The sequence below is a fragment of the Erinaceus europaeus genome, chromosome 20, assembly GCF_950295315.1.
Source record: "Erinaceus europaeus chromosome 20, mEriEur2.1, whole genome shotgun sequence".
Taxonomy (NCBI): domain Eukaryota; kingdom Metazoa; phylum Chordata; class Mammalia; order Eulipotyphla; family Erinaceidae; genus Erinaceus; species Erinaceus europaeus.
Genome location: NC_080181.1, coordinates 20,825,235 through 20,952,866, shown reverse-complemented (window position 1 = coordinate 20,952,866; position 127,632 = coordinate 20,825,235). Strand labels below are relative to the sequence as shown.

Sequence of the window (127,632 nt, the reverse complement as noted above, 5' to 3'; positions counted from 1 at the left end):
ATAAAAATGAACACCCATTAAAATTTTTATTCTACTCACTAATCAACATGAGAACCAAGAAGTGGCTACAGCTTGTTCAAAAAACAATTCAAAGAACAGACTATTTATAGATAATAATAATAAAAAAACATTGAAATAATGTGCAAATCGTGGAAAACTGATTTTCCAGAAGAGAAGTGGAGGAAGCCAATGGCTCGTCCACCAGAAAGACTGGACTTGAATGTCTACAGATAAGAATTTTTGGAGGACACTGGGCATCAAGCCCGGGGCTTCATACATTATATGAAAAACCTTTTATTATTGAGCTACATCTCCTAAAACTTACTTTATGTTATCAATTATGTACACCTTACAGAATGTGAAATAACTTTCAATTAGAATAAGGTAACTGGAGGTCTTGTTAAAGACAATGTACTTTTCCTCTAAACAATTTTGTTCTTACTGTAAAAAAAAAAAATGTGATGTCACTTTTGAGAAGTTGGCAGTATGTAGTAATTATTTCCTCTTTTTCTTTACCAAAACAAGTCACTTACCTTAAGTCTGATTAAAAATCACCTATTCTAGGAAGAGTTCATGCCATGATTTTCTTGTTGCTAGCATCATCATTAATAAGCATATGTGTGTTGTCTGATGTGCTCTTGCTGTGCCTGACACCTCTTGTCAGTGTAAGTAGCTACAACTCTGTAAGCCCATGGAAAGCTGCTACACTTATGAGCAGTTGCTTTACTTCAGTGTTATGATGCCCAATAACCCAGATAATCCTAAGTAATTAAAATGAGTAATGAAGCAGGGCTGCAGGTGTCTTTCTCTCCCCCTCTCTGTCTTCCCCTCCTATCTTGATTTCTCTGTGTCCCATCCAACAGCAACAACAACAATAGCTATAATAATAACAACAATGAGGGCAACAACAACAAAAAAAAGGGGGGAGGAAATGGCCTTCAGGAGCAGTGGATTTATAGTGCATACATCAATCCCCAGTAATAACTCTAGAGGCAAAGTGTGTGTGTGTGTGTGTGTGTGTGTGTGTGTATGTTATTTTATTTATTTATTGGACAGAGACAGAAAAACTGAGAGGGAAGGGAGAAATGGAGTGGGGAGAGGCCAGGTAGTGGCACACCTGATTTAGTGCACACATTATAGAGCCCAGGACGCAGGTCCAAGCCCCTGGTCCCCACCTGTGGGGTGCAGATGTCTGTCTCTTTCCTTCTCTACTTTCCCTCCCCTCCCGTCTCAATTTCTCTCTATCTCTATCCTACAATAAGTAAATGAATAAAATGATTTAAGAGAAAGAAGAGAGAGAGAGGGAGTCGGGCGGTGGCACAGCGGGTTAAGCGCACATGAAGTGAAGCGCATGGACCAGCATAAGGATCCCAGTTAGAGCCCTGGCTCCCCACCTTCAGGGGGTTCATTTCACAAGTGGTGAAGCAGGTTCGCAGGTGTTTATCTTTCTCTCCCCCCTCTGCCTTCCCCTCCTCTCTCCATTTCTCTTCTCTTGTCCTATCCAACAATGACAATAGTAACAACGATAAAGAACAAGGGCAACAAAGGGGGAAAAAATTAAAAAATAAAGTTTAAGAGAGAGATACCTACAGCACTGCTTCACCATTCATGACATTTTCCCCATAGGTGGAGACTATGGGTTCCTTGTACTTTGTAACATGCACCCCAGTCCCCCACTCAGATTGTTCTCAAGTGGCTTCCTCTTTCTGTGGGTGAAGCTAGGGTATGAGTATCAGTGATGCAACACATGGCTTCCAGTCTTGATGAGTTGGAAGTTGATGTGTGAGGAGGAAGGTGACCGATTAGATCAAACTCCACGTGGGAGGGAGCAAGGAAGACAGGCAGGCTCTCATCTTATTGGAGCCACAGATGAAACCTGTGCTTTGGCAGACAGCCCCAGCTAAATCTCTGTTTAGAGGATTAGGAGATTCTGTCCTACTCCCAGTACTTTGCGTTGTTACTGCTTCCGTAAGCAATTTGCGAGCACATGCCTTAGACTCCACTAACCTTTGGAGTCTGTGCATAAGGAACACAAGTTACAGATAAGTGTGTGGTTAAATGATACTCCTGTCTGGCACAAACAGGAATGCTATAGGGGCAGTGTCTTTGCTCCTTGCCTGGGTGGGACCATCTCTGTCAGGGAGCCAGGGGGGAAGGGTTGAGCCTTCCCGGAACTGATGGTGTCAAGTGTCAACAAGGTAGGACAGGAATGTTGATGGGCCAGGGCTGTCAACTTGGACTTTGCACACGTCTGCATAGCTCACTGTGGCCCTGAGTTGGGTTGGCTTTCTCTCTCTGCGGTAAGCGTATACACTGAAGATGCTGAGGCTGCCAGCCATGATAAATGACAGGGAAAATCAAGTCACAGATACTGCCCTCTGCTCCTCAGCCCAGAAAGTGGACGTTATTGGCCAGAGTTCTTTATATTTCAGAAAACATGGCCGTTTATGCATTTTATTGATTGACTTGCTCTGTTTGTAACAAAGTGTTCATCCCCAGATTTGTTTCCTTCACTGGAAATCAGTCATTTAAAAATATCTTTATAAAAATATGTATTTTTAGGGACCAGGCAGTGACATAGCTGATTAAGTGCATATGTTACTATGCTCCAGGACCCTGGTTTAAGTCCCTGATCCTTGCCTGCAAGGGGAAAGCTTCACAAGTGGTGAATCAGTGCTGCAGGTGTCTCTCTGTCCTCTTTCTCCTTCATAGTGTTTATATATATATTATTGGATAGAACAGAGAAAAATCAAGAGGGGAGGAGAGTATAGGGAAACAAAACAGCCCTGCTCCACCACTCCTGAAGCTTTCCCCCTGCAGGTGGATACCGGGGCTTGAACCTGGGTCTTTATGCACTGTAATATGTGTGCTTAACAAGGTGCACCACTGCCTGGCCCCTAAAGCTGTTGTTAAGATTTTGTTTTGCTTATTGTCTTTGTTTATTTGATAGAGACAGCCAAAAATTGAGAGGAAGGGGATATATATGAGAGAGAAAGAGAGAAAGAGACATGTGGTCTGGGAGTTAGAGCAGTGGATAAAGCATTAGACTCTTTAGTATGAGGTCCTTAGTTTGATCCCTGGCAGCACATGTACCAGAGTGATGTCTGGTTCTTTCTTTCTCTTCTCCTACCTTTCTGCAGGTCTGCAGGTGTCTACCTTTCTCCTTTCTCCTTTCTCCTTTCTCTTTTCTTTTCTCTTCTCTTCTTTCTTTCTTTCTTTCTTTCTTTCTCTCTTTCTTTCTCGTCTCCAGGGTTATTGCTGGAGCTTGGTGCCTGCACCATGAATCCACAGGTCCTGGAGGCTATTTTTTTTCCCTTTTTGTTGCCTTTATTGTTTTATTGTTGTTGTGTTTGCTATTTTTGTTGTTATTGCTGTTGTTGTTGGATAGGACAGAGAAATGGAGAGAGATGGGGAAGATGAAGAGGGGGAGAGAAAGACAGACACCTGCAGACCTGCTTCACCGCCTGTGAAGTGACCCTCCTGCAGGTGGGGAGCTGGGGGCTCAAACCGGGATCCTTCCGCAGGTTCTTGCACTTTGAGCCATGTGAGCTTAACCTGCTGTGCTACTGCCCGACCCTCTTTCCTACTTTTCTAATAAATGAAATCTGAGAAAGGGAGAGAGGGAGAGGGAGACTGACCTGTCGCCCTGCTTCACCACTCGTGAAGCTTTCCCCCTGCAGGTGGCAACTGGGTCTTGAACCCAGGTCCTTGCGTACTGTAACATGTGCACTTAACCAGGCTTTCCCCCTGCAGGTGGCAACTAGGTCTTGAACCCAGGTCCTTGCGTATTGTAACATGTGCACTTAACCAGGTGTGCCACCACCTGGCCCCTCTATCCTCTTTCTCTACCCATCTTCCCTCATCAATTTCCCTATGTCCTATCAAATTAAATAGTTACAATTTTTTTTTTTTTTTACTATTTTTATTTCATGTGAGGTAGGGAGAATCTCACATGGAAGAGGGGAAGGGCCACGTGGTGGTGCTCCCGGTTAAGTGCACCTGTTACTAGGTTCAGGGACCTGGGTTTGAGCTCCCACTCCCCGCCTGCAGGGGGTCCGCTTCAAGCACAGTTAAGCAGATCTGCAGAGGTCTAGCTTTCTCTCTCCTTCTCTGTCTCCTCCTCTCTCAATTTCTTTCTGTCCTATTCAATGAAATGGAAAAAAAAATAGCTGCCAGAAGCAGTGGATTCATAGTGCTAGCACTGAGCCTCAGCAATGACCCTGGAGGCAAAAAAAAAAAAAAAAAGAGGAAGGGAGTCAGGTGGTAGCACAGCAGGTTAAGTGCACACGGTGTGAAGTGCAAGGACCGGCATAAGGATCCTGGTTGGAGCCCCTGGCTCCCCACCTGCAGAGGGGTCGCTTCACAGGTGGTGAAACAGGTCTGCAGGTGTCTTTCTCTCCCTCTCTCTGTCTTTCCCTCCTTTCTCCATTTCTCTCTGTCCTATCTAACAATGATGGCATCAATAATAACAATAACTACAACAACAAGGGCAACAAAAGAGAAAATAAATAAATATTTTTTAAAAAGAGAAAAAGAGAGTAAGAAGTTAGAGCACCACTCTGGTATATGTGTTGCTAAGGATAAAACCAGGAACCACAGGCAAACAAATTCTGCACTCTGCTAGTTGTTTCTCCAGTTGAGTAGAGATTTTAATTTCTCTTCTTCACTTAGTCATATATAGCCATATGTTGAGGACCTGTTAGGTTCCAGTTTGGCACCAGGAGATTGAGTTACAACAGTGTAGAAAACAGCCAATAGTCTCTGCCTCCCGCATTCTCTTGGGGGAAAACTCACAATACACAGTAGCATAGTCCCTTTCTTACTCCGGTCCTTGTGCTTTGCACCACCCGCGCTTTACTCACTATCACTTTACCCGCTGTGCTACCGCCTGACTCCCAGCATAGTCCCTTCCCTACCTGACAAGCGTAGGCTTTCTCCCAGTTGTTAAAACGTTCAGTGTCATTTGTTGTATCCAAACTGGTGTCAGGTTTATGGGGTCTGGCCTCAAGTTAGAGAGGAAATAAGCCTAGGATTTAAATGGGGCCTAAGCTAACCTTGAGTTTTACTGCCTTTATTTTTTTGGTGGTTCTAATAAAGGTTGACATAGAGACAGTAGTTGTCACTTAGTTTCTTTTTTAATTTTTTATATTTTTATATTACAGAATTACATGTTGATAGGATGAAAGTTTATACTTTGTTTAATTTTTTTGATTCATTGATAGAGAGGCACCTGTACCACTGCTCCACATGTGATGAGCTACCCCCCACCCCCTGCAGGTGGGGACCTGAACATACTTCCATTCCATGGTAATGTGTGCGCTCTACTGGCTAAGCCACCACCTGCCCCTATTATTTACTTCTTGGTTATATCTTTTGAGGTCAGTATTTTATCTCTTTATATAATAAATTCTTTATTCTTTATTTTTATTTATTATTGGATAGAAATTGAGAAGGGTGATCCAGGAGGTGTCTCAGTGTAATCTGGGAGGTGGCACAATGGATAAAGCACTGAACTCTCAAGCATGAGGTCCCAAATTCAACCCCTAGAAGCACATGTACCAGTGTGATGTCTGGTTCTTTCTCTCCTCCTATCATGCTCATAAATAAATAAATAAAATATTTAAAAAAAAGAAATTGAGACAGGACGGGGAGATAGAGAGGGAAAGCTGTAGAGAGACACCTGCAGCCCTATTTCACCACCTGTGAAGCTGCCCCCCCCCTGCAAGTTGGGACCAGCATCTTGAACCTGAGTCCTTGCACACTGCAGTGTGTATGTTTAACCAGGTGTGCCACCACCTGCCCCCTAAATTTGTTTGTATCAAGGGTTAGTGAAATAGCCCTCTCAGGTGTGTTGCTTCGTTATATGTATGACCTAGGTTCAAGGTCTCACTGAAGGAAGCTGCCATGCTGTGGTCTCTTTCAATCTCTCTGCCTTCTCTGTCTCTGTCTAAAAGAAAAAAAACTATACTGAGATCAATTTTGTTTAAAGGCTATGTGTTTTAGGCCTCTTCATGCTGTATGTTACCACAGAATACCCTCCCCAATGTACAATATCCTAAAAACCATTATACAAGACCAAAACTCAGAAATATTCATGCAATTTTAATTCTCATCTTCAAGAATGAACATTACAGAATCAATTGGCAGTTCTTCATTCGGATCTTTCAAGACAAGTTTGAAACGGTCACCCTCTCTTTTGCAAGCTAAAAAGCACCCTTTGTACAATGATGACTCAAATTTCATCTTCTTATTATGTCCTTTAACAAGTTTCTGAAAAAATATGATATCACTTTTGTCTTCATTAATATTATCAGGGGGATTCATTTCCTATAGAGAAAAATTATTTTTAGGATGTGAACAATTTGAACAAATGCAATTTATAAGCACAACTAAAGTTTTGTCAAAAGTAAAGAAAAAAACACCTGGATATAATAATACTGATTTCCCTTCCGTCTTAATTTCTTCTTCTTCTTTTTTTTTTTTTTTTTATTTCTTTTTATTTCTTTTATTTTTTTTTTATTTCTTCTTCTTCTAATATTTACTTATTAGATAGAGACAGCTAGAAATAAAGAGGAATGGGAGGGAGAGAGGGAGAAAGGCAGAGAGACACCTGCAGCCCTGCTTCACTATTTGTGAAGCTTTCCTCCTGCAGGTGGGGATAAGGGGCTTGAACCAGATCCTTGATCATTGTAACATGTGCACTCAACCAGGTGTGCCAGCACCCAGCCCCTACTCCTACCTTAACTCCCCCCCCACATTAACTTCCTAAGCTTCCCCCCTACAGGTAGAATTGGGGGATTGAATCCAGGTCCTTGAACATGGCAACATGTGTGCTCAATTGGGTGTGCCACCACCCAGCCCTTTTATCAAGTTTCTTCCAGAAGCATATTTACTATGACACAATATGTGAGAGACCCTCACTTGCACAGTTATTTTAAATAAATCACCGACCTTTTGCCTTTGATGATTTTACATCTCTCTTTTTAAAGATAATGTTTTATTTATTACATATGAGAGAGTATGTGTGTTTTACTTGTGACAGAGAGAGAGAGAGCGAGAGAGAGAGAGAGGAAACTAGAGCCCCATTCTGGTACATGTGGTGCTGGGGAACCTCAGATATGTAAGTCTGATGCTCTACCAGTTGAACTATTTTCCCAGCTGTATTCTCTTTATTTGACAGGGTTGCCCACATTATATAAGCTGTGGGCTCTCTCACAAGTGGGTTTGCCCCAGTTCCTATCCTACCATGCCAAGAATATTTCCATCTTCTAGCACTTCTTCCAACCTCTAGAAAAGAATTTACTTGTAGGTCAGGCTTATCCCAGGTAGTGAATTCTTCTACAACTGAATTCATTTTCCTTCCCCACACAAGGTTTCAGATTGACCTTCTCTTTAGATCCCTTCCGATTTTGCAGATAAGTAACACATTTAATTATCTCCACCCTGCCTGTCTACCTCCAGGCCACTAAGTCATTAGGTATCCTCTGGTCTGACAGTGAGGACTCAAATTGCCATCTTGAATGGGTGACACTCAGGTTCAAAGGGTGAACCAAGGCAGGTGTCAGGAGGCAGCCACACTGATGTTACTTAGACTAGATTTTAGAGAGACCATTTACCCTTCCACTCCCCTCAACTGCTCTTTGGTATACTAAGGTCACACCCTTACTTTCAGTGGGAACAGCTGACAGTTGATAATTCTTTACAGACAAATCCCCACTCTAAGTCTTCACGACATGGAAGTGGTCTGTATGTGATCTTTGAGCATCTCCTGATTACCCTCACCAGGGGGGAAAGTTTTCTACGTCAATTTGTAGTTACTGTTAATGGTTGTTTACTTTATAGCTGTAACAAAAAATAGAAAAGTGGAGAATAGAGGAGAAAAAACAATAAGAAAATGGAGAATGGGGGGGGAGGTTAAGGGCAAAGATTCATACCTGGATTTGAGATAAAGCATTTCTATTACAACTTTTTTAAAAATATATTTATTTATTTATTTACCCTTTTGTTGCCCTTGTTTCATTGTTGTAGCTATTGTTGTTATTGATGTCGTCCTTCTTGGATAGGACAGAGAGAAATGGAGAGAGGAGGGGAAGACAGAGAGGGGGAGAGAAAGATAGACACCTGCAGACCTGCTTCATCTCCTGTGAAGCGACTCCCCTGCAGGTGCAGAGCCGGGGCTCAAACTGGGATCCTTCAGCGATCCTTGTGCTTTGCGTCATGTGCGCTTAACCTGCTGCGCTACCGCGCGACTCTCTACAGCTGGTTTTTACTCCTTAAAAACTACATGCATCAGCTGAAAACTGGAGATGTCGCCAAGACTTATGCAAAGAAACAGGAACAAATAATGGGGGATTAAAATATTATAGCCCCATGATATCTATGGCAGGCTCAAGAAAACCAAGATATTACCATAATTAACAGAGTCTGCATTTTTTTAAAAGTAAATTTTCATCTTTTGTTTGCCTCCTGCTGTTCTGGTCTAGACAAAAGCTTGGATGGGGGATATTAAGCTTTTTAATTTTGTCCATAGATGTGACAGAAATAAATCAAGGTTCAGTCTTACCTTAAAGGAAATAATTTTGTCCTTACAGGAGAGAGTATACATCTTCTTAGAGTAGACAGAGAAGCTTACTGCCAGACCTCTAACGTTGCTATCCTTATACAGATACATGATAAATCTGATCTGGGGTTTATTTTCTGGAGTAAATATCAAAAGTGAGAACATCAGAAGGATTTTTGTGAATAAATATTTATGGAAATTACCAAAGGACAGTTTTTCATTGACCCATCACCAAACCCACATTTAGATTTACCAGGTCAGTGGGAGGCTATACGCTGCTGGTCACACATTGTTTAAAACACATTCATAAGCATATTACAAGACAAATGCAGCATTCCCCCTCATACCCCCCAGTGTCTTTGAGCTATTCCAAATTCTAAAATATTGCCTTTAATTTTGTGGCTGTGTGTGTTTGTGGAGTTCAGGCTTTGTGCATTCATGATTTCACCACTCTGGACTACATTTTCATTCAGATAGAGACAGAGGGAGTGAGGGAGAGATACCATAGTGCTGGAGCTTCTTAGGGTGCCACAGCATCTCTTATGTGGTGCTGGGGTTTGGATATGGGCTGCACACATGACAAGGCACAGACCCTACCTGGGGAACTAGCTCTCCAATCCTGCCTTTAATTTTTTTCTTTTAAGTTTTTATTTAACATGAGAGAAATTGAGAGGTGAAAATTTGGTGCCAGAAGTTTGGGGACCTCACATATGCAAGTCCTGTGCTATACCCACTGAATGACCTCCATGGCTACTTGCCTTTATTTTATTTTATTATTTCTTTTGTCTCCAGAGTTATCACTGGGGCTTGGTGCGAGCACTATGAATCCCCTGCTCCTGGCAGCCATTTTCCCCATTTTATTGGATAGGACAGAGAGAAATTGAAAGGAAGGGTAGATAGGGAGAGAGACAGACAGACACCTGCAGATCTGCATCACTGCTTGTGAAGCACCCCTGCAGGTGGGGAACCTGGGGCTTGAACCCAGATCCTTGTATGGGTCCTTGTGTTTAGCATTATTTGTGCTTAACTGAGTGTGCTACTGCCCAGCACCCCTTTAACTTTTAAATGTTAAGTAGAATATTTTGTCTTTTGTCTTTAACTTTTAAATGTTAAGTAGAATATTTTTTTTAATGTATCAATTAAGGTAAAAATTCATTTTTTCCCCACTAGTGCACATTCATTGTTTCAACTCTTTCTATACTCCAAATTTTGGGATTCATACCTTGGAAGGCAGAATAAACTTAATCATTAAAAGTATTTACTCATAAGAGAGAGAGAAAGAGAGCGAGAGCAAGAGAGCGAGAGAGAGAGAAGACATGAGGGAGACAGACAGACAGAACCAAAGCATCACTGTGGTATATGTGATGCCAGGGCTTAAACTTGGGACCATAGGCACGCAAGTTCAACATTCCACCCCAGCTACAACTTAATCATTTTAAGGGAACCTAAATTTATGGTAGACCCCACACCTATGGAAATCTAATCTTTGCCAAAGGTGCCCAGATGATTAAATGGGGAAAGGGTTTAACAAATGGTGTTGGAAAAAATGGGTTGAAACATGCAGAAGAATTAAACTGAACCACTAGATTTCACCAAACACAAAAGTAAATTAATTCCAAGTGGGTCAAGGACTTGGATGTTAGACCAGAAACTATCAAATACTTAGAAGAAAATATTGGCAGAACTCTTTTCCATCTAAATTTTAACTTTTTTTTAACTTTTCTTTTTTTAATATTTATTTTATTTACTTATTCCCTTTTGTTGCCCTTGTTGTTTTATTTTGTAATTATTGTTGTTGTTATTGATGTCATCGTTGTTGTATAGGACAGAGAGAAATGGAGAGAGGAGGGAGAGAAAGACACCTACAGACCTGCTTCACCGCCCGTGAAGCAACTCCCCTGCAGGTGGGGAGCCGGGGGCTCAAACAGGGATCCTTATGAGGGTCCATTAACGCTTTGTGCCATGTGCGCTTAACTAGCTGCGCTACCACCCGACTCCCTCCATCTAAATTTTAAAGGTGCGATATGCCAATACCAAAGTAAAAGACTCTGGGGTGGGGGTGGGTGGTTGGGGAGAATACAGGTCCAAGAAGGATGACAGAGAATCTAGTGGGGGTTGTATTGTTATATGGGAAACTGGGGAATATAACGTTATGCATGTACAAACTATTGTATTTACTGTTGAATGTAAAACATTAATTCCCCAATAAAGAAATTAAAAATAAATAAATAAATTTTAAAGGTATCTTCAATGATACGAATCCAATTATGAAAAAGACTAAAACATGTACAAACCATATTGTGTTTTGCTGTCAACTGTAAACCATTAATCCCTCAATAAATAAATTAAAAAGTAAAAATAAAAAAGAAATTCCTTTCTTGTATAATATTTTAACCCATTCAAAATATGAATACCCAGTCTGTAAGACAGCTCATCTGGATATTGCTTGTTTGCTTTTTTAGTTTTTTTCCCCAATTAGTATTTTTTTTTATTGGGGAAGGATTAAAGGTTTACAGTCAACAGTAAAATACAGTAGTTTGCACATGCATAACATTCCTCAGTTTTCCACATAACAATTCAACCCCCTCGTGGTCCGGGAGATGGCTCAGTGGATAAAGCATTGGACTCTCAAACATGAGGTCCCAAGTTCAATACCCAGCAGCACATGTACCAGAGTGATTATCTGGTTCTTTCTCTCTCTCCTCTCACTCTCTCTCTCCTCCTATCTTTCTCATTAATAAATAAATAAATTCTTAAAAAACAACTCAACCCCCTGTAGGTCGTCCTCTTCAATATCATAATCCTGGACCTGATTTAATAATGATTGACAAGATTGTGGGATAAGAGAGGTACAATCAATACAATTCCCATCTCCTCCGTTGGAAGCTTCCTTATTTTTTATCCCTCTGGGATTATGGACCAAAGATCTCTTTTGGGCACAGGTCAGAGGTCTGGCTTCTGTAATTGCTTCCCCAGTGGTTAGTTTGCTTTTTTTTTTTTTTTTTTACTAGAACACTCATCAGCTCTGACATATGCGGGGGCTGGGGATTGAGCCTGGGACCTCGGAATCTCAAGCATGAAAATCTTTTTGCATAAGCATTATTCTATCTCCCCAGCTGTGGGTAGTGCTCTTGCTTTGCCATGTGTATGACCCAGGATCAAACCTGGCTCCTACCCTGCTAGAGGACACTTTGTGGTGCCTTTCTCTTTGTCTCTCTGTCTCAGTCCTTCTACATGAAAACGTTGACCTGGAGTAGGAAAGTAGTTATTTTGTAAGTGGAATTATTACTGCTCCAGTGATTTTCACCTGAGGATTAGTTCTACTATTGAAAAATGTAGCCAGCAAAATAGAACGGAAAGAAATAACTTCTACTCATGTTTGAAAATATAAAGAAAGTGTACCTTGTAATTCGTTGTCAGCCATGTCCTCAAACCGAGGTTGTTTACTCTGGTTAACGATAAGAACTTTGTTGTCCACATTCCGTATTATTGAATATTTAGGATTAAGCTTGCCAAAGTAATCTGATTCCAGGTTTTCTACAATACACATTAAATATAGTTTTTTTAAAGTAGGTTTAGTTTTTAAATTTACACACAGGAAAGGACATACTTTGTTTTTTTTGTTTATTTATTTATTTATTTATTGCCTCCAGGGTTATTGGTGGGGCTTAGTGCCTGCACCATGAAGCCACTGCTCCTGGAGGTCATTTTTTTCCCCTTTTGTTGCTCTTGTTGTGGTTATTATTGTTGTTGTTGATGTCGTTTGTTGTTGGATAGGACAGAGAGAAATGGAGAGAGGAGGGGAAGATAGAGAAGGGGAGAGAAAGATAGACACCTGCAGATCTGCTTCACTGCCTGTGAAGCGACTCCCCTGTAGGTGGGGAGCGGGGGGCTCGAACCGGGATCCTTCCGAGGTCCTTGTGCTTCACGTCGCGTGCACTTAATCTGCTACACTACCGCCAGACCCCCTCATTTAACTTTTTTACTGAAGCACTGCTCAGCTCAGTATGGTGGTGATTGAACCTGGGACTTTGAAGCCTCAGGTATGAATGTCTCTTTGCATAACCATTATGCTATCTACCCTCACCCCCAAGGACACACTCCGTTTCTTGTTATCACACAGAACTATTCTACCTCTGAATCTTCAATTCAAACACTCTACATTTTTTTTTTTTTAACTCCTCCCTGCCCAGTGTTCAGGCCCTGGGGATCTCCCTCTTTCCTAGCCCCAGGCCTAAACATCCTATTTTCTAACTGCAACTGTCTGTCCTTTTAATTTTCTTATGCTTTCACACTCTTACTGTTCTTCTCCATTTAACTTCTTCCTTTGTTGCCATGACCCTCATTGTATTGGAGAAAACTTTGCTGTGGCGTCTTTCCCTCACCCCACCCCCCTGTTCCTATCTGAAGAAGTCATCCCTGAGTGTCTACCAGAAAAAATTACATTTTTTTCTTTGCCACCAAGGCTATTGCTGGGACTTGTTGTCTATTCGGCTCCACTGTTTTTGGCAGGCATTTACTTTTGTAGGTAGAGACAAAGAGACAGACAGGAGAAAGAGAGGGGAGACACCTGTAACACTGCTCCATGGATCTTCCCCCCCTGCAGATGGGGACTGGAGACTTGAACTCAGACTTCAAGTATGGTAATGTGTGTGCTACTGGGTGAGCCCAGATTCAAAAACTGCTGTTTTCAATTTCTAACCCAGCAAGGATCATCATCAGAATGGGAAATACGCTACTTTAGGAAAAAGTATGAGAAACTAATAGCGTTTCATAATTTGGGGTTCTGTGCGAATCCACTGCCCCGAGGTCATTTTTCCCATTTTGTTGCCCTTATGTTGTTGTTGCCATTGCTGTTGTTGTTGTTGGATAGGACAAAGAGAAACCGAGAGAGCAAGGGAAGACATAGAGGAGAGAAAGATAGACACCTGCAGACCTGCTTCATCGCCCATGAAGTGACGCCCCGTACAGATGGGGAGCCAGAAGCTCTAACCAAGGTTCTTGTGTGGCAGTCTTTGCACTTCACACCATGTGTGCTTAACTCACTGCACTATTGCCCAGCCCCCCCATAACTTCTTTTTTTTTTTTAATTTCTTTATTGGGGAATTAATGTTTAACATTCAACAGTAAATACAATAGTTTGTACATGCATAACATTCCCCAGTTTCCCATATAACAATACAACCCCACTAGGTCCTCTGTCATCCTTCTTGGACCTATATTCTCCCCACCCACCCACCCAAGAGTCTTTTACTTTGGTGCAATCCATAACTTCTTTTTTTAAATAAATATTTTTATTTATTTACTATTGGGTAGAGATGGAAATTGTGAAGGTTGGGGGAGATAGAAAGGGAGAGAGACAGAGAGATACCTGCTGCCCTGCTTCACCAGTAATAAAGCTTTCCCCCTGCAGATGGGGTCCAGGGGCTTGAACCTGGGTCCTTGCACACTGTAGTGTGAGGTCTTAACCAGATGTGTCACTGCCTGGCCTACTTCATAAATTCTTAATGACTTAATGACTTAGTTCTGCTCCCCCACTGCCCATCTGCTCTACTTCAACATTCTGCAAACACTGAGAGACTCTCAGGCTTCTTGGCTTGGAGAAGGAAGATGTTCTTTTTGTTTATTTTTTGCTTTTTATGTACTTATTTCTTGGATGGAGACAGAAAGGGGGAGGTAGAGAGGGAGAGAGAAAGAGACACTTGGGGCTGGGGAGACAGCATAATGGTTATGCAAAAGACTTTCACACCAGAGGCTCTGAAGTTTCAGGTTCGATCCCAAGCACCATCATAAGCTAGAACTGATCAATGTTCTGGTCTGGAGGTTTACACATGGTAACATGTGAGCTCAACCAGCTGCACTAGCTCCAGACTCCCAAAGGAAGATGTTCTTAATTTTGAACAATTCTCCTGCTTCAACTCCCTTTTTCTATGTATGCCAGAGAATGTACAACTTGCTAATTAATGACTGCTATTCCTAGGATCTATGTAAGAAGCAGAGCCTAATTTGTAGATTCTAAGAGGTGGAGATTTTTCTAAGTTTAGAGAAGCATATTTTTTGGGTATTTTATTTTATTTTACTTTATTTTTACCAGAGCACTGCTCAGCTCTGGTTTATGGTGGTGCTAGGGGTTGAAACTGGGACCATGGAGCCTCTAACAACAGTCTCTTTGCATAACCATTATTCTTATCTCCCCCACTCCCTTATGTTCATCTTTATTCCAATGCTGTGCTTTTTTAATCCACACACTTTTGAGGACGATTAGCCTCTCAAATACTAATATGTTAGCATTGGTTTTTCTCAGCTAAGAACACCGCTATTGATGTATCTTAGGATGCTTACTCAATAGTTACTTACTTTGTAGAGAATGAAAAATAAATTCGTACTTACCATCTTTGTCAGCTGAAAGGGGGGAGAAAAGAAAATAGGTTAAATTCTATGCCAAATTCAGAACCTTCTTTCACCACACCCGCTCATTCTTTATTCTACTCTCCCATCTATAGCCTTATTTTGCTAGTGATGGCATTTTATTGGTCTCCATCAGTAATGTTAAGTAGTAATCCAGAAGCTCATTAGGTTTAGTGTCTTCTCAGATATTCATTCATTCACTCGTAGAACTGCTCAGCTGTGCCTTATGGTGGTGCTGGGCAGTGAACATGTAACCTGGGGGCTTTAGGAATAGAAGTCTTGCATAGCCGTTACTCTGTCTCCTCTCTGACAAGTTAGATATAAAACGTAGTTATAGGACTTACACATTTAAATTCATTAATTAAAGCAAAGTTTTATAAAATTATAGATTTTCTTCTTTTTGTTTTTTCTTTGTGTTTTATTAGCTAGGACAGACAGAAATTAAGAGGGGAGGAGGAAATAGAGAGAGAGATAGAGAGACACTTGCAGACTTGCTTCACCACTCATGAAGCGTGCCTTCTGCAAGTGAGGAGCAGAGGCTCAAACCCAGGTCCTTGCTCATGGTGATGTGTGTGCTCAACCAGGTAGGCCATTGCCCAGTCCTCAGTTTTCTTCTTAAATTTACCTTTTTAATGGAAAGCCACGTAAGGACTGAAACTTTCAAATAAAGCCAAACCTCCCACATTATTAACAATATTAATCTATTTTTTATTTGTCAAATACATATGTTTTATATATTTTATTTATTATTGGACAAAGACAGAGAGAAATTGAGAGGGGGAGATAGAGAGGGAAAGAGACAGAGAGAAACCTGCAGCCCTGCTTCACCATTCGTGAAGCTTTCCTCCCACAGGTGGGGACCAGGGGCTGGAGCCTGGGTCCTTGTGCATGGTAGTGTGTGCGCTTAACCATCAGGTGCGCCACCTCCTGGTCCCTCAAATATATTCATATAAAATGGTATAACAGACAGAACACAAGGTGCCTGGACCTTGAACTTGTTGTGATTAATTTCTAGAGGTCTGATAATTTTTTCCAAAGAAGAGTGTGGTTAGTACTAGCATGCAGGTTTGTGACAAAAGGGGTCACTTAATAATTCATCTCACAGCATTCTTTTCTAGTGGAATATATCTGTCTGAACCCTATATTTGATCTATTGCTTTAAACTTACCTATAAAGTAAAGTGTGTCATTAATAAATTCCATATCCACCAAGTCGATGAAGATATCTTCTACTGGTTCAGCAGCCATGTTTATTGCTAATGAAACAACAACAAAAAAGACTGTCTGTTAAAAGGTGATGGGTGTTCCATGGGGGTCAGTGGGTTAAGTGCACGTGATGCAAAGCACAAGAACCTGCGTAAGGATCCCGGTTCGGGCCCCCGGCTCCCCACCTGCAGGGGAGTCGCTTCACAGGCAGTGAAGCAGGTCTGCAGGTTATCTTTCTCTTCTCCCCTGTCTTCCCCTCCTCTCTCCATTTCTCTCTATCCTATCCAGCAACAACGACATCAATAACAACGATAATAATAACCACCACAACAGTAAAACAACCAGGGCAACAAAAGGGAAAAAATGGCCTCCAGGAGCAGTGGATTGGTGGTGCAGGCACCAAGCCCCAGCAATAACCCTGGAGGCAAAAAAAAAAAAAAAGGTAATGGGTGTTCCTTTTACACAAAAGGAATCTTCTGTACTTAGTACCTTGTACCATGACTAAATTCAGAAGTAAGTCACTGTATCACCCAGGGCCAGTGAACACTCTGAAGCTTTAATTAATGCTAGGAATCTATAACTAATCAGTACACATTTGCAAGTATTCTTTTGCAGTTGGAATCTATAAAGCAATTTGCTGTTAAGCAATGTTAAAAGGGTGGATATGAAACCAGTTATTGAACTGGGTTATTGTTCTAGTATTTGAGGGGAACTATAAATATATTTAGCAATATAAATACAGGGTTCCAGAACCACACCTAGTCCAGTCTCCGTTCTTACAACCCTGGGTCCCTGTGTGTGTGAGCGTCAAGGCTTGTGACTTCACTTGCAAAGTGGTAAAGGTGGGGCAATGATAAAAATGGTGTTTATCAAGTAGAACCTGAACTGGAATTGGCATATTGCACCAAAGTAAAAGACTCTGGGGTGTGTGTGTGCGGGGGTAGAATACAGGTCCCAGAAGGATGACAGAGGACCTAGTGGGGATTGTATTGTTATATGGAAAACTGAAAAGTGTTATGCACGTACAAACTATTGTATTTACTGTCAACAAAGAAAAAAATGGTGTTTCTGCCTGAGAGTGAGGGCAGGTGGAGGTGGCTGGAGGGCTCTGGCATCTGATAGTCTTCATTCTTGCTGAGCAGCAGTGCTTGTGATCTGGAGTTTGAACTATACTATGCCTTTTAAACATATATAAAATGTATTTTCTTATATTGGATAGAGACAGAAACTAAGAGGGAATGGGGAAAGAGAGGGGGAGACACCTACAGATCTGCTTCACCACTCATGGACCATCCCCCCCTGCAGGTGGGGACCAAGGGCTTGAACCCAGATCCTTGTGCATAGTCACATGTGCATTCAAGCATGTGTGCTATCCACCCAGTTCTCACACTATGCTTTTTACACAGGTAATACATACAGTCTTTCCTGTCAAAAAAAAAATAATAATAATACAGGATTTTAAAATGTTGAGAATTCATAGCCTGGAATGCGGTGCAGTGACTATAGCAGTGGATTTATAAGCATAAAATCTTGAGTTTGATCCCCAGCATTGTATGTGCCAGAATTATGCTTTCATTTTCTCCCTCTCTGTCTCTCATGAAAGACAGAAAGTCTTTAAAATGAAATGAACAAAAGAAAAGAAAATGTTAAGAATTCTTCCTTTGCTCTTCTACTTTGCCCTACTTTACTCCAATGTGGTGTTACCCTTCTAGACTTTTGTTTATAGAACAGGAATTTGAAGTTGGTGAAGTTGGTGAAGCTGGATGGTAAAAAATTTACATACTAACTTTCACCAACTTCTCACTGAAATATAGCACATAACTGCAAACAAACCACAATATGATTACCAGTGCTTGTGACTAGCAGAAATATTCATTCTCTACGGTGTTATAATCATTGCAGAGATCATGACATATGATTTAAACTCATTACTACTTTGAAATATGTGGAAGTTATTAGTCCTACAAGCAGCTCTCATTATTTAATGTGTTAATAAAGAAGCATATATGTCAAGTTTTTCTTAGAAGATGTTTTTGATTATGCCATTTTTATATTTATATTTCTATATAACTTTATATATTTATAAACAAGAACCCTATATTTATTTTTTTTTAAACTTCTTTATTGGAGGACTGATGTTTTATAGTCAACAATAAAATACAATAGTTTGTGCATATGTATCATTTCTCAATTTGCCACATAACAATTCAACCCCCCACTAGGTCCAGAACCTGAACCCTCTAATTACAGGACTCTAATGGGAGAGACAAATACATAAAAAATTACTAAGTAGTTTAATGATGCTGTAAACTCTCCAATTAAAAGAAATCCTCTGTCAGTCAGTGTTAGGGAGAACTTGTTAGAGAAAGTGGTGATTATGCTGCTTTGATAGAGAGGCAGGCATATGGCCAGGCAGTGGTGCACCTGGTTAAGTATACTAACTGCAAGGACCTGCACAAGCATCCAGGTTCAAGCCCCTGCTCCCTATCAGCTGGGGGTGGGGGGTAGGGGGGTAGGGGGACACTTCACAAGCAGTGAAGCAGGTCTGCAGATGTTTATCTTTTGCTTTCCATCTCTATCCCCCCCCAATTTCTCTCTGTCTTATCCAATAAGATGAAAAAAAATGAAGGCCTCCAGGAGCAGTGAATTCATAGTACTGGCAGCAAGCCCCAGCAATAACCCTGGAGGAGATAGATAGATAGATAGATAGATAGATAGATATCCATTTTCATGGATTGGGGAAGATATTTCATGAAGAGAGAAAAAGTATGAGCCAAAGTTGTACAGGAAACTACCAAAAGGATCTGACTTATTTGGGTTTCTTCTTTTTTTTTTTTTTTAAACTGTAATTAATGCAAATAAAGTTCTATTTAACAGGAAGAAGAATGCATTTCTGAAGATAAACTTTTCTTTGGGGATAAATAGGAAATCCTTGAGTGCATTTTTTTTTCCCTCCAGGGCTATTGCTGGGGCTCAGTGCCTGCACTATGAATTCACCTCCTCCTGGAGGCCATTTTCCCCTATTTTTGTTGCCCTTGTTGTTATTATTACTATTGTTGCCATTGCTGCCATTATTGTTGGATAGGACAGGAGAACTTGAGAGAGGAAAGGAAGACAGAGGGGGGAGAGAAAGATAGACACATGCAGACCTATTTCACGGTTTATGAAGCGACCCCCCTGCAGGTGTGGAGTTGGGGGTTCAAACCGGGATCCTTATGCCCATCCTTGCGCTTTGCACCATGTGCGCTTAATCCACTGTGCTGCTACCTGACCCCCTTGAAGATTCTTTCAAGTGTACTGGTAAAATTCCTCACTCACCCCTAGTCCAGGTCCCTGTCTTTCCTTTAAAGTTTTTTTAAAATCTTTATTTATTAGATAGAAATTGAGAGGGTAGGGGGAGGCAGAGAGAGAGAATGAGAGACACTGGCAGCATTGCTTCACCACTCGAAAAGCTTTCCCCCTGAATGGGGACTGTGCACTCAAATCCAGGTCCTTGAGCACTGTAACCTGTGCTCTCAACCAGGTGCCCCCATCTTTTTTTTTTTAAACTTTCTCATCGTTATTAGTGTTCTGCACAATTCTCTTTCTCTCTCTCTCTCTCTCTCTCTCTCTCTCTCTATATATATATATATATATATATATATATATGTCCTTCATTCTCTCTCTCATTCTCAGTCTCTCTACTCCAGGGTTATAATTGGGGCTCTTGCCAGCACTGCTCCTGGAGGCCATTTATTCCATTTTATTGGATAGGACTGAGAGAAATTGAGAGAGGAGGGAAAGATAGAGAGGGGGAGAGAAAGATAGACACCTGCAGACTTGCTTCACTGCTTGTGAAGTGACCCCCCCCTGCAGGTGGAGAGCCTGGGGCTTGAACTGGGATGCTTACACGGGTCCTTGTGCTTTGCTTTGTATTATGTGCACTTAATCCGTTTTTTAATTAGTGATTTAATATTGATTTACTAGAAGAATGCTTCTCTCTCTTTCTCTTGCTCTGTTTACCAGAGCAGAGTGCTGTTTCTCTGTGGTCTGTCATGGTAATATTTGGCCTTTATGTTATTGTTTTCTTACATTTGGCTGTTTAAGTAAGAACAGATGAGATTTTAAACTAAGGTGATGACTATTTGGATGTCAGAAAATTGATGTAGCAGATGAAAGGAACAGAATATGGATTCAAGGTAAACAGAAAACGTTTTATGCTGATTGGCTGTTGGTCAGGTACATGGAGGAGGAACGGGGGATGACTTCAAAGTTTCTGGCTTGGGCAGTTTGCTGAGTGACTATCTCATTAGCCAGGAATTGTATAATGAGTTCTAAGTTCCATCATCAAGAAAGAAGAAAGAATGAAAGACCTCCATGGAAAACAATTAGTTCAGTTTTGCAAGTCAAAGAGCAGTTTCACTGGTCAGGGGAGAAAGAAGTTTCAAGGTGGGGCTGCTTCAAGTGGAAGTTGCAGAGCTGATGCTTCAGATACAGTGTAGAACTAGTTCACTGAATCTGGCAATTCTGAAGTTTTGGCAGTTCAGTTTGGAGGAATGTGGAGGTAGCAGAAGGTAGGCTGGCAAAGACTGAGTGCCAGTAGTGAATACAAACTATTCTTTCAGGAAGTTTGGCTCTAAAGTAAAAAGAAAGGATGATAGTTCAAACCCAAATTTCTAGATTCAGAGCCACAATTCCAATTTAAGAATAGTAATGAATTACTTTTCAACCAAAACATTTCTAAATAAATAATCAGCCCCAAACTGAAATCTGAGAGTCTTTTTTTTTCTTAAAAAAAAAAACAAAAAAACCTGAGAACTTCTCAGCTCTGGTATATGGTGGTACTAAGGATTGAATTTGAGACCTAGAAGCCTCAAGTATGAAAGTCTTTTGTTGCTATTTCCCAGGCCTGTTGGTAATCTTTCCTTTTTAAAGTTAATTTTTTTGGACCTGGGTTAATTATTCATTTTTACTTTATTTTTTAAATAAAGACAGAGAGACAGCAAGGCAGAGAAAGAGTGGTCGGGGCCCAGCCTGCACTTGGGTCACATGCACAGATGGCAAAGTAGCACACTCTGCAAGTGAGCCATATCATCAACCCATTTTCTTTGCTTATTTATTTATTTATTTACTTACTTATAACCAGAATGCCACTCAGGTCTGGCTTATAGGGACTGAACCTGGGACCTTTGATTCCTCAGTCATGAAGTCTTTTTGCATAACCATTATGATATTTCCCCATAACCATTTGCCTAACCATTATGATATTTCCATGGGAGCTCTTCTTACTCCTTTGTCTAATTTTTCCCTAGTTTTATAAATACTGTAGATTATTGCTCTGAAATATCTATAAAATTTGATATCTCTTTTCATCTCCATGAGCACTGTTACTAATCAAGCTCTCACCACTTAGGACATCTTCTATTTTATTTTAATTTTCCAAATCATTTTATTGGGGGAAATAATGATTTCCAAGACAGTTGTCACATGAGTACAGTTTCTTTTTTTAATATTTATTTATTATTTTTTGTTGCCCTTGTTTTTTTATTGTTGTAGTTATTATTGTGGTTGTTATTGATGTTATTGTTTTTCTATTTTATTGGATAGGACAGAGAGTAATGGAGAGAGGTGGGGAAGACAAAGAGGGGGAGAGAAAGATAGACACCTGCAGACCTGCTTCACCACCTGTGAAGTGACTCCCCTGCAGGTGGGGAGCTGTGGGCTGGAACAGGGCTCCTTGTGCTTTGCACCACGCCACATGCGTTTAACCTGCTGTGCTACCACCCAACTCCCGAGTAGTTTCTTATCTTCCTGTGACAGGTGCCCCTGAGCCACTCCTAGCACCATCAGAAGTCTTCCTCCACCATTGTGCACTAGGAAGCCCACATTCTCACTCCTCTCCCATTCCCCCCACCCCTTAAGAGACGTTGGCTTTACTGCAATAGATCACAGCTAGTCTAAGTTTCTCGTGTTTTCTCTTTCTTTCTTCCTTCCCTGCCTCCATCCCTCCTCTCTTTTCGTGCCCCTCCTTTTTCTTTCTATCTCCAGTGAGTTCACCCAGTATTTGTCTTTCTCCTTCTGACTGATATTACTTAACATGATTCTTTCAAGTTCCATCTAAGATCCAGCAAAACAAGATTTCATCACTTCTTACAGCTTAGTATTCCATTGCGTATATGCAGTACAGCTTTCTTAGCTCATTGATTGTTGTATATGGGTTATTTTCAAGTTTGGGATATTACAAACAATGCTCCTATGAACAGAGATGTGCATAGATCTCTTCTTATAGGTATTTTTGTTATATCGATAAATTCCCTAGGAGAATTCTGGCTTTTTAAAAATTTTAATACTCATCTATGTGGTTTTCTTGCTTCCAGACTCTCCCTGATTGTTGCCAGACTTGTCAGACCTGAAGACTTCCCTGCCTTTTTTTTTTTTTTCCTGAAAAATACTTCATTATTCTTTAAATCCTAAATCAACTATCTCCTCTAGGAACATTTCCCTGATTGCTCCATTACTAGTTAATCATTCTCTCCTCAATGAGAATGATTGTTCATGCTACTGAAATAGCTCACAACTCTGAATTAAGATTATTTTGACTACAAATAGGTGTTTCCAGCTATAATCTAAGATTTTGCAAGACTATTAGTTGTTTCCACCACTCCCCCTGTACCTACCCCAGTCTTCAACACCTGGAAAGAGTTTATCCACAGTAGGAGCTCAGTATATTAAATAAATAATGTTAACCATGATGAACTTTGTTGTCATGATAATAGTGTATAAAAGGACTGGTAGAATTTTTTTTTCTTAAGATTTTCAGTCTACTTGAAAGTGAGGAAGAAGAAGGAATCTGAAAACAAAAATTCAAAGATAGAATAAATTCTCTAATATTAATATATATATATATATATATACATATATATATATATATATATATATATATATATATATATAGCCTCCAGGGTTATTGCTGGGGCTCAGTGCCTGCACCATGAATCCACTGCTCCTAGAGACCATTTTTTCCCCTTTTGTTGCCCTTGTTGTTTTATCATTGTTGTGGTTATTATTACTGTTGTTGTTGTTGCTGTCATTGGATAAAACAGAGAGAAATCGAGAGAGGAGGGGAAGACAGAGTGGGAGAGAAAGTAGACCTGCAGACCTCCTTTACCGCCTGTGAAGTGACTCCCCTGCAAGTGTAGAGCTGGGGGCTCGAACCGGGATCCTTACGCTAGTCCTTGTGCTACCTGACTCCCTATTTTATTTATATTTTTACCAGAGCACTGGTCAGATCTGGCTTATGGTGTTGGAGAGGATTGAATTTGGGACTTCAAAGTCTCAGACATGAAAGTCTTTTTCATAAGACTTATGCTACACCTCCCTCTCACTTCTCTAATATTCTTCTCTCTTTTCACTAGTAATTTCATTATGTGTTTGTTTTGAATCCTTTATTTTATTCTCTTATCTCTCTTTCTATTAGATCTCAGTGCATTTGATTATAAGCATTGTGTCTCTTTTCCCTCTTGTCCCTAATTTTCCACTTTTTTTCTATCATTCATGCTCATTTGCTTTGTTAAAGCTAATCTATGAAAATTACAGGTGATATTGGATAAAATGCTTTGAATTCTTCACCTAAGAATATAAGATTGTGTTCTGAGAGGTAGCACAGTGAACAGAGAATTGGACTTGCATGCATGAGGTACAGAGTGTGATCTCTGGCATTTCATACACCAAAGTGATGCTCTGATTCTTTTTTTTTTTTTTTTAAAGATTTTATTTACTTATTCATGAGAAAGATAGGAGAGAGAGAAAGAACCAGACATCACTCTGGTACATGTGCTGCCGGGGATTGAACTCAGGACCTCATGCTTGAGTATCTGATGCTTTATCCACTGTGCCACCTCCTAGACCACGATGCTCTGATTCTTTTACTCTCATAAGTAAATATACCTTAAGAAGAAAAAAAAAAGAATTTCAGCTTACCTGTACTAATTTTCTTTAAAGAGCTATAAGCCTCCCTCTACCCAGTCCCCTACTAGATATATGCAATGACAACTGGTGTTTTGAGTTTAAAAAAAAATTCTAGTTCTACAAGCCTTGGAAACTAGTCAGAACTACTTAATGATAAACCACATGAATTATTATTTTGTCTGGGGAAAATGACAATTCTGAGGGTCTTAGTTTCCTCACTTGGACAATGAGAAAGTCAAACAGTGACTCCTTGGAGTCTTTGCAGTACCAGAATTTTGCTATTCTAGATTCTGGTTAAAGCTGCAAGGAGAGAATGGACATGTGGTAAATCTGCTAGTGACCACTTCCTCATAATTCTAAGATTACACACATTGATTGAAAATGTATTATATGGCCGACATTGTTAAGACTACAAGGCACTTAAAAACATATAATTAGATTAAAAGTAAACACCCTTTGAATTGGAAAAGCAAGTATAATGATGTTTATCTTTACTGTGGAAGTCTAGTTTTGTGCAACAGGTGTGAGATAAAATGAATAAGCATATGATCTAGCTTCCTAAAATCTGGTAGTCATTTTGAGTGACACAAGACCAAAATCTAACTTTCCACTTCTAGGAATCACTTTGTCCTTGAAAAATTGACCACCTTATGTATATGTATATTGCAGAGGTTAAAAATTTAGATAGCTCATAATAAGAAACATATACACAATCAACTACTAACTATAAACGTAAAAGTAAAAAAGCAAACCAACCCCAGAACTGAAAGAGTTTGAATGTTCTTGTGTGAAAGGGAAATTTGAACTTAATTTTTTCGAACCATTTTCTGTTTGTGATTAATAGCGAATTTAGGGCGCTGCGCGGTAGTGCAGCAGGTGAAGTGCTCATGGTTAGTCTGGTTAGTTAGAAGTCATGTAGAAGAGTGTGAATCTAATTTCACAGGCAAGATAAAAGTACTACAGGTCCCATATCTGGCAACTGCATTATGTATTAGAGAGAAGCTATGAAACAAGAATTCATAGAAGAGGCCATAATATTCACCTAGGGATACTGTGAACAAGTCAGAGCAAAAATAAAAGATATTTTGAAAGAAGATTTACCAAAATGTGAAATAGTTGGATAGAGGCAAAAAAGATAACTTTAAGAGTATCCTAGTTTTGTTATTCATACTTCAAAATAGAGATAATGAAATCAGGGGCTGGGTGGTGGCACACCTGGTTGAGAGCACAGATTACAGTATACAAGGACCGGGGTTCAAGCCCCTGGTCCCCACTTGCTGGGGGAAAGCTTCACAAGTGGTGAAGTAGTGCTGCAGGTGTCTTTCTGTCTCTTTCTCTCTCTATTTCCCCTCCCTTCTCAATTCCTCTGTCTCTATCCAATAATAAATAAATTTTAAAAAATAAACAAAAAGATGATAATAGCATGGCTAAGAGAACAACTGTAGACTCTGTCAACTTTATCAGTTGTTGTCATTTTTGTTTGGTTGCATTTTAAAATAAATGATCCAAATATTACAGCACTGGGGGAAGTTGCACAGTTAGTGAAGCACTGCTATGGTGTTTCCTCCTGCCTTAAAAAAAAAAAAAAAAAGCTTCAAAAGTGGAGTAAAGAGAAGCCTATTTACTTTTATCATTCTAAAGCAGTGTTTTCTTCCTTTTCCTTCTTTTGATAGTCAGAAATTGAGAGGAGAGAGAGACACAGGGAAAGTAAGAAAGACACCAGGCTGGGTAGTAGTGCACCAGGTTAAGAGCACATAGTAGAAAGTGCAAGGATTAGTGCAAATATACTAGTTCAAGCACTGGCTCCCCATTTGCAGGGTTATGGCTTCACAAACGGTGAAGCAGGTCTGCAGGTGTCTTTCTCTTCCCCTCTCTGTCTTTTCCTCCTCTCTCAATTTCTCTCTGTCCTATTCTGAAAAAAAAAAAAATAAATAAATGGAAAAAAATGGTCTCCAGGAGCAATGGATTCTTAGTGCCAGCACCGAGCCCCAGCGATAACCCTGGAGGAACCAAAAAAGAAAGAAAGAAGGACACCTACAGCGCTGCTTCATTGCTCAAGACGCTTCCCTGCTGCAGGTGGGGGTGGGGGGGGGTGCTTCAAACTGAGATCTTTGTGGACGGTAACATGCCTAAAACAATGATTTTCGAAAGTCTCATGAGATGAAAGCTCCTTCCATGATTTTGAGGTATTTCTCTTTTTCACTCTCACTGATGAAGTTTACCACAAAGTCCACTCGGTGTTGATATTGCACAGATTGAATGCAGAAGTAGATGAGAATGCAGCTGTTATTTTTTTTTCAGTCAAACATGAATGAAATTTATAAACATGAACAGCAATGCCACTGTACATTTTTTAGAAACACATAGCTATAATTAGAAACGGTAATGCTAATGGGGGTTGGGAAGTAGCGCAGCGGGTTAAGCGCACGTGGTGCAAAGTGCAAGGACCGGCATAAGGATCCCAGTTTGAGCCCCCAGCTCCCCACCTATGGGGGGGGTCACTTCACAGGCGGTGAAGCAGGTCTGCAGGTGTCTTTCTCTCTCCCTCTCTGTCTACCCCAGTTCTTTCCATTTCTCTCTGTCCTATCCAACAATAACAACATCAACAGCAATAATAATAACCACAACAACGATAAAACAACAAGGGCAACAAAAGGGAAAAAGATGGCCTCCAGGAGCAGTGGATTCATGGTGCAGGCACCAAGCTCCAGCAATAACCCTGGAGGCAAAAAAAAAAAAAGTTAACGCTAACATGTGATGTTTATTATTTAAACTAATTAACATGTAATTATTTTTATAATATGTCACTATTTAAAAATTCTAAATTAAAAAAATTATTATCTTTATCGGATAGAGAAAGCCAGAAACCGGAGACTTCACAAAAAAAGAGAGAGAGAGAGAGAGAAAAGAGAATGCCAGAAATCAAGAGGGAAGAGGGCTATAGAAAGGAAGAGAGACAGACACCTGTAGCCCTGCTTCACCACTCTCAAAGCTTTTCCCCTGCAGGTGGGGGCCGGGGACTTGAACCTGAGTCCTTTTGCACACTGTAATGTGTGCGATTAACCGGGTGTGCCACCACCTGGCCCCCTAAATTTCTAAAATATCAAATAATAGTAACACGGTAAATAATGTAGAGAAATCAAAACTATTTTTGAGATCCCAATAATATTTCAGAGTCCTGGATTAGAAAGATCACAGACTGAAAAGTTTGCGGACATTTGCTATGAAATGATCATATCCAATGATATTTTGCTAGACAAAATAAAGAATTTCTGCTCAGATTTTGCTACAGTCCCAATGATATCACTGGCCACTTATCACAGTGCTGTCAGGGGACTGACATTCCTCTTGGTGCGTCCTCTTAATCACCATGCTTGGCTTTCCAAATATAGAGGAATAATGTTTCTTACCTATGCTCAATAGTTTCTGCCAGAGGAAGCGATCTAGAAAATTCAAAGGTTGCTTTCCTTTTCCTGAGGTTGTGTAGATCTCAGAAGGTGACAACCCCCTTCCGCAGCAGAAGGAGGAAAGCACTGGGAAAAGAGAACTAATTACTCATTTCTTGCTGTGAGGAAGAGAACGAGGGGGCGGAGACTGCTGCTGGCACGCTTTCAGCCCGCCTGCAAACTCCGGACTCCATCTCTGGTTAGGGCACTAGAACTGGAAATAATGAGACCTACAAGCACATCTTTCAGTATATATGTAATCACCATTTTAATGAAACTTTTTTTTTTTTTAAGTTGTAGATCATTGTCTGTACCTCTCTCAGCACATTCAAGCACTTAGAGGAAAACAAAAACAAACAAAAATAACAGCTGGTCAAACAGAAACATCTTTTGTTACATTAATCGCTTTCAGTTTTGAAACTTCCTACTCACATTTTGGCACAAAAAATTTTTCCTAAAAGTGCTGAATAATGAGTCATTCTAGAGTAAATCCTGTAATGTAACCATAGCAACTAAAAAAATGCAGCTTAAAAACAAGTGTAAATACGTCTTGAAAATAACATCCTTTTTTCTTTTTCTTTCTCCCTTCCTTCCTTCCTTTCTTTCTTCTTTTTTTTTTTTTTAAAGATAGAAGCAGAGAGAAAGATCACAACACCAAAGCTTCCTTCAGTGCAGCAGGGTTGCAAACCTGGCCACACACACACACACACACACACACACACACACACACACACACACACACACACACACACACGGCAAAACAGCACATTACCCAACAGAGCTATTTTGCTGGCCTGCTCTTCTCTTTCCCTTCCTCCCTTCCTTTTCGCCTTTCTTTCTTTCTCTCTCTCTTTCTCTCCCTCTTTCCTTTTTCAAATTTCAGTACTACTTTATTGAGATACAGAATTCCTTAGACCAATTTTTCTTGAACATGTACTAAACTTTTATCGTCTTGCTAGCAAGGGGAATAGCACTGTAGCTTTTCTTTTTTCCAGTATAAACTATAAAAACAGAAGGGTCTTAGGGTTAGGAATCAAAAGGCCTATATAAGCAGTGAGGGTTTTGTTTGTTTCTTGAGGAAAATAGGGTTTTCATTTATGAAGCCATAAAAACATCCTGTCGACAGCAGTGACTACAAAGGAAAGGAAGTCTGCGGCAGAATGGTCAGACCTACTATCAGAAGCAAAATAAAAAACAAAACAAACCTAGCATGTTTACATTTAAGAATTATATGATACAGAAAGTTCTGACCCTCCAACTGTAGTGTTGAACTGGACCAATATATTTGAAAATATGCAAGTCCAAGGGTGATCAGAAGCAGAGAAAAAAAAAAGTTAAGTGGCCAACGGTCAATTATTTTTCCCACCTTTGAAGATGTAAAACTGCCAACTGTTTCCCCCATTTTGAAGGTGTAAAATACACATTTTACTCATTACATAGTTTTGGGACTAATTTTATTATTTATTTATTTATTTTTGCTTGATATTGAGCTACTCAAATGTCTCCATGTCCTGCCTACTTCGTGGAGTTGTTTATGAAGATTAAGTTAGATGATGACAACACTTTGATATAAATCTCCTCACTTGATTTATATCTCCTTCCCTGATATAAGTAGCTACTCACTTAATCCTACTAATTCAGTTGACACAATGGAGTTTTTCTCTACCATGCAATCTTGATCAGTATTTCCCAGGCTCTTAGATTTAACACACCATTAAAAATAATAATATGATGTTAATTAAAGAGAGATAAATATTGAGTGAACAGCTTTCTATTTTACCAATCAGGGGAAGCAAATGTGTATAAATCTTTACATTTGTAGTTCAAGAAAGCACACTTTCAACACTAAGAAAATTAGAAGGGATATAACATCAGAAAAAAGGACAGTTCTTTACTGTTAATATGCCAAATTTATGAAAAATGTACTACTTTCCCTCTTGACTTTACCATATTACTCTGTCTCATTTTTGAGATTGCTATCAGTCCTCAGCTATCAGTCCTCTTAAAGAATGCCAATAACTGCCCACTACTAGTTTTGTTTAGTGCTTCACAAAAAAGTTAAAAAACAAAACAAAATAAAAAAAACCTGACTATTTCCTAGGAATCTATTTAAAACAATTGGCTTGTTCTCACAGCATATAAACACACACATATAAACAATACCAGTCTTTGTGTCATTTAAATAAATCGAAGGGAAAAGCATGAATACTATAAATGTGTTAAATAATTTGCCAGGTGTACTGGCACATACACCTGACATAGCTGATAAGAGTACACACTTTATCAGGTTACATCAGAGGGTTTAAGCCCACCACAAGGTAGCATGTTGGGTGGCAGGGGGGTGGAGTGGTATTGAAGTGTCTCTAAAAAATGAATGAATGAATAACTTGCTAAGATGTAAGGTTGTGTACCTGCAATTTATGGAGGGTTGTTACTGACCTTTGTTTTATGAGTTGCTATGCTTTTTTTAATCCACATCAATTTACTGGGCATATTTAGATGATCCGTCTTTGAAATTGGAGGTCAAAGTCACACAAAGCATCCAATGAGACTATGTGACCTATGACTATGTGACCTATGACTATTACAAAATATTTTTTGAGAGTCGACAATTAAGTTGAATAAACTTATGGGCACATCAAGAATGGAATCCTCTAGAAGGCTATTATTCTGTAAATTTTTACTGCACCTAAGAAAATGTGGCAGAGAGGAAGCTGTTCATCCAGAGGTCTAGCCTACAAGCAGGGGGGGAAATAAAGTTCAAATTTTTCCTTCAGGGGCCACGTGGTGGTGCACCTGGTTGAGCGCACATGTTACAATGAGCAAGAACCAGAGTTCGAGTTCCTGATCTCCCCCTGCAGGAAGAAAGCTTTGCAAGTGGTGATGCAGTGCTGCAGATGTCTCTCTCCGTATCACCTTCTTCCTCTTGATTTCTGGCTATAAAACAAATATAAAGTTAAAAAAATTTTCTTCAAACAAATCATCTTGAGTAGGATATAACATGTACTTAAGAAACTGGTCATTGGGGGCCAAGTGGTAGCGCAGTGGGTTAAGGGCACATGGTGCGAAACGTAAGGACTGGTGTAAGGATCTTGGAGCCCCCGGCTCCCCACCTGCAGGGGATGTCGCTTCACAGGTGAAGCAGGTCTGCAGGTATTTATCTTTCTCTCCCCCTTTTTGTCTCCCCATCTCTCTTGATTTCTGTCCTATCCGACAATAGCAGTAACAAGGGCAACAAAAACGGGGGGGTGGGGGGTGGGGGGTGGCTTCCAGCAGTGCCTAGTGCAGGCACTGAGCCCCAGTGACAACCCTGGAGGCAAAAAAAATAAACTGGTCGTGGGTGTTTTAGTCTGTGTTTCTGTACTGAGATCCTAAGGCTAGGGGGACACACCGTGGTCTTGCATCTCTCTTCTTTGAGACCAGTCTTAGATTTTTCCTTTCTTTCTCCCAAACACACCCACTGTGTATATTCAAGGGAATTCCAAAATGAACAGATTATTTAATAAGGTTATTTCATTTCCGGGGCACCACAAAAACGCTTTGGCTTAGGTTTTGAGAGGCTGAGCACTGCCTTCCACGTGACTCATGAAGGTGCGCGCGCATGCCTGTGTACACATGTGTGCGCATGCTCGTGCGCGTGCTGCCTGCTGGGAACGCGGGAACGTGGGAGCGTGCGCCTGCGCAGTGACTCAGAATCTCAGCATCCGGCTTCTTCATCCCGCCCTTTCTCTGAGGAGCCGGGGAGCTGAGTGGTAGCCTGGTACTTGGGGTGCAACTGAAGGGGTGCGCCTGTCAGAGTGTCACTGGGTGTGAAACAAGGTTGCTGGGGACAGGGGGGGGCGACACTTCCTCTCTGTGTCTCTCAGGCAACTGGGACATAAATAGGGAGACTGGCAGGAAGTGAGAGAAAAAAAGGTGGATGAAATGGCCTGAGGGTCCGAGTGCAATTGTGCAAGAGGCGCCTAGGAGAGAAAAGTTGCGTCAGGCTGAGGTTTTGCTTGGTGATGATGACTGAGTCACTAGCACCTGAGGAGCCACTGCCCGCCCTCCCTCCACACTGGGCCTGGGTTCGCCGGGGGCCCCAAGTCTGGGCAGGACACATTCATGTGTTCTCACAGAAACAAGCAAACAAAAAAAAAATTTTTTTTTTCCCCCATTATGAGTTCAGTTTGTCAATTTCCCTTGACCTCACAACACATCTTCTTTTTTTCTTTTTATTTATTCCCTTTTGTTGCCCTTGTTGTTTTATTGTTGTAGTTATTATTGTTGTTGTCATTGTTGGATAGGACAGAGAAATGGAGAGAGGAGGGGAAGACAGAGAGGGGGAGAGAAAGACAGACACCTGCAGACCTGCTTCACCGCCTGTGAAGCGACTCCCCTGCACGTGGGGAGCCAGGAGCTCGAACCCGGATCCTTACTCGGGTCCATTAACGCTTAGCGCCAAGTGCGCTTAACTCCCCCACGTCTTATTATTTTAAGGAAAGGCGAGGTGTGGAAGTTCCTTAAAATGGAAGAGCAAAAAGGGGAAGGGAAAAGAGAACAGCCCCGTATTGGCTTCTCTGAAACATCTCTTGACTTCCCATGGCCAAGTGCACATGCGGCTTTCTTCTTTTTTTTTTCTGTGTGTGTATGTGTGTGTTTTCGTTGCTGGCTGCTGTCGTTCCTGCTTTCTGTGTGGGATGTGTACCATTCATCAAATATGGGATAATTATTAGTGACCCAGATCAGCGTAGTTTCTCAGGATAATAATGTGAAGCCATGTGTGAGTGTGAACAGCACATGTCATCTCTGAGGATGGGCGGGCGGTAGTGCACCGGGTTAAACGCACATAGTACAAAGTGTAAGGATCCCAGTTTGAGCCCCGGCTCCCCACCTGCAGGGGGGTTGCTTCACAAGCAGTGAAGCAGGTCTACAGGTTTCTACCTTTCTCTCCCCCATCTTTATCTTCCCCATCTCTCTTCATTTCTCTCTGCCCTATCCAATAAAATGGGGGAAGGAGGATGCCGCCAGAAGCAGTAGATTCATAGTGCAGGCACCAAGCCCCAGGGATAACCCTGGAGGCAAAGAAATTAAGACAAGATGGCATCACTCTGGCACATGTAACGCGGGAAAGGGGACTGGAGCAATGGAACACAGGACTTGGTGCTATTAGGTCCAAAGAGCTAACCACAGTGACAACGTTCCTGAGCTCCAGGAAATTTTATTTATTTATTTATTATTTAAAATTTTTTTTTGTAATTTTATTTATTTTCCTTTTTTGTTGCATTTGTTGTCTTTTTATTGTCGTTGTAGTTATTGTTGTTGTTACTGATGTCGTTGTTGTTGGATAGGACAGAGAGAAATGGAGAGAGGAGGGGAAGACAGAGAGGGGAGAGAAAGACAGACACCTGCAGACCTGCTTCACCGCCTGTGAAGCGACTCCCCTGCAGGTGGGGAGCCGGAGGCTCGAACCAGGATCCTTACACTGGTCCTTACACTTTGCACCACATGCACTTAACCCACTGCACTACCGCCCGACTCCCAAATTTTATTTATTTAGAGCAAGGAGATGGGAGAGAGAGAGGGAGAGAGTCAGCCACTAGAACATTGCTCTGCTCAACTCTGGCATAAAATGCAGACTGGAGGTTGAACTGGGACTTCTAGGGACTCACATAAAAGTTAGTGTTCAGCAGGGAAGCAATTACAGAAGCCAGACCTTCTACCTTCTGCAACCCACAATGACCCTGGGTCCATGCTCCCAGAGGGATAGAGAATGGGAAAGCTATCGGGGAAGGGGGTGGGATATGGAGATTGGGCGGTGGGAATTGTGTGGCGTTGTACCCCTCCTACCCTATGGTTTTGTTAATTAATCCTTTCTTAAAAAAAAAAAAAAAAGTTAGTGCTCTTACAGGTTAAGCTGCCTCCCTGGCCCTGATCTCAGCATTTTTTTCATTCAAGTTTACAACCTTTTAGAGTCACAAGGAAAATCCCTTCAGAAATTATGAGAAAGTAATTTACAAGAATTTAAATGGGGGTTGTTGAAATAGTTCACTTGGATACTATTTGTCAGGTGTGCAACATAGGTTCAAACCCAGACCTTAACAGAATTCAAGGAAGTGTCCGTCACTGCTGAGGCGTATTTCCCTCTCCTTATCTCTGCCTCTATCTTGGGAAAAAAAGTAAATTTTGATGTGTTTGAGGAAAGAATATGACAATGGAAACAATACTAGAAGTACTAGAGGTCTGGTTTTGGTCTGGCCCAATTTGTAACTACTTCTGTTACTGCTTTGACATTTGTAAAAATTTGAGACAGGATTACATGAACTATAAAACCTATGTCGACATTTAAGATTGTGTGGAGGTTAAAAGAAAAAAACAAACCTCATATGTACTCTGAGATAAGTCTGAAATGTCCTACAGACTAGTTTGATTGTATAAAGAGCAATAATTGAGAGTTATGGAATGGCAATGTGGCCGGAAGTGATATAGGACTTCATCTGCCATACTTCGGGGGTTTGAATTTCTTTTGGAGCAATGAATCAGTCAAGAAAAAAAATTGAATTAAGAGAATGTAGTCATGCCAGTTTTGAAAATTACACAAACAGCACTTGGTTGGATGGATTAGATTAAGGAAGAAATTGAGTGGTTTACTTATGTGACAGATAATGAATGACAGCTTAAATTAACAGTGGCAAGTAGAAGTAGAAAGAAAAGGGTTCAGGAGAGCTATAACATGAAGTTTGTATCTAAATTGAACATTAAATTTTACAGCTCTTGCCTCCAGCATACAATGGCAAGTCACCCTGCAAAACCTGATACTAAAAACTGCAAGAGATCAAGAGACTTGGAGGTAATCTGTATGTTTTAGGAGCCTTAGTCCTTTATTCTATTTTATATTCTTTCCAAACATCTCCTATTTTAGTTAGCTTTATTGTTTAATAGGGTGTTATTATGTCTCCAGGGTTGACATTGTCCCAGCAGAAATCAAGGTTGACTCCAGGTACTTTTCTTGAAGTGAAAGCCCCCGAGAAAAATATTGGGAGGTTTCTCTGTGGTGCTTTGTGATCTAGAGACAAAAGGGGGTTTATGCCTTTGCAAAACAGAGGACTTTATTTTTATTTATTTATTTTTTTACTGGAGCATTGCTCAACTCTGGCCCCTGGTGGTGCTTGATTGAACCTGGGACCTTTGATGCCTCAGGCATAAAAGTCTTTCTACGTAACTATTTGCTATATTCCTAGTTCTTGTGACACCTAGGACTTTAAGAGTTATTTTGTTATAAGTAGGATATTTATGTGGTATAAATATATATTTTAAAATATCTTTAAATTTTTTATTATATATTTATTGAATAGAGACAGCTGAAAATTGAGAGGGAAAGGGGTGATATGGAAAGACAGAAAGACACCTGCAGCCCTACTTCACCACTTGTGAAACTTTCCCTCTGCAGATGGGGAGTGGAGGCTCGAACCTGGGTCCTTGTATACTGTAACATGTATACTTAACCAGGTGCGCCAGCCCTGGTGGTATAAATATTTGCATGTTAAAGAAAAGCACTGTATACTGGGTTAAGTGCACATATTACCATGTGTAAGGACCCAGGTTCAAGCCTCTACTCCCCACCTGCAGGGGGGATACTTCATGAGTGGTGAAAGAGGTCTGCTAGTGTCTTAATTTCTTTTCCTATCTCCCCCCTACTCTCAATTTCTCTCTGTCCTACCCAGTAAAATAGAAGGGGGAAAAAGGGTAAAATGGACACTGGGAGCAGTGGATTCATAGAACTGACACTGACCTCCAGTGGTGACCCTGGTGGTAATAATAAATAATAAAAAAACTATATCCTGACTACCCTCATCAGTAAATCTGTTTATTTTGGGGGCGTTATTTGTTTTGCCATTACTGGATAACAGAAGACTATGTTACAGTGCTATGGGAACTTTTCCATTAGTGGTTTAATACCACATTCAAATTTTTAAACCAAAATTAAATATGTTATCAAGATATTTTCCTTAAATATATTTTTACTTATTTATTATTGGGTAGACAGAAGTAGAGAGGAAAAGATAGGGGTAGATAGCACAATGGTTATGCAAAGAGACTCTCATGCCTGAGGCTCCAGAGTACCAAATTCAGTCGTCTGCATCACCATAAACCAGAGCTGAACTGTACTTTGGCTAAAAAAAAAAAAAAAAAAAGCATAGGGAAAGAGACAGACACTTGTAGCCTTGCTTCACCATTTGTGAAGCTTTCCCACTGCAGCTGGGGACCAGGGGCTTGAACCTGGGTTCTTTCATACTGTAATGTATGTTCTTAACAGGTGTGTCACTGCCTGACCCCTTCAAGGTGTTTTTTGATGGGCATAAACTTTTCTTTGATAATAGACTCTCAAATGACTAGTAACAACATAGAGTACAGAAGGTCCTTGAATAGAACCACTTTACTCAACATTATTTTGTTACAGCATTGATGAGGAAAAAAAAAATTCTGTCGTTAATGAAAAGATGTGATTTGAGGACCTGCTATACTCATACATGGCTTTACTTACAGTTAGAGTTTATAAGAATTTGTTGATGACATTAAATGAGGACATACTATATAATTTCTAGCATATTTCTTTTTTTTTTTTTCTGGAAAGAGAGAGAGAGAACGAACAGGAACTTAAAGATCTTGTTGACTGTTTACCTCTTTACTTTCTCCTATTAGCCTCAGATGCCAGATAATCCACAACAGACTTCTCTTGGAAAGTTAGAGTCTTCTTTGTCTGAAAACTCTGGACTATTTCCTAAAGATGAAGTTCTGGAGAAAGATTTAAGTGGTAATGTATGAAATGTTTAATTTTTTTTCTACACACATATTATTTATTTATTTGTTTGTTGCCTGCAGGGTTATCACTGGGGCTCAGTGCCAGCACTAAGAATCCACTGCTCCTGGCCCCCATTTTTTCCTATTAATTAATTTATTTATTGGATGGGACAGAGAGAAATTGAGAGGGGAGGGAAAGATAGGCAGGGAGAGAGGAAGACATCTTGCATACCTGCTTCACAATTTGTGAAGTGACTGCCCTGTGGATAGGGATCCTTGTGCAGGTCCTTGTGTTTCATACTATGTGTGCTTAACCTGGTGCGCCACTGCACGGCCCCCTACACCTTATATTATAATACAAATTTGTTATAGTTCATAACTTAATGATTTTTAATTTTTTTTAGCAGATATGAGCAAGGAAATAAATGTAATGATGTCTGCATATGCAAAGCTCTTAAGGCAAGTGCTTATAGTGTAATTGCTTGATTCTTGAAAATAAAATTTTTCTCCCTGAAACTTCATAATGGGAAGTTTAGTTCATTACCTGGAAACCTTATGTAGTACTGGTAATTTTGAAATGCTTATTCTTCCATTTTTTTTATTTTAATAGGTCGGGTGATGATGTTCAAATAATAACCCCAACATTTCTTTTTTTTTTCTTTTTATTGATAGAAAAGAGAGAAATTGAGAGGGGAAGGGTAGAGCGAGAGAGAAGGACAGAGAGAGAGAGAAAGAGAGCTGCAGCACTGCTTTACCACTAGTAAAGCTTTCCCTTGCAGGTGGGGACTGGGGGTTTGAATTTGGGTCCTTGCACATGATAACGTGAGCTTAACCATGAGAGCCACATCCAGGAGCCACAACTTTTTAGCTGAACATCCTTTTGTTTTTCTATTACCAGAAATAATGATAGACTGTATGTATTTTGATCTCTAATTTGGATGACATAAACTTTGAAATTTTTGTGCAAGAGACATTGAGAAAATTGTGACTTGGTGAATTACGATAAAAGTGATATTAAAAATAAGTACTCATATTTAGGAAATATGTAAATGCTTCCTGTTTTGCATCATTTTGAAGACTGAATTTAATACTTCATTTACCATGTTTTATAAGGTATTTTGTAAACAACTAGATAGTCATTTGGTAATGGTTTTTGTAGCTATTAAAATAATACGTATGTTTTTATATTAGGACTATAAAGTGTAAGAAACATTTTCTGTTGTGTGAGATTTCACCTAGCTAAATATTTGTGGGACTAATTTAACTTTTACTGAAAAATATAAGTTAGTGTTCCTATGCACAAAGTAATTTAAATGAAATTGTTAACAAATATAGCATAAAAGATAACTCCACTATGTTGGTATGTTTAGAGGTTATGTGACATTAAACTTTTTTTTCCCCATTAGTGAGAGAGCAACTGTAGATGCAGCTTATATTGATGAGATAGAAGGACTCTTCAAAGAAGCCAATATTATTGAAAACTTTCTAATACAAAAAAGAGAGCTCCTGAGACAAAGGTTTACAGTAATTGCAAACTCACTGCACAGGTAAAATTGTGTATTTAAAAGAGCTGAAAAATTAAGCTCATTATCGTTGCAAAGGAAGAATATTGTTTACTCTCTTGAAAGCTCTCTGGTTGTTAAAGAAAATGTGTACTTTAGACATAGAGAAAATTTCTTGAATTGTGTTTTGGATTTAAGTTTTAAAATTAGACATTAATGTGAAGAGTGCAACTTTACTTTAAGGGTCAATCATTTGGCATAATTTATCAAAATGTACAATCAAATTATGTATGTGTTCTTTTCTATTTTTTCTTAATCCTCTTAATCTTTACTAAGCTTATAAATGAAAACCCAGTGAGTTAGTCTGATAATGATGAACAATATTGCTCAAATTTTCTTTTTGACTTTTGCTTGAAATTCAGAAAGCTTTGCAGTCTTTCATGGTTTAATATGATTTAAGAAAATCAGAATATTAATTTGTCCATTTTTTCCATATGTAATAAAATCTAATTGCATTATTGTTATTTCATATTACCATTAGTTACTATTGACATATAATATTATCATATTGTCACTATTTATTATGTGACTAATAAAAATTTGGCATAAAATTGCTGTCTTGTGGTAAAAGTAATATAATAAAAACCAGAAATTACTACTCAGAACCTTGTATTCTTGGTTTTTTATTTTAATTAATGAATTTATTCCCTTTTTGTTGCCCTTGTTTTATTGTTGTAGTTATTATTGTTGTCTGTCTTCGTTGTTGGATAGGACAGAGAGAAAAGGAGAGAGGAGGGGAAGGCAGAGGGGGAGAGAAAGATGGACACCTGCAGACCTGCTTCACCGCTTGTGAAGCAAGTGGGGAGCCTGCATGTGGGGAGCCAGGGGCTGGAACCGCCATCTTTATGCTGGTCCTTGTGCTTTGCGCCACGTGCACTTAACCCACTGTGCTACCACCTGACTCCCCATATTATTGTTTTTAAGGATTTATTTTAATTTGTTTTTATTAGTATATGAGATATGAGAGAGAATTTCCCTCAACAGAGAGAAAGAGAGAAACTAGAGTACCACTTTGGTACATGCCATACTGGGGATTGAACCAGTAGGCATTCAAGTGTACTACTCTATCAGCGGCATCATTTTCCCCAGCCACTCAGGATACTTTATGAGTTAGTTTCTTTTTTACACAGCAGCCATATAAATGATGCTGTTAATGAATTATATTTAGAAGATTTAGCAGCTGTTTGCTATGGTATAGATAAAGATTAGTGGTCCAAAATAAAGAAACCAACTAACAGCAAACAACCTTAATGAATAACTTCAATCATGTTATAATTCAGAAGTTTAATTTTCTTTTTCGTCATTTCCAGGACTTTTAACTGCTCCAGGATGACTTTTTCAGTTTTATTGGATTGTCTGAAAAGTCCTGATGTATTTTTCTGTTTTTCAGTGCAAAAATGCATCATGACTTTTATGACAACAATATATATATATGGAGGGGGGGAGAGGAAGAGAGAGAGATAAAGAGAGAGAGAGGCAGAGTGAGAGGAGAGGAGAGAGAGAAGAGGTTGGGGAGAGGAGAGAAAGAGTCTATAGCACCATAGCTTCCTTCAGTGTGGTAGGGGCCAGGCTCAAACCTGGGTCTCACACCAGAAGTTGAATTTGAACTAGAGAAAATCTAATATTCATCTAGCTAAATAAAAACCCCTTTGATTTCACTGCTATTATGACTTGTATTTACTGCTGCAATTTGTATGAGAAACTTTCAGTATGTTACATAACTGTACTGTTTAGAGTAAAACCACATCACTGGGCCGGCATGACAGTTCACCTGGATAGTGCTCTTGCTTTGCCAAGCACACAACCTAGCCCTATTGCACCAGAGGAAGCTTTGGTGCTGTGCTATCTTTCCCTTTATCCCCCTCTCTCTTATTTTATTTTTGACAGGATTATGGCTGGGGCTCCACACCAGCATGATTCTATTGCTCCCAATAGACTCTCTTTTTCTTCCTAGATAGAAAATGACAAGAGGGGAAGAGATAGGAAAAGAGCTGGGGAGAGACAAAAAGAGAAAAGACACCACAATTTTACTCCATTGCTCCTGAAGATTCCCCCCATGTAGATGCTCCTGTGTCTTGGCAGCAGCTTGAACTCTACTTCTCATGTACGGGAAGGTGTGTGCTCTACTGGGTGAGCCATCTTCCAGTCCCCATCTTCCTTCCTTCCTTCCTTCCTTCCTTCCTTCCTTCCTTCCTCCCTCCCTCCCTCCCTCCCTTTCTTCCTTCCTTCCTTCCTTCCTTCCTCTCTCTTAAACTTTTTAAAAATATGTATTTTTGTTTATTATGGGTAGAGACAGAAAAAAACTGAAAGGGAAGGATAAGATAGAGAGATTAAGAGACAGAAAAACATCTGCAGCACTGTTTCACCACTTGTAAAGCTTTCCCTTGCAGGTGAGGACCATGGACTTGAACCTGGGTCGTTTTGCACTGTGATGTGTGTATTTTACCAGGTGTAGTACTGCCTTCCCCCCGCCCCCCAATTTCTATCTGAAAAAGTTGGCTAGTAGTGGTGAAGCCCAGACAATGACCCCCCAAAAAAAGATAACATCACTTATTTTCCAGTTATAAAGATAATTCACTTATCACGTATATTTTGTTATCTAATAAAAATTTGACATTTGGAAACAGTAGCATAGAGAATTTAGTGTTTCTAGGTGAACAGCATCTTGCCTTTTTAATTTTATTTATATTTATTTATTGGATAGAGCCAGAGACAAATTGAGAAGGGGGAGATAGGGAGAAAGACAGATACCTACAGTACTGCTTCACCACTCATGAAGCTTCTCCCCTGCAGGTGAGGACTGGGGGCTTGAATCTTGGTCTTTGCACATGGTAACTATTCACTTACCCAGGTATGCTACCACCCAGCCCCTGTGTTGCTGCCTTTTACATGCTAGGATAATATCTCATTCCAGGGCTGGCTAGATAGCCGATTTGGATAGTGTGCTTGCTTTGTCATGGACATGACCCAGGTTTGAGACCACCCCTCACCACACTGAAGGAAGCTGTGATGCAGTGGTATCTTGTTCATTGAATCTGTATCTGTCTTTTTTTCTGAAAAAGTTGGTCTGGAGTGGTAAATCCTCAGAGAAGGTAAAAACAAGCAAGCAACAACAACACAAAACAAAAAACTAAAACTAAAATTACTCCATTAAATTATTATTTTAAAGCATATGTAATATATATATATATATATATATAACATAACATATGTACATAACAAATACTCATCTAAGAAGGGGTTGAGGACTGAGGATGTAGTACATGATTTTGGAAAAAGACTTATGCAAGGGGGTCGGGCGGTGGCGCAGTGGGTTAAGCACATGTGGTGCAAAGCGCAGGGACCGGCGTAAAGATCCCGGTTCGAGCCGCCGGCTCCCCACCTGCAGGGAAGTCGCTTCACAGGCGGTGAAGCAGGTCTGCAGGTGTCTATCTTTCTCTCCCCCTCTTTGCCTTCCCCTCCTCTCTCCATTTCTCTCTGTCCTATCCAACAACGAATAGCGTCAACAATGGCAATAATAATAACCACAAGGAGGCTACAACAAGGGTAACAAAAAGGGGGAAAAAAAAAAAAGACGCTTGAGGCTCCGAGGTCTCAGATTCAATAAACCATAAATTCAATAAACCGTAAATTCAGTACAGTAAACCAGAATCAGTAAACCATAAACCAGAGCTGAGCAGTGCTCTGGTTTTAAAAAAATGTTGAGTAAAGTCATTGGTTGTTACGTATAAAAGGTTGTTTATAAAGGGATATACTGATTGTACAAGATATGTCAGAAGTCAGTGAAATACACTACAGTGGTAGCTTGGTACTCATTATTAATTGGTTTTCGAAGGTATGATGAGGGGGCAAAAATTGTACCAAATTAATTTTTCCTACAAGGAGTTTGTATTTTCAGTGCAAATTGAGGTCAAGCTACTGTGAGACTAACACATTGGTCTTTGTTTCATCCGGAGAGATGGGATGTGGGGCAGCATCTAGACTCATAACTAGCTGTAGCAAGAATGACTGAGTGCTGAACAGATGCTGAATGCTGAAGCGTTTTCTTCATTGAAATGTGTCAAATACTGGATTATACAAGTTTTGAAGCTGACAAGTGCTGAGGTATGACTGTATTAGAAATGAAAAGTTAAAATAGTAAATGCCACCAGAGGTCTTTAAGTTGATAAGACATGTCACCTGGGTTTTCAATTATTTTGTTGCATTATAGACTTCTTTAATGTTCTAAATACAATGATGGCTGCTAGACCATCACTATCAAGAAACACTTCTGGATTATTTTGTAATTTTGTTACTAATGTGAAACACAAGGGAAAATTATTTCATAGTATACTTTCTTTATGTGGATGGTGTCACTGTTGTTCAGCATGTAGTTGTTACACATAGTTCATCCGGGCTGATTCAGAGAATTGATTTGCTGCTTACACTGTGGTAATTAAGGCCATTCTCAATGTATTTATTGGTCAGAATAGCTGCCTCCTAGTGTAAATGTTCCTAACATTTTAATTAGGATTAAAAAATACTTCATTTATTATATAGAGACAGAAATTAAGAGGGAAAGGGGAGAGAGGGAGCGAGAAACCTGCAGTACTGCTTCACCTTTGTGAAGCTTCCCCTTTGCAGATCGGAGGCTAAATGCCAGGTCCTTGTGCATTGCAACATGGAGCTCAACAGCCCCATAACTAGGATTTTTTAAAATCAAGTTTTGGTAATGTTATCTATATAAATAATTTCACTACTTGAGATATGCTATTCCAGGAAGACCTTTTAAATATTTTTGTTTATTTTTAATTAATTAATTAATTAATTTTTGTCTCCAGGGTTATTACCTGCACTATGAATCCACTGCTCCTGGAGGCTATTTTTTCCTTTTTGTTGCCCTTGTTTATTGTTGCTGTTGTTGTATTATTATTGTTGTTGTCATTGCTGTCATTGTTGTTGGATAGGACAGAGAGAAATGGAGAGAGGAGGGGAAGACAGAGGGGGAGAGAAAGATAGACACCTGCAGACCTGCTTCACCGTTTGTGAAGTGACCTCCCTGCAGGTGAGGAGCTGGGGGCTCAAACTGGGATCCTTATCGCTGCGCCATGTGTGCTTAACCCATTGCACTCCCGCCAGGCCCCCAATTTACTTATTTTTATAAGACAGATTGAGAAGGGGAGATAGGAAAGGAGAAAAACAAGATACCTACAGTACTGTTTCACCACTTGTGAAGCTGCCCTTCTGCAGGTGGGGATCAGGGGCTTGAACCCAGGTTCTTGAATATGGTAATGGTTATGCTCTGCCAAGTGTGCATCTGTGTTTTTTTTTTTTTTAATAATCTTTACTTATTTTTTTGGGTAGAAACAATAGGGAAATCAAGAAAGAAGGGATTGATAGAGATACAGAGACAGACACCTTCAACACTGCTTTACTACTTGCAAGCTGGGGACTGGGGGCTTGAACCTGGGTCCTTGCACATTATCACATGTGCTTAATCAGGTACACCACCACCTGGCCCTTTGTGCTGCTGTCTGACCCCAATTCTAAGTATATTTTAAGGCTACATTTTTACAGGGCTTCACATTGTGAGAGAAAAAATGCATTGTGGACTAAGTGAATAGAAAATAAAGAAGAATGTAATCCTAGAAATACAGAGAAAGGGTGGAGGTGTGCTGTAACCAGATTGTAGAGTTCCTTTTTATTTTTTTACAGATTAAGTTTTGAATTAACGTATGAAGAAAAAATTTAAAAAGTTTGAGAGGATTGGCATAATAAAGTTTATCCTGTGTATCAATGGACTTAACAATAGTGTAAGTACAGGTTATAGAGAGAAATGTTAAGAAAGGGAGACTGCTATTCTTTGTTCAATTTCTGCATTTCAAATTACTATGTATTATAAATGAGTCCTAAGGTCTAGGTATTTTAAAGCCACACCTTTTACACCACTCTCCTCCAATCATCTGTCACTGAGCTGGAGACAGCCCTGGAAGTTCTGTGTTTTTGTTGCTAAGTGAAGCATTCAGCTGCCGGCTGGTGTGAGCGTTTGGAAATCAGATCTGTTACTGCTGAACTTAATACAAACATGTTTTTTCAAATGTTTCTTTACTTTTTCAGCCATCTTTCTACTGTTGCATTGGGATTCCTTTCTGTGATAGCACACCAGATCCCAGGTAAGGGTTTGCCCCTTTTTCCTCCTCTTCCTACCAGTATAAACTTAAGACCTTTTTTTTTTTTTTGCCTCCAGGCTTATTGCTGGGGCTCGGTGCCTGCACTAGGAATCCACTGCTCCTGGAGGCCATTTTTTCCCCTGCTATGTTGCCCTTGTTGTCATTATTATTGTTGCTGGCATTGCTGTTGTTGTTATTAGATAAGACAGAGAGAAATCGAGAGAGGAGGGCAGACAGAAAGGAGGAGAGATAGACACCTGCAGACCTGCTTCACCGCCTGTGAAGCGACCCCTATGCGGGGGGGGGGGGGGGAGGCGGGGGGGGGGGCGGGGGTTGGCCAGTCTTTATAGCTTTGCGCCATGTGCATTTAACCCGCTGCGCTACCACCCTACCCCCCCCTTTTTTTAATTCTTAGGAATACTGGGGGATTCTGAAGTTTTGCAAAACAGCTGTGATATGAGTTAATACAGTATCTGGGGGGAGAGGGGGGCAGGTGGTGGTACACCCTGTTAAGTGCACATAGTACCAAATAAGCACTGTTTCAAGCCCCCAGCTCCCCACCTGGGGGGGGTGCTTCACCAGCAGTAAATCACATCTGCAGTATCTGTCGTTCTCCCTATTTCCTCCTCCTCTCTCAATTTCTCTGTCCAATCCAATAAAATGAAAAAAAAAAAAAAAGGCCTCCAGGAACTGTGGATTGTAGTGCAAGCACCAAGCCCTCCAATAAAACTGGAGGCAAACAACAGAAAGTAAAGCAAAAACAAACAAACAAAAAACTACCAAGAATTTTGAGCTTGTATATTTTGTATAGTATGTTAGGGCTAGTTTCAGGGCCTTGGGGTTCTCTTGGGTCTGCAATAGGAAGAATATTTACTATTTAGGTCTTTCTAAATTGAAAAACACCATTAAACAATCTAATGTTGTTTAATTCTTCTATTTACATATAGTGGCAGTGCCTTAAAACCTCTATAGTTTTGTATCTTTTTCTTTTTCTCTTTCCTTCTTTCTTTCTTTTTCATTCCCTCCAGAGTTATTGCTGGGGCCTGGTGCTTACACTACGAATCCACTGCTCCTGGAGGATATTTTTTCCCTTTTGTTGCTTTTGTTGCTTATCTTTGTTATTACTACTGTTGTCATTGTTGTTGGATAGGACAGAGAGAAATCGAGAGAGAACGGGAAGATGGGGGGGAAGAAAGATAGACACCTGCAGACCTGCTTCATGGTTTGTGAAGCGACCTCCTCTGTAGGTGGTAGCTGGGGGCTTAAACCTGGATCCTTATCGTATCCTTGTGCTTTGCGCCACATGCATTTAACCCGCTGGGCTACTGCCTGCCCCCCATCTTGTACCTTTCTATTAAAGCTACTATTGTTATATGATTTTACTTTTTGAAATTGGCTGATTAAAGCTATCACAAATCATACTCATATACACACACTATGAACATTAAAACTACTTTTATTAGTGATTTAACATTGTTTTACAAAATTACTAGGTTTCACAAGTATTTTCTATTATTTATTTGTATTTACTTTGGATAGAGACAGAGACATTAGAGTGGGGGGAGATAGAAAGACACCTACAGCACTCTTTCATTGCTCAAGAAGCTTTCCTTTACAGGTGAGGATGGAGGCTTGTACATGGTAATGTGTGTGCTTAACTAGGTGTGCCAGCGCCTACCCCCCAGCATTTTCATATCCACACTCGGTGCATGACAGTCACTAATCCAGCACCAAAGTTCTGTGTCTCCCACTACCTGCCTCTTCCTTGTCATAAGTATCTCGGTTTTCACATTTTACAGGAAGTGGTCTGGCTCTCTCTCTCTCTCTCGGTTTTCACATTTTACAGGAAGCGGTCTGGCTCTCTCTCTCTCTCTTTCTCTTTCTTTTTTAGCCGAGCAGTACTCAACTCTGGCATATGATGGTGCGGGGAATTGAACATGGGACTTTGAAGCCTCACGCATGAGAGTCTCTTTGCATACCCATTATGCCATCTACCCCCAGCCCCTTTCATTTCTTTCCTTCTTCCTCCTCCCCCCTTTTTTCTTTGTAATTCCCCTTGCTATAGTAGTTTTAGTGCTTGTAATATACAAAGCAACACCTTGTAGTCATGGAGCATTGGTAGTAGAGGTTATACAGCATTTAACTTTATCATATAAGACAGAGTAAGAGAAGTACCATAGTGGAAACAAAACAGATACTATGTGAGTTTGAGAATCCAGTATTTGCTGCAGGAAATGGGAACACTGTATGTATGAAACAGATGATATGAACTCTGGGTCCTAAAGGGTGCATAGAATAAGTGAGTTTTATCTGAAAGATATGGAAAATATCCTAGTGGAAGGGAAGAAAACACATTATTTATTCCCTTTTGTTGCTCTTGTTTTATTGTTGTTATTGATGTCGTTATTATATAGGACATAGAGAAATGGAGAGAAGAGGGGAAGACAGGTGGAGAGAAAGATAGACATCTGCAGACCTGCTTCACTACTTGTAAAGTGACTCCCCTGCAGGTGGGGGGCCTGGGGGCTCGAACTGAAATCCTTATGCCGGTCCTTGCGCTTTGTGCCACGTGTGCTTAACCCACTGCACTACCACTCGACTCCCCAGAAAACACATTTTTATGAGAGGAGAATGGGATATGTACTTGACAGAGTGGAAAGCATTAGTGACAGGCCAAACTCGACAGGTAGGTTGGTAGGTTGGTTTGAAACTATAAAGCGGAGCTCCAGTAGCGCAATCGGTTAGTGCGATACTTACATGAAACTATAAAGTGCTTTTCTCAAGCTTGGTCAAGCAGTTTAGATAGTACTTTGTAGATAGTGAGGAGTCATTTGTAGAGGAATATTGATACAGTCAGATCTGTACTTAGATTAATTTAGTGGTGACATCCCAGTCTTCACATCATAAAACATATAAAGAATGATAATATTTTGGGAGAGGGGGAGATAACAGGTATGCAAAGACACTCTCATTCCTGAGGCTCCAAATTCGCAGGTCTAATCCTCCATACCACAATAAACTAGAGCTAAGCAGTGCTTGGTAAAATTATTATTATTTAAAAATAACATTATTATTATTATTATTACATCACACTGGAATATATAAGATAGGAACTGAAGCCCTAATGTGCTGTTCGGAGTCAGAGGTCTTGGGATCTTCACAGTGAGTAAGGGAGTCAACATATCCACCCATTAGGAAGCTCTGCCATAGAAGATCCTCCTCTATCTAATTTCTTCTTTCATCTATGAGTCTGTGATGATATCTTAGAGGTTGTGAGATTTTAAAGCAGGACAGCATAGGACTAGCAGAATAGCTTGGTTGGATATTAATTATGCCGCTTTGCCAGGTGTATGACCCAGGTTCAAGCCTAGCTCCCACTGCACTGAGGGAAGCTTTGGTATTATGATAACTCTCTCTTCTCCCCTTCTCTCTCTGCCTTTCTGTATCTATCTAGAAAGAAATAAAGGGCTGAGTGGCGGCACACCTGGTTGAGCGCACACATTACAATGTGCAGAGACCTGGGTTCAAGACCTTGCTCCCCACTTGCAGGGAGGAAGCTTCAGGTTCAGTGAAGCAGAGCTGTAGGTATCTATCACTCTCTCTATCCCCCCTCCATTCTCATTCTCTCTCTCTCTCTCTCTTTTCAATAATAAATTAAAAAACTAGAAGAAAATCACTCAAATGAATAACAAATAAAACAAAAATAAAGTCAGTATAAAGGAAGTAATTGATAAAAAAGAGAAGTTGAAGCACCAGTGCTGATGAGGAAAGATTTCAGGTCAGAAGGAAAATGTTGAATGCTGCCCAGGAGTATTTGACCCTAGAGGCAAAAAAAAAAAAAATACATGTGTATATGTTCTATATGCCATAGCTCACTGTTTATAGTCTATTGTACACTCTTCAATCCTTCCGTAGTGTTTCCTCCTTGTGATCAGCATCACTTTACACCACTCTGTCCTTGGCTTGTAAGACATCATGTTCTTATAACTTTCCTGCTTTTTCCTTGGTTACAATATGCCAGCTCTACTGCTCATTAGATGACAATCATGGGCACATTGCTTATCAAATGTGAACCTCTCATTTTTCAATGATAAAATGTGACTAAGAGAAGGGTAATAATTCCTGTTCTTGTCTATTATCATAGTTAAATGTAATGGTAGTAAATAATTTCTCAATGTTAATTTCCTTTATGGGATCCTCTTCCCTTTATCAGATTATGAACATAATCCGAAGGTCCAATCCTTGACTTTTACTCTTTTAACTTCAGTACTCTCCCTCAGTAATCTCATCTAGTCCCTTAAATTCACCAATTATTATTTTTTTAAATTTTATTTATTTATAACCTTTTGTTGCCCTTATTGTTTTATTGTTGTTGTTGGATAGGACAGAGAGAAATGGAGAGAGGAGGGGAAGACAGAGGAGGAGAGAAGATAGAAACCTGCAGACCTGCTTCACCGCCTGTGAAGTGACTCCCCTGCAGGTGGGGAACCGGGGTTCGAACCGGGATCCTTATGCCGGTCCTTGTGCTTTGCGCCACCTGCGCTTAACCTGCTGCGCTACAGCCCGACTCCCTCACCAATTTTTTTTTTTTAGCATTTATTTATTCCCATTTGTTGCCCTTGTTGTTTTATTGTTATTATTGTTTTCATCGTTGTTGGATAGGACAGAGAGAAATGGAGAGAGGAGGGGAAAACAGAGAGGAGGAAAGAAAAACACCTGCAAAGCTTTCCCTCTGCAGGTGGAGACCCAAGGCTCAAACCTGGGTCCTTGTACACTTCAACATGTGAGCTCAACCAGGTATGCCAACACCCGGCCCCGCATTCCTTTTCTCCATCTCTCTCTCTCTCTCTTGATTGGATAGGGCAGAGAGAAATTGAGAAAGGGATATATATATTCTTCTGCTTGTGAGGCATCCCTCCTGTAGGTGGGGAGCAGAGGCTCGAACCCAGGTCCTTACCAGGGTAATGTGTGCTCTCAACTGGGTGTGCCACCGCCCAGCCATCTCCCCTCCCTCCCTCCCTCCCTCCCTTCCTTCCTTTCGTCCTAGCTTTTTTTTTTTTTTTAAAGATTTTATTAATGAGAAAGATAGGAGGAGAGACATAAAGAACCAGATATCACTCTGTACATGGGCTGCCAGGGATTGAACTTGGGACTTGATGGTTGAGAATCCAATGCTTTATCCACTGTGTCACCTCCTGGGCCACTCTTTATTTTTTTAATATTGTGATTCTTAAAATTTATCATGTCTAAGAAAACCTGCTCTACCCCAGAATTTTTTGTCTTTCAGCAGTATCTACCACATTATTGAATTAATAAATAATTCAGAGAAAGGAGATACTATAGCATTGGATTTATTGTTAAGCGCTACATAAGTAGATAAGGGATGTAACTGAGTTAGATTTACATGCCTCAAATGTATGAGATGTAGGTTTGATCTCGAGAACACAGAAAATGAGAAGCTATATATACAAAATAATAATATTTTTTTGAGTATTCTAAAAACCTTACAGGACTAAACTCATATTTATTGCCTTATGAGCAATAAGAATTACGATTACTTCCATCTTAGGAGAAAGCAGCTCAGAGAGTTTTATTCCCTTGTTCAAGACTTTTTTATTTAGAAAATGGCAGGCTAAGATTTGAACCCAAGCATTTTGGAGTGAGACATAGTCTTGGTCCACAATTACGAATTTCTTTATGGGTATACTAATGGGTATACTAATGAAAGTCAATTTTATCTGGGAAATTAGGAAATAGTTGGGTTTTATTGATTGTTACATATTAGGAAATAGAAAATCACATGTGTTCTAAACTGAATTACTGGACCATTTGAAAGAATTTGGAGGGGCCAGGTGGTGGCACAGTTGACTGAACGCACATGTTATGATGTGCAAGGGCCCAGCTTCAAGCCCTCAATCTCTATCTGCAGGGGAAAAGCTTTGCAAGCAGTGAAGCAGTGTTGGAGCTGTCTCTCTATCTCCCTTCCTCTCTGTCTACCCCATTCCCTCTAGGTGTCTTTCTGTCTCTAACCATTAAACAAACAAATAAATAAATAAAATATGAAAATATTTTAAAGAGAGATTTATTTTTTAAAAAAGAAAACTTGGAGTGTAGACATAATAGAGCAAACTATTTTGCTGAGAATATACATATCCTTCAGAATAGTTAGCCTGTATTTATTTTATTTTGGATTTATGTGTTACTATTAAAGTTTTATTAAATGCAATAAATGACTGTTATAGAATTTTACCAACCTTCTGTGCTAGGCAAGCCTATCATGTGAATTCCAAATAAACAGGGATAATACGTGTAGTTTTCACCTCTTAAAATGACTCGTACTTTTTTTCAGCTTCAGTAATTTCAGATAAGACATCACTGCATAATTTAATTTATGACACTTTTCTCCTAGGAAATGTCATGCACATCTATGTTATACCATTAAAATAATAAATTAAACTGTAGATCCTACTAAATTATGATTCATCTAAAGTACCAAGGCCAATTATGAATGGTAGTCACTAGCTATCATAACAATGAAGTTGCTATTAGTACATCTAGGGTAAGTAAGTAAATTCAGTCTTGTACAACTGTGAGACTTGTAATCAAACGCGCCAAGTTAATTCCTAGGCAGACTGTACTGCAAAAATAACAGAACTCTTGTGGTTCAAAAAGGGAGAACCAGTGAGCTGATGGTCTGAAAATGAAGAGAGAAAGAAGAATCTGGAGATTATTTGAATGTTAGGTTAACATTTCCCTTAAGTTATCAATAGATAAGATGGTCTCTATGAGGAAGCTGACATATTTAGAGGAGATTGGTGTTGGTATGCATGAGACCCCTTCTGTTTCATTTGGTTTAAATCCCCCCTGCTTAACACTATTCTATTTACATAACCACTGTTAACAAGTACCACCCTCCCTCCAGGGCATTGGTGGTTCAGTGATAGGATTCTCGCCTGCTCCACCCCCTCCTTGTCACACTCTGATTTTCACCAGTCACTTTTCTCTCTACCCTCTCTATGTCACATCCTGTTTCCACCCTACTTGGCAAGTATATATAAAGACAGCATTGTGAGTTTTAGGGTACTTGAGTTTAGCTTAGCTTGTCTTAGATTATGCTGCGTCCTGCATGAATAAAGAGATACTGCCTACAGCTCAACCATGAGTCCCTGGTCGTCTGTTACCCGCCTGTGAAGCCAGCCCGGCGAAAACAACCTAACCCGTCGAAAATAACAGATTGGTAAAATGTTTTTGTGCTTTTGATTTCCTCTTTACAGCTTTGAAGAAGTATGTGGAAAATACTCATCAGAAAAATGTGATCTTTAGTCAACAGAAGAATCTTCCATGTATTGCACCTCTGTTCACCACAGTGGAGGAGACACCACAGATCATTTCTGCTCGTGTACGAGGACATATTCCTAAATGGCTCAATGGTTGCCTACTTCGAACTGGACCTGGAAAATTTGAATTTGGGAAGGATAAGTAAGACTTGATTTTTGGAGAACAATTTGGTGCATGGGCTAGTTCTTTAAAATTATGCATTAATATCTGCTTCTTGAAGGCAAACATTGTCATTCAATCATACAGGTGAGGTAATTGTAGTCTACAGGGGAAAGAATGGAGACTATTTTTTAAAATTATTATCTTTATTTATTTATTGGGTAGAAACAGAAATTGAGAGGAAGGGGGAAGTAGAGAGGGAGAGAGACAGAAAGATACCAGCAGCACCACTTGTGAAGATGCAAGCAGCAGATATTAATATTGACTTTGATTTTCAGAACATTAAGGATTTTAAGTCTTCTGAAGGTTTATAGCAAAAGAGAAGTGTTAAAAACTGTCTGTATGACTACTAAGCTTGGTTTCACCACAGGTTCCTGAAAAAATAGGCAATGTTTTACCCAGTGCTCTCCAGACAAAGTGACTCTTTCAGTTACTCAAACTGGCCACATTTATTTTTGCTTGGGTTCTTAGCATTCGTTTGCTCTTCCATATCCCCAAGTTTGATTCTTATCATTCAGTATCAATTCAAACCTTATTTCCTTTGAACATTCTGTGATATCCCTAGCCCAAAGTGCTATTACCTGTTCTTCACAGCACTATTAACGTATAGTATTTTTTGCTTGTGTGTTTGTTTAGTGGCTGTTTTCCTTCACTAGTATGTACATCCCATGAAGGCAGATTCTTTTTCCAATTCATCTAATACCCCGAATAACCAGGACAATGTCCTATGCATGAATAGCACTCAGTAAATACATTTTAAGTATTAAATAGTTTTTCTTAATTGCCACTAGGGTTATTGTTAGGGCTCAGTGCCTGAACAACAAATCCACAACAGCCATTCCCCCCCCCCCTTTTATTTGATAGAGCAGAGAGAAATTGAGAAGGGGAAGACAGAGACAAAGAGAGAAATAATGACACAGGTAGCACTATTTCACCACTAGTGAAGCTTTGCCCCTGCAGCTAGGGGCTGGGGAGCTTGAACCTGGTTCCTTATACATGGTAGCATTTATGCGGAACCAGTCGGTTGAGCAAACCAGATCCCCTAGTAACGTTTCAGTGTTTCTTCTCTCTGTCTCTGTCTCTCTGTATTGCCACTAGGATTATCACTGGCGCTCGGTACCAGCACTACGAATCCACCCATTACTGGTTACGTAAAAGACCAACCCACTGGGCTCCTAGGTTCAATCCCCAGTGTCACTATAAACTAGAGCTGAGCATAATAAATAAATAAATATAAAATACTGTGGTATATTTTGGGGAGATATGAAATTGTATCCTGAGACAATAGTCTTATTAATAAAACATTGTTTCCTTGAAAAAAAAGAAATAATATGTGGTAAGATACACATAGCATAACATTTATTGTCTTAGTTATTTTACAGTGTACAGTTATATTCCCATTCATATGCTCTCTCACCACTTGTCATCTTGCAATTATGAAACAGTACCAAACAGTAATTTAATTATCCTATTTCTAAGCTCCTGGGAAGTACAGTTTCTTTCTTTCTTTCTTTCTTTCTTTCTTTCTTTCTTTCTTTCTTTCTTTCTTTCCTTTTTTTGCCTCCAGAGTTATTACTGGGGCTTGGTGCCTGCACTACGAATCCACTGCTCCTGGAGACCATGTTTTCCTATTCTGTTGCCCCTTGTTGTTCTATTTTCTTTTAGCTATAGCACTTCCATGGGCCTAGTGGGAATCTAATTATGACCCTACTATACTTAGTTCTAGTTGTTGGAAATAGACTGTATATATACATATATATATAGTAAGAGGAGGTTCTGCTTGCAGAGCATGTCATATCTTGTTTTCACTTCACAAACTTATAAAATGATAATGTTGAAAGAAATGAAGTATAGGGGGTCGGGCAATGGCGCAGTGGGTTAAGCGCATGTGGCGCAGTGGGTTAGGCGCCTGTGGCGCAAAGTGCAAGGACCGGCTTAAGGATCCCGGTTCAAGCCCCCGGCTCCCCACCTGCAGGGGAGTCTCTTCACAGGCGGTGAAGCAGGTCTGCAGGTGTCTATCTTTCTCTCCCCCTCTCTGTCTTCCCCTCCCCTCCTCTCTCCATTTCTCTCTGTCCTATCCAACAACGAACAACATCAACAATGGCAATAATAATGACCACAACGAGGCTACAACAACAAGGGCAACAAAAGGGGGGAAAAATGGCCTCCAGGAGTGGTGGATTCATGGTGCATGCACCGAGCCCAGCAATAACCCTGGAGAAAAAAAAAAGAAAAAAAAGAAATGAAGCATAGTGGTTCTTCAAGAAGCCCTTGAGAAGGTTTTTTATTTATTTTTATTTTTAAAAGATTTAAAAAAATATTTCCTTTCTGTTGCGCTTGTTTTTATTGTTGTAGTTATTATTGTTGATGTTGTCGTTGTTGGATAGGACAGAGAGAAATGGAGAGAGGAGGGGAAGACAGAGAGGGGGAGAGAAAGACAGACACCTGCAGACCTGCTTCACCTCCTATGAAGTGACTCCCCTGCAGGTGGGGAGTGGGGCCTCGAACTGGAATCCTTAAGCCGGTCCTTGCCCTTTGCGCCACGTGCGCTCTTAACCCATTGCACTACCTCCCGGCTCCTAAGAAGGTGTTTTTTTTTTTTTTTTTGCCTGCACCACGAATCCACTGCTCCTGGAGGCCATTTTTACCCTTTTGTTACCCTGGTTGTTTTGCCATGGTCTTGGTTATTATTATTGTTGTTATTGATGTCGTTGTTGTTGGATAGGACAGAGCGAAATGGAGAGAGGAGGGGAAGACAGAGTGGGAGAGAAAGACACCCGCAGACCTGCTTCATGCCTGTGAAGTGACTCCCCAGGTGGGGAGCCCGGGGCTGGAACCGGGATCCTTGAGCAGGTTCTTGCGCTTTGCACCACATGAGCTTACCCTACTGCGCTACCACCCGACCCCCCAAGAAGGTTTTTTAAGTGACCTAAATAGGTACTAGGGGTTAGAAGGGAAGGTTTGAAGGTAGAGGAAAAGAAGATGTGTGAGCTGGCTCATGGGTCCCCATGCTGATGTTGATCAGAAAAACACTGCATTTCCCTGTTTTATATATCTGGCTTTCATACAAGTTCAGATTTTTAGATGTATTATGAGACAAAGAGGAGAAGGAAAAAGAAGAAAATAAAGCCAGTAGTTCAAAACCCAGAGAATAACAGGCTCTTTCAAAAAGCATATATTAGTTCATCTGCTACCTAAGCAGCTTTAGTAAAATTTGAAACCCACTACTGGCTCCTTTCAAGATAAACATCCTTGTGGGGGAAGTGGATGTTGAGACTGGTATTCTAAAGTGACTACTTTGTCTTTCAAGTCATTTTTTTCCTAGTATCTGTTGTACCAGGTGAGCCATCTCCCAGCCACAGACTATTAAATTTAGTAAGAGATGAAAAGCTTACACAAACCAGTTTCTATAGAAGAAATGGGAAGCATTCCATATACTTTTTTAAAAAATTTATTTATTGGGGAATTAATGTTTTACACTCGACAGTAAATACGATAGTTTGTATATACATAACCTTTTCATGTTGCCTTAGGGTAAAGAATTTTCGTAGTTGCTAGCACAGAATAATTCTTTGAAGGGTAAGCTCTGTGGCAGGGAGCAAGGATAAGAAGAATATAAGTTTTGTTGCTGTTGTTCTTTCATACTCCAGAATATACTAAAAAATGATCATCCTTAAATTTCAAGTTCTCAGACTAGCCAGGTTGTGTTGGGAACTCATCCAATTTCCTTATCTCTATATAGACACACCTTGCAGATATTGTGGGTTTGGTTACAGACTTCCATAATAAAGTGACTATTGCAACAAAGGGAGTCACAAAATCTTTTAATTTCCCAGCATATATTTGTTTACATTTTACTGTAGTCTATAAAAACATTATGTCTAAAATGTAATGTGTAGTGGTCCAGGAGGTGGCACAGTGGGTAAAGCACTAGACTCTTGAGCACAAGGTCCCGAGTTCAATCCCTGGCAGCACATGTACTAGAGTGATGTCTGGCTCTTTCTCTCTCCTCCTACCTTTCTCATTAATAAATAAATAAATAAAATCTAAAAAAAAAAGTAATGTGTATACCTTAATTAAAAAACTTTATTGTGGGGGCCAGGCAGTAGTGCAGTGGGGTGAGCACACATGGCAGGAAGTGTAAGGATAGGTGTAAGGATCTGGGTTCAAGCCCCCGGCTCCCCACTTGCAGAGGGGCCACTTCACAGCTCGTGAAGCAAGTCTGCATGTGTCTTTCTCTTCCCCATATCTCTCCATTTCTCTCTGTCCTATCCAACAACAACAGGTTTGGCAACAAGAACAATAACAACAAGGGCAACAAAAAGTGAGAAAAAAGGGCCTTCAGGAGCAGTGGATTTGTAGTGCAGGCACCAAGCCCCAGTGATAACCCTGGAGGAAAGAAAAAACAAACTTTATTGCTAAAACAGTGAAAGGTGAAAGGTCTTGTCTTGATGTTGATGACTTTTGATCAGGGTGGTGATTGATGAAGTTTGGGCTGGCTATGGCAATTTATCAATATAGGAAAATCATGAATTTTGCTACATGGACCAACTCATCCATTTGTGAAAGATTTTGCTATGGTATGTGGTAACTATTTGATGACCTTTTACTCAGAATAAAAATACTATGTCAAATTAATCAATCCCTCTAGAACCTTGCTGCTGCTTTATCAACTGTTTATGTAATGTTCTATTACAAATCCTTTGTTGTTATTTCGGTAATATTCATAGCATTTTCACCAGAAGTTGATTTCGTCTCCACTTCCTTTGCTCACCCATAAGAGGGACATCTCCTTATCCACTAAAGATTTATCATATTAACCTATCTTCATAATCTCCTCTTTCTAGTTCTTTTGCTAGAACCTGCAATTATTTGTTCCACTGAAATCTTGAGCCCATCAGATTCATCCAGGAGGGTTGGAGTCAACTTCTTACAAACTCCTGTTTTGATTTTGACTTTGATATTTTGACTTCCTCCATGAAGTCAAATGGCATCTAGAATGGTGAATTCTTTTCACCATTCAGAAGGTTTTCAGTTTGTTTTTTCCAGACCCATCAAATGAGTTACTGTCTTTAGCAGCTATAGTCTTTGGAAATGTATTTCTTAAGTAGTGGAACTTGAAAGTAAAAATTGATCTTTGATCCATGGACTGAAGAATGAAAGTTGTGTCAGCAGGTATGAAGACAATGTTAATCTCCTGTATATTTCCATGAGAGGCTCTTGGATGACCAGGCCAGTGAGCAGTAATATCTGTTTTTTTAATTGAGGGGATTAATGGTTTACAGTCAACAATAAAATACAGTAACAAAAAAATAAAATACACTACATGTATAACATTTCTCAGTCTTCCACATAACAATTCAACCCCCTCTAGGTCCTCTGACATTATGTTCCAGGATCTGAACCCTCTTCCCCACCCCACAGTCCTTTACTTTGGTGTAATACATCAAACCCAGTCCAAGTTCAAGCAGTAATATTTTGAAAGGATTCTTATATTTTAAAAAGATTTTATTTATTTATTTATTAATGAGAAAGAATAGGAGGGAGAGAGAAAGAACCAGATATCACTCTGGTACATGTGCTGCGGGGGATTGAACTCGGGACCTTATGTTTGAAGTTTCAGTGCTTTTTGTACCACCTTCTAGACCACAAAAAGATTCTTTTTTTTTTTTCTAAGAAAATTTCAGCAATGGCCTTAAAGTATTCAGTAAACCACTTGTAATTATTCAGTTGTAATTCAGTTGTATTATTATTAGTTATTATTATTAGTATTATTCAGTTGTATTATTATTATATATTAAAATGTCAACAATGGCCTTAAAGTATTCAGTAAACCAGTTGTAATTATTCAGTTGTAATTATATATGCTGCCATCTAAGCCTTGTTCCACTTAAAGAGTACAGGCAGAGTGAATGTAGCACCATTCCTGAAGAACCTTAGGACATTTGGAATGGTAAGTGAACTTTGGCTTATGAAAGACATAAACTGTCTTTCTTCGCCTTTATCAAGAGAATCAGACTGTCCTTTGAAAATTTGAAACCAGGTATTTAGTTCTTTTCAGCTTCTTTCTTCCTTTTTTTTTTTTAAAAAAAAGATTTATTCATTTATTTATATATGTATATTTATTTATTTACTTATTTATTAAGTGAGAAAAAGAATGAGAGAGCACAGCTAGAATGTGTGGTCTTAGGCATGCTGTGCTCTTAACAGACAGAGCTACTTCTCTCACCAAGCATCTTCTTTTAATAGAGCAATGTCTTGTCTGCAGTAGAAATCTGTTTTTTAGGGTAGTTAGCCTCATTAATGACTTTAGCTAGGTGTTCTGGATAATTTTCAGTTCTTGCTCCATCCTTTGATGTTATAAAGATGATTCCTTCCTTCCTTTATCATTCTCATGCTCACTAGAGTAACACTTTTCTTCAAGAACTTTTCCTTTGCATTCACAACTGCTTGTTTAGTCCAGGACACTTTGCTTTCAGTATGGCTTTTTTTTTAATTAGTGATTTAACAATGATTGACAAGACTGTGATATAAGAGGGGTAAAATTCCATACAATTGCCCCCATCAGAGTTCCATATCCCCTCCCCTCTGATAGTTTCCCTATTCTTTTGTTGTTGTTGTTTTTATTTTTATTTATAAAATGGAAATACTGACAAGGCCATAGGATAAGAGGAGCACAATTCCACACAGTTCCCACCACCAGAACGTCGTATCTCAGCCCCTTCCCTGATAGCTTTCCTATTCTTTAACCCTCTGGGAGTATGGACCCAGGATTATTATGGGGTGCAGAAGGTGAAAGGTCTTGCTTCTGTAATTGCTTCCCCACTGAACATGGGCATTGACAGGTCAATCCATATTCCCAGTCTGTTTTTCTCTTTCCCTAGTGGGGCAGAGCTCTGGGGAAGCAGGGCTCCAGGACACATTGGTGGGGTTGCCTGTCCAGGGAAGTCTGGCTGGCATCATGGTAGCATCTGGAACCTGGTGGCTGAAAAAAAGTTAGCATATGAAACCATACAAATTGTTGACTAATCATGAACCTAAAGGCTGGAATATTGCAGATGAAGATTTGGGGTCTCCATTTTGGAAAAAGCTAGTAGGTCTATTTTAGGTATATTCCAAAGGGCCCATGACTTTATTAGTTTTTACTCGAGCCTGACATCTGATATGCGGGTGGACCCAAGTTGTTGTCTGGGGAGATGGTGGCATGGCTGGAAAAAGGACTGGAAAAATTGATCAGGGAAGAGAGTAGCTCCCAAATATGGGAAAGGTGTATAAATATTGTTGACTATAAGTCCCATCAATTTGATCTGGGACCCATATTCAGCATAAGAGCCTTTGTAACCTCTGCATCCCTGCATCCCTGATTCTTTATCCCTCTGGGAGTAAGCAATAGATAATACTTGTTAGGTAAATTCACCATCTTACAGGGACATGGTTTGTGGTGTCACTAGACAATTACAATAGTAACATCAAAGATCACTTGTTACAGATCAACATAATAGGTATAATAAGAATGAAAAAATGTAATGAGAATTACCAAAATGTGACCCAGAGACAGAGTGAGCACATGCTATAGAAACAGTGGTACCAGTAATCTTGAAGCAGGGGTGCCATGAATTTTTAGTTTGTGAAACAGGTGTATCTGTGAGGTAAAATAAGGAATGCCTGTATTTAAAAATTTCTTGGTTTTGACTCCATTTTTTTTTCTTTTTTACCTCCAGGGTTATTTCTGGGACTTGGTGCCTTCACTATGAATCCACTGCTCCTGGAGGCTATTTATTTTCCTTTTGTTGCCCTTGTTGTTTATTGTTGTTGTTGTTGGATAGGACAGAGAAGTGGAGAGAGGAGGGGAAGACAGAGAGGGGGAGAGAAAGATAGACACCTGCAGACTTGCTTCACTGCCTGCGAAGTGACCCCCCCTGCAGGTGGAGAGCCGGGGACTCGAACTGGGATCCTTACACTGGTCCTTGCACTTCGTGCCATGTGCACTTACCCCGCTGTGCCACTGCCCAGCCCCCCTACTCCATTTTCTTCTTTCCTTTCTTTCTTTTTTTCTTTTTTTCTTTCTTCCTTCCTTCCTTCCTTCATTCTTTCCTTCCTTCCTTCCTTCCTTCCTTCCTTCCTTCCTTCCTTTCTCTATTCCTTTTAAAAAAATTTATATAATGGAAATATTGACAAGGTCATAGGATAAGAGGGGCACAATTCCACATAGTTCTCAACACCAGAACTCCCTATCCCATCCTTCCCCTCCCTTGAAAGCTTTCCTATTCTGGATCCCTCTGGGAGTATGGACCCAGAGTCATTATGGGATGCAGAAGGTGGAAGGTCTGGATTCTTTAATTGCTTCCTCACTGAACATGGGCATTGGCAGGTCGATCCATACTCCCAGCCTGTCTCTCTTTCCCTAGTGGGACAGGGCTCTGGGGAGACGGGGCTCCAGGGTACATTGGTGGGGTCATCTGCCCAGGGAAGTTCAGTTGGCATCATGGTAGCATCTGGAACCTGGTGGCTGAAAAAAGAGTTAACATATAAAGCAAAATAAATTATTGACTAATAATGAACCTAAAGGCTGGAGTATTTCAGATGAAGATTTGAGGGTCTCCATTTTGGAAAAAGCTAGGAAGTCTATTTTAGGTATATTCCAGTGGGCCATTACTTTACTAAGTTTTGCCTGAGCCTGATAGTTAACATGCATGTGGATCTAGGGTATTGTCTGGGGGAGATGGTGTCATAGTTGGAAAAAGGTCTAGAAAGCTGAATCAGGGAAGAGAGTACTTCCCAAATATGGGAATTACTCCCAAATACTATCTTTTACAAGAGAGTAACTCCCAAATTTTTATATATAAATATTGTTAACTGTAAACTGCATCAATTTGATCTGGTGCCCATACTCAGTAAGGAGCCTGTGCAACCTCTGCATCCCTGTAGTTCTGAGCTCACATTCTGTGGTCATGGCTAGGAACGTTCCAGGCTGCACTAATTTCAGGACCAGTCTTCCTTGAGTGGTAGAGTATGTTGCTCAACCTTTCTTTGGAGAATGGAACATTCCCTACCATTGTTGATCTACATTGAGGGCAAGGTCCTATAGGAGCCCACAAAGGGTTCCATTATGTTGTTCCTGATGGAAATGACCAGTGGCAGTGGAGAGAGGGATCTGTTAGAGGTCTGGGCCCATCATGTCTGTGTGGGTATCTCAGGACTCCTTGAGTAGGAAATTAGAAAGAGGAATAGACAAAGAATCAGAGCATTTCCCTGGCATTTTATATGTCAGGGATAGAACTCAGGACCTCATGCTTGAGAGTCCAGTATTTTATCTGCTATGCCATCTCCCAGCCTCAGGCCCTGTGCTCTTCTGATAAAGCTTTTCTGGTTGTGCTCTTTTTTGAAGGTACAATCACTGGTTTGATGGAATGGCTTTGCTTCACCAGTTCAGGCTAGAGAAGGGCAGAGTGATGTATAGGAGTAAGTTTCTGCAGAGTGATACATACAAGGCCAACAGTGTTAATAATCGAATTGTGATCTCAGAATTTGGCACACTGGCAGTTCCTGATCCATGCAAGAATATTTTTCAACGTTTTATGTCAAAGTTTGAGATGCTTGGTAAGTATTCTTTAATGCATCTCAAATTTGCATGAAATAATGATGATTATTTAAATTACTATGCTATATGACAGTATACTTAAATATAAATATTGAGGGCTGGATGGTGGCACACCCGGCTATATAGACATAATACTAAGTGCAAGGACTCGACCTGGGTTCAAGACCCTGCAGGGGAAATGCTTCATGAATGGTGAAGCAGGTCTTCAGGTGTCTATCTTTGTCTCCATCTCTATCTTCCCTCCTATCTCAATTTGTCCTATCTAATAAAATTATTTTTTAAAAATCTTGAAATTTTTTTTGGTATATTTACATTGTTTTCTCCCTCTGATTATGTGCTTAGAGTCGACTGATTAAGTTGCAGCATTTGAATAATTCTCTGGTTTGGTTTCAGCAATAACTGACAACACAAATGTCAACTATGTGCAGTACAAGGGTGATTACTACATCAGTACTGAGACCAATTTTATAAATAAAGTGGACATTGAAACCCTGGAAAAAACAGAAAAGGTAAAATATAGGTTAAATTGAATCAAATAGAAGCTAAAATTTCTTTAAATAATATTTAGAGTCATAAATTGATGACCTAGCCAAGAAGAAACATTTGTTTAAGGTCATTATGTACTTCTGTTATGATTAGGGGTTCTATGGGGTTGATTTTCCTTAAAGATAATTATAGATTTCTGGTTTTAATCTCTAAATAATAAACTAAAAGAGAATTAGAATAGTACAAATTTATTTTGATCAGTTAATGTTCTTTCTAGCTACAGGTAGAATTAGATTTGATATAGTTTAAGCATATGTAGCTTTTACTTAACTCACTAAAGTAAAATTTCAGACCAGAATTTAAATTATTTTAACTGTTTACTTGTTCTTAGAGTGAGAGAGGAGGAAAGGAGACAGGCAGAGAGAGCAGGAGCAGAGCATTGCTCAGGTATGGGGATATGGTGGCACGGGGGACTGAAACTGCCATCTCTGGCCCTCATGCATGCAAGTTGATACTCTTAGCAGGCTGAATTTTCTCCCCATTCAATTATCATTTTTTTAGATATTTATTTAATTTTTAAAACTTTTTATTATCTTTATTTATTTGATAGGGACAGCTAGAAATCAAGAGGTAAGGGGGAGATACAGAGAGACACCTGCAGCACTGCTTCACCACTCGCAAAGATTTCCCCCTTCAGGTGGGGACCAGGAGCTTGAACCTGGGTCCTTGCACATTGTAAGATGTGTGCTCAACCAGGTGTGCCACCACCTGGCCTCTAGATATTTATTTATTTATTTGATGAGAGATAATAAATCAAAGTACTCCTTGGTTATGTAATGCTGCCATCAGGTCCTGAACCTGGGACCTCAAATTTACAAAGCATGCGTTTATTTGCTGGGCCCCCTCCTCTAACCCCACCCCTCCTTGCAATGGCTAATTTTTATTTCTAATCTTTTGAAATTTTTCAAGATCTTGGATAAATCTAGTCAGGATCTTTTTATTCAGGCAGAGAGAAACCACAAAGTACCAGAGCTTCCCCCAGTGTTACTGTGCTGGGGTTTGAATTGGACCTGAGCACATGACATCGCATGTACCCTACTGGGTGAATTATCCTTTTTGTTGTTATTATTGATTGTTTAGTCGCTTATTTGGCCTCAGTTTCTTTTCCTTTTAGTAGGAAAACTAATTTTGATTTTTCAGAGGTGAGATAGTAGGGCTTAGGCTATAACTTTCTTATCTATTTTAAAATACTTGAAACCTTCTTAGCCTGTATGCGTCAAAATGGAGATCTACTCACATACCATATAACTAAGAAGTCTCTGGTGGTCTTGCATTTATAGGTAGACTGGAGAAAATTTATTGCTGTGAATGGAGCAACTGCACATCCTCATTATGACCCAGATGGAACAGCATACAATATGGGGAACTCCTATGGGCCACATGGTAAGGTTGGGATGGGGAACTTTTAAAAAGTAATTATACCCTCAATTTTCCATTATAGTTGAGAGGTAAGCACATAAAACTTCATCTGAAATAATTCACTCAGAAAGAAATGTCCAAAGTAGCAGTTATTGAACTTAAAATATATAATTTATCATTAGATGTGTTCTGGTGGTCCTTTGTTCATATGTCTATCAATTGATTTTCTTCTTCTTTTTTTAATATTCATTGCTTTGATCACCTGTGAAACTTCCCCCCCTGTAGGTAGGGACCAGAGGATTTAATCCATGTTCTTGTAAATTGTAATGTGCAGTTTGCTGGGTACACCACAGGCTGGCCCCAGCAACTGATTTTCTACTTGACCTTTACAGCATGACTCATATCTTTGTGTTTCACTGTGCCTTTTGACTGGGGTTTCCAGTATGTATTTATCAAACTTAATTATTATTATTTTTCTTGCTTCTAAGATTATTGCTGGGGCTTGGTGCCAGCACTACAAAACCACTGCTCCTGGAGGCCATTTCTACCAATTTTTAAAAAATTGATAAGGATAAGACAAAGAAATTGAGAGAAGATTGGAATACAGAGAGAAATTGAGAGAAGAGGGGAAGACAGATAGGGAAAGAGAAAGACAGACACCTGTAGACCTGTTTCACTGCTTGTGAAGCGATTCCCATGCAGTTGGGGAACTGGGGGCTCGAACTGGGATCCTTACTCCAGTTCTTGCGCTTTGCACCATGTGCGCTTAACCCGCTGAGCTACAATCCAACCCTCTCAATCCTTAAGGAGAATCATATTGTAGTATCAGAAATTTAGAATGCTACAGCAAAGGAATATAGGGAAGATAATTTCCAATTATTTTGGGGTGAAACTTAATTGTTTTAAAGACAGTAATATGCTATAAAATAGGTTTATGATGTCATTTAACTTACAGCTCCTTATATCACATTTCTTTTCTTTTTTTATATTTATTTATTTAATTTCCCTTTTGTTGCCCTTGTTTAACATTGTTGTGGTTATTGATGTCGCTGTTGTTGGATAGGACAGAGAGAAATGGAGAGAGGAGGGGAAGACAGAGAGAGGGAGAGAAAGACAGACACCTGCAGACCTGCTTCACCGCTTGAGAAGCGATTCCTCTGCAGGTAGGGAGCCAGGGGCTCAAACCGGAATCATTACGCTGGTCCTTGCACTTTGCACCATGTGCGCTTAACCTGCTGTGTTACTGCCCGACTCCCCTTATATCACATATCTTTTTGGCCACCCACATTCTTTCCTTTCTGCAACCTGTTCCAGCATTTTCTAATAACAGTAGCTAATAATAATAACTAATATTTCTTGAGTGCCTACTGTTTACTGCTTTTAAATATTTTCCCTTGTATTTTATGATTTAATCCTTAGAATAACTCTGAGAAAGGTACTACTATTAATCCATTTTATAGAAATGGACAGTGTACAACGAGAAGGTTAAAGTTATTTGCTTAGGTAAGTTTCCAAGTATCAGTAAGCCCAGATTGGTCACATTGAATCACATTCAAAACTGGTTATTAGTTGCTTTGTTAGAGTATTTTGATAATTTTTCATTATGGATTACAGAAAACTGCTTTGGGGCATGCACATTCATGTTCCTATACATTTGTCTTTTTGTTTGAAAAGTTATATATATACATATAAATATTAGATATCTCTATCTAGACTAGTGGGCATCCCACCAACCCTTTATAACTTATGAAGAATTTGTATAGTTTTTTTTTTTTTTTTTTTTTTGCCTCCAGGGTTATAGCTGGGTCTCAGTATCTGCACTACAAGTCTACTGCTCCTAGAGGCCATTTTCTCATTTTGTTGCCCTTGTTGTTACTGTTACTGTTGCCATTGCTGTTGTTGTTTGCTGGGGCTCACCGATCCTCCCTCACCAGTTCTAGTGACTGTGTGATAACGAAAGAGGACTCAGGAAGAAATCTGGTACAAACACTCATTTATTGGAAGGTGGGTTTGGGTTAATATAGAAAGTTAAACAACGAACAAAATACGTCAGAATTCACAGGTTTCTTAAAGGTCAGCTTGCCCCCTATGGTAGGGGGTTGGTATGACAAGAGTTGATGCAATACATAAAGGTCAAAACAGTCTCCTGATGCAGGCATTTAATTATCCAAAGGCATTTGAGAGAAGAATAGGGGTTAAACCAGTAAGGTGAGATAGAGAAGGAAGAACAAGGCTTGATGTAAATTAATGACATCAAAAAGGACACCAGGAAATAAGATTTTGGGGGCTTTTCACTGTCCGGTGTTAGGAGTGTGTGATAGAGTGTGTTCTCCCTTGTGATCAAAAGGTGAAGTGGATGTGTGAACTTTGAGTATATGAACCTTAAAGCAGGCAACCATTTGGCTGACAGCAGGGGGAACTAAGTGTGAGAGGCCTGTAGGATTTCTGTGAGCTTGCGAGACTAACAAGGAGAAACTGAGTCTGGGAGACTTTTCCCTCTTGGCTCATCTCTATAAGGAGAGAGGCTAACAAGTGAGGTGTCTTTCCAGACCTCCATCTGAGGATGGGGGGAGCTTCCCTAAGCTCTACCAGGCTTTCACATAGTCCCACAGTTGTTGCTGGATAGGACAGAGAGAAATTGAGAGATAAAGGAAGACAGAGAGGGGAAGAGAAAGATAGACTCCTATAGACCTTGTTTGCCGCCCATGAAGTGACACCCCTGCAAGTTGGGACCAGGATCCTTGAGCCGGTCCTTGCCCTTTGTGCCATGTATGCTTAACCCGTTCTACCTCTTGGTCCCAATTTTGTGTAGTTTTACTTGATAGGTTAATACATGTCTTTGGTGAGTTGTTCTTCTCCATGTTGCCACGTTTATATGTATGAGTGAATATGAAACTAATATGAGTGACTATTTCAGGTTTGTTTTTTTACTGGCTCAAATAGGGCTAGGATGCCTCAGAAACTTCTCCACCCAGCTCTCTTTCTTCTCTGCTATCTGATCTTGGGGAAAGCTGTATACTTCAAAGACAAACATCCTTTATTGTTAAATGTTTCTGCAAGTGGGTAAGCTGACCTGCACTTTTTTTGCCCACCTATCTTTTTTAATGGTTTAAAAAATTACATTTTTAGGACCCTGGAAGACGTGATATCTGAGGCCCCAAAAGTCCTAAGTTCAGTGCTTGGCACAACCATATATGAGAGCTGAGGTGTCTCTGCTCTCTCCCTTTCTGTCTGTCAAATGAAAATAAATCTTTAGGGAGTTGGGCGGTAGCACAGCGGGTTAAGCACACGTGGCACAAAGCACAAAGACCCGCGTAAGGATCCTGGTTTGAGCTCCCAGCTCCCCACCTGCAGGGGAGTCACTTCACAGGCAGTGAAGCAGGTCTACAGTTGTCTATCTTTCTTTCCCTCTCTCTGTCTTCCCCTCCTCTCTCCATTTCTCTCTGTTCTATCCAACAACGATGACAACAATAATAACTACAACAACAATAAAAAACAAGGGCAACAAAAGGGAAAATAAATAATTTATTTTAAAAAAGGGTTTTTTAAAAAAAAAATCTTTGAAAAAAAGTTTAAGACATTTATTTCTTAAATTAACTCTATTTATCAGATACCCTTGTAACCTGTTTATAATATATGGCACATTGTTAAATGATTTTGAATTATATTTCCTAAAATTTACAGTTATTAGATAGGTGTGATTAGATAACTGCCTTTTGGTATACCTGAGAGTCTAGAGTGCTTCCTACTGAGCTTCAACTTCAGAGATTCTAATTTAGTAAACCTTAGAAGGGATCAAATATCTCCAATTTTTTTCTCTTTTACGAGATCACTGCTCAACTCTGGCTTGTGGTTGGTTGTAGGGGACTGAATCTGGGACTTTGGAGTCTGAGGCATGAGAGTCTCTCTGTATAACCATTATGCTATCTACCCCCACCCCCAAATCTGCATTTCTCTTTCTCTCTCTCTCTGCCTCCAGGTTGGTGTATTTTAGCAAGTTCCTGGTGATTTTGGTGCTAGTAACCCTTGGATCTCACACTGAGAAATTCACTCACAAATCTTGAGAACTGTATTTTTTTTCTTTGTCCCAATATGCTATTTCTTTGTAGTCCTAAAGAGTCTCCCAAAAGTTAGATTTACAGTATGGACACACTGCTCTGGTAGCCTTCTTTTCTTTTCTATTCTTTCGTCTCCTCTCCTCTCCTCTCCTCTCCTCTCCTCTCCTCTCCTCTCCTCTCCTCTCCTCTCCTCTCCTCTCCTCTCTTCTCCCCCCTCCCCTCCCCTCCCCTCCCCTCCTCTCTTCTCTTTTTCTCTCCTCTCCTTTTCTCTTCCTTATCTTCTATTTTCATTTGATAGGACAGAGAAATGTTGAGAGGGAGAGAGAAAGACACCTGTATCCCTGCTTCACTGCTCAAGAAGTGTCCCCCCTGCAGGTGGGGGTGGGGCTTGAACCTGGGTCCTTGCATTTGGTAATGTGTTTACTCAATCAGGTGTACCACTACCCAACCTCCTGCACTGGTAATTTAAATATGAGAAATGAGAAAGGTAATTCAATATGATCTCAATATTCGTTTATTCATTAAATTAACTAGCAAATATATGCCGATAATTTATCAATAGCTACTTACAGTGAACCTACTAGATATTACTGAGGATACAATGATGAGTCAGATATAATTCCTGTCCTTGCATATCTCACCAGCCTACTGAGAAATAGATAAGCAATTAGAGGATTAGGGTACAATGGCACTAGTCAGTATATTCAAGGAATAAAGAAGGGGCATGAAATGCCTTTGGATGGGGTTGAGTGGACACTGGAGTTGATTCTTGAGGAATCAACATCAACAATAAAGAATAGTCAGAGAAGGAGAGCTTAAGTGAATGTAGAAGAGACTCAGTGATATGGGACCCAGGTTAAAGGAGTTCAACGTGGGTGTAAGTGGTGGCTCTAGCTGCTGGTAGTAGACTGTGTGGAAAAGAACAAAGAAAATTTGAGGATATTCCTGGCTGGTAATGGATCTTTTCCTTTGAATAGAAATTGAGTTCATTTTCAAGAACCATTTAAGAGCATTAAAATATAACAAACCATTGATTACTTTGTTATTGCAAAACCTTAACTAATGCTGTTCACAAAGTTACTCCATTTTTTTTTTTGTATTCATGTTTTGTTTAAAATGACCCTTAATTAATGGGTATCATGCACATTGCAGAAATCTCTTACCTCCTGCCTTTTTTGTGTGGTTCACAAAAGTATGGATTATCTATTTCTTAGAATGTATGTGAAACAGTTAAGATACCCTTTCCCATTTTCCAGGATCTTACTATAATGTTATTCGGGTTCCGCCAGAGAAGGTAGACCATGGGGAGACAATCCATGGAGCCCAGGTGATTTGTTCTATCACTTCTGCAGAGAGAATGAAGCCTTCGTACTATCATAGTTTTGGTGAGTTCAGTAATAAATCAAATTACAGCGGGACCTGCCTTGTCCATGTAGTAGAGGGACTAGTTTCACAAGTACTATATTATAATAAGATTTTACTAAAATTATATTTTCATGCCATTTAAGTTAATTTTGTTCAATTATACACTTTTAACCTTAATCATATACTTAAAATATTTTATTTACTTATTATTCGACAGAGACAAAAAAATTGACAGGGGGGAGGTAGAAAGGGAGAGAGACAAAGAGACACCGGCAGCACTGCTTCACCACTCCTGAAGCTTTTGCCCTCCAGTCTGTTTCCTTGATCTGTTTGGTTGTCGAAAAAGTCATGATGCATTTTTGCACAGAAAGTGCATCATGAATTTCCTGACAACCCAGTAGTATAAATAGCAGAATAACTAAAGAGTAAAGGTCCAGCCCCACACCTATGGACATCTAATCTTTGACAAAGGGGCCCAGACTATTACATGGGGAAAGCAGAGTCTCTTCAACAAATGGTGTTGGAAACAATGGGTTGAAACATGCAGAAGAATGAAACTGAATCACTGTATTTCACCAAATACAAAAGTAAATTCCAAGTGGATCAAGGACTTGGATGTTAAACCACAAACCATCAAATACTTAGAGGAAAATATTGGCAGAATTCTTTTACTTATAAATTTTAAAGACATTTTCAATGAAACGAATCCAATTACAAAGAAGACTAAGGCAAGTATAAACCTATGGGACTACATCAAATTAAAAAGCTTCTTCACAGCAAAAGAAACCACTACCCAAACCAAGAGACCCCTCACAGAATGGGAGAAGATCTTTACATGCCATACATCAGACAAGAGGTTAATGACCAACATATATAAAGAGCTTGCCAGACTCAACAACAAGACAACAAATAACCCCATCCAAAAATGGGGGGAGGACTTGGACAGAATATTCACCACAGAAGAGATCCAAAAGGCTGAGAAACACATGAAAAAATGCTCCAAGTCTCTGATTGTCAGAGAAATGCAAATCAAGACAACAATGAGATATCACTTCACTCCTGTGAGAATGTCATACATCAGAAAAGGTAACAGCAGCAAATGCTGGAGAGGGTGTGGGGTCAAAGGAACCCTCCTGCACTGCTGGTGGGAATGTCAATTGGTCCAACCTCTGTGGAGAACAGTCTGGAGAACTCTCAGAAGGCTAGAAATGGACCTACCCTATGACCCTGCAATTCCCCTCCTGGGGATATATCCTAAGGAACCCAAGAAACAAGATCAGAAAAGAAAACACAAGTAGAACCTGAAATGGAATTGGAGTATTGCACCAAAGTAAAAGACTCTGGGGTGGGTAGCTGGGTGAGGAGAATACAGGTCCATGAAGGATGATAAATGACATAGTGGGGGTTGTATTGTTAAATGGGAAACTGGGGAATGTTATGCATGTACAAAATATTGTATTTACTGTTGAATGTAAAACATTAATTCCCCAATAAAGAAATAAATTTAAAAAAAAGTGAAGGTCCAGATCATAAATGAGATTTTAACATTATGCTTTATTTTTGTTCCTCATTCAAATTATTGATATTTACTTATTTTTTAAATAATTTAAAAATATTTATTTATTTTTGGGGAGTAAAAGGAGGGGAGAGAGAAGAGGAGAAAAGAGAAGAGAGAGAAGAGGAAGAGAACAGCATTCTGGCAATGTGATGCTGGGGATTATACTCAGGAGCTGGTGCTTGAGAGTCCAGTGGTTTATTTACTGTGCCACCTCCTGGGCCACTCAAACGGTTTTCATTATTAGTGATTTAACATTGGCTTGCAAAATTAAAGTTACAGGGTTTCAGGCATATAGTTTCAGACCCATATGTGCACTCAGTTCACTGCACCTACCACCAAAATTCTTGTGTCATATTCCCCGCTTATCCCAAAACCACCAGTTTTCACAAAGTCTAAAAGACAGTTTGTAAGCTAAGACATTTTAAGAAAAATAAACAAAAAAGTTAAAAAGCCAAAGAAAACTGAGGGCATTCAACCCAACTTATTTCAAGCAGTTCCCTTTTACTGTAGGATCAGGAATTGTATAGCAGAGCTGGCAGACAGTGAAGAATTATTTTGTCTGGCATTTGTCTACATCGGCCTGCAATAGTATCTAGCATTTCAATAAGTTACTTTTGTTCTATTTCAGATAACTCTAGCCAAATAATATTTTATTGTTTGCTGGGACCTTTTAGGAATGACAAGGAACTATATAATCTTCATTGAACAGCCTCTAAAGATAAATCTGGGGAAAATCATCACTTCTAAAATTCGGGGAAAGGCCTTTGCAGACGCAATAAGCTGGGAACCCCAGTATAATACACGGTTTCATGTAGTGGATAAGCACACTGGACAGGTAAAGTATTTTTATTATATTTACTTATTTAAAAAATGTTTATGAGAGAGGAAGAGAGAGAGAACAAGAGCATCACTGTGCCATGTGTGATACTGAGACTCCATGTCTAATTTTTAAATAGATTTTACTTATTTGTTAATGAGAGATACAATAGGAGAAAGAATCAGACAGAACTCTAGTACATGCACAGCCAGGGATTAAATTTAGGAGTTCATGCTTGAAAGTACACTTTACCCATTGTTCCATCTCCTAGACCACTTCATGATTTTATGTTCAGTACTCTAGCTACTGCATCACTTCCTGGGCCACTATTTTGAACATATTTATAATGAAGGCATTTAGACACAAGCAAAAATTTCTGTTTAGTTGATTTTTGCCTTCAGTATGTATTACTTACATAAGAGGCTCATAATCAAAGATACTGTCTTCTACAGATAGGGCTAGTTTTAATTATTAGTCTTTGCATGTTAGAAAATTACAGGAAATAGTTTTTATCATTTTAATTATGTGCTATGGTATGTAGGAAACCGTCTTAGCTCATTTTTTCCACTTCATATTTGTTAACAGGTATGTTTTTTTGTTTTTAATTTCTTTAGTTATCTTTATTTATTGTATAGAAACAGAAATCGAGAGGGAAGGGGTTGATAGGGAAAGAGACAGAGGATAGAGAGGTACCTGGAACACTGCTTCACCACTTGCAAAGCTTTTCCCCTGCAGGTAGGGACTGGGGGCTTGAACCTCGGTTCTTGAGCATTGTAACATGTGTGCTCAGTCAGGTGTGCCACCACCCAGCCCCAGCAGTATGCTTTTATGCAAAGATCTCCTATAATTTTTACAATGATACTTTAATTAGTAGTTCTTATGACTTTTTGATATGTAAACATCACACTCCTATCAGTGCCACATCATGTTATTTAAATACCTTTTAAAAATATCTCAACTTTATTTTTTTTTTTTTGCCTCGAGGGTTATCACTGGGACTTAGTGCCTACACCATGAATCCATTGCTCCTGGAGGTCATTTTTTCTCCATTTTTGTTGCCTTTGTTGTTGTTATTATTGTTATTGCTGCTGTTATTATTGGACAGGACAGAGAGAAATGGAGAGAGGAGGAGAAGACAGGGGGAGAAAAAGACAAATACCTGCAGACCTGCTTCACCATTTATGAAGTGACTCCCTTGCAGTTGGGGAGCCGGGGGGCTCAAAATGGCATCCTTATGCCTATCCTTGCACTTTGCTCAATGTATGCTTAACCCGCTGTGCTACCAACCGGCCCCTTATTATTATTATTATTTTAATTTTTTTTCTTAATATTTATCTATTTCCTTTTATTGCCCTGGTTGTTTTTTATTGTTGTAGTTATCATTGTTGTTGTTATTGATGTCAAAGCTCAGGAACTGGACCAAGGATCCCAGTTTGAGCCCCCAGCTCCCCACCTGCAGAGGGTTGCTTCATAAGCAGTAAAGCAGGTCTGCAGGTGTCTATCTCTCCCCCTTTATTTTTTAAAAAATTAAAAAAAAAATTATTTATTTTCCCTTTTGTTACCCATGTTGTTTTTTTCTTTTATTATTGTTGTTATTGATGTCATCATTGTTAGGGCAGAGAGAAATGGAGAGAGGAGGGGAAGAGAGAGAGGGGGAGAGAGAGCAAGATAGACACCTGCAGACCTGCTTCACCGCCTGTGAAGCGACCCCCCTGCAGGTGGAGAGCTGGGCATTGTGCTTTGTGCCACTTACGCTTAACCCACTGTGCTACCACCAACTCCCTCTCTCCACCTTTCTGTCTTCCCCTCCTCTCAATTTCCCTCTCTCCTATCCAACAACGATAGTGATAACAACAGTAACAACAACATGGAGAAAATAGACTTCAGGAGCAGTGATTTGTAGTGCAGGCACCAAGCCCTAGTGATAACCCTGGAAGCAAATAAATAAATAAATAAGAGGGAGAAAGACACTTTCAGATCTGCTTCACCACTCGGTGAAGCTTCCCCCCTGCAGTTGGGGATCAGGGGCTTGAACCTAGGTCCTTGTGCATTGTAACATCTGTGCTCAACCAGCTGTGCCACTACCTGGTCCCCAAAATAAATCTTTTAAAGCCCCAGATAATCCCATTTCACTGATTAATATGAGTTGAATAAGATCTTTGCTTGTTTAAATCAGAACATATTTGTGTTTATATTCTGAATTCTTATTCCTATCAGAGCTCTCACTTAGAGGGATTATTATTTTTTTTTTCCCCAGAGCACTGCTTAGCTCTTGCTTAAAGTGGTGTGGGGAATTGAACCTGAGACCTTAGAGCCTCAAGCAATGAAGTTCTGTTTGCATAAATATTATGCTACCCTTCCACCAACACTCAAGGGACATTTACTTATTTTGAATTTGTAGATCTGTTTCCTAAAGGTGTGTGTGTGGGGGGAAAGATAAAGTGTTTCTTTTTTTTTTCTTTTTTGCCTCCTGGGTTATCTCTGGGGCTTGGTGCCTGTACTACAAATCCATAGCTCTTGGAGGCTATTTTTCCCCTTTTGTTGCCCTTGTTTATTTTTGTTATTGCTGTCATTGTTGTTGGATAGGACAGAGAGAAATGGAGAGAGATGGGGAAGACAGACAGGGGGAGAGAAAGATAGACACATACAGACCTGCTTCACCATCTGTGAAGCAACCCCTCTGCAGGTGGGGAGCCAGAAGCTCTAACCGGGATCCTTACGCTGGTCCATGTGCACTTAATCTGCTGCGCTACTGCCAGGCCCCTTCTTTTTTAATTGTAATTTTGATTTATAGATTCTTCCAGGGATGTATTACAGCAAATCTATTGTTAATTTTCACCAAATCAATGCATTTGAGGACCAGAACTGTGTTGTAATTGATTTATGTTGTCAAGATAATGGACAAAGTCTTGAAGTTTATCAATTGCAGAACCTTAGAAAATCTGGGGAAGGACTTGATCAGGTAAATATCTCTAATTTGTCAGTAGTTGTGCAAATAATTTTGAACTATCTAAGTTATGACTGTGGTTTTGAATTAACTGTTTCTCTTTGGAAAATAAGAAGATTGGTTTTACATTTTTTAATTAAAGTTTTAAAATTTATTTATGAAATGGAAATATTGACAAGACCATAGGATAAAAAGGGCACGACTCCACAAAATTCTCACCACCAGACCTCCTTATCCAGTCCCCTCCCTTGATAGTTTCCGTAGTCTTCATACCCAGGGTCATTATGGGATGTAGAAGGTGGGAGGTCTGGTTTCTGTAATTGCTTCCTTGCTGAACATGGGTATTTGCAGGTTGATCCATACTCCCAATCTGTCTCTTTCCCTAGTGGGGCAGGGCTCTGTAGAGGCAGTGCTCCTGGACACATTGGTGGGGTCATATGCCTAAGGAAGTCAGGTTGTCATCTTGGTAGCATCTGGAACTTGGTGGCAGAGTAATAAAGCTGGAGGATTGACATTCCATGCCTGATGTTTCTGGACACAGTCCAAAGTGAAACATGCTGAGGTGGTACTGATTGCACTGATTAGGTTGAGATCAGCAGATGCAATGTGAATTGGTATGAATTGAGAGAAGCATGCAGAAAAGTGAGCCCTACCCCACAGGTTCCAGGACTGGGAGAAATATGGGTTATACAGAGAATGGAGAAGGTTCCTGCTGTCTTAGGGTTTAAGAAGGCAATAGATAGTTATTGTTATAACCAAATTATTTAGAAATTGAATTGACTTTGAAAATCTCATTGCTAGTATTTGCTGTATTATACAAGACCTCACCATAATTTTTGTCCTCTAATGTTATTCACATATAGCAATATCTTATAAAGTGACACCACCAGTTGCTTCTGTTCTCACTGGTCTAAGATTATAGGTAATTAAATATTTTAAAGAAAATGTCATGATTAGAAATGTATTAGCAGTTTGAGCCCATTGTTAAAATTCTGTCAGATTACCACCTTGCAGGTGGGGACTGGGAGCTTAAATCTGGGTCCTTGTGCATAGTAGTGTGTGCATGGCACTGAGTACTCTACCACCTGACCCTAAGTACCTTTTCATATGACCCTCTGCTCTACTTATTTAGGTTTTTTTTTTTATTAGCGATTTAGAAGATTATGAGATAATAGTGATATAGTTCCACACCATACCCACCACCAAAGTTCTGTGACCACCCCCCCTGCTACCCCTACCCAGGATAACCACCATAGTTCTCCCAATGTCTTAGAGGTTGGTTAGCTACTGTTTTTTTTTGTTGTTGTTGTTTGTAAGTTCATGTGTTTCAATTCCCTGTATGAGTGAAATCATCTGGTAGTTGTTTTTCACTTCCTTACTTCACTAAGTAAGCATAATTACCTCCAGTTCCATCTATTTTGTCCCAGAGGATACAATATGGTCTTTTTGTTATATATATTTTATTTATTTATTTTTATTTTGGGTAGAGACAGAAGCTGAGGAAGAAGGGGAGCTAGAAAGGAAGTGAGGAGGGGAGAGAGAGCGAGAGATATTACTGTAGTACAGCTTCACCACCTGTGAAGCTTCTACCTGCAGGTGGGAACCGAGGGCTTGAATCAAGGCCCTTGCACACTGTAATGTGTACAGTCAACCAGGCGCACCACCACTCGGCTCTACACAGTCTTTTTAAATTGCTGAGTAGTATCCCACTGAGTCATCTTCTGGTGGGTATTTAGGTTACTTCCGTATTTTGGCTATTGTGGATAATACAACAATAAACAGGGGGATGCATATAACCCTTCAATTTTTTAATTTTTTTTTTTATCTTTTGGGTAAATGCTTAAGAGTAGTATTGCTATATATAGCTCATAAGATATTTTCATTTTTATTACTTTAAGCATTCTCCATACTGTTTTCCATAATGCCTGAGCCAGTTTGCTTTACCACCAGCAGTGTAACAGAGTTCCTCTTTTTCCATATCCTCATCAACACTTATTTCCTGTTTTGTGATTACAAGTCATTCTCACAGGTGTGCGATGGAACCCCAGTGTGTCTCTTTTTAGATTTCTTAGAATGTTTCTTAATAAAATAGAAATAGAGAGGTAAAGGGAGATAGAGAGGGAGACAGAGACCACCGCTTTACTATGTGTGGAGTTCCCCCTGAGGACCAGGGTCCTCAAGCATTGTGACATGTGTGCTTGACCAGGTGCACTGCCACCCGACCTCTCAATGCAGTTTTAATTTATATTTCTCTAATGATAATATCTGCACTATTTTTTAATGTGATAACTAAACTTAACATGAAATTTATCATTTTAGCCATTTTAGGTATACAGTTCAATGGCATGAAATACATTAACAGTGTTGTACAACCATTCCCACTCTCCACTGTTGGAACTTTTTCATACTCATTAAATAACAACTCTTTATTTCCATTTCTGTTACCATTAACAACCTCTATTCTACTTTGCTTCTATGAATTTGTTGTGGTAGGTACCTCATTATAAGCAAGATCATACAATATTTTGTGTGTGTATCTGCTTATTACATTTAGCACAGTTATTTCAATACCCATGCTATGGCATGTATCAGAATTTCATTTATTTTTAAGCTTAAGTAATATGTCACTGCATATTTTATTTTAAATTTTTAATATATATTTATTTTCCCTTTTGTTGCCCTTGTTGTCCACTGCATGTTTATGCTACATTTTGTCCATCTGTTCATTTGTAGACAGTTTGGTTGTTTTCACCTTTTGACTATTGCAAATAATGCTGTTAATGAATTTTGCTTTGGCAAGTATTTACTTGAGGCTTTGTTTCCAATTCTTGTGGTATACCCCTAAAAATGTGGTTGCTGAATCTTTGATAGTTCTTTGTCTGGCTGTTTGAAGCATTTTCAAGATTGAACTCTGATTGTCCAGAGTTTTTTCTTTTCTTTTTTTTTTTGATTGGGTAGCAATCACCTTGGCATACTACTGCAGTGTGACTCAAGACCTCACACAGGTAAAAACATTCTTATCACTCAAAATCTTATAAAAGCAAATTCCTAGGTGCCAGCCTAGGTTCAGTGATTAAAACAAACTTTTCTTCAGAATATGCAGTGTGTGACTAACCCAGGGGTACTGAAGTGACTTTTTTCTGCACAGTGACCAAACCTGAAGAAGGAAGCACCACTTTCTGCAGTTTGTTCCTTATTGGCACTTATCACTATCAGAACTTAGGCTATACAATTATGTGCTCATTTGACACTAAATAAATAACATATTTACGTTCCTATTTATTATCACTCTCCACTAGAATCTAAGTCCTATGAGAATAGAAACTTTGCTTTGTTCATTGTTGTATTCTCAGTGTCTATTATAGGTACTCAGCAGATAATTGTTGAATAAACAAATGCATGAAAATGGTATTTACATAATTACTTAGGAAGGTGGGTAATATTGACTGATCTAAGTAATTGTGACTACCAATGTGTCCTGGAGCCCCACCTCCCCAGATTCTTACCCCACTGGGGAAAGAGAGAGACAGACTGGGAGTATGGATCAACCTGTCAACGCCCATGTTCAGCAGGGAAGAAATTACAGAAGCCAGACCTTTTACCTTCTGCATCCTATAATGATCCTGGGTCTATACTCCCAGAGGGATAAAGAATAGGGAAGCTATCAAGGGAGGGGATTGGATATGGAGTTCTGGTGGTGGGAACTGTGTGGAGTTGTACCCCTCTTATCCTATGGTCTTGTTAATACTTCCATTTTATAAATAAATAAATAATAAAATTTAAAAAAATAATTGTGACATACTCTTACCTGGTGAATAACAATTTCCATACCTGTGCATTTATTTCTCCTGAACAGGTTTATAATTCAGTAGCCAGATCTTTTCCTCGAAGATTTGTTTTGCCCTTAAATGTTAATTTGGATACCCCTGAAGAAGAGAACCTCAGCCCATTGTCCTATTCATCAGCTAGTGCTGTGAAACAGGCTGATGGAACGGTATGGATGTACATTAGACTAAGTCTTTGAACTTTAGTGAAACTTGTTCCCTCCCAGAGCACTGCTTAGCTCTGGCTTATGGTAGGGGTGGGAAATGGGGAGAGGTGGGACAGGACATTGAAGCTGGGAACTGAAGTTGACTAACATTATGAGAGTCTTTTTTTTTTTCCCTTCTTCCTTATTTATTTATTGGGCAGAGACAGCCAGAAATCAAGAGGGAAGGGGGTGATAGAGAGGGACAGAGACAAAGAGACCCCTGCAGCCCTGTTTCACCACTTGTGAAGCTTTCCTCCTGCAGGTGGGTACCGAGGACTCAAACCTGGGTCCTTGTGCCTTGTAACGTGTGCACTCAAACAGGTATGCCACCTCCTGACCCCAGGAGAGTCTTTTTAAAAAAATTTCTTTACTGGAGGATTAATGATTTATGGTTGACAGTAAAATACAATAGTTTGTACATGCATAACATTTTCACATAACAATTCAACCCCCACTAGATTTTTTTTTTTTTTTGGATAACCATTAAGATATTTTCCCTACCCCTTTGGTGAATGTTATTCATTGACTTTGGTTTTTGTTTTTTTTTACATTTATTTTTTTGTATTTATTTATTGATCGGATAGAGACAGCTAGAAATCGAGAGGGTGGGGGAAATAGAAAGGTAGAGAGACACCTACAGCTCTGCTTCACCATTTGCAGAGCTTCCCCTCTGCAGGTGGGGACTGGGGACTTGAACCTGGGTCTTTGCACACTGTAATGAGTACTCAGCCAGATGTGTTACCACTTGGCCCTTTATTCATTGACTTTGCTTCTCAGTGTTTGGTGCTAAGTTTCATACCATTCAGCCAAACAATAAAAGGTCTTCAAACTTGCTGTAAGAATTGCAGACTTTTAAATGGAAGTGAGCACTTTGTGTACTTATTCTGTTAGTGTCTGGAAACAGATATATGTAGGCTTAGGGAGGTAGCATAATGGTTATACAAAAAGACTTTACTACCTGAGGCACCAAAGGTTGCAGGTTCAATCCCCAGCCCTACTATAAGCCAGAGCTAAGTGCTGTGGTAAAAAGCAAAAACAAGGAACTAGGCAGTGGCACATTTGATGAGTACACATGTTATCACAAAGAAAATTAAAAAAAAGAAAAATAAGTTATATGAAATTTCCTAGTGGTTATGGAAAGTCTAAGCATTTGAGATTGGTACTGATCAGCTCCATTGTTTGGATAATTTGTTTACCACAGGCTAAGCTATCTCTTAGCTTTAGCAGAATAAAAACTTCTACCCTCTATGCCATTTGATGGCTACATACAAACATTTTTTAAAATTTATTTATTTTTGCCTCCAGTGTTATTGCTAGGGCTCAGTGCCTGCACTACGAATCCACTGCTCCTGGAGGCTATTTTTCCCATTTTGTTGCCCTTGTTGTTGTTGTGCATGTTGTAGTTGTTATTATTGTCATAGCTGTTGTTGGATAGGACAGAGAGAAATGGAGAGAGGAAGGGAAGACAGAGAGGAGGAGAGAAAGATAGATACCTGCAGACCTGCTCCATCCACTGTTTGTGAAGTGACTTCCTGTAGGTGGGGAGCCGGGGCTTGAACCAGGATCCTTACACCTGCCCTTGCGCTTTGCGCCATGACATACAAGCATTTTGTGGGGGGTGGGGGGGAAGAGGGATAGCATAAGAGCTATGAAAAAAAATCCTTTATAGTTTTGTATGCACTGATGTATGCGGTGGAAAGAAGAACAATAAAAAAGTGGTATCGAATCTCGGTTTCCAAGTCCTATCACAAACTCTTACATAATTTTAGCTTATATCTGATCTGTAATGGAAGGAAATAGGTTAATTAAGAGTTAAGCAATCATTATAAAATCTTTTGGATCTTCTTTTAGATTTGGTGCTCTCATGAAAATCTGCATAATGAGGACCTAGAAGTAGAAGGGGGTATTGAATTTCCTCAGATAAACTATGGCCAATTCAATGGCAAGAAGTATCATTTCTTCTACGGCTGTGGTTTTCGGCATTTGGTGGGAGATTCTCTGATCAAGGTTGATGTGGTGAACAAAACTCTGAAGGTAATAAAAATATCTTTCCTTTTCTGAACTCTTAAAGACTTCTCAAACCCTTTGTATTATTTTGTCTTGTTAGAGGTGGCATTTGAGATTCTTTAACATTTATGCAGATTAGCTATTTAAGTTTGAGAACACATAATCACCTAGGGTTAGAGTTCTGCTCCCTCTAGGGATTTTAATGAAATAGATATTTGGAAAACTAATTTTATGCTTGATGTTATTTTAAGAGAAATCATGGAGCTACGGTTGTTGCAGTACCTATGTTTCAGGTGATTGGGAAATTATAGTTACATGAATTGTGTTTAATAATGCTGTAATCTGGACCTGCAAAAGCTCCCTTTCTTTATATTCTCAACTCACCAAGTCTGATTCTTTTACTGTTGTGATATTATATTGACACCAGAATTCATTTAAGGAGTGACAAAACTATAGGAAACGTTCAGCTCAGGAGGCTGGTTGGTGGAGTAGCCAGTTAAGCGCACATATCACCATGTGCAAGGACCTAGGTTTAAGCCCCTTCTTCCAACCTGTTGAGTGCTGAAGCGGGTCTCTTGATGGTTATTTTTCTCTCCTCATCTCCATATCCCCTTGCCTCCTCTCTCAATTTCTCTCTGTCCTATCAAATAAAAATAGAATGGAAAGAAAAAGATAGAAGAAAGAAAAACTTTCAGCTCATAATTATTCTTATGAAATCCTTTTTTTTTTGTGTTGGACGTGCAGGTTTGGAGAGAAGATGGCTTTTATCCTTCAGAACCTGTTTTTGTTCCAGTACCAGGAGCCAGTGAAGAAGATAGTGGGGTTATTCTTTCTGTAGTGATCACCCCTAACCAGGTAAAAGTATTTGCATAACAAGAAAAGTACCAGGGGCCGAAAGGTAGCTCACCCAGTAGAGCATATTTTGACATGCATGAGGACCTGTATTGAAGCCCTGGACACCAGATGGGAGCACCATACAAAAGAAGAAACTTCATAACCCATGTTGTGGTTCCTCTCCTTCACATTCTCTCTCTTTCCACTCTTAAAAAAAAAAAGTACACTGGGAGGTAGAATTATGCAGGTGCAAAGGCCCAGTGAAGAACACTGGCAACAAAGGAAAAAAGTAGCACTATTTTGAACCCTTTAAGGATTATATCTAGTGATTTTGTGAATAGTTTGTTTTCTTTATTTAAAAATATTTATTTATTTTAGAGAGAGAGATTCAGAGAGAAAAATAGACTGGAACATTGCTTATGACAGTGCTGGGGAACTGAACCTGGGACTTCAGAGCCTTAGACATGAAAGTCTTTTGCATGACTATTATATTGTTTCCCCAGCTATATAGTTTGTTTTTTATTCCAGCATGGTACCCTCTCCTTTCTCTTCCTCACCTTACTTCTAATGTACCCTTTTACTTAATCCATATTTTATTACTGTTTCAAAGTTTTATTTGTGGGTCCAGGCGGTGGTGCACACAGTTGAGAGAACATGTTATCAAGTGCAAGGACCCAGGTTCAAGCCCCTGGTTCCTACCTGCCAGGTAGGAGGGGGAAGCTTCACAAATAGTGAAACAGTACTGCAGGTGTCTCTCTGTCTCTCTTTCTCTTTATCCCTCCCCTTTCAATTTATCTTTGTTCTATCAAATAAAGTTAAAAAGAAAAAAAAAGAGGAAAAATGACCACTTGGTGTGGTTGATTTGTGGTGCAGGAGAAAAAAGTTTTTGTATAATAGTTTGTTTATATTTGCGTAGGAATTTATTTCCAAATGTTCAGTGCTTGTTGATAAACAATCTTCTTACATTTTATCTTAGTCATAAGAACCACTTTGTGGAGTACCATTTTATTTATTTATTTATGTATTGGAAGGGGTAGGTAGCTTACCTGGTTTACCGCACATATTACTGTATGCAAGGACCTGGGTTCAAGCATCCAGTCCCCACTTACAGGGAGGAAGCTTTACAAATGGTGAAGCAGTGCTGCTGTCTTTGTCTCTCTCTGTCTATCTCCACATTCCCATCTCAATTTCTCTTTGTTCTATCAAAAATTAATTAATTAAAATGTATTTATTAACAGGAGAGAGAGAGAGCGAGAACGAGAGAGAAGAGAGAGAGAGAGAGAGAGCGCCACAGTATCAGTCTGGCACGTGATGCCAGAGATCAAACTCGGAACCTCAGACTTGTAAGTTCAGCTCTTTAGTCACTGTGCTATCTCCTGGGCTGCACATATGAAATTTATAAATGAAAGGAGTTGAAAAAGAATTACTTCAGGTCTCATTAATAAAACCAATATTTAAATCCCAACCCTTTGTCTAATATTTACTTCATTACTCCTCTAATTAGCGCAGGGCAAATTTCAGTCTGTCTTGCAATACCAACTTTTGGGCAGCTCCAAAGTAATATAAAATAGAGGCATTTTTAATTTTAGAAAAGAATATTGATGTATCTCTCTGTCTCTCTCCCTGTCACCTCCTTCCCTTTCAATTTCTTCCTGTCTCTATCCAATAAATAAATATATAATAAAAAAGAATATTTTTATTCTTAGAAGATTGAATAAGGGTAATAAAAAGGTTTTAAACTCAAAGAAAGCCTATAAATGTGATTGATATGGATTAGGGAGACACCATTCATAGTTATGCAAATAACTTTCATGCCTGAGGCTCTGAGGTCCCAGGTTCAGTCTCCAACACCACCATAAGCCATAGCTGGTTTTTCTCTGTATCTTTCTCTATGTATCTCTCCTTTATTAAAAATAAATAAATAAAATATTTAAAAAATAATTATAAAAAGGTGATTGATATAAATAACTTAATTTCTTTGCGTTGAGTATGAACTTTCTTACTCATTTTTTCTTCCTCAGCTTAGTAATCTGGCAAACATGTAGTGAATGGGTAAGCAAAGCAGTGTGCTAGGAGCTGGGGATAGGTATGAGCATGTGTAAGACAGGCTGTCTTTTAGGAGTGTTATAGCCCGGTAGAGGAGGACAGACAGATTTTTTTTTTTATTAAAAGAAAGGTAACTTTTGGGGCTGGGTGGTGGTGCACCTGGTTAAGCGCACATATTACTGTGCGCAAGGACCCAGGTCCAAGCCTCCAGTCCTCACCTGCAGGGGAAAGCTTCACAAGTGGTAAAGCAGGGCTGCAGGTGTCACTTTCTCTTCCTCTCTCTCCTCCTTCCCTTCTGGCTGTCTCTATCCAATAAAGAATGATAATTAATTTAAAAAAAATAAATAGGGAGTTGGGTGGTAGCGCAGCGGATTAGTGCACGTGGCGCAAAGCGCAAGGACTGGGGTAAGGATCCTGGTTGGAGCCCCGGCTCCCCACCCGCAGGGGAGACACTTCACAAGCTGTGAAGCAGGTCTGCAGGTGTCTATCTTTCTCTCCCCCTCTCTGTCTGCCCCTCCTCTCTCCATTTCTCTCTGTTCTATCCAACACAACATCAATAACAACGACAATAACTACAACAATAAAACAAGGGCAACAAAATGGAATAAATAAGTATTAATAAACAAATAAAGTTCTAGGTAGGTGCTAAACTGAGCTTTGGTAAAAAAAAGAAAGATAACTTTTTCAGTATTGTCTTTCCTTTTCTAGAATGAAAGCAATTTCCTCCTAGTCTTGGATGCCAAGAACTTTGAAGAACTGGGCCGAGCAGAGGTACCAGTGCAAATACCGTATGGATTCCATGGTACCTTCATAACCATCTGATGGGACAAACACAAGGGGTAGGAAGTAGGTTTAAAATGAATGTGCTGTGTACAAAAGAGAGAGCAAAAGGGCGGGGCACCTTACTTGCAAGTTGTAGACATTTGGTGTACACATTTTTTTTTTTCCACCAGAGCATGTCTCAGCTCTGGTTTATGGTGGTGTGGGGGATTGAACCTGGGATTTTGGAGCCTCAGGCATGAGAATCTCTTTGCATAACCAATATGCTATCTACCACCTGCCCCAAACAATTCTATTAAAAATAAAATTCAAGAGCTTATTATGGTTGTATATATTCTTGGGTCTCTTCTGGAAAAACAGTAATAAAGTGTTGCTACAATCTCGGAAGAGAGTTTTAAATTTAAATTTACTAGATGTCTCTTCTGCCAGGTAACTAGAGAAAACCTAAAATTGAGTCATTACCACCACAAGAAAGGCAGAGTTGACAGTGGTCCTCAGACTTGGGCAAATAAATGCAAATCATCATAGATATTAGAAAATGAACAGCGATCTGCAAAGCACCTTGATTTTTCCACCACATCTTGCCTGCTACCACTGATTGTAAGGTATTAATAGAGGATGAGAAACCAGCTTTGTAATCTTGGAGACTTCTCAACTCTCTGCATCTCTATTGTCTGTAGCAGAGTGACCTTAGCAGTTCATAGCAGTACTACCTTCCTATGAACTACTCATTATCACTGTCTGCCCTGACTCCCAACTCAAGTCTTGGGGAGGGTATTCTTTTGAGGCAGAGAATACCACTAAAATGAGGCATTTATTTTAGCCTTCATGTGTATTGTTTTCTGGGGATTAGTGCAAAGTTGGCAGTCCTTCATTCAGTTGGGCAGCAGGTGGCAGTAGAGACCATATAATCACATTTCTATTAAAAAAAATCTGTCAGCTTGGGTGTGCTACTCTGTCCTACATCCTCAGAGTACACTGGTTTCTTTCCTTCGGTTATGCCCCCTCTCTCTGCTGAACACTAGTCCTGGGTCATTCAATTGTTCCTATATCCTTTGCATGTTGAATGTTGGTGGAGAACCCCACAAAACATAGTTTGGGGCAACTGTGAAATCCCAGTAAGGCTCACAACACGGCCTGGATCAACACAGGCAGTTTCTTTTCATGTTTCCTCAAAAGTTGTTATAATCATCATGAATCCTCTACTCTTTAGTGAAGTGTTCATGCAATATGTGTGGGGGTTTATATTTGTAGCAATAAGTAAAAGGCAATCTGGGAGGTAAGATACAGAATGTCAACAGCAGACACAGAATGGGTAAAATTTCCTAAACAGAACTAATATAGCAGATGTGGGAACTCAGAGTCTCAGAGAACTCTAAGAACATAAGTCCTTTTATTTTATTTTATTTATTTTTAAAAATATTTTATTTATTTATTTATTTATTTATTCCCTTTTGTTGCCCTTGTTGTTTTATTGTTGTAGTTATTATTGTGTTGTCGTTGTTGGATAGGATAGAGAGAAATGGAGTGAGGAGGGGAAGACAGAGAGGAGAGAAAGATAGACACCTGCAGACCTGCTTCACCGCCTGTGAAGCAACTCCCCTGCAGGTGGGGAGCCAGGGTTCGAACCGGGATACTTATGCCGGTCCTTGTGCTTTGCGCCACCTGCGCTTAACCCGCTGCGCTACAGCCCGACTCCCCATAAGTCCTTTTAATATATCACAAAAACCTTTAAAAATACTTTGTACTTCCACAGATAAGATGTAGAAGCTTGGCCTCTAATTGAATCAGCCTCTAATTGATATCCAGGAAGGAGACATTTCATTTTTACTTTAATAAACCTTTATTCCAAGTAGAGATCGAAGTTGAAACACATAAAGGTTAGCAATAGAAGACTTTGATCCAAGGATGCATGAATTCTGCCTATGCCTTGTCATCTATAAGGATCTTGAAGGGGAAAACTGGCAAGGATCAATAGTATTTAATTCTTCTTCTAGCATTTGCCCTTCTTCCGTAGCCAGTCAACAGCGTCAGGTTGAGCCTGATGTAAAGTTTCGAGACCTCCTTTGAATCTGGAGAGGTGGCAGTCGTTGACTATGTGGGTCATAGTCTATCTATAGCTGCAGGGGCAGTTCGGGTCGTCTCTGACTCCCCAGCGATGGAACATAGTAGTGCACCGGCCATGGCCTGTTCGATAGCGATTGAGGAGGGCCCAATCATAACGTGCTAGGTCAAAGCCGGGTTGACACTTGCAGGGGTCTGTGATGAGGTGTTTGTTCTTTACCTCAGCTGACTGCCAACTCTGTTTCCAAGAGACTGGAACAGAGAAGTTCAGTGTAGGCGTAGGGGACCAGATTGGGTGACGAGACGTCAAGCGTTGGACAGGGTGGGCGAAGATATCCGCGTATATTGGCAGGTCCGGTCGAGCATAGACATGGGAAATTAACTTAGATGATGCCACATCCCGACGAATATCTGGCGGGGCGATGTTGCTAAGAACTGGCAGCCATGGAACTGGGGTGGAACAGATGGTTCCAGAAATTATCCTCATGGAGGAATATAATTTGGAATCGACCAAGTGGACATGGGGGCTACGGAACCATACTGGGGCACAGTATTCTGCAGTGGAATAGCATAATGCCAGAGATGATGATCGTAGTGTGGAAGCGCTCGCGCCCCATGAGGAGCTGGCCAGTCTTGCAATGATGTTATTCCTCCCGCCCACCTTTGCTGCAGTTTTTATGAGATGTTCGTGAAATGACAGAGTGCGATCGAGAGTAACGCCAAGATAGACTGGCTGGGCATCATGCCGGATTCTCATATCGCCAAGCTGCACATTAAGCTCACGCGAGGCCGAGACATGGTGTAGATGGAAAACAGATGATACCATTTTTGCAGTGCTAGGGATTAGTCGCCATTTTTTACAGTAATCAGATATCAGAGACATGTCTTTCGTGAGTGTTTTTAATAATCTAGGTGCATACACCTAACAATACAATTCAGAAAGTTCTGGTAGAATTGAATGAGCTAACTAAAGATGAAAATCTAGGCAACACCTTTTCTTCTCCCTAAATTCAAGTCTTATCACTGACCAATGTTAACTCAAAAAAATAAACTTAGATTTTAGGATTGAATGATTCAACTGAGGACTCAAGCCTGGAAAAAAACTTGAACCTAATGAACACTTTTCACATTACTTTGAGGGAACTGGTACAAAGATGTAGAAATTGAATACAGTTACAGTAAATGTTTCTAGAAGTTCTAGGGGAGAGTAAGTCAGACTATTTGATGCCTAGTGTTATTCTGGTGTTATCTAGACATTGAGGCAACCAAGCAAAACCAGGACAGATATTTCTTTCTTCCTAGTACCTGGAACTGTGTTAGTCATATCATAGATATTCAGTAGATATTAAATGATAAAAATATTGGAAACTGTTAATTTGAACACTCCTTTGAGTAGATGTGAAGAAGCAGGGACCTCTCATTTAGAGCCATGTACAGAGAACTGCTAGTGTGTTTTTGGTTGCACATGGTCACATGGTGCTGACAGTGCAATAAATGGGTACCTGCAAGCGTTGAGTGCTTACTACAGCTGGAGATTTTGCCTTAGTAAGAATCTCTGCTTGGAGAAGGGACCTAGGCTGGGATGAGAGTGTTTGGCAGATACTTAACATAGTGTGATGAGAAATTTTACCTATGTGTCAACTGTACTTAATGTAAGCCATTAACCCCTCAAAAAATTATTTTTGCCACGACGCGCAAGGACCAGCGTAAGGATCTGGGTTTGAGCCCCTGGCTTCCCACCTGCAGGGGAGTCGCTTCACAGGGGGTGAAGCAGGTCTGCAGGTGTCTAGCTTCCTCTCCCTGCCTCTGTCTTCCCCTCCTCTCTCCATTTCTCTCTGTCCTATCCAACAACAACAACATAAACAACAACAACAATAATAACTACAACAACAATGAAAAAACAAGAGCAACAAAAGGGAAAATAAATAAATATAAAAAATTATTTTTGCAAACAGTCCAAAGAGATTATCTACAGTGAAAGCCACACGTCTTATACATGCCCTGAAATGCTTGCTTCCTTCATGCTGCGTAAATGGTGGCCATGAGTCTCATCTCAGAGTACTGGAGGACAAGGTTTCAATTGGAAGGAGCCAGGGCTTTCTGGAAAATGGGGTTGTAGAAAGCATCATTGCTATGCAAAGAGACTCTCATGCCTGAGGCCTTGAATTTCCAGATTCAGCCTTGAATTTCCAGATTCAGGCCTTGAATTTCCAGATTCAGCCTTGAATTTCCAGATTCAGGCCTTGAATTTCCAGATTGAGCAGTGTTCTGGTCTATCTGTCGCTCTCATTAAAGTAAATACAATAGTTTTTTTAAAAATGCTGATTGAGCACACGTTATAGTGTGTAAAAATCCAGGTTCAAGCTCCTGCAAGCGGGGGGGGGGGGGAGCTTTGTTGCAGATGTCTTTCTCGGTATCCCCTTCCCCTCTCAATTTCTTTGCCTTTACCCAAATTAAATAAGTAAATAAATAAATAAATATTAATAGAATAAAAAGCGCTGGACCGTAAGTTCCCTCCCACCTTACCCAAGGTCTAGTCATCTGCACTCCAGCCTCCGGGCCGGCAAGGGGCGCTCGGGAGCAAGGTGAGGCGGTGGCTCATTTGAAGGCGTTGCCCGTACGCACCGCGCAGCCGCAGAGGGAGCGGCTCGGTCCATCAGCTCCCAGCGGAGGAAGCGCCAGGCAGGGCCGGGCAGGTGGCCTAGCGGGAGGGGTATGAGCGCGGCGGGCCCGGGACGCCGCTGGGCGCGGGTGTCCCGCCTCGTCTCCTTCAGCGCGAGCCACCGGCTCCACAGGTGGGGTGTGTCCACAGGGCCGCGGCGCGGGCGGGCCGAGAGCGGCGGCCCGCGGAGTGCAGTGCGGGGTCGCTGCGGGGAGCCGGCGGGGCGCAGGCCTGCGCGGGGCTTCTTCTTCTTCTAGCGTTTGCCCTTCTTCCGTAGCCAGTCAACAGCGTCAGGTTGAGCCTGATGTCTGCTTGTTGCTGGCTTTGAAGGGGGCTACAACCTGCTGATGCTCTTGCTCTTGCTGCCACGAAGTGTGTGTCACACTCAGCCCTAGAGCCGCGAGCCCTCCCCCAGCGCCCCGGTGTCCGCCTGCACCCTCTGTCCCCTTCCACCCGGGGGTCGCGGGGCGGGAGAGGTATTTGCTCCAAGGGGATACCACTGGGGCTCCCTGCCTATACGAATCCACCGCTGCTGGTGGTCTGTAGCTTTTCCTTATTTATAAAGATGTTATTTACTTACTTGTTAATGAGAAAGATAGGAGAGAGAGAAAGAAAGAACCACATGTCACTGGTACATGTGCTGCCGGGGATTGAACTCATACTCGAGTCCAGAGCTTCATCCACTGCGCCACTTCTGGGAGCACAGCCTCCAGCTCTTTAGGGAGAGGGAGGGACGCCACCGCAGAGACTCCACAGCCCTGCTCCACCCCCCTGGGCGCCCTTACCCACACCCGCAGCTTTTGTGTGGTGACACACAGACACACTCAGGCTTAGCAAAGTATGAGGTCTCTGGATGAGCTATCTCCTGGCCAAGGAGAAGCTTGCTTTTTTTTTTTTTTTTTTTTGTCTCCAGGTTAACTGAAATAGGGCACAAAGAAAGTTCTTTTCCCCTCCCAAAAAAGCCACCATGAGGGTGGAGGGGCCCAGACCAGATGGTCCAGTGATAGTACACGGGGCTTGCATATGAGATTCTCAGCACTGCATATGCCAGAGTAATGCTCTGGTCGGCAGGTCGGGTCTCAAAAATAAAAGAATTCATGCCTGTAGCACAAATCCACTGCTCCTGGCGGCCATCTTTTTTTTTTTTTTTTTTTTTTTCTTTTTAATTGTTGTTGCTGTTACTGTTGTTGCTGGATAGGACAGAGAAATTGAGAGAGGAGAGGAAGACAGGAGGACAGAAAGACGATTACAGATCTGCTTCATTGCTTTGTGAACTGGGAAACTGGGGGCTTGAACTGGGATCCTTAGGCAGGTCCTTGTGCTTTGCATTATGTACTCTTAACCCGGTGCGCTACCACTTGGCCCCCCTAGTGACATTTTTGTATCAGGATGCCAGAGTCTTTTTAAAATATAGTTTTGTTGAATTATTTATTTTGGATCGAGACAGATTGAGAGGAAAGGGAGGGGGAGATAGGGAGAGAGAAACAAAGACAACTTGTAGCACTGCCTCAGGACTTTGTAGGTGGAAACTGGAGCTTGAACCCTCTCTTTAAAAAAAAATGTTTTTTTTGATGAAGCTGGACCATTTCACTGCTTCTGACTGACTTTTCTCTCAAGAGACAGGGAGATACCACAGCACTGGAACATTTCCCTGTGTCACCTTCCCTATGGTGTAGGGTTCAAATCTGGGTGGCACATACAGTACCTTACTCAATGAGTTAATTGCCTTTTTTTTTTACGGCGGGGTGGGGGGTTGGCCAGATCACTATTCTGGCATATGTAGTGCTGAGGATGTGTCTTAGAACCTCACATCTCAGTCCCATGTACTATCACACACACACACACACACCACGTATGTACCGAGGGGGAGGGAGCTTTCTTTTTTCTTTTCTTTTTTTATATTTATTTTCCTTTTTTGTTTCCCTTGTTGTAGTCATTGTTAGATAGGACAGAGAGAGAAATGGAGAGAGGAGGGGAAGACCTGCTTCACCACCTGTGAAGCGACTCCACTACAGGTGGGGAGCCAGGGGCTCAAACCCGGATCCTTACTCCAGTCCTTATGCTTTGCTCCACGTGCACTTAACTTGCTGGAGGGAGCTTTCTTTGTGCCCTATTTCAGTTAAAAGGTTTACATTCAAAGGAGTTGAATTTGCCCAGATTACCAGTATGAGGCACATGGTAAACACTGGGTAAATGTAGTCATTCTTATTTGTCAAGAACATTAGTTAATGGTAACTGAAGAGGGTGAGAGGCCAATGAAGTTTTGGGATTGTGAAAGAATTGACCAAAGACAAACTTTGGAAGGAAGCAAAGGGGCACTTACTGGAAATATACTGACAAGCGAGGCAGTGGACAGAAGGCAGAGAGAAGCCAACTGTCTTGAGATCGAAGAGGCTGGGCTTTGAATAGGAAATCATATAATCTCTTTTTTTTTCCTTGTTTGTTTACTTTTGGATTACTCTATAGCCAACTATCTTGTGATGGATGGGGAGGGGTCTGTTTTCTTTGGAAGATAATGCTTGTCTTGGTGTTTTGTTAGGTTAGATATACATAGCAAAAACAAACAAAAAAACTTAAGTATATAAAAATAAAAGCAGCGCTCTACCAACAACAATAATAACTATAACAATAAAAAACAACAAGGGCAACAAAAGGGGAAATAAATAAAATAAATAAATAAAAACGGCGCTCTAACACGAGTTGTTGGAAATGTTTTTGACTTTTCTGACAGTCCAATATATAGTAAACCTGACATGTTATGAATAGATGTCTTTTTTTTCTTTTTTAAATTATTGTAATGAGAGGAAGACCAGAACATCAATCAGTTCTGGCTTGTAGTGGTACTGTGATCAAACCTGGCACCTCAGAACCTCAAGCATGGCAATCTGTTGCATAACTATTATGCTGTCTCCTTAACCCACATAGGTACCTCCTTTAAAAATGGTAAAATTGGAGGTCGGGGGGTAGTGTAGCAGGTTAAGTGTACATGGTGTAAAGTGCAAGGATCTGTCTAAGGATCCAGGTTGGAGTCCCCTGCTCCCCACCTGATGTGTGTGGGGGGTCCCTTCACAAGCGGTGAAGCAGGTCTTCAGGTGTCTGTCTTTCCCCTTCTGTCTTCCTGTCCTCTCTCTATCCTATCCAATAGCAATAACAATGATAAACAACAAGGGTAACAAAAGAGAAAAAAAAATCCCTGGCTCCCCACCTGCAGGGGAGTCGCTTCACAAGCATTGAAGCAAGTCTGCAGGTGTCTCTCTTTCTCTCCCCCTCACAAACTTCCCCTGCTTTCTCCATTTCTCTCTGTCCTAACAAGGACGACATCAAGAACAACAGCAATAAAAAAAAGGGCAACGGGGGTCGGGCGGTGGTGCAGTGGGTTAAGCGCAGTGGGTTAAGCGCATGTGGCGCAAAGCGCGGGGACCGGCGTAAGGATCCCGGTTCGAGCCCCCGGGTCCCCACCTGCAGGGGAGTCGCTTCACGGGCGGTGAAGCAGGTCTGCAGGTGTCTATCTTTCTCTCCCCCTCTCTGTCTTTCCCTCCTCTCTCCATTTCTCTCTGTCCTATCCAACAACGAATTACCTCAACAAGGGCAATAATAATAACCACAACGAAGCTACAACAAGGGCAACAAAAGGGGGAAAAATGGCCTCCAGGAGCGGTGGATTCATGGTGCAGGCACCGAGCCCAGCAATAACCCTGGAGGAGGAAAAAAAAAAAAAAGGCAACAAAAGGGAAAATAAATTAATTAAAAAATTAATTAAAAAAGGGAAAAAGCAGCCTCCGGAAGCAGTGGATTCTGTATTGTAGGCACTGAGCCCCAGCAATAACTCTGGAGGCAAAAATAAATAAATAAATAAAATTGGAGGCAGGGATACAGAGTAGCAGCAGCAGTGTTGTGCTCTCCCTGTCAATTCGGAATAGCAAGAGGATCACTTGAGAATGAAAAAGAAAAAAAAGATAAAGTACAGTTGACTCAAGAAGTGGTGCAGTGAATAAAGTATTGAACTCTCAGGTGTGAGATCCTGAGTTCTTTCCAAGGCATTTTGTGTGCCAGAGTGATGCTCTGGTATAATGCTCCTCTCTCTCTCTTGCTCTCTCTTTTGTTAAAGAATACACACGCACACACACACACACATTGTTAAAGTTAACCCTTGACAGTAACTAGCAATCACCACAAGGTGAGTTTTGCTACCTTTTACTGAAGATAAAATGAACCCGTGTGTTATCTTTTCCAAGGCAGCTCTGAAAGTAATAGTTGGGATTTGAGCCCAGAGCTGTGTGACAGGGTGTTGAATTTAAGATTTGTTGATGCTAGTTTGTATGCCACCGTATCCCAACTAAGAGGCATATACTGATTACTGATGTAAAGCTGAGTAATGAGATCAGGTTTGTTTGAGATTTTGTATTTGGTATAACAGAATAATAAATTATGAAGCTTAAAAAAAAACTAGGACTAATAATTTAGGGAATGTGAAGGTGTCTAAAGGTGATACTTGTATTATGTTGACTTTTTTTTTCTGGTTAGCAAATTTCTGAGTGATGAAGAGAATTTGAAACTGTTTGGGAAATGCAACAATCCAAATGGCCATGGACACAATTATAAAGGTAAGAGAAAAGTTGATGAAATAAATGTTAGCCCTTTCAATTTATATGAATATATTCACAAATACATTATTACTGATTTAAAAAAAAGTATGAACAGACATGCATACTTTGAATCTTGAGTGAAGATAAATGGAACTTCAAAGTGAGAAAATATTTTGTCTTGGCTGAATGTCTTAAATGTTACCTTGCAGTTGTCTGCTGTGTTACAGTTAGTCTAAAACAATGAAGAATTTGTTGTTTTTTTCCCCTTGGCCTTAGTATGAGTAATGAGATTCTTGGGCATCATGTTTCCTTTTAATTAGGTATTGCCGAGGCTAGAGCATTAGATATAATCATTGAGTAAATAATGACTGGTAAAGGGAATGTTGGGGAGTTGGGTGGTAGCGCAGTGGGCTAAGAGCAGGTGACGCAAAGCCCAAGGACCAGCATAAGGATCCTGGTTGGAGTCTCCAGCTCTCCACCTGCAGGGGAGTCACTTCACAAGCGGTAAAGCAGGTCTGCAGGTGTCTGTCTTTCTCTCCCCCTCTCTGTCTGCCCCTCCTCTTTCCATTTCTCTCTGTCCTATCCAACAATGACAACAACAATAATAGCTACAACAATAAAATAACAAGTGCAACAAAAGTGAATAAATAAATAAATATTTAAAAATAAAATTAAGAAAAGAGGGAATATTGGCTAGAAATATGCTGGACGGCTGGAAATTGGTTGGGCCTGAAACTTTGCCAGCAGTGTTCTAAAAAAATATACGTTATGCCTCAAGAAAGGGCTGCAGAAGGTATGGATCTATTGCATTTAGTCAAGTGAAGTAAGAAGAAAAAAAAAAACCAACATAAAATGTGTCAGTAGAGTAGAATTTCTAGTTTAGTCATTGCTTCTTCCTTACTCTATGATACCTCTCCTCGGTGCACTCACTTATCAAATAATACCTAATGATTTGTTAGTTTATGAAGTGTCCCGATCAAGCTTCAGGCATTTAAATAAGCACTTGTTAACTGGCAAAACATTACTACAAATTCTGAATATACTTGTGAGTAAAGGGACAATAATTCTAGGATCAGTAGTAGTTTTATTGCTGAAAGGTGCTGCTCAGGTTTGGACAGTATTGTTGTGTGGTGAGATAATTTCCTCTACTTTGTCTGTTTTCACAGGCCAAATTGAAAGAGTATCTTAGTCCTATCTAATAGAAATTCCTACTTAATGCATCAATTGCATAGGCAGGATTGCCCCCTTTCTAGTCTTGACTAAACTTATCTGTTTAGCAAAAGTTCCTGCTAAATTCCTCTGTCTTGATTGAGTCTTGCTTTGTTTGATAAAAAGATCTTACAAAAAAAGAACTTTTTTTTTTTAATAGAAGCATAATGTTGTGGGCCAGAGATCTAATACAAAATTTATGTTGCTGATTGTGCTTGAATGTTGATCTGTTGAAAAATCATACTATTTTTCTGGTGTTTTGTTTTCTTTTCCATAGTTGTGGTAACAGTACATGGCGAGGTACGTGCTAAAAATACCTGTGTGGTTTGTGCCAGTTTCTTCAGCCAGTGTTGAAAATTCTGTTTAAATCAATGTTGCTTCACTGTTGGCCTTTGTATCTGGTGAGCTGCTACTTCTGTTCCAGATCTCTCCTCTCCCAGTGTGTTCTATATAGAGAGTTAGAAGAGCAATACACTGTAAATAAAGGATGCTTGCAGTACTTAGTTTTTCCTTTCTGAGATTGAGAACTAACTTGACGGTAAAGATAAACTTGGGGGAGTTGGGCTGTAGCGCAGTGGGTTAAGCGCAGGTGGCGCAAAGCACAAGGACCAGCATAAGGATCCCAGTTTGAACCCTGGCTCCCCCCCTGCAGAGGAGTCGCTTCACAGGCGGTGAAGCAGGTCTGCAGGTGTCTATCTTTCTCTCCTCCTCTCTATCTTCTCCTCCTCTCTCCATTTCTCTCTGTCCTATCCAACAAATACAACAACAATAATAACTACAACAATAAAACAACAAGGGCAACAAAAGGGAATAAATAAATAAAATAAATGTAAAAAATTAAAAAAAAGATAAACTTGGGCAGTCTTTGCACACTGTATGGCTTTAAATATTTTTTAAAAATGATTTTCCAGAAGCTTGAATATAAGACAGGTGATACTAACACTCACCTTTGTTTATTCTCTAGATTGATCCTAGAACAGGAATGGTTATGAATTTGACTGACCTCAAAGAGTGCATGGAGGTAATGTCATGTGGGTACATAATATGTGTTGTCCTCTTAAGTATCATGACCCAGTCTTACTCAAGTTTTGTTACAAACTCACTGGGATAGTTAATCCTAGGGATGACACAAAAGGACTTACTGCTTTAGGGGTGGTGGTGGTGGACAACATAATGGTTATGCTAAAAACTCTCATACCTGAGGCTCCAAAGTCTCAGGTTCAATCCCCGGTACCACCATAAGCCAGAGCTGAGTAGTGTTGTGGTAAAAAAAGAAAAATAAATAAATAAATAAATAAACATGGAAGAAAAAAAAAGAACCTACTGCCTTTATCATTATAGAAGTCTCACTGTATAAAAGACCTTGGAGATTAAGCCACCTTTCATTTCATAGAATGAAAGATGTTGAATAAATTAACTAATTGTCCTAGGTCATGTGGCTAGTCTTTTACAAATATGAAAGTAAATTTCCTTCTACCCAGTTTAGTTTTTACTGTGCCATTATTTAACTTTTTGTCTCAGTTATTTTTCTTATTTTGTTTTAAAATTGGACATTTCATTAAAGTGCTGTTATTAAAAATCACTTCTTATTTTATATATTATTAGAGAAATTGAGCAGGGAGGAGGAAATAGAGAGGGAACGAGACAGAGAGATACCTGCAGCCCTGCTTCACCACTTGTGGTGCTTACCCCTTCTGGTGGGGACTAGGGGCTTGAACCTGGGTCCTTGCACACTTTAATGTGAGCACTTAACCAGGTGCCTCACCACCTGATCCCTAAAAATCACTATTTCTACACAGAATGTTGGTGATAGGTGCAGTGTAGAATTATACCTTGTAAGCTTATATAATCTTGTATATCACTATTAATCACCAAAAAGTCACTGCTCCTCTCACACAACTTATCCATATATTCTTCAAGTTTGCCTGCTTTGCATTAGTCATGAAGTTTAGGCCGTGAAATAAAGAAATGGAGACATAGACCTTACTCAGAATGTTCACATTACTTTTTCTAGGGTCTAAGTTATAATAAATATCCAGTATGAGTTGGTTGAGTTAATGAATAAGAGAATGCATGGTTGAAGGCAGCATTGTGTTTCAAAGTACCTTAGGGAAGGTATAAAGACAGAGTTGTTGCACTTACTGGGAATGTAAAAGTATTCAGAGTGCAAGATAAAACAAGGCAATATGAGATGTTCTAAGCCAGCATATGGTTAAATGCTAGAGAAAAGATTCTGTGTACTTTTTCCCACTTTTATATAGTTGAAGGATATCACTCTCCTATCCCTGAACTAGACTCAAGGTAAAACAAAAAACATTTCTTTTCTTTTTTTTAATATATATTTTTTAAATATTTTATTTATTTATTTATTTATTTATTTATTTCCTTTGTTGCCCTTGTTGTTTTATTGTTGTAGTTATTATTGATGTTCTTATTATTGAATAGGACAGAGAGAAATGGAGAGAGGAGGGGAAGACAGAGAGGAGGAGAGAAAGATAGACACCTGCAGACCTGCTTCACCGCCTGTGAAGCGACTCCCCTGCAGGTGGGGAGCTGGGGCTTGAACCGGGATCCTTATGCTGGTCCTTGTGCTTTGCGCCACCTGCGTTTAACCCGCTGCGCTACAGCCCGACTCCCAAAACATTTATTTTCTTTATGTCCATGTGGGACATAAAGCTATTTGTGTGATTACTTTTAAGGCTATTTGCTCTAGGCCTACCTCTTTATTTGTGTATATGTGATTCTGATTTTGTTAAAAGACAGGTTGTTGTTGTTAGTACACCCTTCTTGGATCATAGTCTGTGGAAAGTTAGATCATTTAAAAAATGCCTGGGTTTTGTATAATAGCTAAAAGTAGAAATTTAGAATAAGGCAATTATAATTTTAAGTGTAAAAAATAATTATCATAATGTATATGTGTGAATATATCTATTTTGAGAAGTATTAGTCTTACTATAGCTTTATTATTTTTAGAATATAAGCTTATTCTTAAATTATAATTGCCTTTATATATTTGTATTTATCTAAGAGACCTAACTTAAATTCCTCCTCATAGGATACATTTAGAATTCTTTATACAATTCCAGTTATATTTGCTTTATAAAATACACTGATCTCTGGATTTTTAACTTAATGATATTGTGTCAGTGTGTCAGAGAAGAGACTATTATGGGTAAGTTTTTCTTTGGACAGAATTTGAGAAAATAAATTTTTTAAAAAATATTTATTTGATTATCCCCTTTTGTTGCCCTTGTTTTTTATTGTTGTAGTTATTATTGATGTCATTGTTATTGGATAGGACAGAGAGAAATGGAGAAAGGAGGGGAAGACAGAGAAGGGGAGAGAAAGTTAGACACCTGCAGACCTGCTTCACTGCTTGTGAAGCAACTCCCATGCAGGTGGGGAGCCGGGGGCTCAAATCGGGATCCTTATGCCGGTCCTTGTGCTGAGAAAATAAATTTTTAATCACAGTGGCTTGTTAGAACACTCCAGGATAAACCTTCCTCTACCTTTTGATTTCTTACCATTTTGCATTCAATATTGAGGACGACCAATCAATCCTTATGGAGATCTGGGCTTTATATTATTTTATAACCTTTCAAACTTTATTCATAGTTTTAATGAGAGATTATTAGAGCATTGCTGGATTGAACCCAGGGTTGCATGTATGCAAGTCCTACCCTGTTGACCTGCTTCCCTAGCCTTAACAACTTTAAAGTTCCTGACAGTGCTTTGGAAGACACAGATAACTTTTTTTTTCTTTTCTTGTTTTTATTTTTAAATTTTTTTATTTATAAAAAGGAAACATTGACTAAATGATAGGATAAGAGGGATACAGCTTCACACAATTCCTACCACCAGAACTCTGTATCCATCCCCTCCCCTGGTAGCTTTCCTATTCTTTAACCCTCTGGGAGTATGGATCCTAGGTCCTTGTGGTATGCAGAAGGTTGAAATTCTGGCTTCTGTAATTGCTTCCCCGCTGAACATGGGCGTCAATCCATACTCCCAGCCTGTCTTTCTCTTTCCCTAGTGGGGAAGTGCTCTGGGGAAGCGGAGCTCCAAGGCACATTGGTGGGGTTGTTTGTCCAGGGAAGTCTGGCTGGCATCATGCTAGCACCTGGAACCTGGTGGTTGAAAAGAGAGTTAACATACAAAGCCAAACAGATTGTTGACCAGTCATGGACCTAAAGGCTGAAAGAGTACAGGTAAAGAGTTGGGGGTGGGGGGGCGCAGGTCTCTGTTTTGTAGATAGCTAGTAGGCATATTTTAGTTAAATTCCAAAGGGCCTGTGGCTATACTAGTTTTTTTGTTTGTTTTGTTTTGTTTGTTTGTTTTTGCCTGAGCCTGAAATCTGATATGCAGGTGGATCCTAATTATTGTCTGGGGAGATGATGTCATGGCTGGCAGAAGAACCCACAGCTAAACTTTTACAAATGCCTAAATGATAAGATAGTTTTTACTTATTCGTTGTTGTCATTGGGATTTTACTGTTCCAAGTCAGCTTTTTCAGATAGAGACAGAGCAGCAGAGGGAAAAGATACCACCAGTGTGGTGGGAGCTGGGCTTAAATCTGGGTTGCATGCATGACAAAGCATCACCTGGTCTAGGTAAGCAGTCTTGCTAGCCTGAAGAACAGTGTTTATAGACAAAGGGAAGCTACTTTGGAATTTGAGTCATAAATGGGATGAGATAATGTTTTTCCTCTGTTTTATACATAGGAGGCAATTATGAAGCCACTTGACCATAAGAATCTGGATCTGGACGTGCCATATTTTGCAGAAGTTGTAAGGTGAGGCTGGATATTTTGCTTTATATGATAGTAAGAAAGAATTGAATGACCTGTGATTTCTGAAATTTGATATCTTAAAAGTAGAATATCTACTACATATAAATGTTAAACATGAGGTGTTGCTTGTTACTTACATTTTCATCTTTTTTTTTTCCCCTACAGCACGACAGAAAATGTTGCTGTATTTATCTGGGAAAATCTTCAGAAATTACTTCCCGTGGGCGTTCTTTATAAAGTAAAAGTATATGAAACTGACAATAACATTGTAACCTATAAAGGAGAATAGTTTCTTTAGGGATTAATAATATATACAATCATAGTGATAATAGTAATAATAGGGATTAATACTACAGGAAAGTAGTTTCTTTCCAAATTTGCAAGTGTTTAACCTCTTGGACTTTTAAGAAGTCCTCCCATCATTGTTGTACCTCCATGTTTTGTTCTCGAGAGCCTGGCTTATTGAAGTCATTGTGAGTAAGACCTATCTCAAATTCTTTTCTGTTTCAAAATCAAATTTGTAATGTGTCCAGAGTATCATATAGAAAGCCTTTTATCTATAGATTAAAGATTTCATCTCATTTTTCATCGAAGTGATTTAGTATGAAATTATTTGAAGTAAGAGAAATCCTATTTTTGTTATTTTTTCCAGTGATAATTTCTAGTATTTATTTTTTCTGGTATAGTATAAATGTCAGAAATGTTTATAAGACCTCACAGTGTGAGTCTTATAAAAAATAAAATTCAGGTGACTTCAAAGCCTGGAAACATAGCATTTTTTAAAAAAAAATAGATTGAAGTCCCTTCATTACTCTTTGGGTGGTATGCTAAGTTACAAGCTTATTCTGTAGAAATTAGACACATATCATCTGATGAAATGCAGTGCATGTGGATGTACAAGAACTGATGGAAATGCTGCTAAGTGCATATTGTTCATTGTGATTTTGGACACCTTAAAACTATCAATCACTAGGAAGGAAAGAAACATTGCACATATCATGGGATATTAATTAACTAAGTACTTTTAATATTTGTCTGTGTTTCCAAACCTTATGGCCGACCCAACAATTCTAACTCAGAAAACTGAAGAATAATAACTTACGTTATTATTGAAATAGCCCGCAAAAGGCTAGCATTACTTTGTGAAACCTTACCGGTTTTTTTTTTTTTTTTTATCTAATTGATCTCTTTTTGTTCAGATCATCAAACTTACCTCAGATATATTCTTGGCATTCATCTCTGGTATCTTTTCCTCATGATTAAGTCCATAGAAATGTATTTGCCTGCGTTGCACAAAGAACTCTTTCTTATTTGTATTCTAAACTTATTAAACATGGGGTTTTAGTTTTCTCTCTGCATAGCTAATATACAGTAACTTCTCAGGCTGTTGCTACCTGGAAATAGTAAAAGGGCATGGTCAGTGATTAGTGTCCTAGAAAAACTTTCAAAGGGGTACACTTTTATTTTGGGTAGTTAGTATCAATAAGGATTTACTATAAAATTTGACAGTAATGCAATGCCCATTTAATTAAATATGACAACTTTCATAGAGTTTATTTATGTCTATTCTATACTGACTACTTCAAGAATAGCATAGCTATATAATTTTAAAAAGTATATTTATTTATTATTGGATAGAGACAGAAATTGAGAGGGAAAGGGGAGGTAGAGGGAAAGAGAGGTACTTACAGCCTTGTTTCACCACTTGTGAAGCTTTCTCCCAGCAAGTGGTGACCAGGGGTTTGAACCTGGGACCTTACGCTGTGTAATGAGGTTTGCCACCGCCTGGCCCCCAGCATAATTATAATTTTACTTAAGCACTTTATGTTTGAATTTTCACATATGCCATACAAAGTGAAAATTATTCCTATTTTACAGATGAGAAAGTTAAAATCAACTAAGTTTAAGCTATATTCTTACAGTCATTCAGCACATTAAGTTGCATACCGAGTATTTGATGCTCAGGAGACTGTCAATTCCCAAACACAGACTTTAATAAAGGATAATGTAGACAGCATGATGATTATACAAAGAGTCTCAGGCCTGAGGCTCTGAAGTCCACCATAAGAGCTGGTTAGTGCTCTGAAAAAAAAAAAGTGTGTATATATTTCAAGATTATTATTATTATTTTGCCTCCAGAGTTATTGCTGGGGCTCAGTGCCTGCACCACAAATCCACTGCTCCTAGAGGCTATTTTTTTCCCCTTGTTCCCCTTGTTGTTTTATTATTGCTGTGGTTATTATTATTGATGTCATTGTTGTTGGATAGGACAGAGAAATGGAGAGAGGAGGGGAAGACGGGGAGAGAAAGATAGACACCTACAGACCTGCTTCACCGCCTGTAAAGCGACCCCTCTGCAGGTGGGGAGCCAGGGGCTCGAACCAGGATCCATTTTCCAGTCCTTGGGCTTCACACCATGTGCACTTAATCCGCTGTGCTACCACCTTGTTCCCCCCCCATTTTTTTTTTTGGATTTATTAATTTTTAAAATAGTTTGTATATTTATTGGATAGAAACAGCAAAGTCAAGAAATGAGGAGGAGATAGAGATGACTAAAGAGAGACACTTACTTGCAGGTGGGGACCAGGGGCTTCTGCATGGTAATGTGCACTCAACCAGGTGTGTTACCACCTGGGCATCCTCACGCTTATTTTTCAAATGCTCAATTTTGTAGCTGTGATATTATGAAAACATATTTCATAGAAATAAGGGTACAGAATATTTGCTGTTCATGTGTGACCTCAAGAAAATGATGTTTTTCTTGTTTGTAAAAGAAAAAACTGGGAATCTCATATTTCTGTCTTATTTGTATTCATTTGTATACATACTGGGTGAATGAGTGAGTGAATAGATGAATGAATAATGGTTGGAAGGATCAAAGATAGTATTAATAGGTCATTTTCTTCTAAGTTTCCTTAGAACCTCTAACCAGAGACCTTATTCAGCTATATTGTAATTACTAGTACCTCTTTGTTTATAACACTACTCCAGTTTTCTGGTTGCAGTCTGCACTCTTTCTCTTTTTTTTTTTTTGGTGCTGGGACCTTACACTTGCACAGTTTCACCTCTCCGTGGCCAACTTTCTCATTCTTTTTATTTCAGCTATATATAGAAAGACAGGGCTAGATACCACAGCACTGGAGCTTCCCTTGGTTCCATGGTATTCCCATTTGGTGCCAGGGCTCAAACACATGCCCTACTGGGTGAACTCTCCTGTGTGGGCAGTCATTATTCTAATCAGAATATCTGGTAAGTAATATTTAGTCAATTTTTGATAATTAAATAAATGAACAGCATATTTGTAGAAATTGTTGAAATTTTATAGTATTTTATACATATGGACATTTGGTCAATATTTTCAAAATTAATGCGAAAGTTTTGGGACTTATTAGTCCTGATATTCTTAGTTGTGCCTCTCATCTCAGGTTTTGGCCTTTTTAAAAACCATATTTCTAGGATTTCATATTTTCTGGAGTTTTTTTTTTGGGTGGTGGTGTTGGTGGTAGAGTCAGGGTAGTAGTGGTCTGCTCTTGGATTTTATATCTCAAAAGATTCCAAATGTATAAGCATAAGTTTGAAGGAGGAAAAAAGGTTAATATGGAGGGAGGATGGTTAATATGGATGGTATCTGGTGGAGCACACATGTTACAATGCACGAGGGACCCCAGTTTATGCCCCTGGTTCTTAGCTTGTAAGGGGAAGTTTCACAAGTGGTGAAGCAGTGCTAAAAGGATATTTTTTTTTCTCTCCCTATCTCCCTCTCCCCTCTAAGTTCTGTCTGTCTCTATCCAAAATAAATACAAATAAAATAAAAAATAATGAAAAATATTGGCATGGTGAGATTTTGAAAAGTTTAATGGAAGTCATAAGTCCTAAATGTGTGTTAAGCATGAATAGTACTGCAGGTGTCTAGCCTTCCCTCTCTCTTATCTTCCCTTCCCCTCCACAAGGAGCAGTGGATTTGTAGTGCTGGCACCAAGCCTCTGATAACCCTAGAGGAAAAAAAAAAAAGGACTTATGATGGGGAGATGATTTGAAATTTAAGAGAAAGAGGAGGAAGTAAATTCTGAAAGGATAAAATTTTATTAGTGGGTTATGGGGTCGCAATATACAAAGTATATTTGGAATAGTGGTCAGATTTGTTTCAGTAGGCTAGTTATCAAGTATAAAAATGTAATAGGAAATTAAGTTGGAAATACAGAATAGGAACAGCCTGAGTTTAAATATCAGTTTGATTTTTATCCTTTAAGGAATAGGAAGCTGGGGTGGGGGGCTGGTGGTAGCTCTTTTCTTTCTCACCCTCTATAAGAAAAAAAAAAAAGCCACTGGGAGTGGTGGAATCATGCAGGCAGTGAGCCCTAACAACAACCCTGGTGGCAAAAATAACCACCACCACCGAAACAAAACAAACAAAAAATAAAACATGAATTATTTCCAAATTTATATGTGCCAGAAATCAGATGTAGTTAGCTGGGACCTTTGGCTCAAGCACCAAGTCTTGGCTGCTGTCTGATGACCTGACTGAGAAGGATAAGCTTTCTTGCCTACTCAAGTGGTTGTTGGTAGGATTCAGGTGCTTATGAGTTGCTGTATTGAAGCCTCGACTCCTCCCTCCTTTTCCTGTCATGTGGGCCTCTTTATAGGGCACCTCACAACATGACAGCTTGTTTCATCAGAGTTGAGTAAGTAAAAGATCAATGGAGAAGAAGGACAGATGGAGGGAGAACTTGGGCACTGACAGGATGGAAGTCAGAGGACTGCAAACTAACCACCATTTCTGTATTTTATTTCTTAGAAGCACATCATGAAAACCATCTGATACCCAAGGGGAGGACCTTACACCTGTATTGTAGTGTGTAGAAGTGCCATGGAGAGTAGCAGGAGATGAGGCTGCAGAGGTAGGAAGGGCATGCACACCATTGCCCTGTTTGACTGGGGAGGGAGAGTAAGGGATATTGCAGTTTGTGAGAGTGAAATAACAGGTGGTTTCTAGTAGAAATGGTGATGTTTGTGGATAGATGAATGTAAAGACCCTTAAGTATTACTCTTGAAGTTTCAGCTAACTTAAGGTGACAAGTTAAGGAAATTTGACTGTATCTCTGTGAACAGAGTGCCCTGGATTGGCTTACCCTTTGTGTTGTCTTCATTGATATGCTTACAAAATTGACAAACCAAAACAGTATACAGATGACCACAGTATGAGGGCCAGGTAGTGGTGTACCTGGTTGAATGCGCATGTTACCATGTGCAAGAATCCAAGTTGAAGTCCTGGTTTCTACTTGTGGAAGGGAAGCTTCATGAGCAGTAGAGCATTGCTGCAGATCTCTCCCTCTCACTGTCTCCTTCTGCCCCTCCCTATCTCTTCTTAATTTGTCTGTTTCTATGCAAAATAAAAAATAGAACAAAAAAAAGGAAAAAGATTTAATTAATTAATTAATTTTCCTTTTTTGTTGCCCTTGTTGTTTTTATCATTGTTGTGGTTATTATTATTGTTGATGTTGTTGTTGCCGAATAGGACATAGAGAAATGGAGAAAGGAGGGAAAGACAGAGGGGGAGAGAAAGACAGACACCTGCAGACCTGCTTCACCGCTTGTGAAGCTACGCCCCCTGCAGTTGGGGAACTGGGGGCTCGAACTGGGATCCTTATGTGGTCCTTGCGCTTTGCACCACCTGCGCTTAACCTGCTGTGTTACCTCCCGACTCCCTGAAAAGAAAAAAAATTTAAAGGCCACGATATGATCAGTGTATGTATGTGACTACTGGTAGACTAAAAAAAAAAAAAAGACATATATATATGTCTATTTTTTTATATTTACTTATTTTGTGAATGTGGTAGGTAGGGAGAGATTAGAACATACTGGCATTTGAGTGGAGGACCTTAGACTTGTAAGTTCAATGTTTTACTCACTGTGTCAACTTCTAGGCCTCTTGGTTTTTGTTTTGTTTTTTAAAAATATTTATTCATTTATTTCCTTTTTGTTGCCCTTGTTTTTATTGTTGTGGCGGTTATTGTTGCTGTTGATGTTGTCGTTGTTGGAGGCCTCTTGTTTTTTTTTAATGTCAAACTTTTATATTCCTGTTGGAAATGGAATTATCTTGAAGACAGGAAACACTTTGTGCTCATATTGCTCTAGTTATTTCTAAGATATGGCTAGCCTTCCTTGCATGTAAGGAAACTGTTGCTGCTTTTACACTTTAACTTTATAGTGAGACTCTACAATTTTGGAAAGGGTCCCAGGTAAACAGTCTCCACATAGCTACTGAGAGCACTGCTGTTACTGCAAAGAAAAGGAGAAACGATAAAATTCTTAGCGAGGATTTTCATAGCAGCGGTTAGGCTTTCAAGTAGCTCATTAGTTGATTTATTTTCTTAAAAATCCAACTACTCACTCCCCCAGTAGAAGAATTAGTTTGTCTTTTGTGTTTTTAAGTCTTATCTGCCCACAGAACCACAGACGGATAGTTGGGTATCTTGTGTGTCTTTTGGACTTAAAATTCCTAAAAGGGACTTGCTTATTTCTCCCTCAGATTTTGTTCTACCAGTCTTCCTTAAGAATACCACCCAGTCTTCCTTAAGAATACCACCACCATTTTCTTTCAAGTCAGTAGTTTGGAAGATGTCTTCACATGGTAAAGTGTGTGTTCTACCAGATGAGCTACTTTCCTTGAAGCCCAGAAGTTCTGGGCTGCTTTTCTGCTTCTAGTGGTTGGTGTTACAGCTGGACCATTGATCAGGTTTGGGACTCTTTCTAGAATAGGAAGATCTTTGAGGCAGTGGGATTTAGAAGACAGTTATCTTTCTTTCCTTCTCTCTCTCTTTTTAAATATTTCATTTTATTTTTGAGAGAGATGCAGAGAAAGAGAGAAACACCAGAACACTGCCCAGCTCTGGCTTATGGTGGTGCAGGGGATTGAACCTGGGACTTCAGAGCCTCAGGCATGAGAGCATCTTTGCATAACCATTATGCCACCTACCCCCACCCCAGTTATTTTTCTTTCTTACGATAATTTACCACTTCCTTAAATGGGTTGGGAATAATTGTAGCAGGAAATAAGTAAGCAGCAAATTTGCAAAAGGTGAATCTGCCAAAATCAAAAGTGAAAAACAAGGTTGAACAATGAGTGTGGGCGTGCCAGGCCCCCCTTCTATTCATCTACTGTTTATCTCTTTTTTCTGGGCAGGAGGTGTAGCCTATGGCTTCCTTCCTTCTAGTGTATATTTTTTCCTTTGGGCATATGTATGTATGACTTTTCCATTAGTGGGGATCAGGAGGTTGTGACTCATGCCGATCAGGATTAGCTATTCCTGAGATTGAAAGCGCACATCCTTCATTATCCCTTTGCTCTTATTCTGTCATGCCCCGCGCTTACTAGATTTACTTAAGAAGTGGCCGAGGGTGGCAAAACGCTAGAACCCAGGATGCTTTCATTCCTACCTCCTGAACCCAGGGGAGATATGCCTAGTGGAATGTGTAGATATTACAGAGCATGGATTTCACTTCAAAATTCTTAGCAGTGCTCCTGACAGCCAGCCCATCAGGCAGATAAGACATGAGGGAACCCTACTTACCATCCCTGGTGAAGGTTTTTTTTTTTTTTTTTCAATTTATTTGCCCTTGTGTTGCCCTTTTTTTTTTTTTTTTTTTTTATTGTTGTAGTTCTTATTGTTGTTATTGATGTCGTTGTTAGATAGGACAGAGAGAAATGGAGAGAGGAGGGGAAGACAGAGGGGGAGAGAAAGATAGACACCTGCAGACCTGCTTCACTGCTTGTGAAGCGACTCCCCTGCAGATGGGGAGCTGGGGGCTCGAACCGGGATCTTTATGCCTTTATGCCGGTCCTTGTGCTTTGCACCACTTGCACTTAACTGCCCAACTCCCGCTGGTGAAGGTTTTAACACTAGGTCTGGATGTGACAGAGAACTCAAAACAGCCTTAGAAGGGAGCTGAGATATCTGAGCCAGCTCTTTATCTGACATAAAGGGGGAGAAGGTAAAGCAGTGACTTGTTTATAAATCACTTTTCCTCCCTGGCGGGTTGCTTGTTGCCTCCCATTTCTGTACTCTTACTGAGTTGCCCCTGAGGCACTGTTTTTCTGTATTCAGTGCCCTCCAGATTTGAGTCTAAATGTTTTACAGCTTCTGAGAGCATTTCTGCTGAGATTCCAATATTTGTTATACCTTCCACACTGAACCTGAGATGAGTGCCAGATTGGGAATATGAGTGAAAAATATGCATGAAACTTGTTCCTGGCTCACCGGGTTAGGATTCACAGCAGTTTAACCTTCGTGATGGTGGTAGAGGAGGAGGGCATGGAGGGTGACTGTTGGAGCATGCAGCCTGCTTCTTATCTTTCTTTTCTTTTTTTTTTTTTTGTGCCTCCAGGGTTATTGCTGGGGCTCAGTGCCTGCACCACGAATCCACTGCTCCTGGAGGCCATTTTCTTCCCCTTTTGTTGCCCTTGTAGCCTTGTTGTGGTTATTATTGATGTTGTTGATGTTGCTCATTGTTGGACAGGACAGAGAGAAATGGAGAGAAGAGGAGAAGACAGAGAGGGGGAGAGAAAGATAGACACCTGCAGCCCTGCTTCACCACCTGTGAAGCGACTCCCCTGCAGGTGGGGTGTCGGGGGCTCTAACTGGGATCCTCATGCCGGTCCTTGCACATTGTGCCACGTGCGCTTAACCCGCTGCGCTACCGCCCTACCCCCTGCTTCTTCTTTTTCATTGGCACCCACATCCTCTCCTAGTTATATGACGACCCAGGAGAGCCAGTTCTGGGGATCCCAGGTGATATAGAAGCCACCCCGTGAGCAGGCTGAAAATGAAATAGACCTTTTTGAAACTCAGCTTCTTGGGCTGGCGAAGCAGCTCACATGGATAGTGTACTTCTTTACCTAGTTTACCACTCAGTGCAATTCCAGCCTCCACTGTACTGAAGGAAGCTTCAGAGCTATGGTCCCTTTCTCTCTCAAAAAAAACAAAAACAAAAAACCTGTATCTACTCAGTGACTTTGGACAAATTATTTTTCTGTCTTTTTGCCTGAGTGTCCATATGTATAAAGTAGACATATCTCATAGGGTTGTTGTGAGGATTCAGGGAGATGATGGATGTAAAGTGCTTAGGCTGATGTTAATAGTGGAAGCTGAGTACTGTCAAAGTAAACATCTCTGAGAACTCACCCTCCCTGTGAAGTAACGACTGAGCGGGTGAAAACTGTCAGAGTTAACTTTCTTATGTCAGAGGCTGCTAACTTGTGTTGAGAAATCAGTCAGGTTGCTGCGTAGCCATCACAAAGAATTCAACTGCTTGAAAGGTGGGAGGGGGTCCATCTGTCTACGGTGTAGGGAAATTGGCACTTTCGTGGTAGATGATGTATGGTCACACACATTTTGAGGAGGTGTAAAATTGTATATCAACACTATGCATAGTCTACTAAAACAAAAGAAAGAATACAGTCTTTCCACAGATATCTTGGCAAAGTCATTAAACATGGAAGACTGCAGCTTCAACAAACAACAGACCTAGGGCAAAAGGAAGGATTTGATTTACAGAGTTACTGCATTATAACAATCAAAATATCTAGTTTTAACATCAATAACTAAATTACAGGGGTAAGAAAACAAACTATGACCTACTCACCAGGAAAAGGAAGAAATTGGGGGCTGGGTGCTGGCATACCAGGTTGAGCACACATAGTGCGAAGCATAGAACTGTCAAAGGGTCCTGGTTTGAGCCCCCAGCTCCCTACTTGCAGGGGTGTGGGGGATCAGCAGGTGTCTGTCTTTCTCTCCCCTTTTCTGTCTTCCCCTCCTCTCTCAGTTTTTCTCTGTCATATCCAATAGCAATAACAATAGCAACAACAACAACAACAACAACAACAACAAAAAATGGCTATAGGAGCAGGGTTTGTAGTGTAGGTGCCAAGCCCCAGCCGTAACCCTAGAGGGAAAAAAAAAAAAAAAAAGGGAAAGAAAGAAATTGACAGCTAGTCCCTGAGGCAAGCCAGTCACTGTATGCTGACATTCATTCATTAAATATTGGTATCCTAGCATTTAGTATAATGAAAATCTCGTTACTTACTATAATCTCACTACTGGAGATAGTAGTCTTTCTTCAGACTTTGTGTTTTCTTATGAATACTATAAATATTTTGCCCATTTCTCTCAGTAGAAATTACCACTAAGGGGAAATGATCAGCTTGAGCTTGAGAGAAATTAAAATAAAGAAAAATTTATGCTCAGAGCTTGAAAACATATAGTCTCACTACTTTATTTTTATATGCACATAAATGAATAAAAGAAATTTTCTCTGTATTAGTTACTTTTTAGAAAAAGTAAGTTCAATTTTTTTTTTTTTTTTAATTTCATAGGAGAGGGGGCCGGGTGGTGGAGCACCTGGCTGAGTACACACATTACAGTGCGTTAAGGACCTGGATTTAAGCCCCTGGTCCCCACTTGGAGGGGGAAAGCTTTGCAAGTGGTGAAGCAGTATTGCAGGTGTCTGTCTCTCTCCTTCTCAGTCACCCCCTTTCCTCTTGATTTCTGGCTGTCTCTATCAAGTAAAATAAAGATATTAATAAAAAATTTTACATTCCATACGAGAGAGAAATTGAGGGAAAGAGAGACATCTGTAGTGTGCTTCACCATTCATGAAGTTCTCCTTCAGGGCAGGACAGGGGTTTGAATCCAGGTCATTGCACATGGTAGCTTGTGTGCTTTATTGGGTGCACTACTACCCAACCTTGTTACTTACTTGTTAAAGGATTATATTTGGATTTAGTACATTAGTCTTGTTTGAAGTATTAGTTTATTTGATACAACACAAAAAAGAATGTTATATTATGCCATGATATTTTCCCTATCATTGACTGCTGGCAGGGCACATGCCTGTTTCTTACCCTTCATGTGCCACTAGTGTTGCCAGTAGCATCAGTTCTGTTCTTTCCTTCCTCCTTGTTAGGTCACATGAGCCAGAGAAGGCTCTGTGTAACCTGAGTGGACTTGGTCAGAAATCTGAGATCATGAGAGTGAGGGAAAGATTCTTTCCACTGAGACTCAGGAATCATTTGGCAATCAACAAAAGTTTAGATTGGCTGTGGAATTGGCTGTCCCAAGTGTGAATCAGAATTCCAGCTCCCTGACCAGGCCTTGGTAATTACAAAATGCCTAATTCATCTCCTGAAAGATCCAGTTAAGCGTCTGTCTGCCCCAAGTTCACCAAAGAGTAAACCAGCTATGTTCTCCAAATGATCATTTCCTTTTGACTTGAAGCAGAGGCTGCAGGGTTGTATCTTCCACACAAATGTCGGAGCACTGACTTGGAGTTCAGTGTTGGAGGATGCATCAAGGGGTAGGAGCCATTGTTCCCCTAGCTTCCTTCTAGAAGAGGATTTTGCTGGTGAAGAAGACGAGCAGGATCTGAATAGCATCAGCGATGGGGCTGAGGAAGGCTCTGTTGGCAGAGCTTGTGGTGGATCGGGGTGTGGAACGGGTTCGGGCTGTAGTACTTGTTTTGGTTTGGGCTGGGCTAGTGGTTGTGTTTTTGGGTAGGATGGTGTGGTCTGAATGGGGGGTTGTAGTTACGGTTTTGGTTGTAGTTGGTCTGGTGGTCGAGATCTTGGAGGATGAGGTCGTGGTCATCGCTGAAGGGAGAAAAAAGAGGCAATAGCGTCAGAACCTCTGCTGGGGGGAAGGTGGCATTAGAGAAAGGAGGCAAATCTGACAGAATGCTAGAGCTAGAGTTCATGAACAGAATTCAGTGAACACTTCCCCTGGGCCAGGTCTGCGTAGACCAGGGAAAACTATAGGGCCACAGGATGTCAAGAAATAGCAAAGAAGAACCACCTCTACTCTTAAGATCAAAGTACTGGGGCTGGGTGGTAGCACACCTGGTTGAGTGCACATGTTACTGTGCACAAGGACCCCAGTTCAAGCCCCTGGTCCCCACCTGCAGGGAGGAAGTTTCACAAGCAGTGAAGCAGTGTTGCAGGTGTCTCTCTGTCTCCTCCTCTATCTCCCACTCCTCTCTTGATTTCTCTCTGTCTCTATACAATAAGTGAATAGAATGTAAAAAAATCAAAGTATTAACCGGAGAAGAAATGTATACAACTAATGAGTCTGTTGTTGGGTGGATTAGTCTGCCCTCAAAAGCCTTCATCAAGGCATTGTGTTTTAGTATTGTGTTAGAGTAATTAGTGGTAATACAATCCAGAATGGCATACTTTTATTTCAGGGTTTGCATGAAAAGTTTGTAAGTCACATCCAGACCTGGGAATGGCCGCTCCTGTTATAAACAATGTGGATAAAAGGCCTTCTCACACCTCTACCACCAAAACTCTTATGGTTTCTGAGGACTGGTCTCTCTTGTCTGCAAGGATCTGATCACACATTGCTTCTCAGAGGTTGCCAAACAGAGAAAAACCAGACTGAGAAACCAGACTTCTGTAGCGTGTGGGTGTCTGATCCTGGAAAAGCTATGGTTTGACAATGATACCTCCAAGATCTGAATGGACCACAGAAAGGTCAATAAGAAAGAATGGAAATATTCAATGGTTTGCTCATGCCTATGAATCATTAGCTTGCTTGGAAGGTACAATTCTGTGACATTGTCTTATCTCCTAAAGCCTTTGCCCAGGGCAAACATTTCTCTAGTTTTACCACTGAAACAGAAAATCTGAACACAATCACTTTGTTCCTGCAACTGAATTTTGTTGGATTGGAGTTGAGTACCCAGTAGAAACTTTTCTTTTCTTTTTTTTTTTTTTTAATTACAGAAGTGCCCTATCCAGAAAAAAAAAAAAAAAAGATCTTGGAGGGGGAAATCAGTACCCTTCTCTGTCTTTTTATAGAGGGGATGCTATTAAGGAAGATTGAACTGAAGATTTTCATGCAATAGTTTTGTGAGGCATAAAATCACTTCAAAATTTGATTCTGTAAATAGAGATCTCTTTGACTACATTTGCAATTCATGGCTGTCAGGAAATTTGCAGTGTACTAAATATATTTCATTGTTTGTGAGTCCCAAGGAAGAATGATTATCTGGATTTTTTTTTTTTACTAGTGCACTGCTCAGTTCTTCCATATGGTGATGCTAGGGATTGAACCTGGGACCTCTGGTGTCTCAAGCATGAAAGTCTTTTGTATAACAATTGTGGTGTCTCCCCAGTTGAAAGACTTAATATTTTAATATTTCTTATTCTTGATGAACTCTTATAAACTACATTAAAATTATCTTTACGGTTTTGATGTAAGTCTAGGAAAAGTGGAAAAAAGGAAAAGAGGTGAAATTTGAATCCTGTTTTTGGCATTTACTTTCATTGTGAGCTTAACTGACCTTTCATTTTTTGAATCTCAATTTCTTGAATTTGCTTTAGCTCCCTAGAGGGAGGAAAGAAAGAATGAAAGTGGGGGGCCAGGTGGTGGTGTACCTGGTTAAGCACACACAATACTATTTGCAAGGACCCAGATTCAAGCCCCTACTCCCCATCTGCAAGGGGGAAACTTCATGAGTGGTGAAGCAGGTCTGTAAGTGTCACATCTTTCTCCCTATCTCTCCCTCGCCTCTCAATTTCTTTCTGTCCTATCAAAAAAAAAAAAATATATATATATTTTTTTTAAGAAAGGGAAAATGGCCATTGGGAGCAGTGGATTTGTAGTGCTGGCATTGAGCCCCTGTGAACCCTGGTGGCAATTAAAGAAAGAAAGAAAGTGACAAGAAGGGAAGGATGGGTGAAGAACCTCAAGATGTCTTGAAGTTAGGGACTGTGAAACATCAGTGGAAATTCCTTTGGTGAAACTCTGCTTTACCTATAAAAGGTTCATGTTAGTGGCCATTCTCTGTGGAAACTGAGAAAGATTCTTTTCAAATAAAGTTCTATGTGGTATTGAATAGAAAAATGACTCCTTTGGAAGCAAGAGTTAGGACAAGTGACCCTGAGAATATAAGGCCCCTGAGAATTGACAGAAATCTTAGAGATGCCTTTTATTTTCTCCTGGGAATACTGTGAGAACCAGGTTGAGCATGGTGAGGCTCTTCCCATTGAAAAATGGGGAACTGAGGAAACGAATTTCCCTTTTAGACTCTCTCTTGCTAAGGTTGAGCTATGGAGAGGTATGGACCTCAGTTTCTGCTTCCCTGTCAGTTACTCCCTGTCTCCAGAAACCCTGCATTTTTCTGCAGCTCTGCATTCCTTGATACAATGGCTGCTCTCTTATTATCTACCTATCAGTGTTCTGCTTTATCTAACAAATGACTTAAGCTCTCCTCCCTATTTCCCCACCCATTCTGCTCATTTGATAGATTCTTTTCCTACCCTCAAGACCCTCCCTGCCTGCAGGGTATTATTAATCCTACCAGTTAAACCCCTCGCAACAGTTGCTAAGCAAGTTCCTACCTTTCCCAGCCCCCTTTTATCTTTCTCCGCCCCTTTTCTAATCATGTATGGTGCTGTCAAGCCACTTCTGTTTCCAACTTGCGACTTCTGTTTTCAGAGTGCACACGCTTGGACGGGGATTCTGACGCCAGCCCTTGCGCTTTGTGCCGTGTGCCCTTAACATGCTGTTCTACCTCATACTCTGGGGTGTATGAATGAGTAAAGATTTGAACCACCTCGCCACCACCAGCTCAGTTCCTGGGTCATCTCTCTCGCGTCACTAGCCCAACAATTTCCCACAGAGTAAAGAATAAAGGATCAAACTAATCTTTTGTAGGTCTCAGGGTGCTGGGAGACTCAAACGACATCAGAGTAGTGCATGGCTACAAGACTGTTTATTTATTTTTTTATTGCCACCAGAATTACTGCTGGGACTTGACACCTGCACAATGAATTCACCACTCCAGGTAGACATTTTTCCACCTTCAAAATTAATTTTTAAAAAAATTTTGATAGAACAGAGAGAAATTGAGAAAGGAGGGAGAATAAAAAGAACAGCTTTGCTTTATGGCTCATGAAGCCTCCCCCCCCGAAGGTGAGGATCATAGGCTTGAACCCAGGTCCTTGAGCATGGTAAGGTGTGCACTCAGTTATGTGTACCACTGCCTGGCCTCACAAGATTCCTTTTCTCTTTTCTTTGTTATTGCTACCAGGGTTATCACTGGGGCTTGGTGTCAGCACACACTACTACAGATCTGCTCCTGGCAGCCATACACCCCCCCCACCCCCCGCACTGGATAAGAGAAATTGGGGGGTGAGGGCAACACAGGGGAAGAGAAAGACACACACACCTGCAGCGTTGTTGTTAGGCCTGCTTCACCACTCGTGAATTGGAAACCCCTGCAGGTGGGGGGGGGGAGGGGGCTCAAACCCAGTTCCTTGCGCTTGGTAATATGTGCACCTTACCGGGTGCACCGCAGCCTGGCTCCAAGACTCCTTTTTTTTCTAGGGTGCACACAAAGTAATTCTCCAGGCTGACTGAATTCATTACCAGCAATGTGAGCAGAGTGCAGAGAAACTTACCTTCTTTAAGCTCCTGAGAGGAAAATCTTGCCGTTCCTTTTGCATCAACACCAAAAGCTCTGTGGGGGGAAAAGTCCATGAGAAATAATGGTGAGAATCTCTGCTGTGGAAGCTGCAGGTTCACCTCAGCCTCTTAATTCCTTTTGTGCCCTCTTTCTCCTCAACACAATTAAAAGGTCATTAAATACTGGCCTCTCCTAATATTGCCTTAATTAAGATCTTCCATGTCATAATTCAGACATGATCATATCCATCCTCCATTCCAACCTGTTTGACCAATGTGAACTCTTCAGAGACCTATTTACACTTCTGGTATTTATTTCTAGATTATTATTATTATTATTATTATTGCCTCCAGGATTATTGCTGGGGCACAGTGCCTGCACCGTGAATCCACTGCTCCTGGCTGCTATTGTTTCCCTTTTGTTTGCCATTGTTGTTCTTTTTATTATTGCTTTTGTTATTGCTGTCGTTGTAGTTAGATAGGACAGAGAAAAATCAAGAGAGGACAGAAATATAGAAAGGGGGACAGAAAGATAGACACCTGCAGACCTGCTTCACTTGTGAAGCCACCCCCTCTGCAGGTGGGGAGCCAAGGGCTCCAACTGGGATCTTTAAGCTGGTCCTTATGCTTTGTGCAATGTGTGCTTAACCTGCCATGGCCCCTGTCTATTACTTTTTAGTGTTGCACCAGAGGAATGAAGCCAAGACACTGCCTGCATGATACCATTACTGAGTGATGTCCTTGGGCTAATTTTCTTATTCTTGATTTGAGGGAGAGACACAGTACCTCTCCCACTATCTGTGGTGCTCCCAATATAATGCTGGGACTTGAACCCAGGACATTGTGCGTAGTAAGGTGAGCTATCTCCTGGTCCCTGTTTAAGCCAAATTCTGCTAATAATATCTGTTCCGGTTACATCTTCCCACAGACACAGTGGTGACTGTTGTTAGGTTGTCTCCTGTTTTTTTCATCAACCCAGACAAAACTTCGATTAGAGAACATTGCCCTTACTGCACTGCTAATAGCCCCTCTCCATACTGGCTGACTGGCTCATTCAGAGCTACTGCTATTGTTAAAGCCACTCCTGACACAGAAGTGGATGCTTAATGTTTGTTCAACACATGCTGTTCTGTTCTCTCAGTAAGTCTATTATCATATCAGTCTTCACATATTCAACACTTCATTAATGAGAGCTTGCTGTCCACTAGTCATTGTACTTGTGCGGAGGGGACCTTGGTGGACAGTATGCATGGTTCCTACCTACTGGCATTCACAAGCTCTTCAGAGAGACAGCTTTTATTTTAAAGATTTATTTATTTCACAAGAGATAGAGACCACTCTGTTTTGGCATATGTGATGTTAGCAATCAGATCTTGCTATATGCAAGTCCTGAGCTGTACCCACTGAGTCACCACCACCTCATCTGCTTAAAGAAACATTTGATTTTATTTTAACTTAATATATTTTTCTTTTTATTTGTTAATGGATAGAGACAGAGAAATTGAGAGGAGAGGGGGAGATAGTGAGAGAAAGGGACAGAGATACCTGCAGCCCTGCTTCACTACTTATGAAGCTTTCCTCCTGCAGGTGGGGACCTGGCACCCTTAGAGAAACATTTTAAATGACTAATCAGCTAACTAGTCATTGATGTTAAGTGTGATATCTGTGCTGATGAAGTAATAGAAGTCACTCACTCCTGTGACTAACAGGGAGCCCTCGCCTGACCTGTGCATTTAGGGAATGTTTCCTTGAGTCAGTGATGTGTAACTTTGATTATTTCTGGCTAGGCAGAAACCTCGCTTGGGCCTTGCACCATGGAATCCCCTGCTTTCTGTGTCTGCTATCATGTGTTCCTTGCTGGCCAGGGCCAGGAGAGTACATTGTCAACTGTCAAAGAGGCCAGTGCCTCTCTGGCATGGTGGGGAATTAGGAGGGTCTTGAAGGTGCTGTGCCAGCAGGAATGTGCTGTTTCTGTGTGCAGATTATCACTGTTTTGTCTTTTTATCTTTTGTGTAGGGAGTGAGTAGAAGCGTTAATGAGGTGAGATGAAAGGAAAGTCATTGCCCTAATTAGCCTGGCTGGTTTCTGAGAGACTGCTGTCTTTGTGAAGCTAAATTGTAGCAACTCCCTTGGGAGTCACTCTGTTAATACCTCCTCTCAGTGCAGTTAGTTCTGATGAGACCCGGGGTTTGGCAGGAGAGGACTGGAAGGTTGACGGCATGACCACTGTCCACAGAGTCCTGATGGCTATACATAGTGGTGAAGGCCTAGAGGTCAGATCTGCCCTTCCTATGGACAACACCAGAGGAGCTCCAAGACCAGAGGGCTCTGCTATAGTATCTCCCTCACCCCCCTCTCAGTGAAAAATGGGACTTGAGAGGCTCAGCAGCCTCTCACATGTGCCAGGCCTTGAGTTCATTCCCCCAGTACTGCCTAAGCAATAGCAACAAAACCACCCTTGCCCATGCAGTACAGAATGGCAGCATTTGGTTCCTAAAGTAGACTTGAAACAAGTCTCTGATGGGTAGAAAGGTTGATTGTTAAAGTGTGGTGGGAGTGGCTGGGAAAATGGTTTAGTGGTGAATGCAGGAATTATAGACATAAGATCTAGAGTTGGATCCCTGACACAACATATGCCAGAGCGATTGGTTCTATTCTTTCTTATTAAATTACTCTCTAAAAAGTAAAGTATAAAATTTTCCTTGCCTCAAAAGCTTAGTGTGTCCATTTGTGTGGCAATAGGAAGCCAATTTTATTATATAATTATCACACAACCTACTGGCAAGGCATTTCCAAAACAAATCTGTGTCTTAAAAAAACGATCCTCCAGTTTGAATATGGAGAATCTGAAACAAATAGAAGCCTAGCGTCAAAGGTTGTGTGCTTGAGCAAACTTTAGTCAGGTTCTGGAACTTTGTATTCGATGCACCTGTGTCCTTCCTTGTGCAGTCAGGTTTTGGCAAAACCCTGCTGAGTCAGTTTAGCAGTAAACTTTCACCCTCATATCTGATGGTCCTTACTATAGACTGAGTTCCTCATTCTCTACCATCCCTCAGGTGATACAGTCATCCTTATCTGCCTTCAGGTGGAATCCTGTTAGATCAGCTTAGCTAGACTACCCCTTACCCTATTTTCCTTTTAGTAATATTCCATCCCTTGACACACCCTGCTCCGCTCCTTGGCTATTAGCCCCTATTTGCTGGCATTGTATTCAGAGTTGAGTCTGTTTCTCTGAAACTCTTTTTCTCCTCTTGCAGTAGTCCTGAATGAAATCTGGTTTTGTGTATGTATGTCTGCATCTATGCATGTGTGTACTTTATGTTGTTTTTACTCCTGCTTTTCAGTTCTAGTTTTTCTTTTTTGCCTTCAGGGTTATCGCTGGGGCTCAGTGCCTGCACTACAAATCCACTGCTCCTGGAAGACATTTTTCCCATTTTTTTGCCCTTGTTGTTGTTATTGCTATTGTTGTTGGATAGGACAGAGAGAATTGAGAGAGGAAGGGAAGACAGAAAGGGGAAGAGAAAGATAGATACCTGCAGACCTGCTCTACCTCTTGTGAAGCGACACCCCTGCAAGTAGGGACTCAGGGACTTGAACTGGGATCCTTGTGTGGGTCCTTGCACTTTGTACTATGTGCGCTTAACCTGCCTGCTGCACCTGGCCCCTTAGGTTTTCTTTTATACTATGTTTATATTAAGTGTACTATATGTGTGTGTGTGTGTGTGTGTACATCTACAGAGAAAAGAAAGACAGAAAAAAGAATGTGGAGACAGAAAAGTAGTACAACTACTACACTCTCCATATCATATCTGGATCATATATTTGAGTTCTCCAGAGTCAGCATGGAACTGTAAAAACACAAAATGAAACAAAATGAAAATATACAAGCCCAAAGCAAGCCACACAAAGAGATTCTTACTGTAGCTCGACTGTAGTTATGTTTGGGGAAAGGGGAGAGTCCCAGGTGGCCATGATGGACAAGCTATTGGTGTCCTTCACAAGATACACAACACTGTCATTGCAGTACTCGTCAGCTGCTGCCCAGGAGCCTGCTGACTTCTTGTTCTTGTCCACTGCCCTCAGGACCACAGCGGTGATGTTCAAATCCACAGGAACTGACACTAGGAGGAAGTGACAGGGAGGTTAGTCAGTTAACTGTGCAGTAAGACAAGGAGTGCAGGGCATGGAATCTAAATTCAGTGTGAAGAAAGGAAGTTACACACAGTCTGTACATATGGTGTGATTTAAGTTTCACAAAAGGAGTTGAAAAAGGTCTGGAAGGGACTATATCAAAATATTAACCGCAGTGTCGTAGTAGTGGGGTTGCAGTGATTTTTCTTTTCTTACTGGCACTCCCCCCCTGCTTCTTCTTCTTTAAATGTTTTCCCAAATGTTCTACAGTAAATAGTAGACAAAAGGAGACCTAGACACTGAGCCTAGTCTTTGGCTCTTTATCTCTGGAGCCTGGTCAGCGTCTACCAGTTAACGGGTATGTGCCTGTTCTGCCTTCTTTGGGGGTGGGAGTAGGGCGTGGAGTTCAGGGAGCAAAGGGGCTGATGTGAGAGAGTTGAGCACCCCTGGGAAGTGCTTTCTGAAAACAAGTACTCTTCCTAGCACCACATATGCTGATGCATTTGTTTCTGTTGTGGAAGGTGTAGGTAGCAGTGGGGACTTGTAGCTCTAAGTATTTGTAAATCATAGTTTTTCCTTCCTTCCTTCCTTCCTTCCTTCCTTCCTTCCTTCCTTTTTTTCTTAAGTGTTTGTTTACTAATTTTGCCCTGTTTCTAGTTTCTTTTTCCAGTCATCTTACTGGGTTCAGGGATAATGGTTTACAGTACATTTACAGTTAATACATGGGTTCAATAGCTCATCTACCTGTGGTAGGTATCTGCAAAAGCCTTTCATCTCCAACTTAGGTCCTTCCCAACCAAATGCTAAAATTTATAAAATAAAGTTCTTACTCTACTTGGGAAAGAATTTCAGTTGAGACAGAGAAAGAGACAAGCCAGAGCACCACTGTGGTATATGCAGTGCCAGAGACCAAGCTGGGAAGGTCAGGCATGCAAGGCTATTGCTTACCAGTTGAGCCATTTCCACAGCCCCTGTATATCAGCCCTTAGGGCTCCCTGACTTCACTTGGGTACTTTTGCCCTTGTGATCTGGCCAGTTAGTTGTTATTGTCAGCATTCTAACATGTAAAGGGGAAGAAATTTCAGAATCTTTTCATCTATGCACTTCCGCCCATAGAAAGTTCCTTTTAGGGGGGCTGGGCAGTAGTGCAGTGGGTTAAGCACACATGGCATGAAGTGCAAGTACTGGCATAAGGATCCTGGTTGGAGCCCCTGGCTCCCCAACTGCAGGGGAGTCGCTTCACAAGCGGTGAAGCAGAGTAGTGGATTCGTAGTTCAGGCACTGAACCCCAGCAATATCCCTGGAAGCAAAGGAAAAAAAAAAGAAAGTTCTTTTTAGGGTGCTGGAAATAGCATAGTGGTTATGCAAGCAGACTCTCATGCCTGAGGCTCTGAAGTTCCAGGTCCAATCCTCTGCACCACTATAAACTAGAGCTGAGCTTTGCTCTGGTTAAAAAAAAAAAAAAAAAAATAGAACAAAGAAAAAAAATCCTTTTAAATGCATACCTCTCCATGTCCCTTCATTGCCCAAAATTCTTTCAAAAACTTTATTTCTTTTTCTTTTCTTTCTTGTTGTGTGTGTGTGGGGGGAGTAAGGGGGGTTAGAGACAGAGAAATGAGATGGAAAGGGGTGACAGAAAGGGGGAAGAGGAGGTTGGGGAGATAGCTTAATGATTATGGAAAAGACTTTCATGCCTGAAGCTTTGAGGTCTCAGGTTCAGTCCCCGGCACCACCATAAGCCACTCTTTCTTTATCTCTGTATCTATATAAAAATAAATATTAAGAATGAGAGAGAGAGAGAAAGAGAGAGAGAAGACACCTGCAGCATTGCTTCATTGCTTTTGAAGCTTCCTCTTATAGGTGGGGACTGGGGACTTGAAGCCAGGTCTTGCACATGGTAATATGTGAACTCATCCAGGCGCACCAATACTCGAGCTCCTCAAATATGTTTTTTTTTTCCCTTCACAAAGTAGAGGAAACTGATCAAGTAGCACAATAGGGTCAGACAGCCTTAGATCTGAATTCTAGCTCTAACATTTAAGACCAAGTCATTTCATCTCTGAGCCTAGGTTTCCTTATAGTTCATCATTCACTCTTGAATCATTTCACTTCACAAATAATTATTAAATTCCCACTTTGCACCTGCCCTAGCTCTAGATTTGGAGATAATGTCATCACCCCATTATATTGAGCTTATGATACCTTATCTTGACAAGTTCTTGGGAGTAGTAGAGAGAAGAATGTAAATACTAAGCGATGGTAGGTGTTGAATTATTTGAATTTGTTATTACATTTTTGTGTGTGCATGCGTGTGTGGAGCTGGGGTTTTGCATGTGTGTGATCTCATAGTTATGAGCTACTTTTTTCATTATATTTTTCAGACTGAGAGAGAGAGAGAGAGAGACAGGTAGAGGGAGAGACCACTGCACAAGTACTTCCTTTGTCATAGGACCATGTGGTGAGCTGTCTTTCTGGCCCAGGGATGTTATTATTTCTAACACAGAACATTTCTGTTTTGTTTGTTTTTATGAAACAAGCTGAGTCGAGCCAGATCTCTCAAGCCCTGACTTGCTCTGCAAGAGCCTAACACTTGTCCTAGATGAGTGCAGGGATGGTGACGATCAGTGATGTCATCTCCATAGTCACCAAGTCAGCTCTCACACGGGCATGTTCTTGCCTTCCTCCTTTCCCCATATTCTCCACCCTTCATGCTGTGGCCGGACCAGAAATCTACATACAACACTCCCATCAGGACACACTCATCTCTAAAACCTTCAAAGGGAGGCTGGCCAGGTGGCATCGTAGATTGGGCACTGGACTCTTAAGCATAAGGTCCTGAATTCAATCCCTGGCATCACACGTGCCAGAGTTGTGCTCTGCTTCTCTCGTGCTCCTTCTTTCTTTTGAGATAATAAATATTTTAAGTAAAATGAAATGTTTGAAGCGTTCTTTCTGGAGCATCTAAACATTGCTGCTTTGATACTTCAGCCCCTGTTCTATTGATAGCAGCCACTGTGTGGATTTGTCAGGAACTGCCTCACTCTGCTCTCTGCTTTCTGCCCTCCCAGTTGAGGGGCAGCTGGTCTTCCTCTGGTTCTGCTGATGCTTCAAGCTCACATCTGCCCCTGGCCAGTGTTACTTTTTGTCTAGAGCTTGCCTTTCCTACCTTCCTTCCTTCCTTCCTTCCCTCCTCTCTCCCTCCTTCCCTTTCTTCCTTTTTTAAAAAATATTTTTAATTTATTTTTAATAGAGACAGAAGTTGAGAGGGGAGGAGGAGATAGATATCTGCAACATTGCTTTACCACTTGTAAAGCTTCCCTCCCCCCCACAGGTGGGGACCGAAGGCCTGAACCTGGATCCTTGTGCACTGTAATGTGTGTGCTCAACCAGGTGTGCCACTGCTCAGCTTCCCCCCTTCCTTTTTTTTTTTTTTTCTTCACACATCCTATCTCTGTGTATGCATCAAGATTCTGCTTATGTCCTACCTCCAGGCCAGTTTAGCCTTCTTTTTCTCACTCATAAACTATTTGTGTTTTTCACACTATATAATTGAGCACTTAATTAATTTCTTTCTTTTCTTTTTTTTTTTTTCCTCCAGGGTTATTGCTGGGCTTGGTGCCTGCACCATGAATCCACCACTCCTGGAGGCCATTTTTCCCCCTTTTTGTTGCCCTAGTTGTTGCAGCCTCCTTGCGGTTATTATTGCCATCGTTGACCTTGCTTTGTTGTTGGATAGGACAGAGAGAAATGGAGAGAGGAGGGGAAGACAGAGAGAGAGGGGGAGAGAAAGATAGACACCTGCAGACCTGCTTCACCACCCGTGAAGCGACTCCCCTGCAGGTGGGGAGCCGGGGGCTCGAACCGGGATGCTTACTCCGGTCCCTGCGCTTTGCGCCACGTGCGCTTAACCCACTGTGCCACCACCCTACCCCCCTTAATTAATTTCTGACAGGTACTCTGCACAGTAGTTTCATCTGTGTATCTGGCCAGGCCCTTGCTGGGCACCTGGAAGGCACTAAGTAATCATTCACTGGCAGAGGGAAAAGTCGAGCTGCAGCATGATATAGTGCTATTCAAGCTGAAGCTTCAGGGGGATGAGGCAGGCACATTTCATCCCTCTTTTCCACAGCAGGGTTGAGGAAACAGCATAATGGTTATGCAAACAACTTTCATGCCTGAGGCTCTGAGGTCCCAGGTTCAATTCCCAGCGCCATTATAGGCTAAAGCTAAGCAGTGCTGGTCAAAAAAATAAATAAATAAAACCAGAGGCAGAGGACACTTGATCAGTACAGTCCCAACAATACAACTGCTATTGCATTATGGGCGTCTTTCACTGATACCAACACAGACCCAATGGCCCTGTGAAGATAATGCCAGAACTGCAGATGTCTTGGGATCTGCCCAACTATCTATACAAAACTTATCAGTGTTGACACAGACTCTGAAATAAAAACAAAACAGAAGAAGCCAGGTGGTGGTGCACCTGGTTGAGTGCACAAATTACAGTGTGGAAAGACCTGGGTTCAAGTCCCGATCTCCCAACTGCTGGGTGGGGGTGGGGGGAGAAGCTTCATGAGTAATGAAGCAGTGCTACAATTTCCCCTCTCTCTCTTCCTTTTAAATTCTCTCTGTCTCTATCCAAAATAAATAAGTATTGAAAAAAAATCAGAATAAGAAATAAGGAGAAGTGGTTGGCTTCTGCAGGCACTCACTCAGTCTCCTCAAAAGCTCCAAGACCATGGGGGTTGGGCAGTAGTGCAGTGGGTTAAGCGCACGTGGCGCAAAGCCAGGGACCAGTGACCGGTGTAAAGATTCGGGTTGGAGCCCCCAGCTCCCCACCTACAGGGGAGTCGCTTCACAGGCGGTGAAGCAGCTCTGTAGATATATGTCTTTCCCCCTCTCTGTCTTCCCCTCCTCTCTCCATTTCTCTCTGTCCTATCCAACAACAACGACATCAATAGCAATGATAATAATAACTACAACAACGATAAAAACAACCAGGGTAACAAAAGGGAAAAAATGGCCTCCAGGAGCAGTGGATTTATGGTGCAGGCACTGAGCCCCAGCAATAACCCTGGGGGCAAAAAAGAAAAAAAAAGTTCCAAGACCTGATGGAAGTCCTGCAATGGCGATGTACGAGGAAATTGCGTTGCCTGTTGAGTGACATTTGGTTAGAATCTGGCACCTCACATCTCTGTGGGCCAAGGATTTTGACTGTCAACTAAATGATCCCTATAGCAAGCCAGTTACCTTAGAGCTCTAGCACGTTTTTGTTCTAAGATGAAATTAGGGAAATCCCTGCCACTTAGTGGGCTCCCAGTGCCTCTTACTCCTCCTTCCCCCTTCCTCTGCTCTACCTACCACCTCTCTCAGTGCTGTAATCTCCCTTTCACCTAGAATGTTCCCTCTCAGGGTGTCTTAAGGATGTTCTCTTGATTCTTCCTTCTGTTTTCCAACTAATACGGCATTCTACTTCCTTACCCATCATCTACACACCACAACTTTAACCTCTGCGTTTCTCTTCCTTTCAGTTCAGCAGCAAAATCTCTCACCTGGTGATGTGTTTCCTTAAGTCAAAGGTTTCTTTTTCTTTTTTAATATTTATATATTTCCTTTTGTTGCCCTTGTTGTTTTATTGTTGTAGTTATTGTTGTTATTGATGTCATTGTTGTTTGATAGGACAGAGAGAAATGGAGAGAGGAGGGGAAGACAGAGAGGGGGAGAGAAAGACAGACACCTGCAGACCTGCTTCACTGCCTGTGAAGCAACTCCTCTGAAGGTGGGAAGCTGGGGGCTTGAACTGGGATCCTTATGCCGGTCCTTGCACTTTGCACCACCTGTGTTTAACCTGCTGCACTACCACCCGAGTCCCTTAAGTCAGAGGTTTCTGATGTAGTAATCTGTTGTAATAATCTCTCTGCCCCCTGCCCTTATCTTTCCTCACACACAAGGGCACATGTGGACCCTTCTCGTCTTCACCTTGTAAAGCAAGATTATATTTTCTGTGCTGCTAGGACAAGATCTACTGCCTATGGGAGTGTGTCCTGTCACATCTCGGGCAGTTAGTTCTTATGAAAAAAGAGAAGACAAGATATATTGGGGGTCTGGATGGTAGCTTACCTGGTAGAGTATACACATTATCATGGGAGAGGATCCAGGTTCAAATCCCCAGTTCCTATCTGCAGGGGGAAGCTTTATAGGTGGAGCAGTGCCACAGGTGTCTCTCTCTTACCTCTATCAGAAATCAGGCAAGCAGAAAAAGAAAGCAAGCCAACCACTGGGAATGGCAGAACCATGCAGGCACCAAGTCTTAGTGATAACCTTGGTGGCAAAGGACAAACAAAAAGACATGCTGGGATCAGTGTGTGAAGGCTGGTTATCCTTCTGCTGAAGCCTGGGACCTACAGAGCATGAGTGTGGCGTTATCCTGGTGGTTTGTATAAAATGTGGCTAGAGTGGCTAACAGAGGCAGGATAACACAGTAGATGAAAAACAGGCTCTGAAACTGGACAGCCTGGCTGGACAGAGCTGGACAAATCTTGGCTACTATTCAAATATTAGCTGTGTTGCTTAACTGCTGACCTTGGAGAAAACTTTCATTTCTTTTGGAGAGGTGGCTCAGCCAGTAGAACATACTCCTTGCATAGGTAAGACCTGGGTTTGATCCCTAGCACCACATGTGACATAGACGAGTTCTCTCATCAGATAAATGAGTATGTTTTAGAAGCTGTAACTTTCTTGTTTCTCAGTTCTCATCTGTAAAATGGAAGATACTAGCGTGTACCCATAGAATAGCAGCCAACACAGAGTCAGGAGTGTTAGTTCTCATTACTGTAGCACGTTATGACTGGGCCCTCCTCAATCGCTATCGAACAGGCCATGGCCGGTGCGCCGCTATGTTCCACCGCTGGGGAGCCAGAGACGACCCGAACTGCCCCTGCGGCTCCAGACAGACTATGACCCACATAGTCAACGACTGCCACCTCTCCAGATTCAAAGGAGGTCTCGAAACTTTACATCAGGCTCCACCTGACGCTGTTGACTGGCTACGGAAGAAGGGCAAACGCTAGAAGAAGAAACTGTAACTCAGGAGTGTACAGTGCAGAGTGACAGGCAGGGTCTGTGAACTAAAAGGCTCAGCTTCATGTCCCAGCTGCAACATTCAGCTCACTCTGCAAGTCACTAGCATCTTTATCTTTGTTTCTATTGTCTCATCTACAGAAAAACAATGACAGCTGTCTAGGTCATTATGAAAACAACTGTTAGATATTATTGTTATGAAACAACTGTTAGATATTATTGTTATAAACTTGCCTTGACTTGTAAGTCTGACAGACTGCCAAAGGGATATTTATAAAATACTACTAGAAGTCTCGAAGGAGAGCATTCAATTAGGTATGAAAAGACTTAAGATTCAAGGGCCAGTTCTGACATCTGTTATCAGTGATATCCTAAGAAAGGCATGATCTGATTATTATCCCCCAAAATTATTTAAAATGCCCATTTTAGGGCTGAGTTGACAGTATAATTGTTCTGCAAAAGACTTTCATGCCTGAGACTCTTTTAAGTTCCCAAGTTCGGTCCCCATAACCACCAGAAGCCAGAGCTGAGCAGTGCTCTGGTAAAACAAACAACAACAACAACAACAACAACAAAAACTATTTAAGTTAGAGGACTTGCGGTTAGGTGTTGCTTTGCTGGGGCTCAGTTAACCTAGCTGCTGGGGCTTGATGACTTCCACGGCCCAGGTTTTCACAGAGAACATGCAGAAGCAGTCCCCCCCAGCCCACTTCTCACATGCTGTTATTTCTCTGTCTGCCTCCACTTCCCATCTGCTACAAAACCACATGTATCTTGTGTCACCAAGAATAGGGATGAGCGAAAATGTTATGAAATTCTCATTAATTTCCCTCAGAGACAGAAGACAACAGAGAAAAGTGACTTCGACTTACCTGTGTAGCTTGTGTTCCTCTCATAGACTTTTGGATGGACATTGATTCCTGGAGCAGAGGAGGTGATGATCTCCTTAAAGGCCATGCAACTGCTATTGTAACCTTTAGCATGGGCAAAGGAAAACAACAGTCCGAGGCATAAAAACAGCCCCGGTGGTACCAGTGTGGAAGCAGGGATTGCCATGGTCCTGATCTGTTTGGAACTTGCTGGGGCTGGAACTGGGTAAGACCTACAACTCACCTGTTTATATGCTCTGGGGCTGGAACTTCTGGATGACGTCATATATGCAAATCTTTTCGCCCCTCCTAAGATGAACTGGCTTCTGCAATTTGACTACTGATATGATCAAGAATGAATCTCCTTGTACCTGTCACCATGATTCTTTATTAAGACCAGTTTTGTTCAAGAAAGGGCATATATTGATCCTGGCTTTATTTTGGATTGCATTTACCTCAACTGTTGGAAGGAAACGAGTCAGGGCTGGCAACAGAGCTCACCTAGGAAGGGTGCTTGTTTGCCATGAGCTAGACCCAGGTTTGATCCCCCCCCCCCCCCCAGCCTTGCTGGGTGACAGAAACGTTGATGCTGTGGTGTCTTTCTCTCTCCTCACCCCTCTTTTTTTGCCACCAGGGTTATTGCTGGGACTCAGTACCAGCATGATTTTAATGCTCCCTGTGGCCACTTTTTTCCTTGTTTAGCTGAGGGTGAGAAACTGAGAGATAAAGAAGGAGAGAAAGACAGAGAGAGAAAGGGAGACATCACCATACTGCTCTGGAAGCTTTCCCCCTGCAGGTACTTCCATGTGGTTACCAGGGACATGAACCTAGATCCTCACACACAGTACTATGTGCATGCCACTGGACAAGCCATCTGCTGGCCCTCATCTCTGTCACTGCTGTCTTTCTGTCTGAAAAATAAGTCAAGAGCAGTAAAACCCTGGAGGGGGGTGTTAATGAACACAAAGTAAGTGAAATTTAGAGTTGAGTAATTATCATATACCTGATCCATTTAGAAGCTCTACATTTCTAGGCGTAAAGGTCCACTGGTCTTAGAATGCCACATATATAATTCTTTTAAATATTTATTTATTGGGTAGAGACAGCCAGAAATCTAGAGGGAAGGGGGAGAGAGGGGGAGACAGAGAGACCTGCAGCACTACTTCACCACTTGCAAAGTTTTCCCCCTGTATGTGGGGACGAGGTGCTCAAACCTGGGTCCTTGTGCACTGTAACACATGCACTCAACCAGTTGCACCACCACCCGGCCCCCTATAT

The 127,632-nt window shown here is 40.6% G+C and overlaps 5 protein-coding genes and 1 long non-coding RNA gene across 8 annotated transcripts in view; 4 read left to right on the top strand and 2 right to left on the bottom strand.

The window, feature by feature from the left end:
• Positions 1-6,082: 6,082 nt before the first annotated feature.
• IL18 (interleukin 18) lies at positions 6,083-27,689 on the bottom strand. The gene is made up of 6 exons (XM_007536708.3): positions 27,531-27,689; positions 16,137-16,223; positions 14,951-14,962; positions 11,963-12,097; positions 8,564-8,697; positions 6,083-6,327 (listed from the first exon to the last, which is right to left on the bottom strand). The coding sequence occupies exons 2-6, from the start codon at positions 16,213-16,215 to the stop codon at positions 6,103-6,105; spliced, it is 585 nt and encodes a 194-aa protein (XP_007536770.1). The 5' UTR covers positions 16,216-16,223; positions 27,531-27,689; the 3' UTR covers positions 6,083-6,102.
• A 6,629-nt stretch (positions 27,690-34,318) lies between these two features.
• TEX12 (testis expressed 12) lies at positions 34,319-38,508 on the top strand. 2 transcript variants are annotated; one of them, XM_007536604.3, is made up of 4 exons: positions 34,319-34,395; positions 36,249-36,360; positions 36,755-36,806; positions 37,754-38,508. In XM_007536604.3, the coding sequence occupies exons 1-4, from the start codon at positions 34,336-34,338 to the stop codon at positions 37,896-37,898; spliced, it is 369 nt and encodes a 122-aa protein (XP_007536666.1). In that variant the 5' UTR covers positions 34,319-34,335; the 3' UTR covers positions 37,899-38,508. The 2 variants fall into 2 exon arrangements, with proteins under 2 accessions (XP_007536666.1, XP_060035614.1); XM_060179631.1 differs by having other exon boundaries at positions 36,752-36,806.
• A 4,572-nt stretch (positions 38,509-43,080) lies between these two features.
• BCO2 (beta-carotene oxygenase 2) lies at positions 43,081-83,822 on the top strand. 2 transcript variants are annotated; one of them, XM_007536496.3, is made up of 12 exons: positions 43,081-44,061; positions 51,333-51,537; positions 60,944-61,155; positions 61,550-61,665; positions 62,983-63,085; positions 68,376-68,504; positions 70,717-70,877; positions 73,654-73,821; positions 77,663-77,800; positions 79,688-79,870; positions 80,588-80,698; positions 83,432-83,822. In XM_007536496.3, exons 1-12 carry the CDS (start codon positions 43,974-43,976, stop codon positions 83,543-83,545), a joined length of 1,728 nt encoding a protein of 575 aa, XP_007536558.1. In that variant the 5' UTR covers positions 43,081-43,973; the 3' UTR covers positions 83,546-83,822. The 2 variants fall into 2 exon arrangements, with proteins under 2 accessions (XP_007536558.1, XP_060036049.1); XM_060180066.1 differs by lacking the exon at positions 80,588-80,698.
• A 4,381-nt stretch (positions 83,823-88,203) lies between these two features.
• On the top strand, positions 88,204-100,049 carry PTS (6-pyruvoyltetrahydropterin synthase). Its single transcript, XM_007536393.3, has 6 exons — positions 88,204-88,362; positions 92,754-92,833; positions 94,302-94,324; positions 94,989-95,045; positions 98,746-98,816; positions 98,979-100,049. The coding sequence occupies exons 1-6, from the start codon at positions 88,283-88,285 to the stop codon at positions 99,100-99,102; spliced, it is 435 nt and encodes a 144-aa protein (XP_007536455.1). The 5' UTR covers positions 88,204-88,282; the 3' UTR covers positions 99,103-100,049.
• A 3,114-nt stretch (positions 100,050-103,163) lies between these two features.
• LOC132535003 (uncharacterized) overlaps positions 103,164-127,632 on the top strand; it is a 175,539-nt gene continuing 151,070 nt past the window's right edge. The window contains exon 1 of the long non-coding RNA XR_009546779.1: positions 103,164-103,711. This is a non-coding gene — a long non-coding RNA (uncharacterized LOC132535003). The remainder of the gene's footprint in view (positions 103,712-127,632) is intronic.
• PLET1 (placenta expressed transcript 1) lies at positions 109,604-126,559 on the bottom strand. Its single transcript, XM_016194757.2, has 4 exons — positions 126,358-126,559; positions 118,194-118,395; positions 114,271-114,329; positions 109,604-110,457 (listed from the first exon to the last, which is right to left on the bottom strand). The coding sequence occupies exons 1-4, from the start codon at positions 126,539-126,541 to the stop codon at positions 110,195-110,197; spliced, it is 708 nt and encodes a 235-aa protein (XP_016050243.1). The 5' UTR covers positions 126,542-126,559; the 3' UTR covers positions 109,604-110,194.

Bases quoted from the DNA above. Each gene is read 5' to 3' on its own strand.
- PLET1 (XM_016194757.2), bottom strand. From the start codon at position 126,541: ATGGCAATCCCTGCTTCCACACTGGTACCACCGGGGCTGTTTTTATGC. The intron at 118,396-126,357 runs GTAAGTCGAAGT...ACTTCCTCCTAG, and splicing joins GAGGAACACAAGCTACACAG to TGTCAGTTCCTGTGGATTTG. The intron at 114,330-118,193 runs GTAAGAATCTCT...TTCCCCCCACAG, and splicing joins ATAACTACAGTCGAGCTACA to AGCTTTTGGTGTTGATGCAA.
- BCO2 (XM_007536496.3), top strand. From the start codon at position 43,974: ATGTTTTTTCAAATGTTTCTTTACTTTTTCAGCCATCTTTCTACTGTT. The intron at 61,666-62,982 runs GTAAAATATAGG...TTGCATTTATAG, and splicing joins CCCTGGAAAAAACAGAAAAG to GTAGACTGGAGAAAATTTAT. The intron at 73,822-77,662 runs GTAAATATCTCT...TCTCCTGAACAG, and splicing joins CTGGGGAAGGACTTGATCAG to GTTTATAATTCAGTAGCCAG.
- PTS (XM_007536393.3), top strand. From the start codon at position 88,283: ATGAGCGCGGCGGGCCCGGGACGCCGCTGGGCGCGGGTGTCCCGCCTC. The intron at 94,325-94,988 runs GTACGTGCTAAA...TTTATTCTCTAG, and splicing joins TGGTAACAGTACATGGCGAG to ATTGATCCTAGAACAGGAAT. The intron at 95,046-98,745 runs GTAATGTCATGT...TTTTATACATAG, and splicing joins ACCTCAAAGAGTGCATGGAG to GAGGCAATTATGAAGCCACT.
- IL18 (XM_007536708.3), bottom strand. From the start codon at position 16,215: ATGGCTGCTGAACCAGTAGAAGATATCTTCATCGACTTGGTGGATATG. The intron at 8,698-11,962 runs GTACACTTTCTT...TATTTACTCCAG, and splicing joins GGCTGACAACGAATTACAAG to AAAATAAACCCCAGATCAGA. The intron at 6,328-8,563 runs GTAAGACTGAAC...TTTTCTCTATAG, and splicing joins ACAAAATTATTTCCTTTAAG to GAAATGAATCCCCCTGATAA.
- TEX12 (XM_060179631.1), top strand. From the start codon at position 34,336: ATGGCAAGTCACCCTGCAAAACCTGATACTAAAAACTGCAAGAGATCA. The intron at 34,396-36,248 runs GTAATCTGTATG...TTCTCCTATTAG, and splicing joins AGAGATCAAGAGACTTGGAG to CCTCAGATGCCAGATAATCC. The intron at 36,361-36,751 runs GTAATGTATGAA...AATTTTTTTTAG, and splicing joins TCTGGAGAAAGATTTAAGTG to CAGATATGAGCAAGGAAATA.